The following is a 117,122-nucleotide window of genomic DNA, read 5'->3' on the forward strand; positions in this document are numbered from 1 at the left end:
GGTGCAGCCAAGATTCCACATTACTCACAGGCTCCAGGGGGGATGGGGCAGGTGCTGCTGGTCCGGACCATACCTTGAGCAGACACCACGTCTCCGACCTAAGACATGGTCAGCTAAGATGGCAGAGTACAAGGAACTGTCCTTTCTGGAAAATGCACATTCATGAACATCACACCTCAAATTGCAAATGTGAACCTGCTCATTCCTGGCACCCAGCTTCAAGTGCCCCCGAGAGCATGTTACAACACAGATTGAGGGCTGTGTCACAACCCAGCGCTTCTGACTCAGTGGGTCTGGGAATCTGCATTTCTAACCAGCTTCCCGGTGATGTGGGCAAAGCTGGTCCAGGGACCACCTCTTGAGGACTGCAGCTTGAAGTTAAACATCTCCAAGGCCCTGGAGCCTCACCCAATCAGTCCTTATCTGGCAGACACCAGATCAGCACCAAGGGCTTCTTCTCCGTGTGGTTTCCAACGGTCTTAATCCCGACTGCGTCACCAGCAGACTGATTGTATCTTTGCAGGCTCCACACACAGCGTGTTCAGTAAGCACGGGGCCTGCCGAGTGACCAGCCTGTTAGCACGGACCTCGAAAGGGACCTGGGATGGTGGCCCGGGAGTGCACAGCTGGACCACGTCTCGAGTGGTACTCAGGCTGCCACCAGCTGAGCAGTGCTCGGAGCCCGGCCTTGCAGCTGGTGCCAGGCATCTCACTGAGCCCTCACATCGAGTCCCGAGGGGCTGCTGGCAGGGCCAGGATCCCCAAAGACTCCAGTGGGTAACCCCTCCTGCCTCGTCCAGCTCCTGAGGGCCCAGGGCTCCATCTTCACACACCACCTCCCCAGGATGATCTCATCTCCAGATCCGTACCTTCACTGCACCTGCAGAGACCCCTTTTCCATATAGTGTCACATCCACAGGCTCTAGGGCACACTACTCAGCACCCTGCTCCCCACGTATCTGGGGTCTGTGTTCTCATTCTGTCAGACAGTCATTCGACAAACACTCAGAGCGAATCAGAGGTGAAAGAGGTCTCCACTCTGGAGGAAGGGGTGACCTGTGAGGAGATCAGGACCAAACAGGCATGGTCCAAAGGGAGGGGGAGTGACCACGAGGCTCCAGGAGCAGGGGCATCTGGAGGAGCTCCTGGGAGGAAGGTGACAAGTCTGTGCACCCTTGGTGAAGGGAGGAGGGGAGGCATTCAGGGGAGTGGCGAGTCCCCAGGAAGGCCTCCGTGTTCTGCTGTCCTCCAGCGTGGAGACCCGGATCAGGCACTGGGAAAGGCCTTTCTTGCTGTAGGAGACGTTGAAACCCCACCCCCTCCTTCTGGAGGGTCAGGATGACCTGGAGGTTTTCCAGGAACGCAGTGAGGTCTTCGGCCCCCTGAGCAGGGTGGTGGGCACCTGGGTGTGGCAGGTGGAGCCAGGCAGCAGCCCAGGCAGCTGGAGGGTGGAGACCAAGCCCAGGCTCAAACCTCAAAAGCTGCACAGCTCTGACCCGCTCCCCCCACATCCACCCTAAGGCAGTGAGAGGAGATCAAGAGCCTCACCAGCGGCTGGCTTTGTACTTCTTAATCTGGGCTCTGGAGCCTGGGGCACCTCCAAGTCCCTGCCTGGACACCTCATTAGCTGCCCATTAACGTGCATGACTTAGAAATTGGCCACTGGGCTGTGAAATTCCACTCAGTGAAGAAAACCTCTTAGTTCTGAGAGGCTTTGATATGCACCCCCTGCTGGTCTCCCAGGGCCTCCCAGGGCTGTGTGACCTTTCCAGCTGGGCTGCTACGGAGAGGCGCCCTGGGGGCCCCATCCCTGCAGGGGGTGGGGGGGCGGCGGCTGGCTAGGGTGGGGTGCACACTGGCGCCTCAGGGGACCAGGCAGGTGGTGGCTTGGCCCAGTGCCCCCACGCGGGAGCTGTCCCCCTTCTGCGTCATCCCAAAAGGGGAGCACCTGTCATCGGCGGTTCTTCTCCAGGGTCCAGCTCCTTTCCTTCTCCACACAGTTAGTTATGAGTCACCTGATAGGTTCAGAACTGCAGGGAGAAAGACCTTGCTTGTTACCCCGGACCCCAGTGCTCATACCCCTTAGAAAGTTCTGGAAGGTGGATAAGGGCAGGTCCCAGGGGCCAGAGTGTCCGGCTCCCCTTGTGCACTGGCTCTGCGGTCTGGGTCGGGGCCTCGCTGGCACCACTTGGCAAATGGGAACACAACAGCTTCCACCCTACAGGGCTGTTGGGAGGACTCAGGAGAACGTGCTCTCGGCACAGAAGTGAGCAGTAGGTGTCGTTGGAAATAGTGCGTGTCAAATTCCATTACTGGTATTTATGTGTCTTTCCCTCGGTCTGATTCTGAGCTTCTGGAAGAGCGTTCTGAACACTGGCTGCCCAAGGAACTCTTCTGGAGGAACCAGAGCTGGACTCAACCTCAGAGCTTCGGTGACCGTGTTCTGGGGCGGGCATCCAGATCGCCACATAGCCCCCCCAGAGCTGCTAAGGTAATGTGCAGGAGGAGCACGGTTCTTTGCAGGAAGAGACCCTGCCTCACTGTGCCCCTGGGCCCACGGCCCCCCCGTTTTCCTCGGCGTTTGCCCCAGGCCTCGGGCAGCTTAACAGAAGCCGGCTGGGAACCAGCCGCGGAAGGCGCAAAGCCTCAGCTCTTCAGGCGCCAGGAGCCCGCAGCCTGTCACGGGCAGGTCCACCCGCAGCAGCTGACCACGGACCCGCAGTTCTCTTGCGCAAACGAACCACAGCTCGGGGACAGAGGGACCCAGCGTGCCCGGCGGAGTGACAGCTCGTGAACATGTCCTCATCCTGACCCCAGGCCCGTGAACGCGTGAATGGACACAGCAAAAGGGACTCTGCCGGTGACAAGTAGGGACCCTGAGATGGTGCGAGTGTCCTGTGTGGGCCGGCTGGGCCCTCAGTATCACCCCAGCGCCCTGACCACGGGGACACAGGAGGGTCAGAGGTCAGGGAGGAGAAGGCGGGGTCAGGACTTTGGAGGTGGAGGAGGAACGCAGGCCCCTCTAGGGGCTGGGAAAGGCCCGGAAGCTGGTTCTCCCCGGGAGCCTCCGGAGGGAGCCAGAGCTGCCCACACCTCTTTCAGCCCAGAGGCTGATTTTGGCTTTCCAACCGCCAGAATTGTAAGAGACTAAATGTGTTTGCGGCCCCAACTTCACAGAAACTTGCCACAGTGGCAACAGGAAACGGATTCACCCAATACCCTGGGTTCTGACGCTTGGGCCCCTCAGAGAAGCTAGAGGTCTGCGACCCCCACCCACCCGCCCCCACCCCATACTCAGGGCAGGGGCTGGGCCTCCGGGTGAAACACGGCCCAAGGGCATGGGCTATGCCAAGTGCTGCTGTCCCCCCACCCGCCTCAATGAGGGGCTGGTGCCCTGAGTTAGGACCCAGAACCCAGCTGTGGGTGAAGGGAGGGCACTGCACCCTCGCAGCCAAAGGGTGGGGGGTGCTGTTTCAGCGGCCAGACAGCAGGCTGATAGCAGGGCAGTGAGGATGGCGCCTGGCCCGACCCTTGGGCCCCTCTGCCTCTCCCTGCCCCCACACCTGGTACAAGAACACCTTGGGGAGATGTGGGGGTTTGGGTGGTAAATCACATAAAATCCACCATCGGAGCCCCTGAAAAGCACAGTCCTATGGCGTAGACTGCATTCACAATGTTGTGCAACCACCGCCGCCACAGAGTTCCAGAACATTCCACCCCCCAAAGGAAAGCCCTGTACCCATGAGCAGTCGCTACCCGCGCCCACGAGCACACTAGCCAGCTGTCTGTCCCTGCAGCCGCCTGTCCCGGACATTTCACAAACACGCGATCACACGCTCTGTGGCCTTTTGTGTCTGGCTTCCTTCACTCAGCAGGACGTTGTTGAGGTTCAGGGTCAGTACTTCATCCTTTAGTGGCTGAAAAATGTCCCGGTGTCAGGATGTGCCACTTTCTGCTCATCCGCTCATCTGCTGACACACACATTTGGGTTGTTTTCAGCTTTTGGCCATTGTGAATTAGTGTGGCTGTGAAAGATCATGTACAGATTTTGCTCAAACACCTGTTTTCAATTCTTTTGGGTCTACGCCTAGCCGTGGAATAGCTGGGTTGTATGGTGGTTGTTTATGGGGAGCTTGTAAAACAGATTTCAAAGCTCTTCCCAAGGAGCCTATGATTTTAAGTCTGGGGCCAGGCCCAGGAATGTGTATTTCTAAGCGACTCACCTGCAGTGCCCTGTGTTACCAGCAAATGAAACCAACATCCTGTGTGTTAATATCACTTATGTGAGTAATACCAACCATTTAAATAAAAAAAAAAAAATCAAGAATCTTACTATTTCTCTGGAAACTTCTATTTCATCTACATACGACTTCCCGACTCCATTTTATGTCCAGCAAATCTAAATCTAAGTAGCACCCCCATTATTACCGGTAAGTGGGCATCCTTCCTGCCATGGGAAAAGGGGAAGCAGCCTGGCATCAAGAGGCCCAGGCCAGACCTGGGCTGGAATGCTGGTCTCACTTTGGTTTTCTTACCTGGGAAATGGCAGTGAGAGCATCACAGGTGGCTGAGACGCCCAGGTGGCTTCATGCATGCAAGACCCAGGCCAATGCCAGGAGGGTGGTGAGCACTCTGCAGACACAGTGCATCCGCTTCACTGCTGGGGCAGATGCACTCAGGGCCACCGTGCATGGGGCCCCCTCCTGTGGGAGCACACAGGATGGACACAGTCACGTGCAAGACCTCAGACCCTCGTGTCCCCTAAGGCGGGGCTGAGGGTGGTGATGGGGCACCCAGCATCCCCGTTTCCGGCTCACCTCCACACAGCACCTTCAAGGTTCCTGCAGACAGGACCCCTGCCTTGCTCCCGAGAGACAGCACAGTTAGGGATGAGCCCTGGGGCCCAACCTCCATGCCCAGCCTGCTCCCTCAGATGTATCTGTGGTTGTGGTGGGTTGACTTTTTTTTTTTTTTTTTAAGATGTAGGTGCTCTCTGGGATGATGGGAGTTCACGCCAGGGCAACAAAGGATCCCCTACAAGCAGGGAATTGGCCCAGCCTGGGCGCAGCCATCACACACGTCTGTCACCGTGGAATGATCTATCACTGACAACAGCTGACACAACGGAGCATGGCTCGGTGAGGAGGGCCCCCAGCAGGAAGCAGCCGGGCTGGAACTGGAGCCTGAGGCTACAGCTGGGGTGCAGTTCGACACCTCTGCCTGGATGGTGACATCCTCTTCATACCTCCCAGGTAGACCCTGGGCATCCTGGTGCAACCACCGACAAGGGCTCTCTTTTAGAAGAGGACATCTGTTTTCGAGACGCCATTATCAACTGGTTCTCCCCAGAGACCTTGTCCCCGTTCCAGGGAAGCACTCCCCATGGAAGACCTCTCTCAGCTCAGCCTCACCCACTCATCCATCCCCTCCCGTCCTCCTACGGCTCTGTCCAAGGCCTCCATGTCCGGTCATGCTCCTAGTGTGTCACTGCCCCAAAAGTGAGGTGCACAGGCTCCGTTCCAATCCTGCCTGCACCAGCGGTGTGGTTCTGGGCCAGGTACCGGCCCCCAGCCATGCACAGAGACTCAATGCACATAGTTTACTTAGTGCCATCAGCCTCCTGAGAATACCCCTCTGGCTAGCAGACAGTAAAGGATCCACCTGCTTTTTTACACGTTACACCTCTATTAACACAGCGCTTTTTGGCAGGCACATCACAGAACAGGCTGCCAGCTCCTGGGCACACCCCCATCCACACCCAGGACTCCAGGATGGCTAGGAAGCTGCCCCGTAATCAGACGTCCACTAGAGTCTTCACATGGTCTCTACTGAACTTCACCTTGCTACATCATCCCCCATGCAGTTTCCCTTCATGGAGCTGCGGTAACCACAGGTCCCTAAAAATCCTACTTGCTAACAACTCTTCTGTTCTTGCCCTGTCCCAACTATGCGACCCACGGACCCTACACCCGAACCTACACCATACATGTGTGTGCCCCGGCTGGCACGGTCCACCCCGTCTAAACAGGAGGGCCAGTCCCGAAAGCAAGGGACACCTGTGGACACTGACCTCAAAGGCCAGGTGAGGGACCTTCCCAGCAGGCAGGAACAGGAGACACTCCCAGGTCCAAGTTCCATCTTTCGGGGAGGAGATGTCCAAGTCCGCAGAGAGACAGGCACACCTACGGCCTTCAGCTGGCAGGGAGACTCTGGGGTCTAGAACTGTGTTCCACAGCCACATGGCCTACGGTGTCAGGGGAACTTTACAACAGAGATGGAGAGAGAGTCTAAGTCACAAAAAACGTCTCTAATTCAATCATTTGCCAACATACTCCAGGTTTCAAGCTTCTCTGGAACAATCTAAAGATGTGCTGTCCCCGAGATAAGGCCTGGGCATTCCAGTCAGTCCCAGCTCCCACAACCTTGCTGTCTTACTCCGAGGCCATGTCCTCATTCCCAGGACCTGCCTGTGCACGAGGACAGGCTGTGACTCTGGCTTCCACAGTGCCGAGCAGCACACACAGGTGAGCCCGCACCTGTGGAGGACCGGTAGCGGGACCAGAAGGCCCCATAACAACGCACAAGCCCCTGGTTCTGCCACACTGAGGCTACCCTCGGACCCACGGCTCACCCTCGGACCGCAGGGCTACCGAATGCTTACGTCCTCCGGGCTGCGTGGGTTGAGAGAGCTTTGCGGGGACCCAAGAGATGCCTGCAATGCCTCGAAGCAGCAGCAGAGTGCAAGGAGGCGCCGCAAGGTCACCAATGTGACCGCCAAGAATGGCCTGTCGCAGGGAGAGGTGGACCTTAGCGACTTCCCCTCATCCTGTGGCCTGGGACTTTTTGGTCCCAGGACCTCAGGAGCACCCTGATCGGACTCTGCCCCTCTGGTCAGTCTGTCCTCACCCGCGACGTGAAGGCTCAGGTCAGCCGGTTGGCATACGGAAACAGACTGGATGGGCAAGGGTTAAGTATTAACGGGCTGCCCTGGATTAGGTCATGGTTTCCTACAAATGGCACCTGGCAGATAAAATGGCCTTCATCAAAATTAGACACTTTCATGCTTCAAAGGAGACAATCAGGAAAGTGAGAAGACAACCAAAAGAACAAGAAAACACATCTGTAAGTCACATACCTGATAAGGGACCTGGACCTGGAATACAAAAACAGCTCTTACAACTCCGTGATAAAGAAAACCCAATCACAAACTGAATCCGAACAGACAAGTCTCCAAAGAAGACGTAGAGATGGCCACAAACACCTGAAAAGATGTTCAACATCATTCATCTTTAGGAAAACGCAAATCCCAACCACAATGAAGACACCACTCAACAGCCACGCTGTGCTAGAAGGATGCGCGCTCACGGACCTGGGGGAGGCCATGGAGAGCCGGGGACCCTCATGCCCAGCCGCTGGGAATATAAAATGGCATGTTTGCTTTGGACAAGAAAGCTTGGCAGTTCCTCAGAAAGGTAAACAGGGGTGCTCTAAGATCTTACTTCTGGGTATTTACACCCAACAGAGATGAAAACTGATGTCCACACACAAACCTGTACACAAACACTCTTAGCATGAGTAATCCTAAGAGCCAAAAAGGAGAACAGTCCCGATGTCCACCGACTGAGGAATGGATATACCAAGTGAGCCCATCCGCACGCTGCACTGGTGCCCGGGCCCTGAAAAGGCATGACGTCCTGGTCGTGCTACCACACGAGTGTGTCTTACAAACGTGCTAAGGGGAAACAATGGGCCACGTATCACATGATTCCGTGTGGGTGCAATGTTTGGGCCAGGTACCTCCACGTACAAGAGGGGTTGTCATGGGCTTGGAGGGAAGGACTAGAGCTTGATTTCTGAATGGCAACAGTTTGTTTTTGGGGGTGATGATAATGTTCTGGAATCACAAGGGTGACGCTTACACAACCTTGGGAATAAACTAAAAACCACTGAATTGGACACGTCAGAGAATTTTACAGTATGTGAGTTATAGCTCAAACAACCCCCCCCACCCCCAACCCTGACCCAGCAGGCTGACTGGGAACCCGTTCCAGCAGGTCATCAGGGAGAAATGGGGCAGGGGGAAGAAGAGCCTGCTACACCCTTTTCAGCTTCATACAGATAATGCATATTTATTGAAAATTTTCTTCACCGACAATGGTGAAATCAAGACCCCAAATTACAAAACATGATGGCAGTTGATACTTATAAAAATAAAGCGAAGGCCTATGTTTCACAGATCTGTGCAAGTTTCCTTCAAATCTCAGTCTGTCCTTTCATCAAAAAGGAGATCACGGAATCTGTGTTATTCCTCATGATGTCATAGTAAAAAAACCGCATTCCACTGACAAAAAAAATAGCTTTGCTTCCAAATAGCACAAGTCTTTAAAGTGACTTTTCCCAACAATAAATATAGAAAATAGCCTTTGAGGAGCACAGTTCAGCTTGGTCAGAGCGCCCGCTGGTGTAACTCGGCACGCCCCTCGGGTCAGGAGCCCCCAGCCAGCCCGCCCAGGGCCCCTCCAGGTGCGCGCAGGGACCGCAGGAGGTCTCCCTGGAGGCTGATCCGCGAGCAAGCCCCTCCCGCAGGTCCCCGCGAGGCCCACTGAGGACAGACTCTACGCCACTGCAGCTGGAGACCTGATCCCTTTCCAGCGGGGCTGCCCCTGGAAACCGCCAGCGCTGCCCACCCCTCATGGCCGTCCTCGAAGGCTCTCTTTGGCTCTCGCAGTCAGCTGGTCTGGTGTCACACGGAAGGGGTCTTTGGCGGGTGAGCCTGCTGCATAAGCTGGGGGCGCTTCACCCTGGGCTTCCTGCGCTTCGGCCTGCTTCTGGCCTTGTTGATCTGTACCACAAAGAAGGCCAGGACCACCATGGCTCCCAGGAAGGCAAACACGGGGATGGTCTGGCCCACCTCCTGGTTGTAGCGGCCAGGCATGATCCCTGCAAGAGCACAGCAATGGTCAGGGGCACCAGAGCTCTTCGGCCACGGCCTCTGCCTCAGAGGCTACCACGTCACAAACAAAATCCTAGCTACCTGCGTCAGTGAGGCTCACGGGGCAGACATCACCTGAAACCTGAGGTGAAGTGACCCAGGCCATCCGCAGAGAACAAATGAGAGATTCTCAGATAAGCAGGCTCGGGAGTGAGGGCAGGAGGGGTGTCCTGAGGTGAGGCTTTTGCTCCTTCCACTCCCTACGCCACCTCAGATGGAGCCCATGACTGGCCCGTCCTCTGTCACAGACAACCTACAACAGGGGTGCCCAGAGCTGCTTTCGGTTTCCCTCCCTTGCATTACAAGACGGAGGAGTCTGGACACTGGGAAGGAAAGGAGGTGCTGGTGTCAGAGCAGCTGAGTGGGAGGCCGAGCAGGGAGGAAGGACGGCTGGCCATGCCCCCACCCTCCTGGGAAAGTCTCCCACAGATGCGACGTGTGGTCAGAAGTTAAGAGTGGCAACTGGCAGACCCTTGGTTCCAGAACCAACCATCATTGGTACACCCCATGAGTACAGGCAATGCCCTCAGGAGCTTGGCATCACCACACAGAATTCCCAGGGTGGGAACACATGGGCCATGGCACGCCAGTTCCTGGAACCAGGGATCCCATGGGGGAGCTGTAACCTCTTGGAAGAGCAAAGGGCTCTCTAGAGAGAAACTGCTGCCCATGCCTTGCTGGAATGACGGGACATCAGCTGTTTCAGGTGAGGGAGAACCTGTCCCAAATGGTCTCGTCAGGCTGAAAGCCATTGCCTGTGGAGGGGACATTTTATGTCACTTGGGGTGAGGGGACACAATCAGATCAGCTGAGGGGCACAGACCCGCTTTCAATGGAGTATCCCAGCCTAGTAAAGTCCCATCCCAGGTGGGCCAGAACAGAGAATCCGTGGAGACCTCTGGGCTGAGGGTTTAGGGGCCAGGGTGGCTCAGCCACTGGCTGGGACCAAAACCAGCAGATGACAGGTATTCCCAGGGATGCATCATACATTTCTGCTTGCAGAACTTTGACAAGAGTGTGCAAATTACTCTACTGGAAGAATTTTAAGTGTAACGCCTGGCTATCCTGAAAGAACTTCAAATTCGAAAATCACAGTAGAATGTTCTGAAGGGAACACGGTGTGTCAATCTCTGGGGCCCACTTCTGGCCTTGTTGATTCATACCACAAAGAAAGCCTGGACCAGATGCTCCGAGGAGGGCAAAGACAGGTGCATCTGGCCCACCCTGCAGGGGACGGGGGGGGGGGGGGGGGCACCGGAACAAACCAGAGTAGGGCTGAGCACACTGAAGCACCTAAGAACTGACCTCCAGGCATGTCCCAGGCACCGCTCTCTCCGGGAGACAATGGTCTCACTTGAGGGCGGTTCGATCGAAAGTTGGGCAATACCACTTTGTCCAGGTCGATGGAGAGCAGCTTCTGATGTTTCCAAAGATTACTTCATGGAAATGGATTAAAACAAAATAAAAATAAGCAACTGTACTAGCTTATGATGTTTAGCCAATACCTAAGAAATAAAAAGTGATTTAAAGAGAAAAGCAAAGTGATGTCCCACTGACACCTACCTAAGCCCAACAGCATAGCAACGCTAGTGACAGCTTAGAGATCCCAAGACAGAAATGTCAAATCAAGTCCACATGTGTGTGATAGGAGTATTCTGAGGAGGGGCCAGTTCTACTGGGCTCCTAACAGGCCCCACAGAGCCTCCTTCTGCTTGAACTGGACAGGCTGCCAAGCAGTGGGAGAGGAAAGCAAACATTAAGCTCTGAAAGGAGCCTGAGCACAACAGCTGAAGCCAGGGCTCAGGGACCCAGGCCGGCAGGGAGGTGCATGCACGTCTCTGCCATGAGGCACCACGGCCGGCCGAGCCTGCTTTCTGATGAACGTGGACCAAGGCGGCCTAGGAGGCTCCACGGGTGCCGGGAACCAGACCACCTCTCTGTCCTCAAGGACGCCACCACGAGGATGGAGGACGAGGCACACACGTAACAGGGGGAGCAATCGAGAGAAGCAAACCACGGGAATGAGCATCGACCCTGCGTGCTAGGCCAGGATGGGGAAGAGAGAACGGTAGTAGCACTGCTCTTCTCGTTCCTGATTCTGAGACCCCAGCGTTTCAGGATCATACCTAAAGAACAGAGGGGCTGACACGCTGCACAGGGCAGCAAACAGCTGGGGAGGGGACCTAGACTAGAGCAGAGTCCAAACAGGCCGTCTGAAGACGGCTCTGGCTGGCTCGGGGGAAAGGAATACAGTGTGTTTGCTGATTATGAATTCCCCATTTTTCTGCTTCTTATTCTTCTGGAAGTGGTCGGCTTGTCTTGTACTCTGGCCGACTGAGGCAAAGAGACTCCCGTTCTCTGGGCACCTGGGGTGAAGCGGCACCAGGCGACCCCGGGTCTGGGAAGGGCCCTTTCCGCGCAGGAAGGAGAGAAACTACTCTCACCTACTTGCAGCTGGGCAGCCGCTTGGAAAACACCGGTGAGCCCGACACCTGTCCTGCCTCACGGCGGTGGGACTTTACGTTGCAAATTTCATCATCCGAAAATTAAACTGACAAGGTGAAGTTACGGAATCAAGGCCAGATAAGCTTTATGACCCTGCAGCTGAACAGATGCAGGCTGTGCTTCAATTCTGACGCGAGATCCTGCTCTGGAATTTAATTATCTGGCCATGCCACTTTCCACGGTCATGGAAAACGGCACACTGCGTTGTAGTCTGAGAGATTCAGGACACTCCCAACAGAAGGACGGAGGAGCCGCCTTGCCTAGAGGTTCCTCTCGGGTGTGACATTCCTGCGACTGCTCTAAGTAAGGACACCTGATGCCCAACAACGAAACCGAGAAGGGGGTCATTTCAGAGGCAGACAGAAACTTGGTGCTCAGCATTGGCCTGATGGACACCAGGCCTTTCCAGGGCTGTCTAGAGCTGTCTGACATGGTTTCCGATCTCTCAGCTTCAGAATCGAGACCCAGACCGAGGACTGAAAATAATTTTCAACAAAATGTTTCATATGAGATTAAGGGGGAGGCTGACTGGGCATGTTAAGAAGCAATTCTCGAGAGTGCTGGCAGACGCCAAATCCCAGGCGCTACACGCTGTCCTTGATGGCTGGCTGGTGGCGGCCAGATTTCTGATGTGGGCACGTGTAAGGACCAAGGACAGCCTTATCTGCTTCTGAGTCCTGAACAGCACTGTGCGGAGAAACTGGGCTTTGGCAACTCTGGCCAACACTGACTGTCTGCTGAGTAGGAAGTGCTGACCACAGCTGGAACAAAAGTCTGGTCTGAATGCTACATAATGGGAGGTTATGAATAAATGGGATGTAAAAATGGAATCTTATCAGAAATTTTTAAATGACAGATGTTAACTAGAATGGAAAAGTACTCTGTAATTAAAGTTTCAGGAACAAAGAGCTGACGAGGAGACGACATGAAGCCTTTACAATCCCACGGTCTTCTGCTGAGCGTGTTCTCAAGAGGACAAACGGTCTGTGATTGGCACACGAGGAGTCCATTCACAACGTGCAGGCATCCTCCTCCTGGTGGCTCACAGCATCGATGGTGGTCCTCTGTCCCCTGCCACCCCCAGCCCCAGCCACAGCAAAGCCTGCACATGCCAAGACCCAAGCTAAGGGGGAGCCTGGCAGGGGGATCCCCAGCGGCCAGGAGGCGTGAGCTGTGCTGCTGGTGAGGGGGACAGCTGCCCGTGGCACCGCTCAAAGTGTGGGCGGACCGGCCCCAAGCTGGCCTGGGGCACGGGCCCCGGCCTCACTGTGCCAGGATCCCAAATCAGGACAAGTCCCCATTCTTCTGGCCAGAAACAGGGAGGGGGAGTGAGGGGGAGAAAACATGGGAAGCAGTGTGCTCAGCTGGCTGAGGTGCCCAGGAAGAAACAGCAGGAACAACTCTAGCTGTGGCTTCCGAAAGCAAAGGGCGCAGACGAAGCGTCGATGGAATCAGTGAGATGAAGCAGCAGGTGGACCCGCGGTGTCCAGGCACCACACACACAGGTGCAACAGGGACCCCGGGGCGAGGGCACAGACACACGTTCCGGCCCCAAGAGGGAACGCACACCTCCTCCAAGCAGTCTCAGCCCCCCACACAGAGAGAATAACCCATCAGCATTTCAGAACCTGAGCCAGGGGAATCAGAGCTGTTTAAGGGACAGCAGTGTCAGATCTCAGCTTCTTAAGCAAGAATCAACCAAACCTAACAAAATGCTAATTAGCCAAAGCGCTTCTTCAGGCAGGACACCACCAGAGCATAATTCTAAAGGTCGATGTGGGGGCTCACCAATTTAAATAACATCACAAAATGACAAGCCGGAAGATCGGATGATTTGATAATGATGTCAGTAAAATTCCATTCTCTTAGAAAAAAAGAGTAATGAATCACAAACCACGCAGAAGGAGTGGAAAAGCACAGGAAGGCACTAACCTGGGAGCCGTCTCGTTTAAAGGCTGTGGCTTGGCCCATGACAGGTGCGGACAGGCCGGCAGAGCCCGAGGCTCCGGGCCTCCCAAACGGGCCTCGAGGACCTTGGAGTACCGGTGCAGGTGGTTCCCTGGGGCAGCAGCAACACCGGCGACACAAAACCACAGTTGTTAGAAGATGCACAGACAACGGAGGTGCCTCAGCCTGTCTGTCTTCCCACCAACAGGCCCACCACGCGCCCTGGTAACCTGGCTCCCAGGTGCTGACTGGTGCCCCCAGGGATACGTGCTCACTGCTCACAGGGAGTGAACAGAGCAGAAGGACCACGCCAGATGCATGGCCGTGGCCGGGCGACCGATACTGACCACATTTCCACACACGAGGTTATACTCGAGGAATCTAACCTGTAGATACGCTTCAGGAAGAAAAGCTTTCTCTCTAGAAGCATTTAATTCTCAGACAAAAAAAAAAAAAAGTGCATTTTCAAATTTCAAAATTTATTTCTTAGACCTGCGCTGTCTAGTACTGTAGCCACGTGTGGGTACAGAGCAACTGAAACAGGGCTGTCACATTTCAACAATGTTTTGGTGTACTGGGCCAAAGAACTTCACTAAAATGAATTTCACCCGTTTCCTTTTGCTTTTTTAGCGTGGCCACTGGAAGATTTAGAATTGCATCTGCAGCTCACACTAGCCTTCTGGAGGTCCCCACAGTGAGGACCTGAACGCTCTGGCCTCGAGCGCACCCAGGCCAGCCCTGTCTGACACACAGCGGGCTAGGCCACAGATCGCCACAGCTCACTGCCCGGTGACCTCGACCAGTTACACCTCTCAACTCCTGTCTCTTCATCTATTTCCCAGAGCTCTGCGAGACCCTGGGGAGGTGACGTGCGTGCCTGGCACTTGGTGAGCACTCAGAAACGCTGGCCCTTCTTCCCACAGACCCCCAGGAGTTGGGGCTCCATCTGTGCGAGGGGACAGTACACGCTAACTCGGGGCAGTGTGGGGACCTCAGAGTGTGCGTCCTTTCTATTCCCAGGAGAACAGCCCTCCTGCGAGCATTGGAAACAGCCAGGGTCTCGCCAACAGGCTCTGTTTCTAGCCGGCACGACGGCCTCCTGAGGCAGCCAGGCGCCCGCCCATGCTCACTCACCTTCCATCCTCTCTGGAGTGGCCGAGCCGGCTCCGCTGGGAGGGCGCTGCCGGTTCCCGGAATGACTGAGGCTGGGAGGGGTCACCCCGTAGGACGTGTACTGAAGGAGTGCATCCAGGAGCCAAAAGCAGTCTGTGGGTTCAATGGGCAAGCTGTTTAGGGATTAGAGTGTTTTTAAGGAATCCCTACAGGAAAATAAAAGCCCCCCAAATGAGAAACGGGAGGTGAGAAGATCACCTATTCTTGAGAAGCGCACATCCTCTGCGGTCAGCGCCAGTCCACAAAGACTAGTACGACGGACAGGACCTGACTGTGGGCCTCACTCCTGGCCCGAGGGCTCAGGTGGGTCAGTGTCACTGGGCGCTGGGCTGGACAGGCTGCCCGAGCGCCACCTAGCTCTGGGCCCCTCACGATGAGGACAGAATGGAGCCCACTCAGGGATGGCCAGACCACGTGACACCCACTGAGCAAAGAATTGCTCAGAGAACAGGGCACCAAAGCTTCTGCCAATTTCTGGAGGCTGTCTCGGGGAAGGATCTGGATCTACACTTCGAGGGGTGAGCCAGGACCACTGTGTGCACTCCACTGGGAAGTGAATTCAAGGTCAACACAAGTGCAGAGTCTAGTAATCTGGGCCAGTGGGCCCCACAATGTATGGGAACAGGGAACAGTCAGTTATTCTGAGGGACCCGGGAAGGAGTCTAGGTGCTGGGCAGCGGCCGACAGCCCTCATCACAGACCCACACGGAGGGTCCTCTCGTCAGGAGGCTGAGATGCCGCGGCGTCTGTAAACCTAGACCCCCTGCCTCCACGCGGGTTCTGCCCGCATCCATCCCCGCAATCCCACTGCCCCCAGCCGGGACTGGACAGGCCCCTGACATATGACGCCAGCAAGCACTTCGCTCACTCAAGGGCGCTCTGGCCACGTGCTTGAAGATTTAGAACGAGGACAGTCCTCTCAGGCATTTAAAACTTTAATAAAGACTCTTACCAGAAGATTTCCAGTCTTAAAATCTCTATGGAAATAAAACATTAATCTTCTTTCAACTGTGACTTTAACCTTTTTAAAAAGACCAACCACATTTTAAGGATTTACAGAAAACGCTAGGAATTTAGTCAAGCTCAACTTCACTCCAAGAGATGCACACAGCTCCCAGCTCACGCTCCCGTGGCTTCGCTCTGTGCTTGGGCCGGGTTCCTATTTGCCAGTGTGAGGCTCCGGCCCCCCTCCCCAGCCCCGTTCTCCAGGGAGCCCAAAGACGAGCTTTAGACCTGGCTGTGTCGGCACCTCACCAGGCCAAAGGATGCAACACTTTCACATCCCATTTCCTCCTTCACAAAATGAGAAATCAACAGTCTGTGTCCAGGCTCAAAACCCCAAATTTGGAGGATGCACTGAGAGATACTGAAAAAGTGGAGGAATGCCAAGGACCAGTCCCCCCCTTGCAAGCTCCCCCCACACCCGACGAGGATACTGCATGCCCCCACTAATGAAGGCTCACAACAGCCAAATTCCCAAGTCTGGGAGGAGAGCCAAGCGCTGGTCCTCCAGAAAAAGTGGGTCCGACCCGGGAAGGGCACCCCACATGGCAGTGCCTGGGACGTACAGACTCCAGAGGGGGACGCAGGGGCAGGCAGAGCCAGGCAGAGCACCTCTCCACTAAAACGCGACAGTCCCAGCATCTACCAGCCTGAGGACAGCGGCAGGGCAGGGAAGGCAGCACAGCCTATACACACAGTCTTGTTTGGCTTGCTCCGTGTGTCCAGACTTAGACACCTAGCGAACGTGCCACGCAGCCAAAGCAGCTGGGACGTGCCCGGCCGCCCCGGGCGCTCAGCGGCAGGTCCTGTATCTTCCAGCACCTTTCCAGGGCCTTTCCAGGGACAAGGGGGACGAAGGCTTTATACATCAGTAAGGTAGCCCAAGCTGCTTTGTGGCCACACCCCCAGCCCTCACCCTTCTGTCGGTGACTGTCGTCCAAACAATTGGAGTCCCCGTACAGCACGATCCGGCCTCCGCCCTCAGCTGGAATCTGATAAAGTCCCAAAATGGGTACATTTTCAACAATTGCCGTTTCCTGCTTTAAAACCTCCAATCCTAAAAAAATACCACAATGAGAACAAAAATATTGAGGAATGAATTATTTCTTTTGTCGAGGAATGAAATGATTTTCCAATCGCTACTTGATACTTAATCCACACCACCACTACTTGACATTTAGTCGTCTCACAAGACGAAAAGAAAAAAAAAAATCCCAGCAAAATCTAATACTCAATCACAACAGTGCAAACTTTTACAACACGAAAACATTTTAAGTGCCATTAATCTGGTTTTAGCAAAACTCACGTGTGTATACACATTTCCTGCCATCCTCTTATATTTGCACTTGAAATGGTGGTACAGAGTATTTTTAATCCTGAAAACACACATATATGTCCCCTTGATTCTGCTGAAAGGCCTATGTCCCGGGGCTGTGTTCACAAGGGGCCCCTGGCCAGGCAGCTTTCAGTATACACAGGTGCCTTCACGGATTTGGTTACACATACCTAGGTTTTGCATTTTATTATTAAAAATGAGGACAAATATAACTAATTTTTAAAACAGATGCCCACATACTTTAAATTCAGATTTAAGACACTTGTTACATTTGTCTCACAAGACAAATGCTCCAACAGTGGGGCCTTCTACCTCCACCCAATCAGATGACACAGTTTACAAGATTAAACGAATCAAGAAGTCAAAAATGCATCAATGCCACGGGCAGCAACTGCCAGTGACATCACCATACCACCTACAAGGCTAGCCCTGAAGCCAAAGCATTCCTCCGCACTGGACAGAACACACATTTTCCGCACCCTATTCACCGTGCTGGTAACATCTAAACCGTCTGTGGCTATAAAGATACGGCATTTACTGCTCTCTGTGGACAATCCCACTAGGAACTAAGTGGAAGAGAAAACAAGATTCTCTTTGTTGGAGGGAAAGACAGAGAAGGAAAACAGATGAAATGGGGCAAGTGTGTGCTGCGTTGCCACACGGCCTCGTGGTTTGTCAAAGGGTCCCTCTTGATCCAGCATAACCTAGATTTTCAAATTCCTATTTCGTACCCAAAAGATTATTCAACTTAAAGGCTGTCTGTAAATAAAAAGGCCCTTAGAAAGGACTTGAAGATAATTTTTATTTTCACCAGCAGAACAGCAAAACAGGCACCCTGAAATCTACAGTGATGTTCCCCTCCCCAAACCAGGCAGCGATAAGCTGACAATGAGACCACTACTCTTGCACCTGCACCAGAAACTACGCTGCCCTGGGAGAAACGAATTCCAGAAAGAATCACTAGCCCATGGTAAACTGTGCCTAGCGACTAGGAACACAGAATCACTGATGTGCCTGAAGTTAAAATACAACCTTATGAACACAGATCTATTTATTGACTGACCTTGCCTTGATGAAGGGAAAAAAATCACTCTAGGTAATAAAAAATAAATTCTACCTTACAAATGCCAACAGATGACGGAGAAATTCTGCCTTCTTGTCATTTTTAACCAAAGAAACTGTCCTAACTTCCAATTACAGAAAATGGCAACCTTCATTAGAAGCAAAACTGCAAGGAAGACCTTTCTTTTCTTCAAATTCTTTTTTTCTTTTTTAAGATTTTAAGTAATCTCTACACCCAGTGTGGAGCCAGAACTCATAACCCCAAGATCAAGAGTCGCATGCTCCACTGACTGAGCCAATCAGGAGCCCCCTCTTTCCTTCAAATTCTTAAGGGAATTTTAAGAGATGATCTGTAGTTAATATTCTTTACACAGTTAAGAACTTTAAAACAGGGTCAACATTTTTCTAAAATTTTAGTGATCTGGCAATCGAGAAGCAGAACTTCACAAATAGTAACAAATTTCAAGCAACTTTGAAAGTCATTTAAAAAATCTATATTCAACAGCTGCTCTCCTGAAGGCAATCTATTTATTTTGCAGTGATCAGTATCCACAAGTACTCAAATTATCTATCTTTCAGCCCCCCAGAGCCACCATCCAGAAGTCCTGCCTAAAGCAGGTACCATACAAGTAATACTACAGTAAGCCTTTTTAAAAACACAAAACTGCTAAGGGGTACAGGCTGATGAAAATGTTGTGGAAGTAGCTAAGAGTCAGGCAACTGTATACCTTAAAAAAGTGTAAAACAAAACAAAACAAAACCATTAAAAAAAAAAAGAGTAAATGTCAGGATGCCTGGGTGGCTCAGTCGTTAAGCGTCTGCCTTTGGCTCAGGTCATGATCCCAGCGTCCTGGGATCGAGTCCCACATCGGGCTCCCTGCTCAGTGGGGAGGCTGCTTCTCCCTCTCCCTCTGCCGCTCCCCCTGCTTGTGCTCTCACAAATAAATAAAAATCTTTAAAAAAAAAAAAAGTAAATGTGAATTATATGCAAAGAAAATGGTTATTAAAAGAAAAAGCAAAGAAACCAAAATAGCATTCCTTACCTTGGTCTTTAAATGTCTGTGTTATCACAATGCCATCTTCTGGAAATTTAGCAATGCTGCACCCTGATGCATAATACACTAGAGAAAAAGAGTTACTCGGAGTTACGAGAAGGCAGAGACACTCAACACTTTATCAACAGCTACTCATTCACCTCAAATGCAGTCTTTATGTCAGTTTTTCTAACACTGTTTTTCATTCTAAGAGCTTGCTAGCTCCGAATTCAAGCTAAAAAATGCTACTAATGTGAGATTTCTGAATAGACTTCAGAAGTCAGAGCTTTGTCAGGGCGAGCAGAGGTGAGAACAGTAATGCTCAGGATGTTGTTCCAGAGACTAGTTACCAAAAGCTGATCTGTGGGTAAACTTCTTAAATGAGGTGTGCACAGTGATTTTATGACCAGAATTTTATAAAGCAGGGACCCATGAGGAATTTCCTCTCTGGGAACACACATGAGTGAGGTCAAGAACCTGACTGGTGGCACCAAGATCAGGGATGCCCGCAGACAAGATTCTCATTTGAAGAATATGGATAAAACGACAGCTTTACTACAAATGTCTTTTTGGGAAGACACTGACTGGTTCTGCCTACAGACCCTGCTTCTTCAGGAATCACACCATCCTCTCCCTCTGAAACCTCGACTTCATAGACACGTGGCTTATGCTATCGCATCCTGAGATCATGTGCCCTATTCAAGAACAAACGAAACCTTACTGTCATGGTTTGCTAAAGTAAAATCTCCTTCATACAGGCCATCGCTGAACCCCATGTTCCAGACAGAGAGAAGTTCGTTCAGGGCAGGGACATTAGCCCCTCCGGTGTCCGGCATCCACCACTGCCTGTGGAAGAAACAAGGGGCACAGGTTGGGAGGGGTTGAAGCCCACGCCCCCTGCCACACACACACACACACACACACACACACACACACACACACACACTCAGTCTTTTCATGACAAAACTAAATGTCTCCTGCCAGAATCCAGCCCGTACACACACACACACACACACTCAGTCTTTTCATGACAAAACTAAATGTCTCCTGCCAGAATCCAGCCCGTACACACACACACACACACACTCAGTCTTTTCATGACAAAACTAAATGTCTCCTGCCAGAATCCAGCCCATACACACACACACACACACACACACACACACACACACACACTGTCTTTTCATGACGAAACTGAATGTCTCCTGCCAGAATCCAGCCCGTACACACACACACACACACACACACACACACACACACACTCAGTCTTTTCATGACGAAACTGAATGTCTCCTGCCAGAATCCAGCCTGTGCACACTAAGGTCACCTGTCTGGGTTTGATAATACAACGTACATGCTTCAGCCAGCGTGCAGAATAAATCAAAGCTAAATTCACTTCGCGCAACGCGCCATGTGTACATAAATACGTCGCTATAGAGCCTAGACCTTGAGAGGATCCGTGAAAAAGAGATGAGACAGTTTAAAGTTGAAGTCACAGACACGGAAGAAAAACATTCAAAATACATTATGATACATTCATAAAATACTGGGAATCCTTGATCAATAACTTATCTTCTAGAAGGTTCCTTTAAGTAACGGCTCCTTTCATCCACTTACATTTGTATAGATTCAACAACAGAGAGATGGGACAAACTGACAGCTCAAGTATCTAAGATCAACAAGGGAACACAGTACCTGGGATCAAGGAGCACATCGCTTACTCTATAAGCGACTCTCTGCAACACCACTGCTGGGGAAGAAGGAGCCCGCTCCAGCCCAGCGTCTGAGCCTGACTCTGGCAATGGAAGGACCACTTCGGACCAGTCCTCTTAAGTACTTGCTAGACAGAATTTAATTCTCAAAAACCCAAATTTCTTATCAAATACCAACTCCTATGCCTACCTCGTGTTTTCGTCATAAAACTTGACTTTCCTCATGACAGATGTGTTGTACCAATCACTGAAGACAATGAGCGACAGGCCATTGTCCACGTCCCTCCTCAGCTTGGCAACCTCCTCGGGGAAGTACTCCTCCTCGCTGTCCACCATGAGTAAAGTTCCTGAGGGACAGGGTGCCGGCAGTGAGTCTACGCCTCTGAACCGCGGGATTCGGGGCTTCAGAAACACACTATTTCACTGGCATCCATGCCTCAAGCCCCAGCTTCTAATATTTTGGTCTGTGGTCCCCATGCCCCTCTACAAGGGGGTGAAAAACAGAGGACCCAGGTCCCAAAGCACAGTCACCTACTAACAACGCTGGGCTCTCTCGTGTGTGACACCGAGGTACACAGATGTCACTCACTGGAGAAGAAGCAAAATGCAGCGCTAGTTTCTTCTAATTAAAATAAAGACAATTTAAAATGCACAAATATTCTTGACCATAGTTTGCCAGTGCCCCCTTCCCCGAAGGTTACCACTGTCACCACCAGACAGGAACACGTGTCACTCTGCTTCCAAGCCTGGCTGCAGCCTCCCCGAGGACGGGAGGCCCTGCGCCCGCTGCCTCGCTACCTACCTCTCGCTTACGCTGCGATCATCTTTCCAATTGTCCCCACACACACGACCCGGCGGGAAGGACACCTGGCCAGCACCTGTGGCTACTCACCATACTGACTCGCGTCAAAGCACGTGAACGGGGAGCCAAGGACTTCAACGAAGTAGCCCATGCTTCTCAAGTGCTGGTACATGTCCCTGAAGTTGGTGTGGATATGGTCACCATTCCTGAAAGACAGTAAGCTCCGCACTAGGGTGGCCCATGTCTGCGGGTGATGAGGGCTTAGCTAGCCACGCAGTTGACTTCTGAACCCAGCCACCTCAAAGCAGTGCGGCTCACTGCCAGCACAGGCCTGGGGCGTCTGGCTCGCCACACCGAAGTCAGCCTTTCCAGACCCGCGTTCTCCAGGCTTGCACGTAAAACGAGTGATACCAATAAAACAACGCCTATGGCATGGGCTCGAAGGAGACACCACGATGAGAAGGAACGGCCACAGAGCTGCTCTGCGCAGTGCCCTGACGCGTCACGTTAGTGGTGGCTGACCCAGCACGGGGACACAGAGGCGCGGGACCAGCCACTGTAGCCAGTGATCACGTTAACCATGCAGCACCAACACAGATCGCCTTTCCATCCCTTTTCCCCCTGAACGTACTCATTTTCCCACTGCACCCTCTAGGTAAGCGCCTAGCCAAGCACCCCGTGGCAGCGCCAGGGGCCCCCTCCCTGCACTCCTCCAGAGCCAGCCCCCCCACGGGACTGAGCCCGTGCGCCCCTCCAGGATGTGACCCTTACCTCGGCCTGTCAACTTTTCACCACTCCTCCCCCCGCCGCCTCTGCTCTGAGCCTTCCAGAGACATCTTCAGGAAGAACCTGTCACACCTGTAAGTGTCCTGCCCCCGTCTTTCAAGGTTCCTTTCTCCGCCACTCCCTGCATGAAGTCCAAACTCCAGTACTTACAGAGGGCCGCAATAAGCCTGGCGTACGGGCCAAGAGGACGCCAAGCCAGCTGCCCCGGAGGGCAAGCCAGGAGGGCTGGCTGAGGGGCGGCATGGTGCAGGGTCTGCAGGGCGGAGCAGGACACACCAGGGAGTCTGCCATGTGAAGAGGCAGCCACTGGAGAGTTTTAGGCCACGTGTGCTCGAATTCCTGCTTTTTAAGACTACCAGGGCTGCTGCACGGAGAATGGGCTTTAGGGGAACAGTGAGACTGGTCAGGAGGCTGCAGCCCACGCGAGCAAGGACATTGGCCTGGGTGCGGAGGGGGTGGGCAGCCAAGGCGGCGGCAGGCAGCTATGGCAGGACCCGGGACACACTGTGAAGGCAGGACTGGCAGAGTCTGCTGACTGACTCAACAGTAGTCAGGAGAGAGAGCAATCGAGGTCGAGCTCGGTGGTCACAAGCGCTGGGCTCCCCCTGCCGCGGGAGGACTGGGGGTAAAAGCGTGGCGGCTCGCAGCTGCTTACCAGTCCAGAGGGTCGTTCTTCATTCTCAGGTTATCCCTGGGAAAGTAGCCAGGCGGGTAGCGGAGGTTGTGGTACTGGTCCCAGAGGACTCTCTTGCTCCGTGGTGGAGCAGGAATGATCTTCACCTTAACTGGGAGCTTCACGGTTGAAGTCTGTTCGGCACCATTTTTTGACTGAAATAAATAAAAGACGTTCAAACTGCCCCTTCTGCTCAGAAAAAACTTTCAGGCTTTTGGGTTTAAAAAATTACTTCTATGTATCATTTGAATGCAAGCATTCCTAACGACAAATGTAGGAAGAAACATTCACATGTCACAACTCATCCCATTAAAATTCTTCCTTTATGAGTTTAAGACAAAAAATTTAAGGCACCTTATTCCTAAAAACTCCTGGACTACACAGGTTTAGCCCCACTGCCCCTTGTAAAGAACGTGTATTTTTGCAATCATTTTGAACTTGAACTCTGGCACAAAACAGTCTTACCTGCTGTTGCTCAGCAAGAGAATGGGAGGCAGCGCACTCACTGCTGAGTGGGCTCTGGAACTCCAGCTGCTCCGCAGGCCTGGGGAGCACCGCCCACGGCCTGCAAGCCTCATCACACCCGTCAACTGGCTTCAAACCCCAGACCCCAGGCACTTGGCCTGCACCCACTTCCTGGCAGGAGCCGGTGGAAGGTGGACAGCAGGCCCCTCCCTGGCGTGCATGCACTCTCACCTCCGCTGGGGAAGCTATGGTGACCGTGACGTGCCCCTGTGCAACACCTTCCCACGAAGCTGCCTTCTTGGTGACAGAGATGGAGATGGCCAGGTAGCCTGACCACGGCCATAACACGGAGGAGTACGAGAAAGCAACTTCGATGTTGTCTCCATTCTGCGGTAAGTAGGGCTGCCAGTCAGGCTGTGGAGAAAAATAAGCAGAAGCTCTGGTGAGATGCTCATTTGCTACCTTACCCGACTCGGTTTCAGACCCCTGCTCCACTAAACAGCACCAAATGAAATTTATATTCAGATCTTAAACTACCTTTAAACAAAGCAGACTAGGTAAAGTCTGGAACATCACCCACTAGGTCTAGAAACAACTACTTCAGACACTCTCCCGTTTTAAAGAGAACTTTTTTCGCCAAGCTTAAAAAAAAAAAAAGGTAGGGGGAACACATGTTTTGGCAAAGACCTTTCATCTGATAGAGAACGTAAATAAATAAAAGCTCTCCAATTTGTGGACAAATTCCAATTATTTGTATGCTTCAAGAATCACAGCAACATAAAGGAATAAAACACTAAAATGGTGCGGATTAACTGTCCAAAGTCAGACCGTGCAGCTAGTGGCCAGGCAGGCAGGTCTCTGCAGGAGCCCAGAGGAGAGGGCTCGGGCCTGGGCAGAGGGGAGAATGTGGGGAGGCATCTGAAAGAAATACAGACTCGCTCCTACAAAATGAACCAGTATTTCAAACCAACCTAAACTACTCATTTCCCTCACAAGCCAGAGAGCAATATTCTCCCCAAGTGAGTCAGCATGTTAAAAAAAAAAAAAAATCCTGAAAAAGAAGACAAATATTTGTAGGACACAGCATGACAAACAGTGCTGATAAATGCTCCAGGGACCACTGGTTAACAACATAAAAAAGTTAATTTTATCCATCTTATGACATGTATCAAATGAACTCAATACTAAGGAGAAAATTAAATTATCTTACAAGCATAAAAGGAACATTAGTAGAAAATAAAATCGAGATTTTATCCTACTCCGGAGAGAAAAGTTTCTAATTTTTGAAACAAGAGAAATCGGAGAGAAAAGTTTCTAATTTTTGAAACAAGAGAAATCATAAAAGATGAAAATTCAACCACAGGAAAGTGTGGAACTTGTACAAAACCAAAAATAACTAAGTAAATAACACTACCTCAGGTGTCAAAGAGAAAGACACTAATCTGGGAGAAACAGATGCGTAGAAACACAGCAATGGTTAACTTCTCTAGGACAAAGAGACGTTCAGATCGACAGAGAAACCCTGAAATCCAGCAGAAAGAACAGGCCACAGGAATGAAAAGCTAACTCACACAATCGGGGACGAAGCTAGAGCGCACCACCTCCCAGATAACTGGAGAAGAGCTCAGAAGCAAGACATACATTTTATCCCCTCTGAATTTAAAGTTAAAAGATGAACCACATACAAACAAAACAAATGTCCACCAACTGATGAACACACAAACGTGGCCCATCCACAAAATGGAATATCCCTCAGCTTGAAAGAGGAACAAGACACCAACGTGCTGCGACACGAATGAACCGTAAAGACGCTGTGTGTCGTGAAAGGCCAGTCACGGTGGGCCACACTGGGCATGACCCCATGTATATGGGCTGTCCCCAACAAGCAAATGCAGAGAAAGAAAGTACCTCAGGAGCTGCCCAGTGCTAGGAGGAGGGAGAATGGGGAGCGACTGCTAACGGGGGTTTCCTTTTGGGGTGACAAAAATGTTCCGGAATTACAGAAAGTGATGGCTGCAATCACTATTTGTCAATATACTAGGAATTCCTGATTCACTTGATTTAAAAGGCTGCATTTTATAGTACTTGAATTGTATTTTGATTTTTAACAACCTCGTGAAATTAAAAAAAAAGTCGTCCCAGCCCCTGTAGGCCACGCAGCCAGCGCCCCTCCGTGTAGTCTGGCCAGACTGCCGGCAACAGCGTGCGCGAACACAGCTCCCAGGGAGAGTTCGGTAGCATGTACCAAGGGCCACAATAATGTCCACGTTCTCTGACTTGGGATTCCAATCCAGGGAGTTTATGTTAAATAATTCAGAAGAAAAGGAAACCACATATGCAAAGATGCTCAGTGAACATTTACAGCTGGAGAGCCCAGCTGTCCAAGCCTGGGATGCGGGCCACTTCCTGCATAGCCCCGGCAGCTAATGCGACAGTAAGCGGTCACAGCTGCTGCCTGTGTGCGTGCGGACAGATGTGACATCAAGAATTCACACTGTGAAGAAGAGTGAGAAGGAAACTGTTGGCAAGTTTCTGAGATTTGACAGCTTTGTTTCAAATCCCACCAGAAGGAAGGATTATTCAATTAGATCAGGGTTTGCTCACTGGAAATCCTCTAACAATGCTGAGGAGAAGCGCCTGAGTATGAATGGATTTCTGTTTTGTCGTATAAGGACAACAAAGTAGAAATCTCTTTTAAGTTTTTAACGTTTGGATTATATAAAGCTGCACTGTAAATGCTCATTTTTGTAAGCTCATCACGATTATCTTGAAAAGAAAAAGTTTGTTCCCTGAAGGCTAAAATAAAAGCGTTTCCGGTTAAAAAAAATAGTAGGTAAATTATGATTTAACAATCCTATGTGATACTGAATAGCTGTTAGCAAGTACACTGGGACTGTGCGTAGAGCTACATTTAACAACATGACAAGAGCCGAGAAAGACAAGACTAAAGTTGGGCCTCTACTGCACAGAGAACAAAAATACATACTTGAGATAAAGGCTGGAAAAGAACACTTTAAAAACAGTGGTTACCTTGTGTGCTGGGGCTGGAAGTGATTTTTCTGCTCTCTTTCCCCATCCTTTACTATCATGACAATGCTTATGCAGTAAGTAAAAGAAAAATTATAAAAACAAAACTAAAATCAAGAACACACCTTTCTGACTGTAGGGCCCATTAGTGCTCACTCAAGAATACAATAATTATAGGTGGGCATTTAATTACAGGGGAACATTACATAACGAAGAATCAAATATAATTAGTCCATTCAGGAGCCAAATTTGAGATGCCAAAATAAAGTACCAAACTGGTTCCATTAATTTATCCTCAGCTTATCCGTAAAGGACTCAGGAGAAAACAAATCACTGCTTCCAATACCCTGGCACCCGAGACAGGACAAGAAAACCTCTCCTGCTTTAACATTAGGAGAGAGAGACTGGGCACGAAGGCTGGGCCACGTCCAAGTTCACTACAAGCCAGAGAGCGGCATCACCTTGTCTACAATCCTTCCTGTGACGCCCATGCCGTTGAGGATTGTGACGTTGACGATTGTCGGCATCCCTCCATAGTAGATGGGCTGGGAGCAGTACGGCCACATGTAAGGACACTCGGTCAGATCGATGTAGCTGGGGCTCAGACTGAAACAAAGAACACAGTGTCAGAGCAGAGCACGTCGGAGGAGGACAGCAAGGTGCCACAGCTGCAGCAGCGCGTCCGCACGGGGACCCGAGCCAGGGAGGGCTGCCTGCAGGGCCGCCCTGGGCTGGCACCCGGGGACCTGCTTTGCCACACTCCCTGCACTGAGAGACCACCGGGCCAGCCTGCCCAGACGGCTCACGCGTGGCACGATGAGCAGGGAATACCTCTTTCCTTCCACGATTCTGGAACTCTGGAGGCCCTGGCTGGTAGAGAATGAGCACGTGACCATCCATCCCCAGGGACTACCTTGGACCCCGAGTCTCGAATGACGGCACCTCAAATCACTGGGGCAAAGATAGGCATTTTATAAAGGGAGCTCACAGACGGGTGGCCATGTGGCAAAGGTACAGTTAGATCCCTGTTTCACACTGTACACAAGAATAAACTCCAAATGGATCAGAGAAACTCAAGGATATAAAAGAAAGCAGACCATTATTACAAGAAAACGTGGGTGAATTCCTTGTACTTTCATGCAGAGAAAAGCTTTCTGTGACTCAAAATCCAGGACTGGCAACGCCAGCAAGCACCTAACAAATGTGCTTACTGGAAAAACACACTGAACAGCAACGAACTCCTCACATCAAGTCAAAACACTGTCACACAGAGAGAAAGACCTGCAATGTATATCGCTGACAAAGGGTCAGTGACCCTAATCTGTAAAGAATTCTTAAAAACTGAGGAACAAAACTGCAAAGAAAAACAGGAAAAAGAAATAAGCAGACGCCTCACAAGAAAGGGATAAAAACGGCCCTTCACCATAGACAAAGTACCCCACCTCACTCAGAACTAGACAAACACAAAAGCAACAGGGAGAGCCCCTCTGTCCCCCATCAGACTGGCCGCAAGTCAGGGGTGGGGCATCCTGTGGCGGGGGCTCTGGGAAGCAGGCCCACGCCTTCTGCGGGGGAGCAGGGCAGGACCTAACTAAGCCTCCCAGCGATCCCACCCGGAGGGACCCCTGAAGACACACCAGCAATGCAGCAAATTCACCCCGGCACAGCGCATTCGCTGCAATGGTCTGTCATTACAACATGCTGCAGATAATTTAAAGGCCCACATGTGAGTACGCAGTTGGACAGACAACGCACACCCACGTTACGCTGCTGTGAAAAGAAAGAAGAGAGCGCTCCGTGAGTTGATACAGTGATTTCCAGGACACTGTTAAGTGAAAAAAGCAAAACGCAAAAAAAATATCTGCCGTGATGCTAAACTTAACGTAAGAAAAGGGATGTAGGAACTTACACGTGTATCTGCTCATCTGTGCAAAAAGAAATACAAGAAGGATAAGCCCAAAACTAACGAGACTGTTATCCACAGGGGGTGGGTGGGGGCAGGGTGGAGATATGGGGGAGCGGGAGCAGGGGCAGAGGGGACGGGGGACCTCCCCTGTGCACCTCCGACCACAGAACCCGGGTAACGTCTCACGTACCTAATACATAACCTGTAGAAATCAACCACGATGTGTGGGGGCGGTCCACACAGAAATACAAACTAACCAACTCACTGTGTTAAGAATGAGCATTGAAACACCACGGAGCACCAATGACGAGGCGGGACACAAGAAGCCAGCTGAGGAACTCTGGGGCTCAGCAGGGCCACACGCTGCAAAGCCCCAAAGATAAGAACCAGACACAGATCCTGCCCTCCAGTCGGGACATCTGTTTTTCACGAGGGGAGGGGTCAGCAATTCTGCAACTACCTGGCATAGACTGTGAGGACTGAGCAAACAGGTAAACATCCATGCCTGGCATGCTGGAGAAGGGCGTTCCACGTAAGGGAAGACTGGGTGGAGAACCCCGGCCTGGGCGGGACCAGGGCAGGAATGGACTCCTGTGCTCCTATCCACAGTGACGGACACACAGACACAGGTGCGGATGGCGTGAGCAGGCGGACACTGCCCAGCCATCTGCTGAAGGGCTACAAGCCACCGGCACAGCGGCTGGGGGCACACCACGGCCGGGTCTTGGTTCCAAACGCCCCCTCCCATGGAAGGGCCAGGGCTGCATGGGGAAAGAATGAACACCAGGGTTGGGGCTGGAAATGTGTGATCAGCCTGTGCTGCCAAACAGTGAGAAAGTGCTCAAAAAACGAGGGAGGCATGCTGCAAAGACACAGCAGCCAACGAGAAGGAGCCTCCAACGGCCAAATCTGGGACAATCTGAGCAACAAAATCAACAATGCTATCAACGGGCTGCAATCCACAGAGTAAAATAAATATCCCTGTGCCCACACCGATATAAACAAGTGGATAAGGAAATACAGGAGAAAAAAGGGAGAATTCCAACCAATAAGCGTAGAACGAATGGGAGAAATAGAAAATCCCCACGGGGCGGCCTCTACAGCAGCAGTACTACAGTCCAGATCCAGTAACGAATGCCAGAACCCGTGAGTCAAAGGACGACAGCAACAGGATCATCTCGGGGCGCCCGAGTGGCTCAGTGAGTTAAGCATCTGCCTTCGGCTCAGGTCATGATCCTGGGGTCCTGGGATCGAGCCCCACGTTGGGCTCCCAGCTCAGAGGGAAGCCTGCTTCTCCCTCTCCCTCTGTTCCTCCCCCACGCCCCTCCTTGTGTGCGAGCTCTCTCTCAACCTCTCTCGCTCTCTCAAATAAATAAAATTTTTAAAAAAGAAAAAGACAAGACACAGGATCATCTCCAAGTGCACTCACACGAGACACTTAGCAATCACAAGGGATAGGGGAAGGACCTGGCAGGTGCCACCTATGGAACCAGGAGCGCTGCTGCTCGGATGTGCCGCGGGAGGACGGCCCACGGACCCTCTGCCGTGCCTGTGCCAGGGTAGGCGGCCCGCTGCTGCCTCCCCCTTCCACCCCCCCCCCCGCCAAGGCTGAGCACGGGGGTACCAGGGCAGGGTCATCCCTAGAGACACAGGCTCCTCTTGGTTCAAGAGCTTCCCATCAGTGGACACAGCTCTGAGACCTGGCTGTGGCAGCCCTCAGACCCTTCCTGTTTCCTTCCCGAGTCCCCTCCCCGCAGCTGATCTCCTGGACATGCCCTCCACCTTGGTGTCTGCCTCTTGGAGGGCACAGAGTGACGCACCACCTCAACCACACGAGGCCAACGGACACCACCAGCCATGAGAGGAACAGGAACTGAGCAAGTGTCCCCACGGGAGGAGACCAGGCAGACAGGCCCACCCAATGTACTGCGGGACAGTGGCTGCATCCTGGACCCGTTAAAGGACGGGACGCACAGTGGGTGAAATCTGACTACAGTCTGGAGATGAGGCTACGGTAATGAAGCAGTGTTAATTTCCAGGCTTTGAGGCTTGTACCACGTTCCGTAAGACATAGTCCTCATGTAGTATTTGTGAAACTTCATTGTGAATCTAGTAATAAATAACTCTCTCAAATAAAAATTTCAAAATAAAAAGCAAAAACCAACCCTGACTAAAAATACATGACCTCAAACTAATCATGAGAAAGCATCAGATAAACTCACATGGAGAGGCAGTCTACTTAGTACCTACTAAGTAAGTAACCAGCACTCCCTAAGGGTCAGGATGGACACAGTGCACCGGGGCCTGGGCGCCTGTGAGCGAAGTCTGTGGATCCATCACAGCGCAGTGTCAGGGCTCCTTTGCTGGTTTTAAGAGTTCAAGTACTGTCAGCGAAGGTTCTGGCATCAGGGGAAGCTGGGTAAAGGGTATGTGACAACAGCTACACTATTTTTGCCAATTTCTGCAAACCTAAGATTATTTAAAAAGAAAGTTTTGGGTGCCTGGGTGGCTCAGTTGGTTAAGTGACCCACTCCTGATTCTGGCTCAGGTCATGATCTCAGGATCCTGGAATTAAGCCCTACATCGGGCTCCGTGCTTAGCAAGGAGTCTGCTTGAGGATTCTCCCTCTCCCTGTCCCTCTCCCCCTGCTCAAGCTTGCATGTGCGCTCTCTCGCTCTCTCTCTCTCTCCCCGCAAAACAAATAAGTAAATCTTAAAAAAAAAAGTTTTAAAAGTAAAAAGAGGAGTGCCTGGGTGGCTCAGTCAGTTAAGTGACTGACTCTTGATTTCGGCTCAGGTCACGATCTCAGGGTCCTAGGACTGGGCTCCGTACTCAGCACAGAGCCTGCCTGTGCCCCTCCCTCCCCTTCTGCTCCTCCCCCAGCTCGCACTCTCACTCGCTCGTGCTCTAAAACAAAACAAAACAAAAAATCACTTTAAAAATAACCTCCCTTAAAAAAAAAAGTTAAAAGAAACCAAATCAGTATCTTAAGCTATGCGCGTTACAAATAACAGAACGTGAGTTCAAGTGCCGCCCTGTGGCAGCAGCATGATGCCCCCCGAGGGGTCGGTGTGGTGTGATCAGTGCCTGGCTCCTGTCCCCGAGGCCAGCATTCTGTGCACAGGGAGGAGCACCCTCAGAGCCCAGGAAGGAAGGGAGGCCGATTTAACGGAAGCATACCAACCTCGCCTGCGGCTTGTAGCTGTTGAGGATCTGATAGGCCCTGAGGAGATCCAGCTTGCCGTGGCCTTGTTCAAACATGTTGACACCAGGAAGCCTCCGGGCAGACGCAATGAGCGCCTGCTTCATGCTGGCCGGGTTCACCAGTTCGCGTTTCTGCACTGTGCTGGAGAGAAAATCATAAATTTGCTCACTGTCTCTCAGCAGGAGGAGGAAAATCGGACTATTCCTAACCTATTCCGATCTTGCGTCCCATCTCCTGGGGGCCGCTCCGGTCAAGCCCATGCAGGCTGAGAACGAACATGTCATTTCTGCACCTGTCTCGGGACAACTTCTTAGCCAACTGACTCAGGGAGCTTCTACCTGTTTATTCTAAGTTCATGAGAACCATGTATTTTCCCAGTGACACAGCTAAACAGACCACAAAAGCTGCAGGAGGCAGGAACGGGTCAGAGTGCCCGGCTCCTGAGGGGAAGGGAAGCCTGTTGGCAGAAGGAAGCAGACAAGCCGTGATGGCACCCGGCAGCAGAAGGAACGGAGAGCAGACGGGGCCCGCGGAGGACCTCCAAGCGGCACAGGCAGGAGCCACAGCACCCGAGCGATGCCCACAGCCTCCGCCTGCCTTGGCCGTTCTGGAGGCCGGGTGTGCGAGCTCACAGGTGGGGAAGGCCTGTGCACACCTGGGCCCGAGCTCTGCCTCATCAAAATGCACCTGGACAAACGAACACACAGCGCTACCCGGCCAGGAACCCCATGGCACACGGGCACAATCAATGCTTAAGAACACGAGCACTAACACGCACATTTCCGTATGCTACGTATCAGAAATACAAGCAAATTTTACCCCCTCAACGCAGAGGACGAAAAAGAAAGCAAAAAAGAAAAATGGACTCGCCACAGTTCCCGAATATCTAGGATGGCAGCTGGTCTTGGAAGTGTGGGCGGGATTTCTAATAGGTCTAGATGGGAAATCCGGTGTAAGGAGAGTCAGAGGAGGTGAAGTGGGAGTCAGAATCAGAGTGGACAGAAGCTCAGCGGCAGCCACCAGCCCCCACCCCTGCATGGACAGGCCAGACCAAAGGCCAGGCCCGGCTTCCTCAGGAGTGCTGCCAGGTTGGAGGCGAGCTGACTCGCCCTGGGCACATTTCTGAGCTCCAACAGTGGCACTTTTATTAGCTGCAGGGAGATAAGGAAAGTGAAAGGCTTCCCTGACACCGGAAGCAGCTGTACTTAGAGAAGGTACTGGAAACAAAAGCCTCCTCGCCTCCCTGCTCGCCCAATGGGGAGAGGTCTGCTGGGCTCAGGAGTGCAACTGAGCCTCAGCCCCGTCTGCAGTCATGGTCAGCGGGGAAGGAGCCAGGGTCTCTGTTCCTATAAGCGACAAGGTAGCCAGACCCCAGCGGAACGTGCTTCTCCACCGAGTATGAAAGCCTGCGTGCGACCAGGTGACGCCAGTCTGCCTTCCCTCCCCTCCTCCTCTCTGCACGGAATATGGGGTAAGGAAAACAACTGGAAGAAAACAGACAGGGTTCTTCTCTAGAGCCCACCCTGGCCAGTGTCAGTATCTTCAAGAATCTGGCTCTGAACTCTAAGGGAAGGATGGGAAAAGGAGGTCACAGATAGATACCTACCTTCATCAAAGATTATGAATTAAAAAGACATTCCAGGCCTCAGAAGCTAAAATCAACATAAACTTACTGGCTTTAAAAAAGAACTTTAAATACAAAAACACTTATTATCATTTCCCTATTTTAATTTTAAAATTAACATAGAATATATTAACTTTCAACTATGCAGTTTTACATTACCCCAAACAAAAGCTCAACTAAGGCCTCATCTGAGTCGAAAGAGAGTGAGTTGGGGGAAAATACAAAATGAGCACTAACTCCAAAGACCTCTCTCTGTAACCGTGAGAATAAGGCACACGGCCCATCTGACTAAGTCACAGCACATGAGCGTCAATTCTGGCCAACTGTCCCTTTGAGAACTTTCTTCCAACTTCACTATCTGCAAAATTAAGGGCCAATCGCTAAGCCCTGTTCCAACCATACGAGGGACTCAATGAGACAGAGAGAACAGATAAATTACACAGAAACTTCAGTCCCGCTGCCTGACCGCAGCTCCTCTTGGCTAACAGAGCACATTAAAAGGTCACTCCCTAAGGAAATGAAGAAATGGGAGGAAAACATCTTTTTGTTCCCTGAGATACACACTTGCTTGGACATAAAAAGTACAACCACGGCACAAAACTGTTATGTTAAAAAGGAAAAAAAAAAATGGAAGCACAGGGTCCCTGGGGAATCCTGAACCTTCCTCAATATTGCTGTGAACCTAAAATCACTTTTTTTTAAATTGTATTTATTTAAGAGAGAAGTAAAGAGCATGTGGGCGTGCACGAGTAGGGGAGGGAGGGTCGGAGGGTCAGAGGGAGAAGCAGACTCCCCACGGAACAGGGAGCCCGACAACATGGGGCTCCATGCAGGACCCTGAGATCATGACCTGAGCCGAAGGCAGCCGCTTAACCAACTCTTAAAAATAAGTCTTTAAGGGGCTCCTGGGTGGCTGAGTCGGTTAAGCATCCAGGTCTTGATTTCAGCTCAGGTCATGATCTTAGGGTCCTGCGATCAAGCCCGGCGTCAGGCTCTGCACTGAGTGTGGAACCTGCTTAGCATTCTCTCTCTTCCTCTCCCTCTGCCTCTTCCCCGACTCTCTCTCTCAGATAAATAAATAAATCTTAAAAAAAAAAAAAAAGTATTTAGTAAAAACAAACTGGAACAAAAGCAGACATGACAACAGTCGCAGGTACTGTGCCCTCACCCAGCGCTTTCCAGTCAGATTTACCGTGTGTTCGTGCACATGAATCCCCACCCCCATGGAACAGGGTAGAGACGGAGAGAGAGAGATGGAGCCAGGGTCACGGCGTGCTCCTCAACTCTCAAGGCTGGTTGGGGACAAGCAAGACTCAGCCCCTGCTCTGAAGCACCACCTCCTCTCTGCTGAGCGGCACTCACCTTACCAGCAGGGTGACGGCGCCAGCAACCACCGGAGAAGCCACGCTGGTCCCTGACAGGGCCCGGCAGCCCCCCTTCACCCCAGAGCCCCTCACTCCAGCGCCATAGGTGACGATATCGGGCTTCACACGACCATAGCCTCCTGGGAGTTCCTATGGAGAAAGCAGCTTGGTTTCCCCCACGGCACAGCACCGGCATGCATCTGCACACAGTTGGGGGTGAATATGGGGTAAATTCCACATGGTGTAACCTTAGTCACACACTGGTTCTGCTGAAATTCACTGCGCTAGAACACAAGCTTAAATGGCAATATCGAAAACGAAATTATTCCGGGTGTGCTTTATAATAACCAGTACAACAGTAATGCGACAAAGCAATTCAAAGTGAATATTTTAAATTTAAGACTAGAAACTAGAAATTGCTTTAAGTAACCTAAAAATTAGAGATATATTAAAAATATCAGAAAATCAGAATTAAAAATTAAAGAAATGGGGCGCCTGGGTGGCTCAGTTGCTTAAGCGACTGCCTTCGGCTCGGGTCATGATCCTGGAGTCCCGGGATCGAGTCCCACATCGGGCTCCCTGCTCAGCGGGGAGTCTGCTTCTCCCTCTGACCCTCTTCCCTGATGTGCTCTCTCTCTTTCTCTCTCTCTCAAATAAATAAAATCTTAAAAAAAAAAAAGTAAAGTTTCTTTACAAGGAAAAGATGACACGACTGGGTATTTCAGTCTCTTAGCAGAGGGGAAAGAAAACACTCAGAATAGTAAGTGTAACTGCACGAGTAACAAGATCTTAACCGAGTTACTCGCTTAAATGTCCTGAAAGTTGAGGCAAAATGAGATTACAACAAGACCTTAAATTCTGTAGGAAAGAAGTACACCAATCTGAAGTGAACAAAATCCTTCCTGGCTCTCAAACCTAACTAGATGTTGGATCCAGATTTGCATGGGGCCCTGTGTAAAGATGACTTCCAGACCAGGCGGGAACGTTTCTCAAAATGCCGCTACGAAACAAGGCCTTGGTGAAGGCCAAGGACATGACTCGTGAGTCAGAGCATCAGGAAAGGCAGGCTGGAGTACCCGAGCCTGCCCACAGGAGCAGCTACCTGCACATCCAACTCTGTCCTGGGGGTAGCGGAGGACAACTCCGCGGCACCATTAAACCCCAAGGAGCTGAGCTGATTAACCTGCTGGAGTTATTTCAATCTTGTCCAGCTAAATAGAATTATTTCCAGGGCAGCAGAGATGAGAGTAAACTGTTCTCACTGGCTTCTCCAGCTTCCTAAGGCAAGAAAAATCCTCTCACCAGCACTGAGGAAGGACTGCACACCTTCCTACCAGTTAGGAAACGTGGGCATGAATCCAACCAACCTAAAAAGTGAGTTACTCAGAAGTCAGTTGAGAAGTGGGAAGCGGGAAGCACCACTTAGAACCACCACGAAATGGCAGACATCCAAGGTGCCAGATCGTTCCTCCAAGTGGTCAGGCAAGCACCCACCCGGCCACCTCCCCCAGCTGCTTTTCCATATGCACACCTATAAACACACCCAAGACTCATACACACACGGTTCTGTGCGGCGCATCCCGCTAGTGAAGAGAAGCCTACCCAGGTAGTCATTCCCCTTGAGGAGAAGCGGGCGATGTTGTCCTCAAAGTCAATGCCGCCCACTCCGATCACGTCCATTTGGTCAGCAGGGTTATTCAGGGTGCTAGATTGAGGCACAAAAACACAAAGGAAGAGAAGTATTTTAAACGAGTAATGTGGGGGGCACCTGGGTGGCTCCACTGATTAAACGTCTGACTCTTGATTGCGGCTCGGGTCATGATTGCAGGGTCCTGAGATCGAGCCACATGTCAGACTCCGCGATGAGCACAGAGTCGGCTTGTTCCTCCCCCCGGCTCCTCACCCTGCTCCCTCTCTCTCTCTCTCTCTCTCTCTCATAAAATCTTAAAAAAAAAAAAAAAAAAGAGTAATTCAGATAAGGGCCTATACTTCCAGAAAAATCGAAGATGGCGTGAGGTTCTTGTGTGACTCCTCGTGGCTGTCAAAGGCCACGCTGGGCTGAGGCCATTATCTTGTATGTGGAGCACCTCCTCGTCATTTCCCAAGACACACTTCTCCCTCGTGCTCCCGGGCCAGGAGGAGTCCTCTCTCTGAACGGCACAAGACTCCGCGCGCTCACAACAGTCGCCCACTCACGGGCTCTCGCATCACCCTCACGCAGCGCCCAGGGTGTGCATCCTGCCCCCACTAGATCCCACACTTCTCCGGGAAGCGGCAATAGCCACACACTGGCACCTGCCACCGTCAGGAAGTCAAAGTTCTCAACTGATCACGTGCAGGGTGCACCCCTGCCTCACAGGGAACCGAGGAACGACCCCTCCACCCTCATCATGACCTCCTCACGGGGCAGACACAAAGAAAAACCATGCAATTCTCCTCAATACCACAAGTGCACCAGATCTGCAGAGAAATCATAGTGAAACAAACCACAGAGGTTTTAACTCTAAAGACAAGACATTAAGTCAAGATGAATTCAAACTGTTGGAAAGTATCAAACAATTTCAATTGCATTTCTGAACTTCACCTATTACAGCTCTATCACCAAAACCAGAACTCTGACAATCCAACCACAAGTGATTTCCCAGGGGCTTAAGGGATATTATAGCAAGACTCTAGGGCACGTGCTCTTAACCAACTATTTTAAACCACCACAAGTCAATCCCGGCACTGCCTTCTTAGCTCACTGGCCACCGACATGCTACCAGGTGGTTGTTCAGAGGCACCAACACCGATTTTTTTTTTTTTAAAGATTTTATTTATTTGACAGAGAGAGAGAGAACACAAGCAAAGGGAGCGGGAGAGGGAGGAGCAGGCTCGATGCAGGGCTTGATCCCAGGACCCTGGGATCATGACCTGAGCTGAAGGCAGACGCTCAACTGACTGAGCCACCCAGGCGCCCGATTTTTTTATTGGCTTGTGCTAAAAACGAAGTCCAAGTGTGCCAAGGGCGCAGGACCCTGAGAGGGGCTCGCAGGCGGGGCATCGTGTGGATGTGAGCATTACTTCAGAGGGGTGGGAGCACAACGTCTGTGACAGACTACAGCTCTTTGAGCACGGTCTGTCATCTGCCTTGCACTCCCCGAAGCCCAAGCAATAAGGCATCACGGTGGGGGGGGGGGGGCATTCCCAGCACGAGCCCCATGCGGCTTCACAAGCAGATGCTAAGCCCGACACGGGGCCCTCACGAGGGTGCTCCTCTAACACACAGAAAATGGACAACTCTTTGATTATAAGAGTGTGACTGCCCACAGAAGTCACAGGATTTCAGAAGAGTGACCAGCGTGGGGAGAGCGGTCAGAATGCCACGTGGGAGAGCTGGTGAGAGGGGTGTGAACAGAAAGAAAGGCAAGCGAGGAGGGCCAGCAGCAAGAACAGGTGATGGGGATGGGGATAAAGAGGGTTACCGCAGGGAGACCCAGGAGGGGACTGGGTCTGAGGAAGGCGCAGTGGGGGACTGAGCGGAGCCAGCACCTGCAGGCTACAGTTCCCCCAGGGGGCCCACCACCTGTCCACGCACGTCCCCCTTTCCCACACAGCCACGCCCATTCATTTACACACGTCCAAGGCTGCTTTCCCGTTGCAAGGGCAGGCGAGTGCTGACAACAAACACCACACAGCTCGCAAACTCTAAAATATTTACTATCTGACCCTTTGCAGAAAAAGTTGGCTGGCTCCAGGATAAAGTAGCGAGAACCTTAAAAACCAAAAACAAAAATGTGCATCTAATTAGGCAATGACAACCTACTGCAGATTCTTGGAATAAGAAAACTGCTAGAATCTGTCTAAGGAGCAGAACAGAAAACAAGGAAAGGGAAGAGCTACCACTTCCAAGGGCTCAGTATTGGCAGAGCCTTCCCTCTGCCGTCAAAGGTCTCCCTTGCAAGTGCCACCCAGGGTGGCCTCATGCCCACTGTGACAGACAGTGAGGCCGAGGCCTGGGGATGAGAGGGCCCCAGGGCCTGTGCTCTTCCCACAGCGGTGACCTTACACCATCCAGGCAGGGAGACAGGCTGGAAAGCTGATGGACAGTCTGGGGACTCCGGACTGAGGGGGGACCAGAAGGAGAAGTGGCCAAGGGGAGAAACACATGAAAGGGGCAACCAGACAGCTTAGTACCTGGGGTCTCCCACACGTCACAGCACACACGACTGGCAACATAGCAAACCCAGAACCGTGGGTCCCTGACAAGGAGACAGGATCGCTTACAACGATCAGGCTGGAACCACAGCTGCCAGGACGTACAGCTCCTGACCTATACAAAGAGTAATCTCCTAGAGCTCAGCCTAACCCTGTGCCCTGGGCCCCTTGTGTCAGTCCATCAGTCGAGACCCCGTCGTGCACGCCTAGGGGTGTCACTGCATGATGCAGTGAGCGACTCTGAAGGCCCAGGCACACGCTTGTCTCTCCCCACTGAGCTGCACAGTAGAGAGGATGGTCTGCGTCTTCTTTCCCCTCTGTGGTTACCTCATACCCTGTCACAGCACCGAACCACACAGGTCCTGGGGACCCAACAACAGAGAATGACACATATCCTGCTGCAAAAGCATTTCAGCACAAGAGACGACTTACGCGCATCACCTATGGAACAAGAATCAGAGCCGTAGGTGAAAGAAGATCGGGATCTCTAACCAGACAGGAGTTCGAGGCCTATACCGCAGTGACTATGTTTCACATCTCATGCTGCTTTAGTTCACCATGACGACCCAGCGCAAAGGAGCATTTCTGTGACTGTGTTCTCTCTGCTTCCCTCCATCTGACCCCACTCGTCAACCCTGCAGACGGCGGCTGGGTCTGTTACACGGCCCACACTTTCCCCCTCCACCAGCTCTGCCACGTCTGCACCTCGTGCTTCCTAAGACGATAGGCACCTCATCCCATTTACCGTCTCGTGCCCGGGCCTCGCAGAGTGGGTCTCAATAAATACTGTACAATCCATTTATTTCTAGCAGGTTTACTTTCATGATTTCAGAAAAAAAAGGGGGGGTGAATAAAAACTGTAGGCCTCCAAACTACTGTTTACAGCAAACGAAAAAATAATAAATAAAAAATTATTAAGCAGAAAAAGGCTGGCCTGAGCTGACCAGTGAGGCGGGGGTGGTGGGCACTGGCTCATTTCATAGTCTGGCTGGTTGTGTGTGGAACGTTCCCGTGATACAGAGTTTGAGACAGACACAGGGACAGACGGACAACAGATCTGCAGTTATTTCAGGGGGAAAAAACCCCTCTAAGTCATCCCTAGGGGGGAATACTCACCCATAAAGAGGCCCATCGTTGCCAATAGCAGAAACCATGATTACGTTGTTAGCCGTTAATTCCCACACCTACAGGATTAGCAAACATTTATTTATGAAGTGTGCCACTCTCAATCACATACAACTGTCCAAAAACAACTACACCTTCTAAAAAGACTCCTAAAGAAAGAAGGGTGACCTTGAAACGGTAACACTAGACCCTCACGGGCACAGACATTTGCCAACCAGCAAACATCATCGGCGCTGACCAAACCCAGGATTTGGGGCCTTGCGGTGCACAGAGCAGAGCCTGCTCTCCGGGCAGGTTCTGAAACGCGCCTTTTGGAGAAGGAACCAGCACAGCAGGACGTGCTGCTCCTAACCAAGTCGCCAAAGCTCACGCCGTCACCCATCGTCCTGACAGGGCGGGTACCCCGTGCACGACAGGCCACCAACGCACCAGCGATGAAGCGCTGAGAGCAGAAGCTCTCATCAGGCGCGCCACTGTCCTTTGTGCGGGGACACGACCAACCTTGTCAACGAAGGGATGGTCCATGAAGTCGGGGCCGCCAATGCTGAGGTTCAGCACATCCATCTTCTTCAAGATGGCGTAATTGAAGGCGTCCAGGAACCAGGAGGTGTAGGATACCTAGTTAATTGCCAAACACGACTTTAGGGGTTTTAGTGAAAGTCTCGAAGGACTACAACAGAGTTTCTGTCTCTAAGGGTAAAGTATAGCCTCTTAAGCAGCATGACATATTAACTCAAATTTCAGAAACGAAAACCCGGAAGAAATAATGCTCTGAAATGTAAAGTAGACACCCGGAAATTCTAGGTCCCTGCAGCTGGACTCAAGGGACAGCCGTGCTGTGGGGGCTCTCTCCAGGCAGGACGCACAGCGCCTCACCCTCAAGTATATTCCGGGGTGGGGTGAACCCCCACACCTCTCACTGCCCCTCCTTGAAGGGATTTATCACAAGACACTTCCCTTTCAGTTGAACGTTTCTGCCCAGTTTACTGTATTTGTCTAATATTCTTCGGCCTAAACAGACTCATGGGTAAACGGCATCAATAAAAGTTATCTCATAGAATTATTTCTCTGATGTTCAATTCCCCCCCGGTTTCCTGACAGCTGAATCGCCTTGTGTAACACCACTCAGATGTTTTTATAAAATATACAATTAAACTTACAGTAGAAACAGGATCAGTGCAAAATTTAAGAATTATGTTTTTAAAGGCTTTTACAAATAAGACAAGTTTATGTTTGCTTGTATAGGCAAATATAGGAGGAGGGGGTACAAGAAATTTAAGAAACTATCACATGGGAGACATGAGGAAGTAAGGTGAGCCCCTGCTGGATGGGAACAGCGTTGGGGGAATTATCCCTGTGTTGCCTTTAGATATTTCTGAACCGTGAATTATCTGTAAAAAATTAAATTTAAAAAATAAACAGGACCCTCCCCTTTTCTATGAGTAGTTACGAAAAGCTAGGGAACAGGGCCGGGATCCCACACTGCCCAGCATGACACCACGTGGTACAGAGGCAGCCCTCAAGCCTGTCACAGCCCAGGAGGGGCGACAAACACACCAACTCGAGATTCTTCTTGCGCGTGAAAGCACCAGAAATGTGCCCGTGACGTGGGGGCAGGCCAGGAGGACAGGAAGGAATGAGATGCGAGGCCAGGAGGACAGGAAGGAATGAGATGCTGCTGGGGTGGGGTCTTCAGGGTCCAAGTGAGGCTGATGGAGGGGTGGCGAAGGGGCGAAGCCACACAGAGGGGCTATGGAGGGACAGCGTGGCACGTGTGGGACACCAGAAGCAGCTCAGCATCGAGGAGGCGTGCTGCTTTTCAATGAATGTGTTCTCCAAAGTTTTACTTTTTTATGTTTCAATGTCAACTCCTTAAACTTCAGGGGTCCTCAAAACACCTACCTGGTTATTGGTAAAGACCCTGAAAATATGAAGTTCTGCATCTGGAGCAAACCCTTGGCATTCCCGCATGCTGGCTATCACACCTGCCACAAAGGTGCCATGGCCCAGCCCTGCGGACCACAAGGAGATAAGTCACAGAACAGAGCTGATAATGTGTGCCTAGATGCAACACTTCAAACCACCAATTCAAACAGCCTCGTTCTCTGAGCCCCGGATGAAGAAGCTGCACCGCCCCTGCACGGTCTCCCACCCAGAGCCCTCGCCCTGGCTGCACCGATTCTGGGCCTCGCACCCCTAACCCCTCTCAAACTGGGAGGTCAGTGCTCCTCCACCAGGCAGCCCGCTCTCCTCAAATGCTACTTCCTGACATCCTGAGACAGACAAGCTTCTGCCCAAAGGCACATGAACAATGTGGATTCGTCTCGGTAACAGCCCTACATGACTGTGTCATCATGAGCATCCAGAAAACTGCACTCTGAACCCGTAAAACTGGGGACAGGAGCAAGGTTCAGAGACCGGGTCACACCACAACATCGCCACCCACCGTCGTCCAGCGTCCGCTCATTGGTCCAGTTGGTTCTCTCCTTCACATTTTTGAAGTGGGGATGCTTCTCGCTCAACCCAGTGTCAAAAACAGCAACCCTTACGTTAGCACCTTATTCCAAAAAAAAACAAGCAAACACAATCATGTTTGGAGAAATCACCTTTTTGGATGTTGTCTATAAAACACATTCCTCCTTGGGACCTGTCACGGAGGCCCAGAGCCTGCCCAACGGGCACGCGTTAGGTCAGGAACCCCAGGGGCCCGGGCTGAGCCAAGAAGTGCTTAGTAAGACCTGAGGCTACAGGGGAAATCTCTTGGGACAACCCTCACCTGTCACCAGCGCTCAGTCCTCCACATGGGAGTGATCTACCCCCTCCTGGTGACTTCCCCCAGGTCTCCCTCCCCTCATCTCTGTAGAGAGGCACTGTGGAACGAAGGGCACCAATACAGAACATCCCCAGGAGAGGGGAGACCATTCCCATGCCTACCCTCCGACGCTGCTCATTAATAACCTCTGCACACAGAGGCTGCCGGCAGCACGCGGGGGTAAGGGTACAGTAAGGAAAACCAGCATACCTTGCTACAACAAGGAGCCTATTTCAGATATGGCCCAAAAGCTATGTGCACTGATGTCAAGACTGACACTGCCAGATCAAGAAATTCTAGAAAACACGTAGAAAAATCCAAGACGCTTGTATTATTTAACAGCTAACAGATGTCACAAAAGTGGGGTCTTTCTGGTGTGAGAGCTGTGTTTACATGTCAATACTACGTTAAATAATCAGTTACACCGACGTAACTATCAGAACATACTGCTTACATTTAAATAATGCATACAATCTCAAAAACCACTTGGTTTGGGGGGGACAGAAAATGCTTTTCTGTTTAGAGAATTTGCTTTGTGAAGAGTTCTCGCCCTGAAAAGATAAAACCACGAGGTGATAATCATTTTAATGAAACATCAGTCCACCAGGTGTGAAGAGTTCAAGTGTCTCAGATCTTCTGCAGGGCGTGGGCTAGGGAAATCAAGGGAGAGGTAAGGGTCTCCCAGGCTAGGGGATGCAGGTGAGGACCCCGAGACCAGCTGAGATGGACAGGGATGGGAGGGGGGCTACAGAAACTGGCTTCCGTTTGGGGTGGGGTACAAACCTTCACAGTAGTTATGACAGTGATGTTCTGCCATGATGCATCAATCAGGAAAAGTACCTTATTGGTTGTTTTATTTCCTAGGATATGGTCATGAATACCATCCCCTGCTCTGAAACTAATGATCGACAGGTGCACACTCTCTAACTCGGCCATTCTGCACAGAGCTCCACACTCAAGGGAAAAACTCATTTCCACGTTATCTCTTCTAAGCAACCATCTCTGCACTTGATCTCATTCCCTGTGTGTTCACCTACGTGTCAAGAGGAGAGAAATGCTCCATCTAACCCCTAACCTCAGAAATGATACAGAAAGATAGAAAAGGTGCAGAGGATGAAACAATCTAAAAAGGCACAGAAACAGATGCCCAGCACAGTGGAAGTCAAAGGCAGCGGGGGGAAGCGGCCGGATGTGTCCAGCTCCACACGCAACGGAAGCACAGGTGCCTGAGGCCCGTGGCAGAAGCACTAGGCACCGGAGATGGGGGGGGCGCCCCGGCCAGCAGGCCCCACGTGGCTCCCGGGTGAACAGCACGCACCTGTGTAACCCATCTGCCAGAGCACGTCCGCCTGCAGGGTCTGGGCGACCTGGCGTGGGATGGCTCTCAGCAGCCGTCTACTCGAATGTCTCCCGGTAGCGTGCCAGAAGCCGGAGCCCAGGGAGAGGCTGGCTCTTCGCAGGGGACGGGATGACTGCCACTTCTGGCTCCACCGAGTGTCGTTACAGGGCGCTACGGGGTCCGCTAGAGCCAAGGAGAGACAGATGAGAAGCAGAGCAGCGCGGGGACAACCCGACCCGTAAGGGAGAGCACCCATTCTGGAAAGAGCGCCAACTACCCCTGAAACCTTGGGTGACGGTAGGGGGGGTTCTCGCCCCTGTCAGAGGCCTTTCTCCAGGCAGTTACACTCACAGGACATCACCTAGCTATCATCGTTATTCCCAAAGAGTCCTCTACTTGGCATTTCCTAACTGACGGAAAGCAGAGAAGGACTGGCAAAATAACCACTTTTAAAGAGAGAAAGTCAATTGTGCCTAAAACTGAAGAAAGGAGAAATGTCTGATTTTTCACCAGTAACTTGTTCTCACTGAACCAAAAGGGTTAAACACAACGACAACAACAACAGAACAACAACGAAGCACATGGCCACTGAGTGATGGCGAAGTGTCACAGCCCTGGGTGCTGGGACAGAAAAAGGCATGTCAACGCACCACACCTGTCTCTGGTCCAACAGCAGCAGGACCTTCTTCCAACTGTACACTGCTGAGTACTCTCAACATGCTTTCCAAAAGCAGAAGAACTAGAAAGGAGCTGGGGCGGGGGGGGGGGGGGTCTGAAGGCGATGAACCGTGTCTTCTCTTGATCTTGCAAGGCAACCACAGGCTGCGCTCGCATCAACACCTGCAAAGCCGCACTGACAACCATGAATTCCATTATCTGTAAGTACCTTACTTTGTTAAAAATGGAAGGAAAAAGCAAAAGAAACATGAGTAGTCCTTACCTTCCAGGACCATGCTATCATGAAGAAAAACTGAATCTCCGATCAGTTTTGAGAAGAACACACCTATGCTCCTACTACTGAAATTCTGTCTCTGAAGCAAATGACTATCGTTTATTCCCGTCTTACCAGGCTTCCCCATGATAAAGCATAGGGACCTGGAAAAACAGTCATGTCAATGCCATTAAGTAATTATTTGCACAGACCAACTGAAATTATTCTGCGCTGAACTTGCCATGTTGACTCTGTTCTTTAAGTCAACAGCGGGGGACAATACTGGGGTGCTGACGGCAGAGTGGTATTGACAACGCGCGAGGGGTCTGCTCCGTCGGCCTGAAGCAGACCAGACTACACCAGAGTAATGAACGCAGCTCTGTAAGAGCAATTCAGAAAAACTAGAGAGTACTGGAAGGAAAGCAGTTAAAATGGTGAGAGGGCTTGAACCCGTGTCGTGGGAGGGACGGCTGAAGGATCTGGAGAGAAGAATCCGTCAAGGGGGACACCGTGGATATCTTGACAACACCTTTAAACACTGTCTTGAGGCAAACAGGTTGGCTCTGTCTTCCAGCCTGTGGACAGAGCCAGGGATGGGAGCCAGGGTGGGACAGGTTCCAGCCAAAACAGAGCAGAGCCTTCTCACAACACAGCCAGAGAAACAAGTCATATTTAACGTCTATTTACATCCTAAAAACTCTGCTAAGCTCTTACACTTGCACTATTTTATATCATCTTCGTGAGAACCCTAGGAGGTAGGTAGCATTATCTCCATTTTGGGGATGGAAAAAGTTGAAGCTTATAGGAAAGCGGTGCAGCACACAAGGTAGCAGATGGTGACAAGACGGACTGGGCCTGTCGGCAGTGCACCACGTCCTTAGGGGGCGTCAAGCACACGTCCGACAGCCATGGTGGAGAGTGTAGAGAAAGGAACCCAACCCTGAGATTCCAGGATTGCTGTGCTAAAATTAGGCATTTCCATGTTTCTTAAAATGTCCTGGGGCTCTTTATGTTAAAAAAGTAAAATAAAAAAGCACAACGCTAAGCCATTTATCTGGCTAAGTGCACAAGCTTTGGTTTGGTTTGATCTTCCTGGATTGTTTTTAAAGAGAAAAGCATCACACAACATCTGGCCTGACACAGAGAGCTCTGAGGAAGTCAGACACCTGAACTCGGTGGCACCTCCAAGGGCGGGCTTGTCACAGTATGCAAATTAGCTCGGCCTCCCTGGGCGCCTCTTCCGAACCTCAGAGGCTCTCAGGCCTACTACCTGACAAAGGGAGAAAAGGAAAACTTTATTTCTCTTTCCTTCCAGAGGAAAAAAATGACAGTAAATGATAACAGAACTGGCAATTTGTTACGCTAGTTTATCACAAATGGGAAAAAACCTTTTCTCTGGTAATAAGCATGCTTTGGAAAATGTTAAGTAATAAATATGCAATTTATTATTTAAGGATAAACTCTAACCTGATGAGCCCAAGTTGTAAAGAAGTGGGAAAGAATAAGCCCTCAGGCTGGAAGAATAATCAAACGCCTTCCATCCTCACACCTGCACAGCCTGTGACTAAAACAGGCCCAGGGGAGGCAGGACTGTGCATGGTCAGGAGGCTCTCAGAAAAACAAAACGAAACCCACAGAAAGGATGTTTTACAAGATGCCTTAAAAATAAAAACACACGCTGACAGAAGCACAGTGCAACCAGAGGAGACTCAAACACCCCGACCTCTCCGAGGAGGTTGGGTGAAAACCACTTGCAGGAGAGACAGACATCACCATCGTCCCATACTGCAAACTTGCAGATTTTTCCCACCAGAATAGCATGAAGCCTGTTGTTAGTTTTTTAAACTCCTGACAAGAAAACGTTCACAACTGATGAAACTAGATAAGGGACTTGGGTGTTGACTGAACCCCTTCTCAGCAGCCTGTGTGAATATGCACATTCTCTCTCTGAACCCCAGCGAGGCAGATGAAGCAGAGACTGACAAGCGGAGCCCGAGATCACAGTACTCACACTCTGCGTACTTGAGCGAACGGAAGACTTTCCGCTGGGGTGTCACCCGTTTGATGTTGGGATGATCTTCAAGTGTCAGCAGCCCTGCTTTCTGTTTTTCTTTTATCTGAATCACCTCAAAATCACTAGGGTAGTCACTGGATGGGTTGTTTCGAGGAATGATTCTCCAATTGTCTATTTCACTGCTCTTCAGGGCACTCGAAATAAAAGAATTTCTAGCTTTGGCTGTAAAGTATCCATTGAAAGCCACGATGTACTCTGAAATCAATGACCACAAATAAAAATAAGAATTTATGTCCCTGTATTGTAACATAAGAGTGTATCCACTCTCAGATTTCCCTGGTAAAAGAAAACTTACAGATCCTAAACCCTACAGAAGGAGCAGTAAATGAAGACTGGTTTAAAGGCCCTGAACAGCCGTTTCCAGAGCGCTAGGTTAAAATGATCTGTATGAGCCCCCTGATCATAGAAGACATCACTTAAAATCAGATACCTGTGCTATTTTTCAAAAAGCAAAGACTAACAGAAGTTTGAATATATGGCAAAGAAATGCACGTAACTTTTTCAAATAGGAAAAAGGGATTCAGAAGGAAAGGCTCAGTTTTATTTTACTGAACATTCCGCACCTCCCAACTCCCCACCCTCCGTGGCTGCAATGGTACCTGTCCCAGAGAATCAGGTTTTAGGGAAGTAATTCAGAATGCCAACGTCCTTGCTTCACAGAAGCTACCTATCTTGGGAAAACCAACTTTAGCAGAGTGAACATCTAAGCACTGTGTGCTCACCTCATATGAAATGTATCATAGAAAAGAGGACAATGTCTTTTTTGGCAAAAGCTAATATTTAAAGTTAAGTTTTTAAAAAATGGGAAGGGGGGGCTAAAATAATATCATTACCATATTCCACAACCGTTGAGGAGAATTCCACCTTCAACGTCAGGTGGGAACAGCCAGGGCATGGGGCCTTTTCGAAAGACTTCTTCTCCAGTCTGTCACCCAGATGTTTCTTCCCACAGAGCAAAACCACTAGCAGAAGCAGCCAGATGTTGACAAGCTTCATGGTCCTAAGTGAATATGGTCATAAAATCGCATAAATTCAAATCGCACTTTTTTTCTTTCTTGATTATAAGTTAATTTTTGTTTCGGCCAAAAGCTGAAATATTATTGATCAGCCATTTTACAGTCTTGTCCAACGTAAATAAAAGTTAAATTTCATGGCCTTTTGTGGTTTGGCCTGGAAAGAGGCTTTCATTTCTTTCTTCGTTTCTTCTCCATCTTGGACCTCGGGCTCCTGTCACTCTGGGCCAGACAACTGAGTCCTCCACTCCATCTGCAGCACAGAACCACAGTCCGGCAGGGCGGGCGGTCCCTCTGGGAGCTGTGAGCCGTCTGCAAAACAAAGCAAGCCAGGCGGGAGTCAGTCCTACGGGAGTCAGTCCTACGGGAGTCAGTCCTACGGGAGTCAGCCCTACGGGAGTCAGCCCTTCGGGAGTCAGTCCTACAGGAGTCAGCCCTTCGGGAGTCAGTCCTACAGGAGTCAGCCCTTCGGGAGTCAGTCCTACGGGAGTCAGCCCTACAGGAGTCAGCCCTACGGGAGTCAGCCCTACGGGAGTCAGCCCTTCGGGAGTCAGCCCTTCGGGAGTCAGCCCTACAGGAGTCAGCCCTTCGGGAGTCAGTCCTACGGGAGTCAGTCCTACGGGAGTCAGTCCTGCGGGAGTCAGCCCTTCGGGAGTCAGTCCTACGGGAGTCAGTCCTACGGGAGTCAGTCCTTCGGGAGTCAGCCCTACGGGAGTCAGTCCTTCGGGAGTCAGCCCTACGGGAGTCAGTCCTTCGGGAGTCAGCCCTACGGGAGTCAGTCCTTCGGGAGTCAGTCCTACGTGCACCGCAGGCCAGAGAGCCACAAGGACGCCCCGTGAGAAGATGAGACAGACGTGTAGCCCAGGCACAAAACACCTGGTCTTCTCTTTCTTTAATTACTCCTCACTTCTCTCCAGCAGAGAGAATAAGAATTAAGAAATAAGAAAGGTTGAAACAAATGAGAAAAACGGAGCAAACTGAGCATAACAACACCAGGAATACTGAGCCCCCAAGCAGCCAGAGAGGGGGGATCACAGTCCTACACATCTGCCCCCCCCCCGCTCTGCTTCGACCTCAGATTCTTGATTCTCATCATGTGCAACCCTTCATCTCCAGGGCTCTTCCCCAACAGCATTTGATTTATTTTTTAAGTAGGCTCCACACCCAGTGTGGAGCCCAATGCGGGGCTTGAACTCATGACCCTGAGATCAAGACCTTGAGCTGAGACCAAGAGTCGGACGCTTCACCGACTGAGCCACCCAGGCGCCCTGCAACAGTAGTTTAATTCCCCATAAATTTTACCAACTCTTCAGGCAAAAGCTTGGTATATACATCCTCACTTTCTACCGTAAAATAATACCTAAGGACAAACCAATTTCCATGCAAGTCATATCCTTGCCACTTTCTTTTAGAGAAACTATGCTTTTAAAATTATTCAAACTATACCTTTCAGATTTTGAAATATTTTCTGCCAATTCTATGAAGAGAACATAAAAGGGTTTACACAGTCATCAAATTTATTTTACATGAAGCCTCACCTTAAAGAAATCTAACCTGCTAAATAGGTTATAAAACCAGATTACCTCTTTACTGGAAGTAATACAAGAGAACAGTTTGTGAGATACATTGCTGCCAGAGAGAAGTGTTATCTGAGTGTTAAATTACACACAGGCACAGATATCTTTCAAGTATGTGAATGGCAGAAAAGTGATCATTCTTCACAACGAACAACAGAGTGGCAGTAAAACAAACAAAACAACAATGCTGGCTGTGGCACATCCAGAAAAATCGGTTGCACTGATCCCACCAGAAACATAAATAATCCAGCAAGGGGAACAGAGATCAATAAAACAGGACAGGCCTTACACTGCTAACTTGTTTCTAAAAAGAAAACACTTAGGACCAGGAGTTGACCCCCTTTAAAGAGAGGTACGGAATTATTAAAACCCTTTCCTCTGGCAGCAACTGGTGCTTTAGAGTAACAAGGACTTTGTGGTTTCTGGAACTACTCATATGTGCCTCTATTCACACAGGAAAACACATAAAATCTAAAAAAGTTTAAAAGGTTAATATTTAGGACTTCACTGCTGTAGTAACACACGACCCTGAAAAGCAGGCCTTCTCCGGCACTAGAGACTAAGGCTGGTTGAATGGAGCTCATCAGATGGAAATGAAATTTTAGAACTTATTTCCCTATCAACACAAAGAACAACAATGAAAATGCCAACCACGAGAACAAAGAAATTAAAACCAAAGATCAGAACAGAAAGACCAAAGAAAGGCAACAGGGGACACCAAAAAAGCCACTCCAACAAATTTCATGGCAATACGCTTGGGAGTGAACCCCAATTTTTTCTGCTTATACTTGATATTTGCAGTAATGGGGTATCACAGACTATAATCACATGAAGCATATACCTCACTTAATTATAGTATGAGTGGTCAAAGAAGATAAAGCTCACCACTGGTGAGAAGAGTTCTCATGTTAAATGAACTTACAGTGAAAAAGATTTAAACAGGTCTCTCAATTAAGGCAAATTAAAAAAAAAATAAAGGCAATCTCTTAAGCTCTTCTGCCTCAAGCTAAAGAATCTATGACATATTTGAGCAACAAATATTATCGAGTGATGCGAGCCAATCTTAGTCCTAACTGCGTCAGACTGACTTTAATTAAACCTCTTCTTAGTCTGCACACAGCCTAACTGGGTCAGACTGACTTTAATTAAACCTCTTCTTAGTCTGCACACAGGTACGGACAGCGACCTCCCAGCACAGCCCGTGTGGAGAGATGGCTGGCGTTCTACAACTGATCCCCAGAAATGCGAAGAAAACGTGAGAGGGGTTTCAATCTTTAAAAATGCCTAAGATAAATAGCTCTCTCCCGAAGAGAAAACGTTTTAGGTTTTGGAAACAAGGACACCACAGTATCCCTAAGACGTTCTACCTTAATTTATGCAATTAAATCATACAATTTTATATCGTGCTTACCAAGATTAAGGTGCGATCCAGCCAAGAGGCCGACAAGAAAAGCAAACAGCTAACCGAAGCGCAGGAAGACACGGAAGAAGAGGCGCACACGCAGGGCCGGGATGCCACGCCAAGAGTTCTTCTGGGTGAAATGGGAGGCTTCTGCCGAGGAGGAGGTGGAGGGCGCTCTGGCAGAGCCCGAGCCGGCGGAAATACGGGGGGAGAAGTGGAGCAGCCTGAACACAGCTACAGCACAGCCCAGAACAACACAGGACGTGCAGAGGATCAGCAAGTCCTTCGCAGGAGGAGGGAGGCCACGGGGTGCCAACCTGGAGGCGGAAAGACGGTGGGAAGCAGGCACCTGGCACGGGTGCGACCCCTGTGCGGGGCCCTCGGGAAGCAATGGGCATGAGGTGCGCAGAGATGAACTGGAGCCCCGTGGGGTTGCTGAACAGCTCTGCTCCCAGGTCCGACTCCTTTACGGCGCCAGTCACAGAGCCAAGCACAGAGCCAAGCACCAAGCAGACAGCAGGGACACAGCAGCCAACAAAACCCAAGCCAAACCTCCGAGCTCATGGCGTGAGCGTGTGTGTGTGTGTGTGTGTGTGTGTGTGTGTGTGTACACAGAGGTGCCCCGTGAGCCTGGGAGGGGGCCTCTGAGGAAGGACCTGCGGAAGCAGGAAGCTGGCCAGGCCAGCTGGGCACAGTACCGGAGGCACCGGGAAGGGCGAGCCCAAAAGCCCGAGGCCAGGAACACGCCTGGTTTGTGTAAGGAAAGCCAAGGGGCCGGTGTGGCTGGAGCAGGGGGAGGGAGGCGGAAAGCAGAAGGGATGGGAGAAGTGGGGGGAGGGCCTTGTAGGTCAGAGAAAGGACCTCAGCTCTCACTCCCAATGGGAGGAAAAGCAGGATCTGAGCAGAGGAGCGAGCCCAGCTGGTCGGCACGAGAACTGGCTCGCTCCAGCTTCTGTACAGAAGGGGGCACAGGCAGACGCAGGGGGCCGACTGGACGGCTCCCAGGACAACTGTGTCGGGCCAGGCCGGGGCAGGAGGGGCGAGGAAGGGGGGCACGGGATGGCAGTGAGACAACCCGCGGACAGCCAGATTTGGAGGATGCACACCTGAGGAGCCAGGGACAACACTGAGGCCTCTTGTCCAGACACAGAGGGCGTCTGCCCCTGACGGAGACGGAGAAAGTGCAAGAAAAGCTGGTTTGGGGAACACCAGCAGGTGCTGAGCTCTGACCATGTGAAAATTAGGGTAAGCATTAGCGCTGGGAAGGCATGGATCAGGGCAGAAAGGAATAGGGAGATCAAAAAAAACCCAAAATCTGTAAGAAAGAATTTCCATAACGAACAGCAGTCTGTTGAAAGGGCCACACACAAAAGGGCGAACAGCAGCCTGCCCCAAACTCCAAAACCACCAGGGGCTGGAAGACACCCTCAAGTAGAAAAGTCCCGTGGGGATAACGGGAAGGTTGGAAATTATGGGACAAGGAGACACCTCTCTGGTTTGGTTGTGGCTGACCTGCTTACATTCTAGGTTCTAAGAAGACACTCCTAAAAAACTCTGATAACAGATACTGAAGTTTCTATGGTTTCCCAATCCCAGAATAAGAGGGCTTCAAAATACAAATTTGCTTTGAAGAAAACAAAAATGCCAAGAGGGGCACAGAGGCTGGTGAAGGATGCCACGGGCACCGAGGTCACAGGACGGCCACTGTGCCACTGGCCTGTTTTAAAGACAGCCAGTCCCCACTGACTTCTCTACTGGGGCTTCAAAGGCACAGACCACACCTCCCTCATCTAAACATCCACTCACCTGTGTCAACGATGGGTTACCACCCCCCACCAGCTCTCACTACACAAGGCAAACCTGCTGAGCACTGTCCCCGAGACAGCCTCACCATCTAGGGGGAGGAATGGAAGCAGCAATGCGTACAGAGCGTGTAAATACAGACGCAGACATATACACATAGGAAAAGAAACATTTTTAACAAGAGCTCTGTCTTTCCTTTTCTTCCTCTCTTTCTGCGTAATTCAGCCGAGGGCAAGAAGGCGCTGGTGGAGAGCCACGGTGGCCTGGTGTGGGGCGATGGCGTCTTGAGAGGGTGAGGAAGGTGTGGAGCAGAGGCATCTGGTGAGGGTGTCGGAGCCTGAGTGGGGTGATGACCGTGAAAGCGGGAAATTGAGTTGATCAAATAAATATTTACAGATAATGGGAAGCACGTTTCTATTGTCAGAGAAGAAAGGCACAGGTATGAATAAGGGAAAAAACCTGAAAGATCCACGCAGGGTCAGACTGAGGGTAGAGGTACTGGTGCGAACTCCGGCTTCTCAACACATGGGACAGACAGACGTAAAAACAAACATGCAAGTGTGTATGTGGTACACACGCACACGTACATTTCCTAGCTCTGTCTACTGCAAGGACATGGGAGTAGTGACAGCTCAACAGGAGGGAGCCCATCTAGTACCCAGAACTGGTTTCCTTTTTTCTTTTTTAAGATTAACTTATTTATTTGAGAGAGGGCGAGAGAACATGCTCTCACGAGCAGAAGAGAGGGGGAGAGTAGGAGAGAAACTCAAGCAGACGCTGTGCTGAACGCGCAGCCCAATGTGGGGCTCCATCCCACGACCCCGAGAACAGACCTGAGCCGAAACCAAGAGTCAAACGCTTTAACTGACGAAACCACCCAGGCGCCCCCCAGAACTGGTTTTCTAAATGCCATTCTTCACTCCAAGAAACCAGGCTCCTAGTTCCAGGTGAGTGGGCAGGTGAGTCTGGAACATCCTGTGCCAGAAAGTGAGAAAGCACTCAGAGAACAATGGGAGTATGTCTAAGGAACACAGAGGCCAGCGTGGGACAGCCTGAGCATCAAAATAAATAATGAAAGTAACAGATGTTAACCCACTGCAGAAAATACAAAACAAGAGTCCACAGTAACATTTAAAAACTAAGCTGAAAACTTGAAGAACGAGATATTTACATAGGCCCGGAATGCCTCCCAACAACAACAACAAAAAAATCCTTATTTCCAAAGGGACATGCTGCTTCTCCTACAGCGGAGAAGCTTCACCAAGTTAACCAGCCAGGGGACAAACAGACCCAGGTACACCGAGCAGATGACTGCAAGAGGCTGGCATCACTTGTGGGGTTCCTGCCAAAGATGCACAACCTGAATCACATCATGAGGAAACATCAGAACCCAATCAAGGGACATTCTTCAAAATAAACTGGCCTGTAATTTTGAAAACTACCAACGTAATGAGAGCCAAGGACTGGCTGAAACACAGCTCCAGACTGAAGGAGACTCAGGAGACATGACCGGTAACTGAACTTGAGGTTCTCAACTAGATCCCTCCGCTGTGAAGACATTCCTGGAACAACTGGCAAACCTGAACAGGGCCCGCCTGGGATGACATAGCAGGGAGGTGTCAGGACTCATTTCCTGATTTTGAAGGCTGTGCTTTATGTAAGTAGGACTCTGCTTGCAGGAAATGCCCCCGTGAAGTATCTAGGAATAATGGATATCAGGTCTGCAACTTACTTTGAAATAGTTCAGAGGGGAAAAGGCTTTGTGCTGTTCTTGGAACCTTTCTGGTAGATTGAAACTGTTTCCAAAATATGTAAAAAAAAAAAAAAAAAGAAGAAGAAGTTTTATACTTAGTCTCAGCTGCTAGGAATGAATGAGAAGGATGGGTGTATTAAATTTTAAAAAGTGGTGGGGAGGGCAATTTTAGGCTCTTTTCTTACTCAGTCTGAGCTGCCCACTATGTGCACGACCAGACTACAAACCAAATCAGGTAGACTCACACACATCAACTGTCACACAGAAGGACAGCCCAACAGATGTGACTGAGCTAGTCGAAGTGAAATTCAAACTAATTCTCCTTCTAACGAATTGACAGAAACCCTGAAAAGAGGGCGCCTGGGTGGCTCAGTTGGTTAAGCGACTGCTTTCAGCTCAGGTCATGATCCTGGAGTCCCGGGATCGAGTCCCACATCAGGCTCCCTGCTCAGCAGGGAGCCTGCTTCTCCCTCTGACCTTTCTCTCTCTCTCATTCTCTCTCTCAAGTAAATAAATAAAATCTTAAAAAAAAGAAACCCTGAAAAGATTCATGGTAAAGTAAATTTCTGTTAAAACTGACTCCAGTGTTTCCACAATTTACATTAGATCAAGAAACTTCTTGAAAACAAGTATAATTGACATAGAATACCCTATTACTTTCAGGTGCACATCATCCTAGCGCTTTGTTATTTTCACACATTGGAAGTGATCCCCCTAAGTCTGGTTACCATCTATCGCCACACGAAGTTGTAACCATGTAGGCTGTGCCTGACACCCCCTGACTTATTTATAACTGCAGGTCTGTACCTCCTGATCCCCTTCACCTATTTCTCCTGCCCCCCAACCCCTCCCCGCTCTGGTAACCAACAGTTTCCTGAACCTATCAGTCTGTTTCTATTTGTTTTGTTTCTTCATAAAAATCAAGTAACACTGTGAGAGACATAAACTGAGACACCAGTATAAAACACAAATCATGTTTAAGAATTCAACCCAATAAAATGAGGACTCTCATATGTTGTGAGTGAATGTAAATAAAATAAATGTTACCTTTTACAACAGTCATTTACCAATATGTATTAAAAGCCTTAAAAATGGGGACGCCTGGGTGGCTCAGTCGTTAGGCATCTGCCTTCGGCTCAGGTCATGGTCCCGGGGTCCTGGGATCGAGCCCCGTGTCGGGCTCCCTGCTCTGCAGGAAGCCTGCTTCTCCCTCTCCCTCTGCCCCCGCTTGTGTTCCCTCTCTCGCTGTGTCTCTCTCATGCAGCATTTATTCTGTGGCAGTTGCTGTTCTAAGCAATCTTCCCAACCTGTTACTAACCACCCCCCTTTCCAGATGAAAACACAGAGGTGCCCACGGTGGCTCATCAATGGGCCTGGGGCCATGTGGCAGTGAGTGGGAAAGCCAGCTGGGAACTTGAGTAGTCTGGCATGGAGGCCACCCTCTTAAGAGGTAGGTTACCCTGCTTTTCTAAAATCTCCCCTGGAGGGGCACCTTGGTGCCATAGTCGGTTAAGTGTCCGACTCTTAGTTTTGACGCAGGTCACGATCTCAGGGTCATGGGATCAAGCCCTGTGTCGGGCTCCACGCTCAGCCCGAGTCCGCTTGATACTCGCTCTCCATCTCCCGCTGCCCCTCCCCTCAGCTCACAAGCACACACATGCACGCGCTCTCTTTTAAATCTTTTTAAAAAAATAAAATAAAATCTCCCCTAGAAATTCATTTCATAGAAGTGTGAATCTGAGAGCATACAATGATTTACACCCAAAGACTATAACCAGGAAAAGTTAAGAGTACCTAAATGTGCAACAGGAGACTAGCTAACTGATTAACCAAAACTATGGAATGCTGTGTAGCAATTTCAAATTATGTTCCTCTAGAAGGCTGAATAATGGTCCCCCAAAGATATCCACATCCTCATCCCCAGAACCTGTAAATGTTACTTTATATGGTCAAAGAGATTCTGCAGGTATGAGTAAACTAAGGATCCTGAGATGAGGAGAGTACTCTGGATCATCCAAGTGGGACCAATGTAATTACAGGAGTCTGTACAAGACGGAGGCAGGCCCACTGAGCTACTCCCCCACTGACAGCAGGAGAGAGATGATGGAAGCCGGAGGCTGAGGTAGTCAGAGGAAGAGACCAGGAGCCAAGGAACGCAGGTGCCCCTAGAAACCAAAAAAGGGAAGGAAACAATCTCACCTGGAGCCTCCAGAAGTAATGAAGCCCTGCCGACACCTTGACGTCAGCCCAGTGACACTGATTTTGGACTACTGACCTCCAGAACTGTAAGATAATAAACTGGTATTGTTTTAAATCACTAAGTTTGTAGAAATTTGTTAGAGCAGCCATAGGTCTTGAATATATTTCCCAAAGAATACAGGGAAAAGTTAATGCAATATTAAGTAAAACAGTTCACGGACAATGATCCAAATTTCGGTTTTTATTTTATTTTTTTTAATTTCTTTTTTTTTTAATTTTATTTATTTGAGAGAGAGAGAATGAGAGACAGAGCATGAGAGGGAGGAGGGTCAGAGGGAGAAGGAGACTCCCCGCCGAGCAGGGAGCCCGACGTGGGACTCGATCCCGGGACTCCAGGATCATGACCCGAGCCGAAGGCAGTCGCTTAACCAACTGAGCCACCCAGCCGCCCAAAATTTCGGTTTTTAAATAATGTAGCTATATGCACAGGAGAAAAAGAAAAGGAAAAGACCTCTGCCACAAGGTAACAGTGGTCCTACCTCTCAATGGTATTAGTACAGGGAGTTATGGTCTTAGTTTTGGTCATTTACATTTTTACAAAGAGCCTATGTTACACTTTCATAATTAGATAACTATTTAAGTACTTTAATAAAACTCATAGAAAAACAAGTTTTCTGGTAACACGGTGGCACAAAGATTCAAAATATATTAAAGATTTAGGGTTTTTTTAAATAAATTTTATTTATTTTTAAGTAATCTCTAAGATGCCTAACATGGGGATCAAACTCATGACCCTGAGATTGAGTCACACACTCCACCAACTCAGCCAGCCAGGCACCCCAAAGATTTGTTTTTAGTTTTTTTTAAAGATTTTATTTGTTTATTTGACAGAGAGAGAGAGAGAGAGAGAATACAAGCAGGCGGAGCAGCAGGGAGAGGGAGAAGCAGGTTCCCCACAGAGCAGGGAGCCTGATGTGGGGCTCGATCCCAGGACCCTGGGATCATGACCTGAGCTGAAGGCAGACGTTTAAACGACTGAGCACCCAAGCGCCCCAAAGATTTGGTTTTATCTGTACATACACACAGTAGAGATCAAAAGGGATCTATTTCCTAGGAATTGTGTTAAAAAATCTGTCTGTGTCTACCTTAGAGCTCCAGGACAAGCTTTTCACTCGTTTATTCTGAACAGGCTTATCATGCGCCATATCACCTACTCATAGGGCCTAGCTAGAGCTGTTACTGGATCCACTGTTTACTGGATTTAATTTCTATAAATTCTTTATGTAGAAGACCTGGTGATCTTTCCATACAAAGGTATGCCCTAAAAGATGGTTATGTGCACAATCATGGATTTTCTGTTAATAAGTATGCCTCTAATACAGGTGTAATCAAAACATATTTGACATCAAATACTAAATGGAAAATAAACAGTTCAAACAATATATGCCAGGAAGAAGATTTAATGAGCTATGTTTAAAAAGGAGACCAAGTAGAGGAAATGTATACCTGGGCAAACAACTGGTCTGACAGCTAACATTCCCTGCAGCTCAGGTTCTTCTACTTTGCATTATAATAGAATATCACTCAGATTATAATTCTGAGTATAGCTAAAGTGTATCTGAAATCACTTCTTTGCAAATAAGAACACAATTCAGAGGAAATTACTTGTATCACCCGACAGTCATCTAATTATTTCGATACACCAGCTTTTTTAATGAACCTTTACTGAAATAGCTCCAGAGAAAACCGAATTGTGTTTAGGCCACAAAAGGGTAGCATTCAGTTCAATTAAACTTTGGCTGTAAAAGTACCACTTTCATAACTAATTGCATACTTGGCAGTACTACCATTGTTTAATCAGCTAACATTTAAACGACGCCAGACCACACTATCTTGAAATAAAGGTGTATTCTTCAGACTGACTGAACCATTCCTTCTGGCACAATCTGTCCGTTAGCGGGACAAAACAAGTAATTCAGGCCAAAGAATCAACAGGTGCTTGTCTACACTGTCCTTTACTGCCTATTCTTTCACGGGTGCTATGTCCATCTCCTTATTCTCTTGATCCTTCAGTCATCCAGTACTAGCTAGCCAGCCGCACGAGGCAGGCACCTCCAAACCCAGAACTTTCCTCATTTTACTTGAAACTCATTTCCTTAAGCAAAGACATCGTCAAGATTAGTAAATCTAGGTAACAGATCTCTGCAGCCCGTCAAAACTGATTAGGCCACCGGGAAGGGAAAATCGATGTGTCTTTTTTACTACCTCGTTAGCCTGTCTCAGGCAAGATGCTGACGGAGACCAAAGTCCCCACCCAAATACCAAACGCAAGGTCTAGCCTCCCATCCTTCATTAATATTTCAAGTCACAAAGGGCTGGAGTTGTCAAGTTTTTCCAATGAAATACAAACAATATCTCAATTCTCTCCTGGTGCAAAGAGCCAGTTGCAAATCTCCCCCTAAAAACCCCACACAGGACACAAATGGAAGCCAGGTGCAGTTTACCTAAGTGTTCACCCCTCCTAGCCTCTGTTACTCTATTTATGACACTTAACTGTGGCTGCCACACAAAAGAAGCAGTAGGCAGGGCAGAGCAGTAACTACCACTAGAATGACAGAAGATGGAATCAAACATGTGAATTTGAAGGGAATGCTAAAAATTTAGCTAGAAGATATCCAGCTTGATCCCATGGGGCCCCATGTCCTGCAAAGACTGTGCAAGCACTAAATTAGAATTTCTCTTTTTTCACAGATACAACCAACTCTTGAATATGAGAGATGCATGGGGAGTGCAATGGAGAGGCTGAATGGGCAAGGGTCCCACTGAGCAGAGCCCAGACACAAAGGCCACAGATGATCCCACCTCAATGAAATATTCAAAAGAGACAAGTCTAGGGAGTCAGAGAGCAGATTAGTGGTTGCCTGGGGCTGGAGTCAGAAATGGGTAGTGACTGAACATGGGCACCAGGGATCTTTTTGGGGTAACAAAAATGTTCTAAAAGTGGGTTGTGGTGATGACCGCACAACTCTGCATATTTACTGGGGGAAAAAAAAAACACTGACTAAGTACATGTAAAACAAGTGAATTTTATGGTATGTAAATTTTACCTGAACAAAGCACTGACATAAAATATACATATAAAACGTGTGCTGCAGATAAAAAAAAAAAGAAAGTTGGGAAGAATCAGTTCTCCGAGCTCCTCACTCTTAAACAAAATGCAAACTGAGACGCTGCAGGTGGGTTGCTTACTAGCACAGCTAAGGCTAAAGCGCCACAGGAAAATAAATTCTACGGAGTTCAGCTCTGAGATCTTTGCTACTTTATTTCACTTGGAAGTGTCCTTCAGAACCTAAAGTATTTAACTTAATTTGCACAAACTGGCCAACATTCCCAGAAGCTCTCACCAAAACAAAGAGTAAACATCTTAATAAAAATGATATTGATAATCTATAATATAGCAGTCTTAGACTGTCTTAGGTAGCACAGACATGACAGGGCAAGGCAGGAGTCTCTCGGGCCCACCTTGCCGACGGGCTTCCTGCACTGCATTCCTGAAAATCGGGATGTTCAGCAGTGTGCTCAGACTGGGACATGCAAAGAACCGAGGTCGTTGAAAATGTGATCCCGGAGCCCCTACGGGAGCCGGCCCGGAACCGTGGGGTCGCCGGGAAGAAGACACGGTTTCACTCCGTTGAAGTTTATTTCACGGGGAGAAAACGGTGAGGCTGAGCAAGCTAGCACCCCGCGTGAGCCCGGAGAAAGGGCCGCGCAGGGCCCCCAGCCGCAGCCTGCCGAGCACAGCCGCACGCGCTGTTTCGGGCGCTGGAAAACGCCCGTCAACCCGTCCGCCCGTCTTCCCGTCTGTCCCCCGCCCCATGCTCCTGTGCCGCTCCCGGAGGGTCCAGGGGCGCAGGGAGGCCCCGGCCCCGGCCGCCGCCGGCGCACATCCCCGCCCTTGGGGCCACGGGCGCGCGGGCGGCTGCACCGGTCGGCGGGTGGGGGAGCGAGCCCCCGCCTAACCTACCTGCTGCCGCTTCAAGCTCGGGTCCCGCGGTCCCGGGATAACGGCACCTCCACGGCGAACACGCCTCGCGTCTCCATTCGGGGCTGTTTACCCCCAACTCTCGCGAGACTGCGCGACCCGGGCGGGGAGACCGACGGCTGGGAGTGCCGGGAGCGCCAGCCCCGCCTGTGCGTCCCCTGCGTCCCCTGCGTGGGCCTGCGTGCGCGCTCCGGACGCCGGGGGCCGCCGGGCTCGGGCCGGCCGGCCGGACAAAGGTCTCGCGACACTTGCGGCCGGGGAAGGGAGGGCGGCGAGCCTTCCGGGTCCAGGTCGGTGGCGGGGCTGGGGGCTGGGGGCTGGGGGCTGGGGGCTGGGGGGGGGTTGGACGTGGGATCCGAAAGCGGCCGCGCGGGACCAGGGCCCAGAGATGACGATCCTGGCGGAACGGCCAGCATTTGCCGTAAACGCCCGAGAGCTCCCGGCGCAGCGCCCTCTTCCTGGGGCCCAGCGGGGTCCGGATCCGGGGCCAGGCTCGGGCGGCACCCCCAGGCACGCACCTCTGCAAGCCTCTGCCCATTTGTCCGACGCGGCCGCCGGGACGGGCCGGGGAGGCGGCTGGCTCCGGGCCCGGGGACCCCCCCCCGCCCCACTGGCGGGCGAAACCGCCGCCCCAAGCCGCGCTTGCTCCGCCCGCCCCGGCTCCGGTCCGCTCCCCACTTCGCCGGGACCACTGATGCCCAGTGGTTACCCTTGTTGACTAAACAAGGCTCGGTGCGTTCAACTCAGAAACGTTGGCCTCCCCCAAAATGCCTGCGTGGCTTAGATACCAGGATCGCGGGCTGTTTTCTGCCCACGTGTGGAACCGGCCCACCCTCGGCGCTGTGTACAGGTGGAGGACTGAAACATGTTTTTGGTAATGTTTTTGAAAAGGGACGTGCTGTACAGTCAGATATTGTGTGAACGTTCCACAGCAGCACGATAATGCTGAGTGGCACCAACGTGACACGAAAGCACAGCACTTCGTGTTCCCTTTATCATTCTTTAACCAGACTGGTTTAGTATACTAAGTTAATACACCATCACCTACTAGATTTGTGATCTTGGGCAAGTTGTACCTCCGCTCAGTGTACCTCACCTTCCTTACCCAAAAGACGTATTTGTATCTCACAGGACGAGGGTTCAGTGAAACACCATGTTCAACAAACAATGGTGCTTAATATCTAGACCCACCTACACCTGATTAAGTTCTTCTCCCCATCGTGAGATCGCATCCATGTTAGGAATTTCCAGAGAATTCTTGACTCTTTCGCATTTGCAAATCCTCTAAGTTAGGCTGTGCCTGCTGCCACCATATAATGCACTTGAGCTTAAGCTTCACTGTGGTGTTCCAACGTGGGGTGAATTGGTCTCGGCCACGGTTCTTTTCACAGGCCTTGTAGTCACTGTGCCATTGAATACACAACCCAACTGTCAGGAACTGAGGTAGGCTAGTGAACTGCCAAAATCCTTGTCATGTGATAGCAAAGCCCCAAAGTAGGGAACCGGACACTGCTGCCAGTTCCAAGAACCCTATAAGCTGAAGGTGGGAAGAGTATGAGAGAGGTGTTCTGGAAATCTACCCAGAAAGGATGAGAGCCACAGGACCCTGGTCTGACGGTGTTCCACCGCTTCAGGTTCTAAAATAACTTCATGCTTTATGTGTATAATAAGGAATTTGCAAATTCCACGGGAAGGTGTATCTTTATTCAAACTGAATACTATTTTAAAGACTTACAGCCGATCCAGCAGTGAGACAGAGACACAGACTGGACTTGGTTTAGGAGGACCCATGATGTCAAGACTGAGGCGACACCACCTAAACCCCCCGGTTCCCAAATGTGGTAAGATTTTGAGTAATTGACATTAAAACTGAGGGAGACTCCTCAAAAGGGCTCTCTCCTTGCTGTCTCCCTTTTTCTTTCCACTCTTTTGAACCGACTACAATCTACCATTTATTCCCCACCATGTGACAAAAATGGCTCATGGCAAAACCAGCAGCGACCTCCATGTTGCCAAAGTCGATCAAAATCTACCTTCAACTATCTACTCAACCTATCAGAATGAGATCAAGAAATCTACTTAGTCTATTTCAAAAGACTTAATAGACGCATGGTTATGCACAATTTTCTTGCTGAATTACCAGCTTTTAATGAATTAGTACCATAGGTGTTCATAGATTACTTTTAAAGTAATTGTTTCTATGGGGAAAAAGATCTCTCTCTCATTCCAAATACAAATACACGGAATAAAACCTCTCCCACAGGAAGCAGAATTAGTTTTTATTGGTTGTTTCAAAGGTTCTTAATTTTCCACATTCTTAGTAAGAAACCCCACCTACAGTGGCCCATGAGCTCTGGGAAAAAGTATTTTATCAAAGAGGAAACCTAAGGAAGATTCTTGGTTTTGATCTTTTACTAGCTTTGCACCCGTCAGCTTACTTTCACATGTCCTGCCAAGTAGAGAATTTGCAAACATCACTGACGTGATTTACTTATTTTTGTCATTTGGCAGTGACTCAGTCCATAACCTATAAATAGAAACACTGCTGTGCCACGTAACTCCTGAGATAGAAATATGGTGCTTTTACATACAGTTGCTGCTTCTTACTACATGTCAATTACAATTCAGGCTGATGTGGCAGGAAGTCAAATTTTCTCTAGTCTTAATGACCGTAAGTTAATTGTTAGGTGAGGGAAAATTGCCAAATGTGATAAAATGAAGGCCTCCAAGCAGACTCCATCAACACCTTCCGTGCTGTGTAACACCGCTAGCAAGTTTTCATATCTGAAGGTCTTCTTTTGTGTAATGAAGGCCTGGTCTATACATGGAAGAGGTTCTGAACTCAACCACTCATCTTCTGAGTCCAAGTCAGATCTGGAAATACTGAGGCAACGGCACTGACAAAATTGTGGGTATGCCATAAAGGCATGCCCAGGCCTAACTCCTAATGGAATACCATCTCAGATGAAAACAATTCCATACAAGTCCTGATTTCAGCCAATTTACTAGTTTCTGCATCAGTGTCACAGTAATAAACTCCAAATTCTTAACTTGCATTATGTTGTCACATTCATATAGTGATGTTTACAGTTGCTGAAGCACTAGGGAGTGGTCCCCAAAAATGTCTGGCTTTACAAGATCTGAGCCAAAAAACATTTATTTCACAGTAGGTGTCAAAGCTAACCCCTATCATGGGGGGTTGCGCACAATGATCATCACACCAACAAAAGCGTTCACTGTAATGCGTAAATTTGTTACAGAAACCAAGAATGAGCTAACTTATTTTAACACATTACAATATATCACACACATAATTTGTCCATATTTTAACCACTATTCCATAAGTAATTGATGTTTACTCCAATAACGCTACTAGAAGAGAATATTACATAGAAAAGTGTATGAAAACCAGATATAACAAGCTCTAAAGGGCTAACTTTCAGTTATAAAATGGGTCGTAGGCTGAGAAATCACTACTTATCCACAATAATTATAAATCAAGAGATGACTGAGGGTCAACCATTATAAGTTCAAATCTAAGAATGAACTAATTTCACAGATAAAAGAAAAAATCACCAACAGAATGTATGATATTATACACGGCAAACCTATAGCACAAAATCGGGTAGGCTTGTTTAGTGCGAAAAGGAGTAACCTAGAATTTCAAGACCCCGTAAGTTTCCACGTTAAGCCACCTTAGCAAGACATCTTTTTAAAAGTAACTTACCCATAAATAAAGTTGCCCGGATGTACACAACATATATACACACATGGTTCTCTAGTGAAATATCGCTTGAAGAGCAGCATTTTCATACACAGAGTCAAACAGAGCTATACAATAGGATATGCACGGATCTCTACTGCTAATTACACCAGCGATCTTGCTTATAACGCTTTTAAATAGTCTTTCCTGATGAACCAATACTATAATTCATGTACTGAAATGATTTCCCTTAAAAAACAACATTGGAAACTACGAGAGCTGACAAGTCATATTTCAATATCAGATTGCTATAGCTCCTAGAACAACATAAATCACACGGCTTTGAGACAGCTTCGAGAAAATAAAAGAGAAGCATTACAATTTAGGTTCCCTCAATAGGTTCTTGTGCCTCAGTCACCGTGTGCTCTATGCCATCCACGTGATGCGGCCCTTGTGGTTTCTCCACAGCATTTTCTAGAAGTATTATGTGTGCTTTGCAAATGATGAGTCAACAGTATGCTAAATCAACCAGTAATAAAACCAGTAATAAAAGAAAATACAGAAGATAAATTAAATGTGTCCTTCCAAACGTCAGAATACTGCAGGTTCTCAGGAGGTGGCAAAACTTCCCAAACCATCATGCAGTTTCATGCTTTGCAGGATAAGGCCTCCTTACGTAAAGAACGATTGAGAACATTTGCTCCCCACACCCAGAGCCATTCAGGCATATACTGTGCAAAAAGGAACTAAAAATGAAAGAGAAAAAGGTTAGAAGGTTAGAACCCAAATCACAGACCCTTAAGTGTCAGTATATGACTTAATACAACAAATATCACCAAAGTAAATACAAAAAAAAAAGGCTCTTGTACCCAAGCACCTATTTTTGCATAAGAACCTATGCTAGACTCCCTGGGAATACAACACACATGACCACTGCCTGCCCACCCCTCTCTAATGAGGCTGGACAGACTCACACGCAGTAATACAATCCCATCCTTACTTAACCTGGTATCAATTAACATATTCATTTGGTTAAGAATGACAAAACCACTCCAGGAATAAAGGGCAGCTGAAATGGATAAATGCATCCGTGATTAGTACTGTGTGAGGGGCAGGCTGGGGTGAAATGAAACAACAGTCAAAAACACTGGGACCCTGGGCCGAGGTCCTGAGACGCGATGGGGACGGCCTGGGCCCGCAGGGAGGGAGTCCGACTGACTGCTCCGAGGCTTCTCCACCAGGGCCCTACCCCCCCCTCCCCAGGGGTGGGGGGGATATATGGCAATGTCCAGAAACCTTCCTGGTCATCACACCTGGGGTGCTGCTGCTACCAGCAGCCAGTGGGTAGAAGTCAGGGATGCTGCTGAACATTCTACAGTGCCCAGGACAGCCTCCCCACAAGGGATTGTCCAACACCAAATGCCAACAGTGCTGATGGGGAGAAACCCTGCGCTGTGCGGACGCGTTGGTCCAAGACTGAGGTGAGCACAAGTTCTCACTCTATGGTAAGGAAGGGAGATGAATGGGAGGCCCGTCTCAGTTGGTGGAGCATACAACACTTGATCCCGGGGTCGTGGGTTCAAGCCCCATCATGGGCAAAGAGCTTACTTTTAAAAAAAAAGGAAGGGAGATGAACAGCCACGGGCAAGTGCTAAAATTCTAGCCTTGAACAGAAATAAAGTAACAGACCCAGGGAAGGGGCACTGAATAGGAGGGGTCCCAGGATCAGGGACAGTTGCAGCGGTCCATTGCAGGTCCCAGAGAAGCTCCACCTCGCCACCTCAGAGACAGGAGCCCCGTATTTGACCAGGAGCCATGGGAAACTTTCTGGGGACACAACTAAGGTCTCTCTGGACCTCTTTAAAGAGCGAGGATTTTGTGGATAAAATACTGGGATACTCCTCCTTGGAGCTACTGTTTTAAAGCGAAAGATTCCAAACATAAGGAGATAAAAGTCGTCAGCTTCAGGTCCCCAGGGAGGACCCTGGAAGTAGGGATGCGCTCAAACACGTAGGCACCTGGGACGGACTACAGAACTGGACCCCTCTTCCAAGTACAGTGGTGCCCCCACTGTCCTGGTTTTGCTTTCCACGCTTTCAGTTACCCACGGTCAAAGTCAACCGTGGTCCAGAAGCAGATGATCCTCCTGACTTACCGCCCTGTCAACAGAAGCCTAACGCGACGTACCCTCACTCCCTCTCCTCACACAGGCACTTTATCGTGTCATGTCCCCACAACAGGAATGCTGCGAACCATACAGGTATTTTTGGAGAGACCACCTTCACATAACCTTTATTATAGGATACTGTTAAAATTGTTCTATTTTATTATTAGTCGTTGTTAACATCTCACCGTGCCTACTTTATAAAGTAACTTTATCACAGGTATGCACGCACAGACAGGAAAAAACACGGTCTGTATAGGGTTCAGCACCATCCATGGCTTCGGGCGTCCATTGGGCGTCCACTGGGTGCCTTGGAACATATCCCCACTGATAAGGGGAGGACTACTATGCATTTTTTCAGCATTTATTTAATGGAGGAAGGATCAACACCTAGAAATCTGTTTGTTTTTAATTTCCATTCAGTACGGCCACTGTCTATCACGGGGGACCAGCAGCAGGACGCACCTTGCCAGTTTCTTACGGTGCTATGTATACAGCCCTCACGGGCACACCATTTCTGGCTTATCCTACTGGGTCTTAGCACCCTGGGGAGCAGGATGGAGACAGCTAATGGAAGAGGAGAGAACTGCATCCTCTGTGTACTGATAGATTAGAAACTAAAGGGGTGACTCATCTACTTTAGAGGAGGAGTGAGTGAGAGCGGGGAGGGGAGGGAGGGCTGGATCTTTGGCTCTGGAAGGCTCTGTGCATGTTCAGAGACCTGACCCACCTGTCTAGGCCTAGGAAAGGAGCTGTCCTCCCCTGCGACAAAAGCCAACGGTAACTGACAGCCCCTGTGGGGAGCCAGCTCCAGAGGAGGAAGTCAATGTCAAATGCACATGTACAGCTGGCTGGAAATCTGCATTGGCAATGAAAATGCCGACGCCATATATTTCCCAGAGACTGGGATGGTTAGGACCTAGGTGAGAAATGGGGATGGAAAGGAAGGAAAAGATCCCAAAGAACTTGGGCTGGATCCTCAAGCCAGAGTTATTCCAAAGGTAGAAACAGAGCTGCAGTGAAGGTGTGTGGTTCCCAGTTCCCTTCCTGGCTGGCAGCGGGTGTGGGAACCCAGGCTGGGCAGGAGGGCCCTGACCTCTGACATGGCTGCTGGCCTGCCTCCCCTGGACCCTCACCCACATCTCAATGTGCAGCCCCAGAGCCTTCTCAAGGCCAACCAGCTCCCCTCTTCTCTAAATGCCACGTCTTCTTTTTTCCAATAGCAACACACACGCACTACGTGGAAACAAATATGCCTAAAGTGGGTAGAAATTGAGAGCAGACTGCAGGCCCATCCAGAGAGCTCAGACGTCCCCCCTCCCCCCGCTTGCCAGTCCCTGTGGCTTTTTCTGTCTTCCTACACCAGGAACACAGCCCCCATAGTAACAAGACACTTACTGGTCAAGTTGTCAAGTTAATGGCTTCTTCAACCTAATACATACCCACGTGCTTCTGGCCTTCACGTCAAGTAACCCAAACAGAAGGCTACAAGCTTTTCCGCCTTACTCTGTGTTCTGAAGCTGACAACCCTGCCTCGTGCACTTCTGAAAACAAGAAGAAAGGCTCCCAAATCAACACTGATGACTAGTTAACAAAGCCAAGACATTTGACTCCTTTAAAGCTGTTTTAAGTTCAAATCATTTTTTTCTATTTTCTGCTTGCCAATCATTAAGACAACTAGCACAATACAAGGAAGACACCGTCATCTGATCACATGAACGCCAAGAAGGCAACAGAGGCTGGTTCCCAAACAACTCCTGTGCAGAAATGGTGTCCTGCAGACATCCGTAAGGGCTGGGCCAGCGCGGAGCAAGGACGCCTCCGCCCTAAACTCTGTGCACAGTCATCAAAAAGAACTGTTTATGCAGACTTAGCAATGATCAGTAAAAGGCTGTGAAATCACTGCAGAGGCCATCCCGGCTGGGGCTCCCACAAGGGTCCCTCACACAGGAGCAGCACCCCGCTCTCCGCCCCCGACACTCTCACTTCAAACCTCCCCACTCCGAAGCCCCCACTCACAGAAGCCAACAGTCAGCAGCCCCCGCTTGTCCCCTCCACTGCGCTCTGGGTCCTGCCTCCACTGCCCGGAACCATGCCTTCTCCTCTCCCCCCATCTTTGGGCTGTTCTTCTCCACACTCCCCTTCCCACCAGCACTTACTCCCAGCCACGTCTCTGCTGCTTGAAATGGAGTAACAAATACAACGGCTTCCTCTGGCCAAATCCACCTGCTGCCGTGCCCGCACAGCCTTATTTGTGGGGTGGGCAGTTGCCATGGCCCTCCCCACACCCACCTACTCACTGCAATCCACGGCTCCCTAAAAGGCTCCCCAAACTGCCTTCATCCAAGGCATTGAGCACTTCCTTCCAAGATCCTAAAGCCAACACAGGCTGTCACTCTTACTCAGGCCCTAATGTGGAAGACTCAACGGGATAAGCAGATATCACTCTATATGGTGTGTTTGACACATCAAATTTCTTCCAGGAAACTCCTTATGAGTTAAAAATTGACAGAGGATTGAATAAATAAAGCTCCTTCGGATTAAAGAAACTTTTAGCCAAATGTTTCAATAAAAGTAAGAACTAATGTTGATTTTCTTACCTATTTATGTGGTGATGGCAAATTTAATAATCTTTATGCAAAGAGTCCCCATGAGTACTGAGTATTTTATACTCTCGCCATTTCCTACAGTAAAGCAGCATACTTCATCTCTTAGGTGCCACATGGATTAAACTATCAGTAACAATTGCACAGAAGAGAATTTAGGGACTTAACCAGAACCACTACGAGTGTCAGGTTTAAGAATCAGAACGTGCAATTCTCACGTTTCAGCAGTAGGCTTCATTCGGATTGCCATGTATCATTGAGAAGGGTTTGGGAGGCATTAACCTAATTACAAGAGTTGAGTGCATACTGTTACCTGGATAGAATGGGACCAGTATCCTGTGGTCCTTTTCGAAATGCCAAGGGTAGAAACAGCATGATGTGCATAAACTTTCGGTGAAGGCACCAACCACGGACACTTGTGCAGAAAGCTGCTGGGTGTGGTCACGTCGGTGGCCACGTAGAATGGGATGAGACTCTGTACAAAGATTCCTTTAGAAGCATATTCATACTGCAGTGCCCTGCTGAAGTGGTCTAAATAAGCCTGTCAAAACAGAACAAGGGTAAAGACTTAACGGGGGGGGGGGCGGTCCTTGAAGGAAAATTCAGAAGAAAACTGGCTTATTACCATTTCAGGAAAAAGTACAGCATAAGTTAACATGAGCTGGGGACAAAGCGCTCAACAAACTGGACCAAACCACATAGTAAATGTCCTCTTGCTCTATGACTTTGTTGTCCTAATCAGGATTACATTACCTTAGAAGCAGAATACGCAGCCAGCTGGGGAGTGGGTTTGCAGCAGGAGCCAGATGAGATAGTGACAATGGCACCCTTCTTTCTCTCCAGCATCCCTGGTAACACTATATGGACCATCAAACTAGCCGCAGCAACGTTTACATGTATGATGTCCCAGAGTCTGTCCTCGGAGACCTGAGTAAAATACTGGGGGTAGGGATAAAACACGCCTACGTTATTCACCAAGATGCCAATGTCTTTGTCCTTCAAGGCTTCTCGGATCGGGTCGTAGATCTCGCGGCCATTGCTGAAGTCCGCAACTATAACTTCGGTTTCCACTCTGTAGGTGTCAGCTATGTCTCTGGCGACCATCTGCAGCTTGTCTTGATTGCGGCTAATCAGGATGATATCGAGGCCACGGCTTGCCAGCTCTTCTGCGTACGCTCGGCCGATCCCATCGGTCGCACCTGCAACACAGGCCAGGGACTGTGAGCACGCTCGTTTCACGGTGTGACCTTCAGAGTGAACCTTAAATACCCCATCTCTGGGTTTAAGCTGAGAAGGATTCACAGTAGAAATAAACCCTGTTCTCATACTGATCACTATGTCGAGTACAATGTCGAATCCAAAGATGAACGACACCTTAGTCAAACACTCTTCCAGACCCCCTGATAAGTAGAGGAAGGGTAGTCTCACGTTCACCGAGCTGGTAGTGAGACACAGCAGGAGACAGTTTTCAAACTTATATCTGGCTTGAACGAGTGCCGGGGAGGTACTTTCCTGGGAAACAATGATAAATCAAAACGAAATTTAAAATAAGGGAACTGACAGTGGTGACAATTTCTAAGGATAGTCTCAAAAGGCAGCGAAAGGAAAAACAAGAGGTGGGAAGGTGGGCTGAGGCAGGACCGGAAACAGGCGGCCAGAACAAGAACGGCAAAAACTGTTCCAAGAGCAGGGCCATAAGGAAACGTGGACAGAATCACAGCAGAACTGTGTTCCCGTGAACACATCACAGCGGATTCAGTGGCTCCTCGGATAAGGCACCCCACTGAAAACACACACAGGAAACTTACACAGCTTACACAGAAGCCATAATTCTGTTTTGAAATCAGGCGAGGACTGAAATCCCCGTTCTTACCACTCACAACGGCCCATCTTCCATACTGCTTGATCAGATCTGCTCTGCTCACCAGGCGTGGGATGAAATGCAGCCTGACCAGGCTGTAGAAGTCACAGATGACAGTGATGCTCTTCCTGGCTGTGTACCAGGCTCCAACCAAGGCCAGAGCTTCCATGTAGCAATTGCATGACCTGGCAATCTCCCTATACAAGAGGTAGAAGCTGTCAACAGCAGCCATGGCAGCCTGCAGGGAAGGGGAAAGACAGGTGTTCTTTGCTTAATTACGTTAAAGGAACATGCAGAGAGGGAATGAAGAAAAACATCTAAGGATGTCAGAGCTTATCAATTATGCACTCAAATAACAGTAACGCTTCAAATGCATGTAACCCATGGATCCACTCAATGTACAACCTCGTTAACATCTGCAGCTTATGAAGTCCTTTTCTTCCAAGGAGATTAGTCAATGTAACTACCAAGAGCTATCAAATTCCTACTGAAATTCAGGCACTGTGCTGCATGTTGTGGATACAGAGATAAACACAATATGCTCTGCGCCCTAAAAAAGCTCCTGGCCCAGCACAGTGACAGACACAGACTTTTAATTCATGTAACAGCTGAGAGGTGTGTTTACTTCTCTGCTTTCTTCATCATCAGCCAGCGCAGAGGGCCTACCACCCACACAGAGACAAAGTAGAAGAAACAGCGGCAGTATTAAGACACCACCTTGGCCAAAAAGAGCCTACAATCCATTTGAGACGAAACTAAGCTGTAATAAACTTTCCCGTAAATTATATTATGTATACATAATAGGCAGAAACGTTTCTTTACAAAGGGATACTCCCCAAGCCTGAGGAACTGGTTTTCTTAAACAAGAGAGCAAGCACTCCTCCATCTTACTGCCGTCGCGGGCACCCCATCTCTGCCCTGCGCCTTACATCTAAGGGAAAAGTCCAGTACGACTCCTGTAAGTATCCACACGGCAAGCATTTCCGAAGCATCTACTACGTTCCATGGACCGTGACAGATGCTAAGGATTCAAAGATGAGTTAAACAATTGCACCTAGGAGAACGGAAGGACATTTAACAAAACTGTTTTAAATGCCATATGAACTGCTTTGTGTGCCCCTGTGGTGCGAGACGACCCTGCAGAGGCAAAGGCCAGGCGCCACCGAGGCTGATGAATTTGGTCCTAGACGAGGCCTGGGAACCGTGGCGGCTGGGTCCAACTGCGTGCTGTCTGCAAGGGACAAGATACGGAAGGGATCACAAGAGCCTGCGATTAAATTACAGCAAAGCTCTGATGTGCACAAACACAAGGGTATAGAATTTATTACATAAAAAAAAAAGGTGACTTTACTCCAAAATATATATATAACACTTCTGGCAATGGCCTCTCTTTCGAAGTCCTGTTAAAATAGAAAAAAAAAAAAAAAATTCGTGAAACTAAGAGAATTCCCAACGATAGTAGCAAAAATAGGCATAAGCTTAAGGAAGAATGAGTGAATGCTCCACTGCAGTGTAATCTGAGCCTAGTCAGGTTCTGCAGAGTGAAAATGAGCAAAGCAGGAGAAAAACCAATTAGCCACTGAAATGGAACACATTCTGAGTGGCAGCATCCTGTGATAAAAGGCATAAAAGAATAGAAAACCTGTTGAAGACAGAGACAGATAAGGGAATATACACAGACACTGATGTGTGTATGAGTGGGTAATCCAAAGTACAAACCAACAAAGGGTACAAGGAAATAGGACAGAACACTGAAGAGAGGAGCAGGCAGCAGGATTCCCAAATGCCCTGCAACAAGGACATAGTCGCTCAAGCAGGAAGCTATACACGGCTACCGTATTACGAACTGAGTTGACGTGGCATTACGTTAAAGAAATGTTTTCCCCAAATGGCAGAGAAAACAACTGAGGTTGGGCCATCTCATGTCCTGTTGGCAAGTGCCATATCCTGGGGTTCTGTTCATAGAGACACACCTCCCCCACAACAAGAATGCCAAAACTGATCGTGAAAAGAAAACGCTGTAAACTGTATTAACTCCACAAGCCAAATCCTTGATAATATAAGAACGATGAAATGCTCCTTTTCTTCTTTCATAATTTTTTTTCAAGGACCACACTGGCTGAGATTTTCTGAAATCTGAAGTGTCAAGACCAACGAAGTTTGGGCTGAAAAGGCCCTTCTAGTCCTGATCAATCTGCCATTCAGAAGGCAACAACACTCTGAGGGTTGCTCCCAGATCCTTGGAAAGACATTCACAGTGAGGATCATCTGTCTCAAATATGTCCATTCTCTTCCTGCGGTGCAGGAATGCCCCTCCAAGCTTCTAGATGCTAGAGATGAGGGAGTGTCGCGTCGCTGTTCTCAAGGGCCCTTGTTCTGCAGCTCAGGACACAGCCAGGTCCCTGCGGAGGCAGCGCATGCCCCTGATCTGGCGTGCCACCACCGTGTTTGCCATGGCTGTGGCCCTCAATAATCATAATGGCAAGACTCCCAAAGAAAGGAACAGAAGAGTAATTTCTCATAGGAAGAACATAAAAACGAAATCCCATGTTAAACCTTCACTTTGGGGAGTTCCTGAAATAATTTCTTAAAAGCATATACGTGCCTTCTGTCATAACTAATCTAATACAAAGCCCCAAGTAAAGTAAGTGCAAATCAGTAGTATTTGTAGGTACTAGTACTTTTCCAACACAATGTAATAAAATTAGGAATAACAAAACTACAACAAAAAAATCTGGATTCTTGGAATATTAAATCTATTCTCCTAATAAAGGTGGGTGGGGGCGCCCGGGTGGCTCAGTGGGTTAAGCGTCTGCCTTCGGCTCAGGTCGTGATCCCAGGGTCCTGGGATCGAGCCCCACGTCGGGCTCCCTGCTCCGCGGGAGCCTGCTTCTCCCCACTGCTCCAGCTCTCTCTCTGTCTCTTTCTCTCTCAAATAAATAAGTAAATAAATAAACCTTAAAAAAAAAAAAAACAGGTGGGTGTAGATCTGAGATACTGAAACACTATTTTCTATGAAAATATGTATCAAGATCTACTGGGCTGTCACCAAAGCAATACTTGTGGGAAAATTAACTGCACCCAGGGTCTGCAACAAGGTTCTAGCTGAAAAGGAGTAGGTCAGATATGGCTCATGAAATGGTCTCATACTAATGGGAAGCTGTGTAAAGGGACCTTCTTCTCCCCTCAAACAGCATTTTTTCCAAGAATTTGAACATTGGTGAAGGAAAAACTATCGAAAGGGGCCTGACTACAGAGGAGATTCCCGATTTTTCTGCTGTGGTCCTTAACTACCTTGCTTTTCTCTCACCTCTCGGCCGGTTCTGGGTCTTCAGGAATATGCTGCTGTCTTAAGGCCAACCTGCAAACAAAAAACAACATGAAACAAATTCCTTTCTTTTGCCCTCACAGCTCAGCTGGGAAAACTTTATATAAACATAAGACCAAAGTTTTTCAAAATTAAGGAAACAGAAATTCTTACGCCACGAACCCCTGTGCAGACGGCAGAGCATTTCCTCATCTCAGAAAAAGGAAGGCACCAACAGCGTCTGCAGAAAGACTCAGCTGGAATGTGCCCGCTTTCCCTGGACCGTCTTTCTTAAGGAACATTTCAACAAACGGAACAAAACCCGTTCCAATAGCTGGGAGAGAGGTGGCGCTCTGCACAGACACTGGGAGCTCAGGACACAAAGCCCCAGAGCAGGCAGGCGGGGAGGCGAGCAGGCCAGGCCATCCTCAGTCCCTGATGCCTGCCTGGGCTCACCCAGGGCCTCAGCACTCTCCCTGCAAGCCGCCTTCCTGCGCTCCACCTGCAGAGCCCCTGAGCTTCCCCACTACTGCAGCCTGGCACCTCGATTCCACATTCCTGGCAGATTCCGGCCGCCCGCCTGAGCCCCGGCATCCAGCACTTGCCTAATCAGCTGGCTGAGGTGGCAGGAAGGAGTGTCCTGCGGTATTCGGAGCAGCCCCTTCCAGCCCGTGAGTGGGGCCAGCACTTTCAGAATGCGCAAAGGAAAAGAACCTCCGGCACACCTCTCCCCTTCTTTCCACCCTAGATTCGGTTTTAGAAGACCCCCAGCAGGCTGAGCTGCTCCAGGACTGAGGCCAAATCTTATTCCTCTCTGTTCTTCTAGCCCTTTCAACGGGCCTTGGCCCAAAGCAGGAGCTCAGCACTACCCGGTCTCTAGGTCAGCTCTCATCCTGCACACTTTCTCATTCACCAGCTCGCAAGGGGACCACCAAACTCTCCCGATCCTCTACAGACAGAAAAACTGCATATGCAAAACCCGCCAGCAACCTCCTGCTCAGGTGCATCAGGAAGATGCACCAACTTCAGAAATGCTCTGAGAACAGCAGTTTCAAGGGCCTTGGACCTGGCGTGGCCTGGCTTCCTGGCTCTGCCCATCACACTCCCCTCCACTGTCCCGTCACAGGGGTACCAGGACGATATTTAACATCACAGTTCCACCACAGGCAAGCCCGTTAAACATATACCGTCATGGCTACATTTGTTTTCAATCACAGAGAATCAGAGGGCTGACAGTGTTCTAGGCCTAGCCTACAGCCTTGAAGGACAGCATACCATCTCATCATTCCCCAGACACAGCTCAAGATGGAGACCTGACTCACAGCCACCAAACTCACAGAAGACTGACACATTGAAACACCAATTTATTTAGGAACAATAAACAATACCGCCAAGAAGTCTAAACATGCATGGTCACTGGTTAGGCAAGTCCACCTGGAAAACCAAACTACTAAAACAGCAACGAACAACTAAGCAACGAACAACTAAGTGTCAGACACTGAGGACCCTTCCCCAGTAAGCCAGGAGTCCCTGCGTCGCTGTGTACACGGAATTCACCAAGTTAAACAGAGCAACTCAGTGCAAAGTGGCGAGGGCACTGCTGCAGGGCGTAAGACCCTCCTGGGCAGAGAGGAGGCAAGGGCACAGCACTGCAAAAGGGTCAGCCTGCCAGGAAATGGTGACAAACTCAACATAGCACAGGAAGTGCACCCAGGGGTGGCAAGGGGGCTGGAAGGGAAGGCCACATTGTAAAAGGTCTTTATGACAAACAGAAGCGTGTGGAGTCACTCTCTGAGTTAAGTCCCTTCTGCCAAAGGAGGGAGCTGATCAGGTTTGTTGTAAAAGGCGGCTGGCAGCAGTGGGGGGGAGGGAGGGGGCTGTGCTGGTGCGGGCAGGAAGAGAGGGGTCCGAGACCCTCGTCCTTCCAGATGGGGACAAGGCAAGGCTGAAGGGAGAGCGCATGGCTTTGTGATGACTCCATGCTGCTTCTCAGACACACCAGACGTTTCCCTACATTCGTTCATACCCTGATGGACTAACCGTAAATGGAAAATAACAGGACATTAGCCATTCCTGACATCCTCCCAGTTCTCTCCCCACCCTTGAGTACATGATGGAAAATAATGTCTTCCTAATGAGAGAACAAATCAAGACTTGCCCCAAAGCCATTAATATCTAGGAAATCTCATGGAAATCAGGTTTAAAGGAGTTTATTACACATTTAAGTCCAGAAGCCTACCAAGATACCTAGCTGCATTTAACTTGCTATGAAGGTTTGACCAGTTCATTCTTCTGCAGATAGGTATTGGCCTAAAACTTAGAGAAATCCATTGTGTTACAAAGCAACACTGAAACACAGTAAAATTCTGGCCCCTATCCAATCTGCTTGTAAAAGTTATTATAAAGCTTTGTTTTCTTGCCTCTACAGAAAACTCAATCATCATTTTTCTCCAAAATAGGAGAAAAACAGGTGGAGGGAAAGATCAGAGCTGTCCCCAAAACAGGAAGAGAGCAATTCCCTATGGTCTGTTAGGTACTTTCTACTTCTACAGGGCACTACTCATCAGGGCTAATGCACTGAACACATCCTAGGTAAACTACAAACTTTGGGTGATGATGATGGGTCCATATAGGCTCGTCCTTGATTTAAAAAAAAAAAAAGGTACCATTCTGGTGAGTGACGCTGACAGTGGGGGGGTGCTCCGTGTGCGTGAGAGCTGGGGGTATAGGGCCACCTCTGTACCTTGTCTCAATTTTACGGTAAACCTGAAACTGCTCCCAAAGAGTCCGCAAATCCTGTGGGAAACAACAAACAAACCCTAAAGGTAATACTGGAAGTCCAAAAGTGTCACGGGAAAATTATGGTCAAAACTGCAAGGAGAAAAGTCTCCTCCTCAACGCACGGCTCTGGGGGCGCCCGGCTGGCTCGGTCAGTAGAACGTGCGACTCCGGATCTCAGCGTCGTGAGTTCGAGCCCCATGTTGGGTGTAGAGATAATAAAATAAACAAACAGAACAAAGCACCGCGGTGACCTGTAACATTCTCCTGACGCAGAGTTTAGCGGGCTCCACCTAGCAGGGACGAGGGCCGGCCAAGCTCACGCAAAACCCGCCAGCAACCTCTCCATGAACCAAGAGTTCTGGGGGAGAAGTCTGGGCTCCGACACTGACGTCACCAAGTTATCTAAACGAATGAGGCCTGAGGGTAAAAGGACATCAGACAGACTGGCCACGAGGTTTTCAAGGAAAACGAAGCACGCATGATGGGAAGACAGTTAACGCACCACCAAACAAAGGCAGCAAGCATGGCGGGCTGAACAATGGCCCTGGGGATGGCCCGGCCCTAATCCTCACGCCTCCACCTCACGTAGGCCCCCCTCACGTCCACCTCACGAACGGCCCACCTTACGTCGCAAAGAGGACTCTGCATATGTGATTAAGCTAAGGGCCTTGAAAGCAGGAGATGATCCTGGATGATCCGAGTGGGCCGCTGTGATCACACATGTCCTTGGAGGAGGGAGGCAGGTCAGAGTTGGAGGAGGTGTGATCCAGAAGCGGAGGTCAAGGAGGCAGCAGGCAGGGTTAAAAGACGGGGGGCCACAGGATTTGAGGATGGGGAGAGGGGTGCCCTCTAGAACGCAGGCCCCTCCAGCATCTGGCAAAGGCAGGGAAGGTAGTGTCCCCGGAGCCTCGAGGAGTGACCCAGCCTTGCTGACGCCCTGGTTTTAGCCCCCTGCGGCTGACCTCAGACGTCTGGCCTCCAGAAGTGTGAGAGAATAAATCTGCACTGTTTTAAACCACTAAGTTCGTGGTAATTTGTACAGCAACGACAGGAAATGAAGATGGATCAATGGATGGAAGGACAGAGAGACAGCCAGCCTCGTTTTTAGGACAGCACAGAAACAAGCTGCAAATCCTGCACGTCCCTTAATCCAAAAGCTTCTCGTGTTCGAAGGAGCCAGAAACCGCCTCAGAGATTCCTGTGGTCTTCCCCTGAGGGGGGCAGGCCTGAGGGGGTCCCCCCCCCCAGCCACAACTGGCACTGCCCAGCTTTTCAATAAGGCTCCAGGGCTGTGGACTTTATTTTCGTTAAGGTTTCTTCATAGCGAGAGCTCTTCTTCCACACACAGTCTGCATTGGTCTTGCTGTCGGCACTGAAATCCTGTCTGTCCTCCCGAGACCAGCTCAGCCCCCCATTCGATGCCAGTGCTCACTGCTAGGTGCCAGCGACACACAAGGCCTGGAACGAAGGGGCGCCCTGCGCCTCATCCCTCTCCCTCATCGGCCACTGCGCCAAGCTCCCCGAGCGCCCGTCCGTCTTACCCACACGGCCCTTCCCGCACCATCTGGGTTCCGCTCAGCTGTTTCCCTTGTCTCTTGGTTCCCCAGCTAGAGCACAGGCCTCTCGAGGGCACATGTATCTACAACTAATTTTGCCGTCACTTGAAAAAACTGAAAAATAGGCACAAAAGTTGTAAAACCCATTACGCGTAGTTCAAAGAATAACCAAACGCCCACACGGCCACCCCACTTTGAGGCCCCATAGCTTCTTCCCTGATCATATTACCACCTTCCGCCCACCCTGGGGGTTACCACCCTCCTCAATTCTGACATCACCGGTCCCTTGCCCTTTTTAAAAAAAAATAGTTGTACGATTACCCCAGCACGGATTCTGAAAGAAAGTGTTTTGTCTGGTTTTGAACTTCCTCTAAAGGAATCACAGCACGTGTATTTTTGGTGACTTGTTTCTTTCAATCAATGTTGTTTTCGAGACTGGTCCATGCCCCTGGAGCTGGAGCTCATACACTTTCACTGCTGTACACTAGGTCACGAGACAAACACACCAGGATTCATACAACCATTCTAGCACTGATTGGCGTTTGCGTTGGGGTTCTTCTGGCTTTTACTCTACAGTCATGAACAGACCCGCTGTGCACACTCACTCACATCACCCGCGCCCAGGTGCTGGAGTCCGCTGAAGGGACATACCTGCGTCACACTGCCGGGCCACAGAGCACCCGTGCATTCAGGTAGGCACTGCCCAAGCTGCTGGGCCAACCCCCACGCCCACCATCCGCCAGTGGGAGTTCACAGTGCTCACCCCCAATGGCTGGCACCCGTACGCTCGCCTTCTGCCCACAGGGTGGCCTTGAAACGGGGGCTCACTACGGTCTTAACTTACATCTCCTGATTATGGATAATGTTGACTGCACCCTTACGATGCTTCTGTGCTGTTTGTGGCTCCTCGTCTGTGAAATGCCTGTGCCCAGCTTGTGCTCTTACTTCTACTATGTTGTCTTCCTTTTCTTTCTATATTCTAGATACTGGTTCTCTACATTTGCTCTCTTCATAGTGCTTTTGATGAACTGAACATCTTGATTGTAATGCAAATGGATTAATCTCTTTCCTGTATGCTTTGTGCTTTGTTATGTTTCACTTCAGAAGTCCCCTCTTAGCCCCAGGACATAAAGGTATTTTCCAATATGATTTTCTCAAACTTTTCACAATTTTGTGTTTCAGATTTAAGTCTTTAACCCTCCTGCGACTCTGTGATGGTGTGAGGCTAGGATCGCACCCATCTTTAATATTCCTCCTCAGCAACTGGTATAAGGTTGTGTATAAAACATCTGTTTAATAAATCGAAGCAAATACTAGTTTGTGTTCAAAGCTCAAATTTCACTCTTGAGGAGAAAAAAATGTTAAGGAGCTTCTCAAATTTTGGGTCAGCACTTTGACGAAGTTATTATTGGTGTATCATGACATTTTGGAATTTCTTTCCTTCCTTTGCCAATTTTTGGGATACCGCTAACCTGAATTCATGGGGAGCTCAGCGGAAGGGCAGAAATGGGAGTTCCCATCCAAGATCCAACAGGCCTGGGTTTCTCCATTTGGAATTAAAATAACAATGGCATCAACTCCTAGGTATCAACCCAAGACAACTTACACAAAAACTCGTGGAGCCACATTCCCAGCAGCACTATTCACAATAGCTAAAACATGGGGACAACCCAAATGTCTATCAACAGACAGATGGATAAATAAAACGCGATCTAGCCACATCCTGGAATATCAGTCAGCAATAAAAAGAATGAAGTAGGATGCATGCTGCTACACAGGCAAACCCTGAAAACACTATGCTCAGCGAAAGAAGCCAAACACCATATGATCCAATTTATATGAACTGTCCACATAAGGCAAATCCAGAGACAGAAAGGAGATTAGGGTTGCCAGAGCACAGGCGCAGTGGGAACGGGGAATGACTGCTAATGGGGAAGGATTTTTTCCTGGGATGATGGTTAAATAGTGGTGGTAGTTGCACATAGTGAAGAGGCTGCTATGAAAAGCACACTTCTAAATGGCTAAGAGGATGAATTTTATGTCAATTTTTAAAATCTACTAAAAAAATACTGATTTGTTGAACTCTACGCCCCTGGAATATTACTGTAGTGACTAAACCACAGACTCTGAAAACAGACTTCCTGGAGTTAGATCAAGGCTCTGCCCGCCCCCCCCCCCCCCCCCCCCCCCCCCCCCGCCCCGAGCTGTGCTGGGTGAAAGTGAAGTTACTTCACCTCTGCATTTTCCTGACATTACCTTATGTTACCTAAACACGGAGATAATAGTTCCAGACTAAGATTGTAAGAAATAAATGAAGTCATACATATAAAGCACTGAGAACAGTGCCCAAATTTCAGTGCTCAAGAAACCTTAGCTATTAGCTGCTGGAACTCCGTGTTCAACGTTAGCTAGGGGCTATCCGCAGGGGTCAGCGTTAGAACTCAGAGCTGGCTTTAAGCCAAAGACACCGCTAAGGGCTTCATCCCTGACCCCTCACTGTTCTCTCACCAACGTTAGGAGACAGAGTTATAATCATCCCGTTTACAGATGGGGAAACTGAGGCCGACAGAGATTAAAGGGACATAGCCAGGACCCCACGGGAATTCGGTCAAGGTCTCCCAAAGTCCAGAGCCCTGGCTAGCCTCCCCACTGTGAGACCCCCGGGCGGGCATCCTGCTGGCATCGCCGCGCGGGCTCCAGGGCTTGGGTCTGCTGGGCGGCACGTTCCTCTGAACTAGGGACAGCCTCATCCATCTCCAGAACCCTTCCTTTCCAGCACCTGACGGCGCCCAGCAAACGCCAGCAAACCACCGCGCTTCGGGAGCCGCTGGTGCCCTCTCTCCAAGAGCTCCCTTATTCCGAATTACTCCTAATTCAGAACAAAGACAACAACAAATGCCACTCCAACCAAGTCCTTTAGAAATGAGAATAAAGGAGCACGGACAAAGGCGTGACTCTCGGAGCCTCGCTGGGACCCCCGGGCTAGGGTCTGGGGCCAGAAGGGCCGCGCTCGTGTGGGTGGGGCCCCATATCCGTCGGGTCCTGGGGGAGGGGGCGGACCCAGAACAGGGGATCCTCCGGGGATGCAACGCCGGGATGGAGTTGGGAAGGGGCGCCGTGGGGCTGGGGGACGAGTCTGAAAGGAGGGGTGCCGAGGCGAGGGTCCGAGGGAGCGGAGAGACGAAGGGGTTCCGGGGGTCCGGGGTGCCGATGGCGCCGAGGAGCACGGTCCCGGGGGGCGTGGCGGGGCGCACCTGGAGGGACGGGCCGAGGGAGACCAAGTGGGGCCGGGACCCGGGGCCGGGCGCGGGGAGGCGGGGGAGGGGGGTGCGCGGTACCTGCAGAGGCGGCGCAGTCTCCGAGCCGGTCCCGCCAGAGCCGCGCGGCCGCCGCCCCGGTCACCACCACCACCACCACCACCACCACCACCAGCCCTGTCACCACCACCGCCGCAGTTGCCGCGAGCCGCGCCCCACGTGACCCGCGCACGCGCCGGGGGCGGAGCCGTTGCGGGGCCCGCCCCCGGCGTCCTGACGCGCCGGCCCACCCTAGTGCGCGTGCGCAGCGGTTGCTGTGGCGACCGGGCAAGCGTTAGGCTACCAACGACTCCGCCGCTGGTGGTCGGCGGGGAAGGAAAGCGGAGCTCCGGGACCGGGCCGGGGGCGGTAGCGACCCAGCGGAACTGGGTGTTCCGTGTATCCGGAATAAGCATGCACCCCGAGGCCTCGGAGCCCGTGGTGGACGGGCCGGCGGAGCAGGGCTGCGCGCAGGAGTCGGGCGTGGAGGAGTCGGCGGGCGACCACGGGGACGCGGGCCCGCGGGGCCGCAAGGAAGGTGCAGACCGCCGCCCCCAGGGAGCCGCGGGGGGCGGTGGGCTGCGCCCAGCACCACCCCTAACCTTCCCAGCCAGCGATAACAATAGAGATAATAACCGGAGCGGCACACACTTTTTAATGGTTGCGTGCCCCGCGCTCACCTCATTTGAAGCCGTGCTCCCGCCCTCTGCGGTAGGCACTCCTCCCCCCATTTCATGCAGATGAAGAAACTGAGACTTACAGAGGTTACGGAAGCTGCTCCAAAGAGATCACCCTCATGCAGTCAATGACAGGACAGACTTCTGCTGGTCAGTCCGACTCCGGAGCGCAAGCCCTTACCCAACACACCCTTCTCCCCATCGCCCACCTGTTACGTGTTTTAAATGTATCCCTTTGTTGCCATCACTATGTAAGATCAAAGGCTCTCCGGGCAGGACGTCCTGACTGAATTCACAGTGTCCAGTCCAGTGCCTGACCCACGGTAGAGAGTGAATGAGGAGCTGGTGGTTCTGGAGCTAGTGGGTGACTCCTCACCAGTCTCCCAGACAGACTTCAGCCTCTGCTCCCACTTTGCTTGAGGCCCAATCTTTTAACGACTAGATAAGCTACTCGATTTGTGTTTCATTTTTTGAACCCGGTCAACAAACATGGAGCATTGACTGTCCAGGCACACCCTGTGTGAAGAGCTGTAGGAAAGCCGTGTAGCTCTCCAGAAAGAGACAGGCTTTGGAGCCACTGACTCTGGGTACAGATTGCAGCTCTGCAACTCGCCAGGTTATGGCTGTCAGCCCAGAGCTTAACCTCTCTTTGGGGGCTGTCTACTCGTCTGTAGGCAGGGATAATTATAATTAGGTTTCTGGGTTACAGTGGGCCATTAATCAACACTAGCTCTTGTTATTCAGATAATCAATATGTATATTGAGCACCTCTCCTTTATTCCACAGACACTTACCTGGTGCCTCTTGTGGTTGGGCATTGTGTGCAGTGGGAAATGGGAGAGTGTAAGACACAGTCCCACACCCGGAGCGTTTAGTCTGGTTCGACAGACACAGGGACACAGCGCGCAACAGCCAGCCGCTCTTAAAGATGAAGCGCATTTGAACTGGCCAGTTTTGATTGACCTTTAAAAAAATTAAGTGACTTTGAATGTGCTCATTCTCTTTTTACCAAAGATATTTTCACCACTTTTGTTTCTTTTCCTGTGGTTTTTCTTTTGGGCACTTTTAAAAAAAAGAAGAGGGAACATTATGACAAACACCCTTGTATCATCACTAAGGATTGAAAATGACGACCGTTTTATCATTTTTACTTTAGTCTTTTTTTAAATTAAAGAGAGAAGACATTTCAGATAAAGGTGATGCTCCTTTTGCTCTCCTCCCCCCAATTCCCAGTCCCATTCCCTTCTCCCCGTCTGGTGGCTAGAATTTTGTCCTTAAACAATACAGAGCGTTGGTTTGTATGTTTTTAACTTACGTAAGTGATATCCTGTGCTTATTATGAAACTTGCTTTATCGTCTCATACACGCTTTTGAGAAGGATCCGTATTTATTGATGTCGCTCTGGTGCATTCTTCTCCAAGGCAGACCACTAGCCCATTGTTTTATTTAACCAGCCACAATGGGTGGACGTTTGCATTGTTGACAGTCTTTGGCTGTTAAAAGTAATGCAGTAATAAATATCTTTGTACACGTGTCCTTGTGCACCTGTACCAGAGCTTTTATAGAGGACCCGCCTAGATGTGGACTTTCCATGGTCCTTACCAATGCTTCACAAATTGTCGTGCGCATCAAGAGTACTCATGTTCCATACTAAAACCAGACACTTATTAATCAAGTTGAAATTGGGCAAACTTTTTATACATCTCTTGATCTCTGTAGAACCAATCTCTTCTTTTATAGACATTAATAATCCGATGGACACATGTGTGGGTCCTTCTGTCACATCCTACCCAAGTGAGCAGAAGCAGGGTGGTGATAGCAGGTCGGACAGTCGCTTCACACACCAGAGAGATGACAAGGAAGATCGTGGCCCCAGGTATGTGGGCACGCTGCTGCCAATTATAGTACATATCTCCTAAGGAAGGTAGATGGTGTAATTGCCCGTTTGTATAGATAAGGAAATTGAGGCTCGCAGAGGTTAAATAGTTGGCCCAGTGTCTGAGAATTAGTAACAGAGTCAGAACGGCGCTGCCTCTATGGCTCAAGTGACCACAACACATTAAACTTTAATGCCAGGCCTGGAGAGAGAAACATCAGTAGTTCTCGATGACACTATTAAAAGTATTTTTATTAGAACATACATTGCAATTTTTAAGAATGCTGAAAGTAATGATATTGGATGAGGCCCTGAAAGGTATACAAAAAAAAGAACTTAAAATAGTTTATCAGGCAAAAAATATAAAGTTATCAGTCATGTAGGATATTTTGAAATTTGAGGAAGAAATTGTTGTGGTAAAGAATTTTTGGAATGTATTTCACAACTGACAAATTGCAATACATTTCTTGTTCACTTAACAGAATGACTAAAAGTTTTCTGCAAAAACTCTGCAAGCAACACAAGCTTTATATTACCCCAGCATTGAATGATACACTGTATTTACACTTTAAAGGTAAGGACCTGGTAGAGGTATCTCATGTCAGGGGGAAGGCTCTAGTGGTATAAAAAATTTCTTGCTGGGATCCTCCTGGAGTTCTCAAAGTACATTTAAGTAGAAATTTCGGAGTTTAGTGACGATTTGTAGAAAAGCAATAATATTTCCTTGACATGTCTTCCCTGACTGGGTTTATAAAGGGGGACCACTGACTATACGGATACCAAGGAAACATGTTCATATCCTTTATTTATATTTTCTGAAGGACTTATAAATTTTTCAAGCCAGCAATCTAGTGGTGAACACTGGGCTTGGACGGAACATGTCTTGAAAGAGGAGGGTGGTCAGTGCCTCCCAGATTGGAGAAGCAAGAACAGTGGCATCCTTGGGGGCCCGGGCTTGGCGTGCAGGGTCACATGTAAACCTCAGCTGGGGTTCGTAGACCCGGGTAGTTCCAGGAATGACAAAGAGGAGGGATAGCTTCCGCTTCCTCTGAGTTCGGGGTGGCTGACCTGCTTCATAGGTCCTCTGTGTGTTCCTTATTTAGTCAGTAAATGTCTTCTGTGCGTAGTGCTGAAGATGCAGAGACGCATATGGTCAAGATGTCTTGGGTGTCCTGGGGGATGGGGCAGCCACTGTGAGGCATGCTGTGCCACAGAGGCCCACGAAGGGCACCAGCAGCACACATACCTTAAAGAAATGCAAGGACTCCTAACTGGTCTCTTCACCTCCACGTTGCCCCCTCCAAAATTCTGCACCCAATGTGGAAGTGTCGCAGTGCCTGGGACGACTTAGCAGGGCGGATCCCGGGGGGCCCGATATTGAAGAGGTGGGAAGAAGAGGACCCCATGAGTCAGGCTTCGTGGAGAGAGCCAGAGGTGGAAGAGCTAGGAGGGAGATGTGCCCATAAATCTCCTGCTGCCCCAGACCAAATCGCCCCCAAACCTAGCAACCTAAAACAAATTCATTATCTGGTACTCTTTCTGAGGCCTGGGACCCAGGGAATGGCTTAGCTGGGTCATTCTGGCTCAACAGGGATACTGTAACTTTTTAAACAAAATTTTTTCAGGTAACAAAATAAATAACTTTTCAAAGGCTTTGGTAATAGCAGATGAACCATGAATTACAGACTGATGATGAGTTACCAAAGTAAAGAGCATTTGTTTTCCTAACCTTAAATTTGGCTCCTAAAACTGAAAAATAGAACAAAACCCACAGTTTGAGAGCACCTGGATGGTCCAGCTGTTAAGTGTCTGCCTTTGGCTCAGGTCTGTTGTGACCCCAGGGTCCTGGGATCGAGCCCCAGGTCGGGCTCCCCCAGGTCAAGCTCCCTGCTCAGCAGGGATCCTGCTTCTCCCTCTCCTTCTGCCACTCCCCCTGCTTGTGCGCTCTCTCTCTCTCTCTCTCTCTCTCTCTCTCTGTCAAATAAAATCTTAAAAAGAAAACAACCCCACAGTTTGGCCTCGCTTCGGGCTTAGCCAGACCCCCGTGCTCATGGCATGGCTTCACTGGGCTGCCTTTTTCCTTGGCTTGGCCCTGCTTTCCTTTGGTTCATTTGAGGCAGGTCACCCCTCACCTCCACCCACTCCCAGCCATGAAGGGCAGGTGGCCGCTGCAGCGCTAGACTCCACCCTACAGGGCTGGCATTCCAGCAGAGAGACTCCCTCCCTCCAGCGAAGCCAGCAAAACCTCCCAGGGTTCCTCACAGTTGGCCCTGCTTGACTAAGTGTGACCAGTGCAGAGTGGATTGCTGTGACTCTGCTTGGCTGCCCAGGGAGCCTTGGGGGGTGGGGGGTAGTATCAGCAGAGGAATGCTCCTCAAAGAAAAGTGGCAGTGGGGTCACTAGAGGAAGGAGGTGTGGCTGGTCAGCAGGTAGTCAACAACAGGGGTGACCCTAAGCCTCATGTGTGTGGAGGAGCTTATCCGACACCCCCTTCCTTCTCCCTAGGTTTTGATCGCATCGAGAACTTGGAAGAGTACACGGGTCTACGCTGTCTCTGGCTGGAGTGCAATGGAATACAGAAGATCGAGAACCTGGAGGCCCAAACCGAATTGCGCTGCCTCTTCTTGCAAGTGAACTTGCTCCATAAAATTGAGAACTTAGAACCTCTGCGGAAACTGGATGCTCTTAACCTGAGCAACAATTACATCAAGACCATTGAAAACCTCTGTAAGATGCCCCACGAGGGGTCTTGATGCCATTGTGCCCACCACTGTCCCCTGGGGGAGGTTCTAAAAGCTGTTCAGACCCTTGTTACTTACTTCTGCTGACCTCCGCCTTGCAGCCTGCCTGCCGGTCCTGAACACACTCCAGATGGCCCACAATCACTTAGAGACCGTGCAAGACATTCAGCATCTAAAGGAGTGTTTGAAACTTTGCGTCCTTGACCTTTCCCACAATAAGCTGAGTGATCCGGAAATCCTGAGCGTCCTGGAGAGCATGCCTGATTTGGTAAAACCTGCCTTCTTTAGAGAATAAATCTCTCCCCCCCGCCACACCCCCTCCCCTCCTTCCCTCCGGCCTTCGTCCTTCATCACGCCTGTCCTCTTGGGGTCTTTAGCTGGAGTACCGTAATGCCAGACACCATGTCATTTCACCCACAGACCTCGGGCAGATAAGCACTTCTCCTGATGGGTCCCCCTCCCCTTAGTGTGCTGAAGGAACCAGTTCCTTTCTCAGGACTCTGCCACATTTTGTTTTTTTTTTTTAAAGATTTTTTATTTATTTATTGAGAGAGAGAGAGAGAATGGTAGAGAGAGAGCATGAGAGGGAAGAAGGTCAGAGGGAGAGGCAGACTCCCTGCTGAGCAGGGAGCCCGATGCAGGACTCGATCCCGGGACTCCAGGATCATGACCTGAGCCGAAGGCAGTCGCCTAACCACCTGAGCCACCCAGGCGCCCTCTGCCACATTTTGGATTTGGTTGATTGCATCCCCGTGGTGTCCTGTAACCTGTTCTGCTGGACCCATATTTCTAGCATGGTGCCGGTGGAGCTGGAGGCTTGCTCCTGTCCAGGTTCAGTGTTCTCCTGGGAGGGGTGCCGCTGCGTCTCATCGCAGGGCCTGTGATGTCTGCTTGCCTCCCTCGTTTGTGACTTGAAGACAGCTGGATGGGGCCCCGGGGTCATCCGCCTGCTGCAGCCGGGATGGAGCCCCATCCCTCCCTCCAGTCCTGGAGCAGTCGCCTCAGGAGTCATTCCTTCAGGAGCCACACGGTGGCCACTGTCCTGCCCTCCTGTTCCTGCCTCATTTATTAGCTAGAGCGCTTCTCCCGCGAGGAACGCCCTTGTCACCTAGTGGTTCCCCAGTGTATAGTTCACACAGCAAGGGCCGTGATGATGGTTTGGCTCTTTCTTTTTTATTCCTGGATTTTCAGAGAAAGGAGCCGAGAACCTAGCAACTGCTAATGGTGACAAGGGATGGTTTTTCCTTCCATTGTGTCATTATGAACTCGTGGGTTTATGTATGCAGTATTTGATATGATTTAACCCTTGCTGTCATTTTAATTCTGGACATTCAGATGGTCCCATCTTCTGGCCTGTGGCAACCCCTCCAGCCCACCCCTCCCTGTGTCCCTTTGACTCAACTGTGGTAGCCCTTGATGGCTTCCTTGCTTTCTTGTGTACACATGTTGTCATGTGCTCTGGGGAACATATTCAAAATAGCACCCCAAAACCCCGAGTTCACTGTTTACTGCTTAGGGTATGGATGTGTCCGGGAAAAGTGAGTCTATTTTAAGAAAAATAGTAAGCAAACCATAGTTCAGGAATAATGTTCTGAGTAGATTGGGAACAAAGACTAGTTTAGAAGGGCCAACATACAGCAATAAGATAAAGCTGTATCATATAATACTTTTTTATTTTCTTTTCGCTTAACTGCTCTAATGAGGTACCACAGACTGGGCGGCTTAAACAACAGAAATTTATTTTCTCATGATTCTAGAGGGTAGAAGTGGTTCAGGATCACAGTGTCGGGAGTGGGGCAGGGATTGGTTTCTCCTGAGGCCTCTCTCTGTGGCCTGCAGATGGCTGGCCTCTCCCCATGTCCCGTGTCCTCTCATTGTCTCCTCTGTGTGTCTGTGTCCCGGACCCCTGTTCTAAGGACACCAGTCAGGCTGGACCAGGGCCCATCCCGATGACTGCACATGATCTGAATCACCTCTTTAAAGGCCCTGTCTCCAAATGCAGCCACATTCTGAGGTGCTGGCGTTAGAAATCAAACATACGAATTTGGGGAAGGGGGACACAGTTCAGTCCAAGACAAAAGCAGTCTGCCTTACAGTTGTTTTGTGATTGCTTTTTTTTTTTTTACGATTTTATTTATTTGAGAGAGAGCATGAGAGGGGAGAGGGTTAGAAGGAGAAGCAGACTCCCTGCTGAGCTTGGAGCCCAATGCAGGACTCGATCCTGGGACTCCAGGATCATGACCTGAGCCAAAGGCAGTTGCTTAACCAACAGCCACCCAGGCGCCTGGGTGATTGCTTTTTTTTTTTTTTTTTTGAAGATTTATTTATTTGAGAGAGAGAGAGTAGGGGGAGGGCTAGAGGGAGGGAGAGAGAGGGAAGCCCCAGCAGACTCCCCGCTGAGCATGGAGCCCAATATGGGACTTAATCCCATGACCCTGAGATCACGACCTGAGCTGAAATCAGGAGTTGGATGCTTAACCAAGTGAGCCACCCAGGCGCCCTGTTTTGTGATTGCTTTTAAATCCTCCACCCACAATGAAGCCCTTTAGTCCTTTAAGTGCCTGCCCTGGGGTGTACAGTGCACCCCCCACCCCGCTCCCCTAACCCCGCAGGGAAAATACCACCAGAATGAAGTTTGGAGAATGCTAAACTAAACTAGTTTGCAGTATATTTGTTTTCTCCGATAACACAGACCACTTTAGGTAAAAAAACTCTTTCATGAGTTCAGGCAAACTAGTCTTAAATGTGTTTCCCGCGTGTCGCCTTGGCTGCCCACTTCTGAGTGTCACAGGCGGGAAAGGAGGAGACGGGGTTTAAGGACAGGGGATGCTATGCGAGTCCCAGCGACATCCAGCAGATGCAGGAACCCGGCAAGCGGGCGCTTTCCATCCTTTCCCCATCCATGCTTCCTCTCCCCCCGGCTGCTGTGTACACTTTCTTAAAATGGGTCCTGGCTGGGAAGGAGAGAAAACGATCAATTAAAATGAGGTTAATGTCAGCAAAAGAGCTTGGGTGAGCAAAATAATGTCCTTGCTGAGTTGGACACGCCTTCGGATGTGTTTTCTGAGATCGTTCTGGAAGGACAGTGAGATTTCAGGTCTGGAGTTAAAGTACAAGAAAGGGCTGCTCCATTATCAGGACAGGTCTGCTGGCACAAAAGCAAGGAGAACCTTCAGGCTTCCCTGATAAGTCATCAGGAGGTGAAGAGGGCACAGGTGTCTTATTTATGGACTCCCAGAGCACAGCACATGTAAACTATTTGAATCACACCCATGTTTTATTAACCAGTCTGGTTCTGCCTGTATGCTTCCAGCGCGTACTGAATTTGATGGGAAACCCTGTTATCAGGCACATTGCTAATTATCGAAAGACGGTCACCGTTCGACTAAAACATTTAACATACCTGGATGACAGACCGGTTTTCCCAAAGGACAGGTAAGGAGGAAAGAAGCCTTTGGATCACATTTTCATATGTCATTGTTGAGCACGCTTAATAGTAAACTTGTACACATTTCTGACTTGTGAGCATTTTCACACACCATTAAATGTTCTTAGGAAACACGTTCCATGGTTACATCATTGTTTATAAGAAATCCCCTATTTTTGAGCACTTAGTCATAGATTTTTTTCATAATCCTCTGATAACTATCCTTGCACATAAGTCTCTGACCTCACTGCTGATTTCCTTAGGGTGGAATTCTAAGCGTTGTATTATTGGATTAAAGACTGCGGTTTGAGCCTTTTTAAAGGTGCTTGTAAATATTTTCTAATTGTTTTCTAGAAAGTTTGTAACAGTTCATGACTTCACCAGACGTAGCCATGTAAAAGAAACCTTTGCCAGGTGAATTGATGAGTGAAGATTGTATCTCACCTTATTTTTGGGGTAACTGATGAGGTCGGGCGCTCTTACCATGTTTGTCAGGCAGGTGGATCTCTTCCTCTGTGAGCACCCCATTTATAACTTCCTTCCAGTTTCCTTTTAGAGGTCCTTTTGTTATGGGTTCGTAGGAGCCCTTCTTTCTATTAAGAATATTGAACCCGGGACTGCCATGTGTATTGTCGCTATGTTTATATCTGTATTTTTAATTTAGGTCGCTATTCCTTCTACCTTAGAATAAAACCTAAGTAAATGGGCTGCTTGAAGGGAAATGCAATGTAAACTTTAAAGTACACGACATTTAAGGAGCAGCGTAGCTGGTAATATGCTTTTGAATTCGCAAAGTTAAATCAAACTAACAAATGTTTCAAATAGAAGTGAGAACCTCTACTCCAACCGGGTGAGAAAACAAGACCACCTGCTTCTAGGAAGTTGGGGGGCGAGGTGCACCCAGTTCCGTGGCACCCAGCCCTGGGGGCGATGGGGGGACACCAAGCAGAGCCTAGGTGATGACTTTGAGGCCCAGCACTGCAGCCCTGAGTTCTTTTCTCTTGGATGGACTCGCTAACCTCCCCAGCCTCACGTTCCTCATCTGGAAAGTGGGGACAATATGACCAGAGGGTGCTTGTGAGTAGCGGGTGGGATCCGAGAGGTACGGGGATCAGGAGCAGTGAGCCAGTGGGAGGGGCTGCAGCCAAGGATTCTGAGCCTCATCGGGGGGCGCGGGTGCTGAGCCGCAGGAACGTGGGAACAGGGCTAGGAGCCAGCCCCCTTCCGTGGCACTGCCGCTCTCGTTCAGGGGTCGGACTCCCCTGGGTTTGAGTTCTCATTCCCCCGCCCCTAGCTGTCCCACATCAACCACTCGCTGTTCTCCCTGCCTGGGGAGCTCCTCACAGGTGTTTGCAGGTGTCCGCTCACCTGTCACCTCAGGGCCCTCCTTGACCCGCCCCTTATCTCAGGAGCACCTTTTCCACCAGGTGTCTCTTTAACTGGATTTCTTTTCTTTGGACACATCAGCCTCTGACATAGTTGTTTCCTTCTTTAGGGCCTTTCTGTCCCCGTAAAAAGGCAGCTCGAACAGAGCGAGTTTTGTCATCTCTTACGCTACCTGCTGTATCCCCAGCCCCTAGGACAGTTCTCCCCCTTAAAGTGTGCAACTCAGTGGTTTCTAGGATATTCACAGAGTTGTGCAATCATCACTGCATCAATTCTAAAATATTTTTTTAAACCTTTTATTTATTTATTCATGAGAGACAGAGACAGAGAGAGAGAGAGAGAGGCAGAGGGAGAAGCAGGCTCCCAAGGAGCAGGGAGCCTGATGCGGGACTCGATCCCAGGACCCTGGGATCATGACCTGAGCCGAAGGCAGACGCTTAACCATCTGAGCCACCCAGGTGCCCTCAATTCTAAAATATTTTTATTGCCCCAAAAGAGTAACCCTTACTCATTAGCTGATATTCCTCATTCCCCCCTCTGCCAGCCCCCATCTCTATGGTTTTTTTCTATTCTGGATGCTTCTTATCAGTGGAATCCTACAATATGTGGTCTTCTGTGATTGGCTTCTTTCACTCAGCGTGCTAGTTTCAAGGTTCGTGCACATTGTCATTTGTATCAGTAACTCATTCCAAAATAATGTCCCAAAAGAATATTCCATTTGGAAACCCCAAGTTTTGTTTAGCTGTCAGTTGATGGACTTTGGGGTTGTTTGTACTCTGGGGCTATTGTGAAGGGTGCTTCTACGAATATTCACGTGCAGGCTTTTGTGTGGACATTTGTTTTCACGACTCCATTGAGCAGATACGTGCGAGCAGGACACCGGCTGGGAAGGGAAGATTTCGCGTGGCTCCGTAGCTGCCAGGCTCTTTACAGGCTGGCTGCACGGGCCTGCGTTCCCAGCAGGATGAGTAGCCACGTCCTCGCCAGCGTCTGGTGGCAGGGTTTCGGATTTCAGCCATTCTAACAGGCATGATGCGGTACCTCACTGTTGTAAGCCACAGTTCCCCCATGTCAGAGCGTGCTGAGCTCCTTTGCCACCTGCCTGTCGTCTTTGGTGAGGTGTCTACGTCATTTCCCACCTTTTTTTTTTTTTTTAACTGTGCGTTCTTTTTGTTTTGTTTTGTTTTGAGGCTTCATAGTTGTCTGTTTTGGATATAAACCATTTATCAGTTATCTTTCCTGCAAATATTTTCTCCCAGTCCGTGGCTTCTCATTTCATTCTTTTAAACTTCCTCTACTTTTAGGTTGTGTTGTCTTTGTAGTCGTGAGTCATGGAAGTTCTTTATGTATTCTATATACATGTCCCTCAGCAGGTGTATGATCTGCAGAGACCTTCCCACTTTCCGTGGGTTGTCTTTTACTTTGTTTATGGCGTTCTTTGTGTTACAAATATTTTTAGTTTCGATGGAGTCCGACTTCTCTATTTTTCCTTTTATCGCTGGTGCTGTTGGCATCACATGGAGAAGGCTCTGCAAACCATTAAGGGGCGAGGTGTGCACGTATTAGCCAGTAACCTTGTGGCCACACGCCCCGTGTGCCTTCAGTTTGGTTTGGGGGAAATGAGCGAGTTTGGTGAGACAGTCTGTTTTGAATTTGCTTTTAACCTGTGAACATTCAAACCTCCCCAGTTTCCGTTTCTTTGTCCTCATCCACAGAGCCTGTGCAGAGGCCTGGGCCAGGGGCGGGCTTGCAGCTGAGAAAGAGGAGAGAGAGCAATGGGAGAGCCGAGAGCGGAAGAAGATCGAGGACAGCATTGAGGCCCTAGCGATGATCAAGCAGCAGGCGGAAGAGAGAAGGTGGCGGAAAGCCAGCCAGGAGGAAGGTAGGCGCTCGCCATGGGAGCAGCACCCAGGGCTCCGTTGAGACTAGAAATCTGGGCTGGTGAACTTGGTCTTTCATCTCGGGGATTTATTTCTGATCATTCATTCGCACACATGCGAGGATCCATGCGCACACGGCCTCACCCACCTGCCAAGGGTTGGGAAGAGCCCCAGCATTAATAGGCAGTTTCAATCCACTTTCAGGGATGGAAGCGCAGTTCTGTTCAAATAGCCTCAGTTTTCCAAAATAAATGATGTATTCGTTTTCTAGGACTATCCTAACGACTTACCGTAAACTTAGGGGCTTAAAACAACACATTTATCATCACAGCTTTGTAGGTCAAAAGTCTGACGTGCATCTCACAGGGCTAAAATCAAGGTATGGGCAGGGTTGTTTTCCTTCTGGAAACTCCCGGGGAGCTTCTAGAGGGGCCCATGTCCCCGGGCCTGTGGCCCCTCCACCTTCCTCTGCAGGACCTTCAAACCTCTCTCCAGCTCTGACGCCCCGCCCCCCTCTCTTAAGGATCCATGTGGGGCCACTGAGCCCGCCCGGATAATCTAGGATCATCGCCCCGTCTCAGGGTCCTTAATCTCTTCGGCAAAGTGCCTTTTACTATGTGAGGTCACATACTGACAGGTTCTGGGATTAGGATGCGGACACCTTTGTGGGGCCATTATTCCATCTATCACAAAGGAATATTATGAATTCCTATCAAAGCAGTGTGGGCGTGTACTGATTTTAACTGACCCCTCATAGGGCCATTGACGGCACTAACACCAGCCAGCATCTAGACCAGGGGCTCAGTCTGCGCCTTCCTCCCGTATCTCAGTCACACAGTTATTAAGGTTTTCTGTTCCTACTACTGCTCCTTTAAATCCACCGTTTGTCTGCACACAGAAAGTTGTCTCTGCCCATGTTATGGGGGCGGGGGCGGGTAAAGAAACAGGTTTTGGCACACACACGTCCACGTACTTCCTCGCCTGAGGACCAAGCACACCGACATTGTCCCACATGCCAACAGGGAGAGCACAGGGTTCCGCTCCTCTGAGGAGCCCACAGTTTCCCTGGGGAGGTGCAGAGGAGAACCAGATGCCCGTGTTTGGAATTCAGTTGTAAACTGGGAAATCAAATAAGGTTACTGGGTTGGACGACATCACATCAGGAAGGGCCTTGAAAACCAGCCCTGCCATGGCAGGTGACAGGAGGTCATGGGCCATGAAGTGATGCTAGCGGCATGAGCTTGGTGGCTCATGTAGGGGCAAGGTGGCCTATGCTGGGGGCCAAGCAGACTGCTGTAGCCCTGTGCCGGAGAATCACCGTGGAAAAACATGGAGGCCCTGGACCTTTTTTTTAAGTGACATGAAATTCACATAACATACAATTAACCGTTTTGCTGTGGTACGATCACTGCGTGGAGCCACCAGCACCTCTGTCTACTTCCAAAACTTTGTCATCACCCCAGAATAAAACCCTGTGCTGGTGAGCAGTGACCCCCCATGCTGTCCACCCCCAGCCCCCAACAACCACCCATGTTTTTGGATGCTTCATATACATGGTGCTCTCCGCTTGACGGGACCTTTTGCGTCTGGCTTCTCTCACCTGGCCTGGTGCTTTGGGGTTCCTCCAGGTGATCACATGATCAGTACTTCATTTCTTTTAATGGCCCACCTCGACAGTTCAGTTCTGTGAACTTGGGATGGTGGCAGCACACCTTCTCTGTGGCATAGACGGCGCTCCCTCTGCTTAGCTCCGACTAGAGCTGACAGTCTGGGCAGTTGTATGGAACCTGCCAAACCCTCAAAAGGTTCGGATCACCCGATTCCTGGCTCGGCAGGACCAGGGAGGCCTGGGAAATGCTCTCGGCCCAGCTGGTCTCTTCCAGGATCTCAGAACCTGTCTCCCTGCCTTGCCCTCTCTCACCCAGTTTCAAGACTCTGTCTACTCCCAGGTTATGGGTAAATGACCCCCCGCTGCCTCCCCAATCTACTACCCCAAATCCAGAGCTCAGAGTCACCTGCCCACACCCGATGCCGCTGGCCGGCATTTGGTAAAGGCTTCTAGGCAGAGAGTGAACCCTGGGTCTGCATTGGTCCAAGCTCGGCACAGAATCCTAGGGACAGTCCTCAGACCACCTTAGTAAGTAAGAACCCCGTCCTCATTCTATACCCAGTAGAGGAGCTGGGATCTCCATGTGTGTTTTTAAATGTGACATTTAGTGTTTCTCACCTAACTACAAAATGTGAACGCAACCACACATAGAAAACAAGAAAGCACCAGTAATAACAATTGCAGCAAGAACAACTCAGCTTTTCCTGGCTTTTCCCCATGCATGTAACATTTATGGATTTTTATAGAACAATGACATAACTATATTGCTTTCTGCCTATTGTTTTAAATTAGCATAATGTATTTTCCATAAAGTAGACATTCTCCTATAGCATTTTTCCTGTTCCAAGCTTCTTATTTTGGTATTTTTCCAAGTTTCAGAAAAGCTTAAAGAATAGTGAAACAAACAGCTGTATCGTGTCCGCTTAGATTGGATGGTGTTCAACATTTTCTCTCTCTCTCTCTCTCTCACACACACACACACACACACACACACACACACACGCATGCACACTCCTGTTCTGCCAAGACATTTCAAAGTCAAGGTAGACGTCGAGGCCCATAAGCTCCAATGCTTCTGTGTACATCTCCTCAGAGCCCCCTGCACGGTCTTTAGGCATGTCCTGTGCCACTAGACGGATGTGCTGAGTGCCCCCCCCCCGCCCGCCACCATGGACACTGAGCGCTGCTTCCTCAGTGCTCAGCGCACACTTTGACGGACCCCTTCGCTGCATCCTCAAGCTCACCCCCAGCAGTTCGCTGCATGTCCCCAAGAGACGCCCTGAGCCCCCTGCCCTCCCAGACCGTTTCCTGGCTCACCCTTGGATTTCTCCTGTTCAGGGGAGGAGCCGGCGCCGGAGGAGAGCAAGAATGTGGATGCCAATGTGCCAGTGAAGGAAAAGCCTTGTGAGGAGGGGGAGAGGCAGCAGAAAATGGAGCTGTTTGTCAGGGAGAGCTTCGAGGCCAAGGAGGAGCTGCTGGTGGAGGTCGGCGGAGAGAGAGAAGGCCGGGCGCCAGGGGGGCTGCACCTGGAGGAGGCCCTCAAGCCAGCCGCCCCCGCAGCTGCCTGCGAAGGTAGGGAACTGCTGCTGAGCGGGTGGCACCCTGCACTCCCCTGCATGCCCGCCCCTCCCGGGAGCCTTTGCTTGGAAGCTGCACCTGGTGTGGGAGCAGAGCGGCCAGAGAGGGACCCCAGCCTTTGCCACCCTGAAAGGAAGGAGGGTGCCTTTGAAGAGGAGCTGGTGGTCTGGAGCAGGACACTGCCAGCTCTGTTTACCCGACATGCATGGTGCGCGGTGATGAGCAGAGGTTCCCAGGCTGGTCTTGTGTGGCCCCATCTTATGGAAGTGGAAACAGAGGCTCAGAGGGGTGAGGGAACTTGCTCCAAGTGGAGAGTGAGCACATGGTGGACAGGGGACGGGGGACAGGGGACTGGAGAGAGCACTGCCTGCAGAGACTGCCCTCATTTACCCTCGTTCTGCCTGCCCGGGCCTCTGCTCTCTGCCCCTCCTGAGCTCACCCCTCTGGGTGTCGGGCAGCCCGAGAAGCTGAACTGAGCTTCTTCCACTTTGATTCAAATGACTCAGCCCCAAGAAAGACGAATCTACACATAAAAACCTTCTGTTTAAAAAATTACTTTCCATTTGCCTTTCCCACATTGGACTGCCTTTCCTCATAGGTGGGGGATGGGGGGGGAACGAGGAGCTAACCGACGTGAGCAGCTCTTCTGCATTTTCTGTGCAAAGTCTGGGACCTCCTCATGCAATCAGGAGTCAGTGCCAGCTCGCGGAGAAGCGAGTTGGGACTCAGTGCCTGAGTCACCTCCTCAACCCCGTGCGGAAGTCGGCATCTCAGGGCAGAGAGCGCGCGTGCACCATCGGGGAAATCACAGCCTCTCCCGCCTCATTCCACTCTCCCTAGGAGGCCTCTGGCTGCTGTCTGGTGGTCTCCAACATGGTCTGAGAACCACACACATGCCTCACTAGGACACCCTGTGGAGAGGCCAGGCAGTACGGGTTCTAGACAGATACCCTGAGGTCAAAGCCATGTCCAACCCCTCCCATCAGCTGAGTGACCTCAGGCAAACCCCCAAATCTCTGAGAGCCTGTTTCAGCCTCTGTGAAATGGAAAGTCTCTGCCATGGATTGAATGATGTACGTCAGCCATGCCCCCAATAATTGTTCATCTCTTCCCTGCTTTACCTTTTCCCAAAACAAAGCCTAAGCAGATTGTTCTTAGGGAAAAAAGGGACCCAGCCGCTGCCTTGACAAGCTTCTGGTGGCTGGGAAGTTGGAGACCACGGCGCCAATGAGCAGGACAAGGGGTGCAGGAGGAAGGGCTGACCGGAGGGGAAGCAGACCAGGGTAGTAATTACTCATCAGAGAAGCCACAGGGATGGCCACGTGGAGACCGTGACCGCTGGGCCTAGCGAGGGAAGGTCCGGAGGGACCGGCCTGGGCTCATCCACAGCAGCAACCACAGAGGCCCTCTGGGAGTCTCGGCGCCAAACTGGACACACCGGACCCACGTGTGACGAGGAAAGTTGAGCCGTGGATCTCTAATAACAGAAGCCACAAGACTGAAGAGCAGGGAGGGAACACGACCCAAGGATAGGGTCCTAGGGACCTCAAAAAGTGGGAGCCTGGGGCGCCCGGGGGGCTCAGTCGGTTGGGCGACTGCCTTCGGCTCAGGTCGTGATCCTGGAGTCCCGGGATCGAGTCCCGCGTCGGGCTCCCTGCTCGGCGGGGAGTCTGCTTCTCCCTCTGACCCTCTTCCCTCTCGTGCTCTCTATCTCTCATTCTCTCTCTCTCAGATAAATAAATAAAATCTTTAAAAAAAAAAAGTGGGAGCCTGGAGTAGGAAGAAGAACCCATCCCAATTCCACATACGCAGGTAACCCTGCATTATTTTTGTTACCATTTTATTTATTTGAGAGGGAGAGACCGATAGCAAGAGAGAGCACAAATGGGCAGCGGAGCAGGGAGCCCTACTTGGGGCTCGATCCCAGGACCCCGGGATCATGACCCGAGCCGAAGGCAGACGCCTCACTGACTCAGCCACCCAGGCGCCCCTCCCTTCGTTATTTACGGGGCCTCCCGGACACTCGCGCCACCACCAGGGACAGGCGGTCCCCGCGGGTGGTGGGCTCAGCCCCTCCTGGGCCGGGCCGCGACCCTGGACTCTCCAGCCTGCCTGCCCCTCCACCTCCCCAGGTGACCTTTATTTCCTTGCCCACAAGCCAGGCCTTTTCCTGGCACCTGCTCCCTGGCTGGTACTTTCATCTTGTCGGAGTCACGGCCAAGTTCCAGCCAGAGGGCGGCTCTCTCCTCCCCCTCTCCTTTCTTCTAAGACGGAACCCTGTCCTAACGGGGGGATTCTCGTGGCTTCTGTCCCAGGGGCTGGCCTCCCTCCGCTCTTGGGCTTGTCAGCCTGACCGCTGCTCATAAGACTCGCCCCCAGGTGAATAACTCTGTGTTGTTGTTCTTAGAACCGGCCCCCCAGACTGTGGCCGCCGGGGGTGCAGCAGGCACAGCAGAACTGGGCGCCGACGAGGATTTGGAGACTATCAAACTGGAGGTGGAGAAGAAGCTCTTCATCGACGTACGTAAATAGCTGTGTCTGCGGAGAGGGGTCTGCTTCACAGTTGGTATCAGATCACACGGAAACCCTCCAAATCCGCACTAACCAAAGCGTGCTCCGTGGCCAACAGACTTGGCATCCCCGAGACCTCGGGCCAGAGCGGCCCCGTAACATGATCCCCCCGGGTGCTCATACACATGCACCTTTGAGACTGAGCGATGCTGGCCCAGGTGTCCCCCTCCAGCTCCCTCTGCAAAACCGGATTTGTTTTCCCCGAAGTCACATGGCAAAGCAACTCTGTCCAGAGAGCCTTCTGCAGGACCGTTGAGAACGGGACATCTATCAGCGGGGCCTCCACCCCTCCACAGCCAGCCGTCTGGCCTCTTGCCGCTTGGGCTTCCTCCGCTCCTCCCAGCCCTTCCCATTTGGGAACTGTCGCAGGAGCAGATACCATGGGAGTTCACACATTTCCTCGCCACCCCCAGGAAGCGTGCTTGTGGGGGGGCAAGGAGCGGGGAGGCATCTGTCACCCACCCAGCCTCATGGCCAGTGGGCAGCTGGGGCTCCCTCAGGGCCCCGGGAAGGACAGCCCACGGTTTTGCCTGCCGCCGCCCACTTCCCTGGTAAGCTGCGCAGTTTCACGTGGCTCAGTAAGACTCGCGCTGGGCAGTCAGTGTTCAGAGCGGGCTTCTAGCTCTCGGAGCCCATGTGTGGTAAGAAACACTGGGGAGAGAGAACCAGCTATGTCCGGGACGACCAGAACTTACGGTTCTTATTCTGCCTGGCACTGTTCTAGGCAGATCATGTTTGATTGACTGAACCTTCCAGTGAGTCTGAGGTGGTAGGTACCATCGCCATCCCCATTTCACAGACGAGGAGACTGAGAAAGAGACAGGCGAAGCAACTTGCCCGAGGCTCCACAGCCAAGCCTGGAGGGGCAGGAATGCCAAGCAAGGCAGCATGGCTCGAGCCCCTCCATCTAACTGCACGCTGCGCTGCCTGCCTCGCGTGCTGGCCTGGTGGCTGTGAAGATACAAACCCACGACAGGAGAGCCCCCCGTGCCGCCCCCGCCCCGGTCGTGGGGAGGCCCGAACCACACTCACATTACACCACAGAGTCCTAGGCCGCGCCTCTGGCTTGGGCCCCGTTGTCTGCCTCCCCCTGGCCCCCCCCCATGCACTGGCTGGGTCTTTGATGACAAAGGCATTCCTGCCGACCTCTGTCATCGCTGAGCTCCAGGTACCCGGGCTGGCGCTGCGTGTGCGCTGCAAGTGTGCACGGCCTGCCTGAGGGCTTCAGGGCCTTCCTCGTTCCTCCTGCACACTCGGCTTGCACATGACCCCGGCTCGCACGACCCTGCGCCTGCCGCCGGGTGACAGGAGCTTGTTTGTTCTTCCAGGACCTGCCTGACTTGGAAGACGCTGACACAGGCGAGCCTCCGGAAGGCCAGGACCAGGTCATCAGCCCCGCGTCCCCAGTCAGCCCTATGTCACTGTCACTCCGGTCCTGTTACTCACAAAGCACGGCTCCTTTATGCACATCAGGCGCTCCTGGCCTGCAACCCCCGGGTCTCCCCTCTCCAAAGCAAGTGCAGCTGCTCACTCGCGTCAGGTCTTACGGTTAAGCCCTTGGGTCTTCCTGAACACACATCTGGCCCTGATTTTTAACAACGGCTCATCACATACGAGTACCTGGGAACAATTTTCTGTCCTTCTGACATGGGAGGTGTTCATTTTCAGAATGCCTGTCCCGTAGCGACACACAGACGGGGAAGGGGAAGGAGAGCGTATGAGGCAGCATGGGGGTACTCCTGCACAGATGGGCGCACTGCGAGGACAGCGTAAGACACCGTCTCTGGGCAGGAGCTCATCGCCAAGGAAGGAAGCATGCACGAGCCCACAGTTCCCATGGAGGACTCCTCTCCAAGGGGGCTACGTCCTGTGGGGCACATGCCAGCCGGAGGCCGAGGCTCCGAGTGGAGCCGACCCGGAAGCCCAGGAGGGTGCTGGGGTGGCAGGTGCAGAGTGGGCGAGGGGAGTGTGGCTGGACCCCCGACGGAGGGCCGGAGAGGAGCCGTGCTGGAGAGCTCGCCACCCCTTCGGGGGCTCGGGAATTTGGCCGAGGGGCATCGGTCCTGAGGTCTCACGTCCCAAGGGCAGAGTGTGGGGCTCCCTCAGACCCTTCTTGTATGTGACAGCAGAGTATCTTAGGATCAATAAAAAGGCAGCGTCCGCACTGGGCATTCTATAGTGACTATCGTGAAAGCAGAAACGTTCACACATCTTTTTTCTCTTAACAGATGCACTTTCCAAAGATAATAACCATCTCGAGCTTGAGTGATGACAGTGACCCTGAACTGGACTACTCCTCACTCCCAGTGCCGGAAGACACTCCAGATGCCCTTTCAAACATATTCACAATCCCCAGGGACCCGGCGAGGAAGGCTGAGACACCCTTCACCGACATATGTAAAGCGGCAGCTGAGAGGGACTCGGAAACGCCAGGGGGAGACACCAAGTCCCCACGCCCGCTGATCCAGGAGCTCCCCGGCGAGGAAGCTTCAGGCCGGCCACCGGTGCCCCCAACCTGCCAACAGAATGGCACACCACCCCCTTCCAGTGAGGACGGGGACAGTGACCTACTTCCAACTTCCCTCCCAGGTAACACCACCCTACTTTTGAGGCCACAGGGGCCCAGGCTTAGATTGGGGGCAGGGGAGGAACTGCTGCTATCCAAGCCCAGGGGGGCCAGCCGACGGGTTGGAGGCCACTCACAACAGACCAGAGAGACCGCTGTAGATCGTGTCCCTGCTCATGGCCGCTTGCTGGCCTGGGCCGAGAAGCTGCAGAGCCGACTCGCTTCTGGTCGGGTGGGTTGGCCTCACCAGGGCTCCCGATGGCCACGTGGGTCTCGGCGGGGCTTGCAAACCTGTTTTCACCCCCGTCCACACCACCTGATCCTCGGCCTCTCCAGACCCAGGCTTCTAAGGGCGGGCTCTGGTGACACCACGACAGGGAGTGTGGGACAAAATGAGGGTGACTGCTGGCCTGAGGGTGGAGGATGGGGTGAACGCTGAGCGGGGTGGTGCTGGCAGGGACGGGAGGCTCACTGGGCAGGGGGTGGCCAGAGTGCGGGGCTGGGTGCGCCAAGTCACGAGCCAACCGGTCGGCCTGGCCCGGTGCTGGAGGCCCACGCACATGGCCAGCGAGAGGCACGTGTGGGGGAAGCAGGGCAGCGTTCACAGCTAATGAGCAAACGGGGTGCGGTGTGGTGATGAGTTCAGTCGCCGGGCTTCTCCTGAGCCCAGGCGGTTCCTAGGCGACACTAGCCAGTAGCCAGGCTTCTTTCTCAACACCGGCTTGCACACCTGACTCGAGGCCTGCACGCAGGGAGAAGTGAGGGGCTGACCACAGGTCCCGAGAACACAGCTACCTTCTCTCCTGCTTAGGTGAGGTCACCGACGAGAACCAGGCGCGGTCTGAGACGGAGCTTGCCGAACCCGAGGCGGGAGAAGACAGGGAGGACATCGAATTTGGCTTGGACTGAACCCCAGGGTGGCCCTTCTGCCCCTAGGCTAACGGCAACAGCGAGCCGGCAGCTAGGGCCCCCCTGTGGGTACAGGTCACCCCCCTGGCTGGGCTCCCCTTCCTTCCAAAGAGTCGCAGTTCTGAGCGCGCTGGGCGCCTCGGCTGCCACATGCACCTGCCGCTCCGCTCCCCGTCCGCTGGTGCCTCTCCAAGTGCACGCCAGCCGGGCTCCTGCTCTCTGTGCCCTCGGCCGTGTAACTGAGCATTACAGACACTTAGCACAGTGAGTCAGTGTGTTCCTGGATTATTTCATATCCCCGCGAGTCCTGTGTGATTCCTCTCACCAGGTACCACTCTTCACGTGTGATGAGAAAGCTACATCAAATCCTGGTATTCTGTGACATTCTGGGGGGCTGTTTTCCCCAGAGGGGAGCACAATCTTCCACGGAGCCACACGCTCAGGGGAAGTGAGTTCAGGCATCACACATCACAAGCGGCAGGAGGTGGCGCTGTGGCCTGCGAAACCGATCACTTCAAGCCCCGTTCAGCTGCCACGTTTATTCACTCCCTAAACGTGGGGCCAAAGTGTCTCCCTCTACAAAACACTGCATCACGGTAGAAACTGCTTAACAAACACAAACTAAGCAGCACCAGCAGCTGCGGACTGCCCGCGAGCGCGAGGAGCTGGTGCCCTTACGTCACCCCGGCGTCCGGGGGGGTGGGGTGGGGGGGACGTGGCAGGCCCAGCTCCTGTGCAGCACAGCCCCCCGCCCCCTGGAGGAAATCCCCAGGACACGGACCTTCAGGACAGGCCCACTGGGGCCTTCTCAACATGCCTGCCTTCTGGAATGGTCTTCTAGCAAAAGCACAAGTAGGAGAAACAAGTATTGCTGTCCCCGCTACTCCGGAAGCAGAAAGGCCTGCGCCCTGGAGACTGTGCTCTTTTCACTTCCCAGCTTCCAACCACGGAAGGCGCAGCAGGTCCAGGATGAAGGGCTCCCCGGGGCTGGGGGAGCAGCTTCCCGGGGGCCCTCAGAAGCCCATGCGGGGCTTCTTCCGCAGCGCTTGCTGCCTGGAGGGCGTGGCCCAGACGCTGGAGGTCTGGGAGGAGGACACAGCGGCACCTCTCCGGGTGTTCCTCCGTGGCGGCAGCTCGGCCGTGCCATCCTGCAGGGTCTGGGGCCTGGAGCGCGTGGCCCGGACACTGGAGGTCCCGGAGAGGGGTGAGCTGACACCTCGTGGGGCATCCCCTCGGAGCGGCAGCCTGGCCATGTAGTCGCGGAGAGTCTGCTGCCGCTCCGAGGGGACCCCCCGAGCCCACAGCTCCTGAGTTGACTCCTGGGAGGGCGGGGTCACTGGTGGCCGAGGCCTGGCCTCGGGGGACGCCCGGTCTGGGCTGTGAGGGGGGCTGGTGGCGTCTGAGAGGTCCAGGCGGCCGCTGAGTGAGGAGAAAGTGCTGGACAGCTGAGTCCGGCGCTTGCGCCGCTTGGGCTGTCTGCCGGGCCCCGAGCTCCTGCCCTGCTGCCTCTCCCACCAGGCGGCCATGCGGCCTTCCCAGGCTGCCTCCAAACGGGCACTGAGCTCATCCTCGGGGCCTGGCTCGGGGGCAGGGGGCGGCCCCGCAGACGGGGGCGAGCCCACGTCCTGCTGCCGCAGCAGCCGCCCTGCAGCCATGGCCGCTCGGAGACCCTCCGGCCCCTTCTGCTCCACCTTCCTCTGTTCCATGCACCCTAGCAGACGGCGGTGGGAAAATGTGGGTGCTGCCCACACAGGCGGGGTCGGGGGCACGTCCAGCAGGGCCTTCAGCCACCGACTGCAGCAGGCAGTGGCCTGGGGAGTCCAGGAAGCTGTGGGGGCCCGGGAGTGGGGCCCGGGGTCTGCCTGGAGGTGGAGGTGCTGGTGGAAGACATCCCCGGCCGCCGAGAGCTGGAAGAGCGACAGGACTGGCTCGGAAGCTGATGATGCGATGGTGGCAGCCAGCCCTGGAGAGGGGAGTGACAGTGATGCCAAGGCCCAGTAGGGTGCCCGCCCCCCCGACTCCTTCCCCTGGCCCCAGCGCACCTATGGTTGGTGCTTTCAGACGCTCCTGCAGACGCCACTGACTCTTGGGCTCCAGCAGGGGGAACGCGGAGAGGGAGTCGCTGCTGGAAGGGAGAGACTGGGGGGGCCCCGCCAGCCGGGGTGCAGAGGCCCCGTCTCCTGGAGGAAGGACAGACAGCTGAGGCCCTGCCCGTCTTCCTGCTCGCCTCCCGCCCTTGCCCGACTCGTACCTGCGAGGTGCAGCAGCTGCAGGTGCCCGCCCTGGCCCCCCAGGAGCAGTGGCCGGGGGCAGCCAGGGCAGGGCGGGGGCAGCAGCCGGGCCCACAGGGGAGCCGAGGGGAGGTTGTGCTCCCACTTCAGCATGGGCACCAAGGGGAGGCGCTCGTCCACCAGGTAGAGTGAGAACTGGGGGTGACAGGAAACAAGACGACAAGAAGCAAGACGCGGGGCGGTGACTGAGGAAGAACCTGGGGGGGGGGAGGGCAGGGAGGGGGGACGAGACAGGGCAGGGGGAGGGCCGTGAAGGGGGAGACGTGTGGCGGGGACGAGGCCACACTGAAGGATGCTACAATGGGGGGTGAATGGGGGGTTGTAAGGGGAGGCTGTGACCGAGAGGAGAACAAACGGGGGGCTGCAGCAACCGAGGCGGGCCACGATGAGGGTGGGTGCGCGGGCGTGGGGGGGGGGGGCATGACCGAAGGGGGCCGTGACTGAGCCGTGAGGCGGGAGGAAGGTGTCTGACGGGACAAGTTGCTCTGTGTGTGGCTCTCAAGAGGAGTTCAAGCCCCAGAGCTGTCCCGGCACCATGACCGCCCCGACGCCTCCCACCCCCGGCCCCACTACGTAGCACCCCACGGAGGGCATCACTTCCTGGGTGTATCACCTGGAGCGCCACATGGGAGTGACTCTCAGGAAAGGTACAGAGCAGTCTTGTGACATAGAAACCCCCCTGGCCTGCCCCAGGCCTTCCCCGAACCCGTCCAACCCTGGAACCTGTGTTCAAGACACACCTGCTAACACCCCGGGGTCCTGGGGGGTGGGTGGGGAACAGACCCTCAGACTGCTTCCCCTTTTCCTCAGCGCCCAGGGACACTGCCCCACTGCGCACAGACCGCTCCCCGACACCCCGTGCCTCTCCTCCTTCCCCATGGGCCCTCCTTAAAGCTCCGCTCGGTGGCACCTCCCCATGAGGCCTCAGCCACCCGCCTGGTAGCGCAGGTAGCGCAGTCCAACCGTCCGACCGCAGACTCATCAGAGTCTCCCAATCCCCGTTTTGCCTGAGTTGTCCCCTCTGACAGCGCGCAGGGGAGAGGAGGGGAGGGCGCTGCTCACCTGCGTACAGATGAGATGGAGGGTGGGAAGCTGAGGCTCGGGGCCGCACTCGCCCAAGTACTGGGTCAACAGGACACGTTCCCCTCTCCGACATGACGCTTCTGCCCCCCCACGGAAGAGCAGCAGACCACAGCCGGGTGGGCCCTGGGTGAGAGTGCCAGGTCAGCCCTCCCACAGCCCGGGGCTGTGGCAAGACCCCCGCCAGTCCCCCCACCAGGCGGGCCAGGCTCATGGCCCTGCAGCCCTCCCCGCCCTCTGGGGAAGATCCCCGGCCCCAGCCCTCCCCCGTGAATCTGTTCTGTCCCACTGCTATGCCTAGGACGGTCCCCTCCGCTCACCTGAGTGTCGATAATTTTCACTCCAGTGCGGTCCCCCACCGTCAGCACCCGGGGATGAGCGGTGAAGTCTGCCCAACGCCAGGGAGAGGGGTCACAGAACACAAGGGTCTCAGGGTCCTTGTAGACTTGCTGCAGCCTTGGGGAGATAGGCCAGCCGTGTTGGGCTGATGTGGGGGGGCGGGGTCCGGACATGTTGCACGGGGAGCACAGGCTGTGGTTTTGGGGGGAGCTGTTTATAGCAGTGGAGGATTTTCACAGGAAAGGGGCATTACCCATCCTGGGGGGTCCACAGACAGACGGCTCCAGAACGGCTGCAGACAGCCAGCTCCCCAGGCAGGTGAGGGCTGCAGGGCACAGGCAAGGTCAGCGGACCCCCCCGCCTTTTCCCAAGCCCAGCTCCGTGCACACCAGCCCGACTGAGCCCCTCACCTGAGGCTGATCCCCGTGGCCCCCTTCCCGACCTGCAGCACCTGGAGAGGGGCGGCTCGCCCCTGCTTGCTGACCTTCCACAGGGCACAGTGGTAGTCAGAGCGGACAGCCAGCAGGGCTGTGGGATGGAGAGGGTCGGAGTTAGGTAGCAAGTCATTGAGGGAGGGAGGGAGGCAGAGGGGGAGGGAGGTGTCCAGGGGACTCACATTCCCCTTGCACAGTGCGGGTCACCACCTGCCGGACAGGTCCTCGGAGCTGGATGTGGCCAGGGTCCCCGAGAGCCTGAGGGTCACCGCCCGGGGGCAGACGGACCTCTTGGAAACCTAGGCCTCTGGCTAAGGACAAGTGTATGAGCTCCAGTCACTGCAAGTCCCCCAACATCCTGCCATTCTCCGGGACCACGCCGAGAGCACCTCCTCCACCAGAGGGAGCCTCCTCCACCCCCTCCTGCCCCCTGCGAAAGGATACAGAGCGTGTCTAGAGCACCTCCTGCGGGGTAGACCAACTGTCCCACCTGCGGTGTCCTCCCGGGCACCCAGGCCAAAGCGCCCCCGGTGAATGCATCGTCCAGGAGCAGTTGCTCCCACCGCATGGCCAGCTCCTCGTGCAGCAGCGCCCCCAGGAGGCTGGCCACCGACTTGCCCAGGACAGGGCCCCCGATGATGGAGAACCGGCGCTGTCGGTAGCTGAGGAAAGCCCAGGGGCAGCTGGGGACGAGGGAATGGCAGGAGGATCAGGCGGTGACGGTGACCGAGGGGAGGACTAGGTCCCATCCCAAGAGAGGCCAGGCCAGCAGATGCATTTTTTTTATCAACCTAGAATTTCTTCCTTTGGGAAATGATTCCGCCCTAGTCCCTGCTGCAAGGGTGGTCATAGGTCGCCTCTGGCCACAGTGATCGGCTCATGGAGGAGCCAGACACAAAGGCCACACCAACCACACCCTTCCCAGGGCTTTTGCTGGTGCCTCAGGGAAAACACTAGCTTCTTCCCTGAGATCATAAGCCATCTCACTGCCGCTTAGGAACAGTGTGTCGAGGAATTAAGCCAAACAAAGCCAAGTGAAGAGGAAAATAAAGAGATAGAGCCCTAGTAACGTTATTTGAACACTTAGATGCAACCATGCCTGCAGCCCATAAATCTAATTCCCCCTTCCACTTAGAGCTGGAGTTTGCTGTGAGGAACTGTGGCCCCTGACCACATGGGGCAGAGGAGACAACTCTGAGGGGACCCTGGATCGGTGCCCTGGCTGCTTCCACACCACCCCAGCTGGGCCTTCCCAGCCCGTCCTTTCTCACTAGCCACTTGCCCCCAGGGCTGGTGTCCACCGAGGTCCTGGAGTAGACTCTTCACACTGACCACTGTCTTCTTCTTAGAACGGCTCTGTGTGGAAAGGCCTTGTCAAGCTCGCACACCCGAGGTTACCCCGACAAGTGCAGAGCCCCCTTTCCTGGCTGGACAGGGGTTACTCACCCGTGCTCCCTCCAGTTTGAAATTCTCCAGCATCAGCTTCCCCAGGGGGGCAAAGGCTATGTCCCCATGGTCCCACAGGAAGCGGCTGAGCTGCGGGAGAGGAGGCTGGGTCACCGCGCACAGCCCCCACCACTCAGCACTGCCCACCGTGGGGCTACTCACCTGTTCGGTAACGTCTAGCACGGCTTGGGGCTTCCTTCGGAACGGGAAAGCTCCCCGGAAAAGCAGGTCCTGGGCAGTCACCCCAGGGTCCCAGGGATCTGAGGGAAGAGTGAAGCTGGAGAAGGGGTTTGTTCGGGAACCGGAGACGGCCCAGAAGTGGGACCAGGTACCCCAGATGACTGGAGGTCACAGAGGGAAGGCCTTTGGGTGGGAGGTGGGGGACAGAAGTGACAGGGGGAATGGCTTGGAAGGGAGCCCCAGGGCCCAAGACCCTTACCGGGACCAGGAGGCAGCAAAGGAAGGGGTCCAGGGGTCTCTGGCTCCCAGAGTAGGCCCGTGGCCAAGTGTGGCGCCTCATTCTGAGGAAACACAAGCCCGAAAGGAACACAGTGAGCACGGTCCCAGGCGAGGTGCGGGTGCTGGCACGTGTCTTTTAATTTTTTATTTGTTTTTTAAGTTTTGTTTTAAGTAGGCTTCACGCCCAGCATGGGGCTTGAACTCACGACCCTGAGATCAAGAGTTGCATCCTCTACCGACTGAGCCAGCCAGGTGCCTCTTCGTTTCTTTTTAATTTGTAAACACGTATCTTACTAACTCATTGGTACAACAGTCACTGGCGTGAAGCAGTGGAGGCACGGGGAGGCTCGTCCCGGGCAACAGCTGGTTAAGAGAAGGGCTGGGAGCCTGGGCCAGTCCATGCCTCCGAGCTGCGGCACTCCCCACCCAGCCCTGTGCCATTACCGGCTGACCCAAGTGCCGCCTGATTCTCACTTCCACTCAGGAGAACTCGTGGTTACTGACTCGGGGAGCCCACAGGCCACTCCACTCCCCAGGGCTGGGCCAGCCCAAGACCACGCAGCTCCAACACTCAGGGGTACAAGCACCAGCAAGTTGGGCTCCCAGAGGGGACCGAATGGACATTAAGCCCTTCCTTGTCAGGGACACCCCCCCCCAATCCGCCTGGCATCATCCTTAAGCAGCCTGTCTCCAAGTGGGAGCCAGATGGCTTAGGCGTCCAGGAAAAGGCCCTTGTCCTTCCTGTCCTGGGAGGGCTCTCCTCCCCCGGCTTCCTCCCCACCGTGCTATGTGAGCATCCTCTGGGTTTCAGGCTGAGCTCTTATCACACAGGGTGATGATTCTATCCTTTGGTCGCTTGGTCCCACTGGCCCTAACCCTAAGTTCCACAGGGCAGGGGATGCCTCTGACTTACTCACGCTGGATTCCCAGGGCCTAATGAGGCCCCCCTGCGCGTGGCAGGGGCTCATCGGTGAGCATCGACTGAGCAAAGGCAGGAGAGGAAGATGGAGGGAGGGGCGGCAGCCCGTGCTCAGGAAACCCTCTGTGGAGAGCGGGTCCCCGGCAACCCCAAATGAAGATTCTGGCTCACCTGTGTCTTGGCAGATTAGTGCCAGTGCCACCCCACCTGAGCCCGACACCTGGTGTGAGTGCTGGGAAGGGGGGGCCAGAAAGGGGCCACAGCCAGGGCTCTCCCCGCCACGCTCACCTTAAAGTTCTCGGGCAGTGACTCCGGCAGGGTCAGGGCGTCTCTCCAGCTACACATGAAGGACATGTCAGGAACATTACTCAGACCAAGGGGGCCAGTCATGAACAGCGTGGGTTGGAGGGAGCTGGGGAAGTCCATCCTGGAAAACAAGAACCACACATCACGTCTTCTCAGAAACTTGAATCTGAGCATGCCTTCCAGAGTTCCTGGGAGAGTAAAAACTGCCCTAACAGGACTATATTTCATATTTTATTTCAGAAGGTAGATAATAAAGAAGAAATAAATATGCAGCTTACTGCCAGATATTAATAAGTGCTAATATTAAAACCAACCAACCAACCAAGCATGAGGCAGGGGATGGCAATGGTGATGGGCAGCGGAAGCCAGGGAAAGCCTCGCTCAGAAGGGGGCATTTGGCACAGCCTGAACCTAATGAGGAACAGAACCATGCCAACAACTGGGACGAGGGGTCCCGGCAGAGTGAACAGCAAGTGCAAAAGTCCTGGGGCAGGAAAGTGTGAGAAACAGCTGGGAGGCCACAGGGTGAACGAGGAGGAGAATGGGAGGGGGATGAAGTCAGACAGGTGGTGAGGGGGCAGCTTCTACTATAGCTCTCCTGTATTCCAATCACTCGTTGGTAGACTATGCACCTTACACCCCAGGCTACACTCCCAAGACCAACTCCAGTTGCCCCAAAGCCAGCACAGAGTCTTATTCGTCTGCCTTCCCACTTTCAAGCATAGTACCTTGTGGAAAATGCAACTGACTCTGTGTTGAATAACAGTAAATTTACGTCAAAGGGTTTTGCCAAATTCAAACTGCGCTAGAAAAATAAGCAGCCACACCATCCCCCTTCTTTTATTAACCACAAAAATAACAGCAGGGTTCACTTTCTGAACAGCAGCAGCTGCAAGTGCTGGGCTAGCTCTTTTATTTGTCTGTTTTCCCTATTCTGGAGTTCAGGAAACTAAAGCTCGGGGAACAGCAAACCCCCAAGGCCAACAGCTTGATCTCCCATCCAATTCAAAGTCTCAAGTTCTGCACCAGTCCACTCCCAGGCATCCACAAGCAAACACCAGCATTAGCCTTGGTAAACAAAAATCTTTTCCTTTGGAACTGCCACTGCATTTGGTTGATTTCTTCGGTAACCTGCACACATCCACGTACTCTCAGCAGCGCGCAAAATACCCGTCATGCAGTAAAAGCCAGTAATGCTTCTCAATGAACGAACAGGTTTATCTTACGGCACACCAGCCTCGCTCTAATTGCGGTCTCCGTGTATAGCCTTATCTCTTTCCTGAGACTGGGAGCTCTCCTAAGGCAGGGACTGTATCTGATTCATTCCTGAGCTCCTGGAGTCCGGCTGAAGCCCTCACTCTCTTTCCCATAACAGGAGAGGGCAGTGGCACGAATCAAGAAGTGCTCAGTGAATCCTTGTGCGAAACACTGGCTACTACAGGACGCAGGGTCCTGGCTGCAGTTATGAGCACCCACGCCTCCCAGGGGCGGTCGCATCCCTGATAAACCAGCATGCGCAGGTCTCCAAACAAGCGGCTCCAGCTCACCTCTAGCTCCTCTCTCGCGCCTGAGCTCCAATCACACTGACCTCCTTTGGGATTCCCTCACCATACTTTTCACTGCAAACCATCTCTCCGCTTAGAAGGAACGCCAGCACCCTTCCCATCCAACTACAAAATCCTACTCATCCTTCAGATTTTCAGACCGCAGGCCTCCCGCAGGTTCTCTCCTCCCAACACCTGCACCCTTCCCCCAGAGCACGCACTGCAGTGTGTGACTAGATATTTAAAGATGAAACTATCTGATTCCAAACTGCTCTAACAGTCCCCATGGGAGAGGGACTTCATTTCTTCCCAATGCCTCGGTATTTGCTCCACTGCAACAATTAGTACATATAAATTGAAAGAACAAACCCAGAAGCGAATGAGCCTCAAACAAAACCAGGCAGGCAGAGGGCGCGGGTGGAGCCCCCGACCACCGCAGAGACCCCGCGGGAACCTCTCTGTGTGCCGGACAGCTGCCGCCACGCTTTGCATTTGTGGGGTCCTCCCGCTCCGTGAGGTAGGAGCTGACGACCCACCGTGCAGCTGTCGGGCGATGTGTCCCAAAGTCACAGAGCGTGGCGCCCGCGGACCCGCGCAAAGGCCAAGCCCGAGCTCCGCTCCCGGCCGGGGGACCCCGCGCCCCCGCCGTCCCGCCGGCGCGCGCGCTTACGTGGCCCAGGCCCCGCTGTGCTCGTCGAGGACTTGGACCTGCGCGGGACGCTCGGCCGACCCACGAGCCACGAGGGAGCCGGCCAACTACACCCCGACTCCAGCGGCCGGGATGGAACGGCAGCACCGGGGAAATTAACGGGCTTCCGGGCCGGGCCGGAGGTGCTCCCTCGAAGGCAGGAAGTCCCGCCTACCAGCCTGGCCTCCGCGGGCGCCCTAGAGCGCCACCTCCCGGGCGGAGGGGGAATGGGAGTGGAGGCGCCGCCTTGCGCAGTGGAAGTACAGTTCCGTCAAGTCTGCGTACGCTTAAGGCCAGTCTGACTGGGGGTTCGAATCCTGTGTCTGCTTGACTTCCTGTTTCACAGGCTTGTTGTTGAGTATTAGGTTAACTCATTCAACAAACACTCACTGAGCACCAATACGAGCTAGGCACTGTATTAGTGACTAGAAATCCAACTAATTGTTCTCATACCCTATGAAGCAGGCTTTACAGCTAGGGGTACAGGAACCCCTGGAGTGCATGAGGCTCTCCCAGTGGTCAAGGAAGTACAGCTCTAGGCATAGGGTGACTAACATAACATAATAAAAAAAAAAGTATAGCTCTAGGCATTGCTTCTCAAATTCAAGCTTTCATCGCATCCCCTGAATGAGGTGTAAAACAGTTTCTCTGGGGGATGGGACCTGATATTTTGCCTTCCTAAATTCCCAGGTGATGCTGATTCTGCTTGTCTGGGGGACACGCTTTTAAGAACTACCGTGCAATCATTATCTTAACCCAATAGCTCTCAAACTTGAGCGTGTAACAGAATCCCCTGGAGGGCTTATTTTAAGTTTGCAGGGCCCCACTCGGAGAGTTTCCTGTTCCGTAAGTCTGGGATGTGATTCAAGAATTTGCATTTCTAATGAGTTCCCAGGTGATACTGATGCTGCTGGTCCAGGAACCACACTTTGAGAACCATTATTTTTTAAAAAATCAATTTCCAAATTCTCAGCATCCATCTGTACAGTTTTTATCTGGGAGGGGCTTGAGATCAGACTTGCCTTTCCACACTGTGGAGTATTGCCTGAGATGGGTGCTGAATGAGCAGAAAATTCCGAAAAGCAGAGTTCCTACAGGAGAGAGTCCCCATTAGACTGAGAAAAATGGGTTCGGTAAGAAATAGTGATGGAAGGATGCAGAAGGGGGCCTTTTGGGAGCTGAAAATACCATGTTCATCTCAGTGCTGGTTATGTGGATGTGTTCAGGGCGTGAAAATTCATCAAATGATCTGTACACTTTTCTGTACGTGAGGTGTGTTTCAATAAAGCAGCTTTAAAAAAAAAAAGAAAATGTGATGCTTTATCTCATTGAAACTTCTCAATGTGCCCTCTCAGCTGTCTTAGGAGGCAGAAGTCACTCTATGAGGGCAGGAATTCTTCAGGGCTCATCACTGCTGTACCCCAAACACCTGGGAGAGTGGACGCTTGGTAAGTCCTTGAATAATTGGAAGCGGGAACGAAATGAGATGGTTCTCCTGAGAAAATGCCAACACTTTGATTTTTTTTTTTTTAAGATTTTATTTATTTATTTGACAGAGTGAGAGCGGGAACACAAGCAGGGGGAGTGGGAGAGGGAGAAGCAGGCTCCCCGCTGAGCAGGAAGCCTGACGCGGGACTTGATCCCAGGACCCTGGGATCATGACCTGAGCTGAAGGCAGATGCTTAACAACTGAGCCAGCCAGGCACCCAACACTTTGATTTAAACTGAAAAAAATGAAGTCAGACTGTTTCTGATAGGCAGTAATCTCTTTTAGCTGACTGGTTTGATTATGAGGGTAGGCTTTGCCAATGAGGTCATTTGGAGAGTGTTTTTCATAAACGGAGTAAGTGAAGCCTGCATCTCCATGGTTTTGGTGGAAACATATTGGAAAGATAATTATAATATGTAATAAATTAGAAATCGCTGCTTTTGCAACTATTTAAACTGGTGACTAAAAAATTGGGGATGTATAGTTTTTCAAAATTGTTTTAAGGTTATATATGCAAAAAAAATTGAGGACCGTTCATATTGGTTTCCTATTACTGCTGTAACAGATTGCCACAAACTCAGTGGCTTAAGACCACATAATATTGGGGGTGCTTGGGGGGCTCAGGTCACCATGTCAGGGTCCTGGGATGGAGCCCCATGTCAGGCTCCACACACAGCCTGCTTGAGATCCTCTCTCCCTCTCCCTCTGCCCACCCACCCCCACACACTCTCTCTCTAAAATAAATAAATCTTTTTTTAAAAAAAGACAATGTAATTCTGTACAGGTTTAGAGGTCAGTGAGACCCATTTCAGAATGGGTCTCACTGAGCTAAAACCTAGATTTTAGCAGGGCTGTGTTCCTTTCTGGAGGCTCTAGGGGAGAATCTGGGTTCTTGCCTTTTCTGGCTTTTGAAAGCTGCCTGCATTCCTTGGCTCCTGGCCCCCTTCCATCTTCACAGCAGCGACGGCCAGCTTAGTTTTTCTCATGATGCCAACTTTCCGATTCGGCCTCTGTCTCCTTCTTCCCTATTTAAGGACCCTGGTGATTGATTACCCTAAAACAATCTCCCTTTAAAAAAAATATTTTTATTTTTAAGTACTCTCTCCGCCCAAGGTGGAGCTCGAACTCACAACCCTGAGATCACGAGCCGCACGCTGCACGTGCTGAGTCCGCCAGGTGCCCCCAATCTCCCTATCTTAAACTCAGATGATTAGAAACCTTAGTTCCCTCCGTAACCATAATGCTCCCCTTGACATATGATGTAACATAATCCTAGGCGATGGGAATGAGGACACGCACATCTTTGGGGGACCGTTATTTTGCCTACCATACCACTATTTTTTATCACCCTTAAGAGATAGCCATCTAGCTTCTGCATTGCAAGGCCAATCCATTTCTTCCTTCCTTCTTTTCTTTCTAAAGAAGTTGTTACTCTCTAAACAAGTTGTTACTTTTTTTTTTTTACTGACATACACTTCTCGTGCAGTAAACTGCACAAGTCTTAAGTGTCCAGCTTATCAAGTTTTACATACATGTATCCCCCCATAATCACCACCCAGATTAGACAGAGAACATTTCTGCCCTTCTAGAGAATTCCCCTTCCCAGTGCGACTTCCCAGTCAATATCCCCTTCAAGAACTAACCACGACTCTGACTTTTATCACCATAGACTAATTTTTCCACTTCATTAAATGTATATCAACATAATCATATTGAAGTTGCTCTTTTTAGCCTGGCTCCTCTCACTCAAATGCCTAGGAGATTCACCCATGTTGTGCATGTAACGGTAGTTTCTTACTGTTGGGTTACAATCTATCGTATGACTGTTTCCCCATTTGTCCATGCAATTTCCTGCGGGTGATGTTTCTGAGCTTCGTAACCCCGTTCTTGTCTCTTTGTGGTTGTATGCAGCCATCATTCTGTTTCTGAGCATCTGCTGTGATGTCCCTTCTATCTACATAGGCCTGCTTCACTCTCTGGACTATACCCAAAACCAAAATTGTTCTTCCTGATGCCATTCCTTGAAAGGTTTGAGAGGGTGAATCTGCCCTACCCTGCTCTTCCCAAGTCAAATATTCCTGGGTCCACCAACTTCTCATAGGCCAAGCATCCACACTACCTGGTTAGCATTGTCATGACCCAAAGGTAGGGTCGGCCTCTGTCTCCTTCTTCCCTATTTAAGGAAGGGAAGCTGCAGCAACAACAGTGACAAACCTTACAGACTGTGAACCAAGAACTGGTCATATTTTCCTGTTCATTGGCTTCTGTGAGACTCAGTTAAAAACGTGTGGCCCCTTAAACTGTAGTGTATTGCATCATAGCAGGCTATGACGTCAATCGTCTTCATCCCTAACTTCATCTTGTTTTTGCTATTTTTCCCTCATTCCTAGTCCCTCGCCTTAAAAAACTGCTGTTTTGTGGTATTTTTATAAGCCAAATTAAAATCCCTTCTGAAACAACAACAACAAACAAAACGGAAGGGGGTGCCAAATGGTTAATTTTGGCTAGAGGCTTCAGGAAGTGGACAGTTTTTAAAGGTAGATCCTAAAGATGCCGTGGGGCTGCTTCAATTGAGAATACCTGCACTTATCAGCTAAAGACATTTACCTCTCCCGAGTTTAGCGGTTGGGGATGATCTGGTGCGATGGGTGCAGTTTGGGGCATCCTGGGGTGAGAGCAAGGGGGAGGCCCTAGACCCACACCCCCAAACCCCTTCCCAGGTCTTCACTTCCAGGACCACCCCAGGCTGGA

General features: G+C 51.2%; 4 protein-coding genes and 1 long non-coding RNA gene across 11 annotated transcripts; 2 read left to right on the plus strand and 3 right to left on the minus strand.

Annotated features, from left to right (window-relative positions):
- Positions 1 to 8,101: 8,101 nt before the first annotated feature.
- MBTPS1 (membrane bound transcription factor peptidase, site 1) lies at positions 8,102 to 60,988 on the minus strand. 3 transcript variants are annotated; one of them, XM_028094025.2, is made up of 24 exons: positions 60,865 to 60,988; positions 56,841 to 56,924; positions 47,927 to 48,418; positions 47,031 to 47,288; positions 44,068 to 44,271; positions 42,384 to 42,494; positions 41,840 to 41,949; positions 40,439 to 40,555; positions 39,929 to 39,996; positions 36,218 to 36,320; positions 34,614 to 34,765; positions 31,607 to 31,768; positions 26,978 to 27,122; positions 23,721 to 23,903; positions 23,007 to 23,179; positions 21,656 to 21,771; positions 20,954 to 21,110; positions 19,773 to 19,897; positions 19,061 to 19,138; positions 16,536 to 16,676; positions 14,579 to 14,710; positions 13,430 to 13,556; positions 10,298 to 10,428; positions 8,102 to 8,940 (listed from the first exon to the last, which is right to left on the minus strand). In XM_028094025.2, exons 3-24 carry the CDS (start codon positions 48,087 to 48,089, stop codon positions 8,744 to 8,746), a joined length of 3,153 nt encoding a protein of 1,050 aa, XP_027949826.1. In that variant the 5' UTR covers positions 48,090 to 48,418; positions 56,841 to 56,924; positions 60,865 to 60,988; the 3' UTR covers positions 8,102 to 8,743. The 3 variants fall into 3 exon arrangements, with proteins under 3 accessions (XP_027949826.1, XP_027949834.1, XP_027949818.1); XM_028094033.2 differs by having other exon boundaries at positions 56,841 to 56,939; XM_028094017.2 differs by lacking the exon at positions 56,841 to 56,924.
- An 87-nt stretch (positions 60,989 to 61,075) lies between these two features.
- Positions 61,076 to 70,686, plus strand: LOC114201580 (uncharacterized). Of its 2 annotated transcripts, none has more exons than XR_003607667.2 (3): positions 61,076 to 61,172; positions 62,612 to 62,723; positions 70,434 to 70,686. It is a non-coding gene; the product is annotated as an uncharacterized LOC114201580 (long non-coding RNA). The 2 variants fall into 2 exon arrangements; XR_003607668.2 differs by lacking the exon at positions 70,434 to 70,686 and adding an exon at positions 68,423 to 69,469.
- Positions 63,141 to 82,287, minus strand: HSDL1 (hydroxysteroid dehydrogenase like 1). Of its 2 annotated transcripts, none has more exons than XM_028094306.2 (6): positions 82,199 to 82,287; positions 74,527 to 74,577; positions 71,229 to 71,454; positions 70,109 to 70,554; positions 69,669 to 69,896; positions 63,141 to 65,331 (listed from the first exon to the last, which is right to left on the minus strand). In XM_028094306.2, the coding sequence occupies exons 3-6, from the start codon at positions 71,446 to 71,448 to the stop codon at positions 65,233 to 65,235; spliced, it is 993 nt and encodes a 330-aa protein (XP_027950107.1). In that variant the 5' UTR covers positions 71,449 to 71,454; positions 74,527 to 74,577; positions 82,199 to 82,287; the 3' UTR covers positions 63,141 to 65,232. The 2 variants fall into 2 exon arrangements, with proteins under 2 accessions (XP_027950107.1, XP_027950116.1); XM_028094315.2 differs by having other exon boundaries at positions 74,511 to 74,577.
- Positions 82,288 to 82,562: 275 nt separating this feature from the next.
- DNAAF1 (dynein axonemal assembly factor 1) lies at positions 82,563 to 103,644 on the plus strand. Its single transcript, XM_028095069.2, has 12 exons — positions 82,563 to 82,694; positions 84,574 to 84,709; positions 85,192 to 85,283; positions 87,215 to 87,436; positions 87,552 to 87,718; positions 90,764 to 90,885; positions 93,979 to 94,145; positions 97,091 to 97,324; positions 99,738 to 99,850; positions 101,230 to 101,286; positions 102,130 to 102,490; positions 103,279 to 103,644. The coding sequence occupies exons 1-12, from the start codon at positions 82,571 to 82,573 to the stop codon at positions 103,374 to 103,376; spliced, it is 1,893 nt and encodes a 630-aa protein (XP_027950870.1). The 5' UTR covers positions 82,563 to 82,570; the 3' UTR covers positions 103,377 to 103,644.
- Positions 102,100 to 113,006, minus strand: TAF1C (TATA-box binding protein associated factor, RNA polymerase I subunit C). 3 transcript variants are annotated; one of them, XM_028095055.2, is made up of 15 exons: positions 112,865 to 113,006; positions 110,633 to 110,771; positions 109,406 to 109,487; positions 109,129 to 109,226; positions 108,967 to 109,056; positions 108,803 to 108,876; positions 107,965 to 108,203; positions 107,703 to 107,819; positions 107,497 to 107,614; positions 107,340 to 107,411; positions 107,068 to 107,203; positions 106,730 to 106,873; positions 105,628 to 105,802; positions 105,419 to 105,553; positions 102,100 to 105,339 (listed from the first exon to the last, which is right to left on the minus strand). In XM_028095055.2, the coding sequence occupies exons 2-15, from the start codon at positions 110,768 to 110,770 to the stop codon at positions 104,390 to 104,392; spliced, it is 2,568 nt and encodes an 855-aa protein (XP_027950856.1). In that variant the 5' UTR covers position 110,771; positions 112,865 to 113,006; the 3' UTR covers positions 102,100 to 104,389. The 3 variants fall into 3 exon arrangements, with proteins under 3 accessions (XP_027950856.1, XP_027950846.1, XP_087883633.1); XM_028095045.2 differs by having other exon boundaries at positions 105,419 to 105,556; XM_088027507.1 differs by lacking the exons at positions 108,803 to 108,876; positions 108,967 to 109,056; positions 109,129 to 109,226; ... (1 more) ...; positions 110,633 to 110,771; positions 112,865 to 113,006 and having other exon boundaries at positions 105,419 to 105,556; positions 107,703 to 107,831; positions 108,011 to 108,655.
- Positions 113,007 to 117,122: the final 4,116 nt, after the last annotated feature.

Source organism: Eumetopias jubatus, unplaced genomic scaffold (genome assembly GCF_037043125.1).
Source record: "Eumetopias jubatus isolate StellerSeaLion01/CBP00866 unplaced genomic scaffold, mEumJub1_p1.0 scaffold_10, whole genome shotgun sequence".
NCBI classification, from domain to species: domain Eukaryota; kingdom Metazoa; phylum Chordata; class Mammalia; order Carnivora; family Otariidae; genus Eumetopias; species Eumetopias jubatus.

Excerpts from the sequence above, each read along its gene's own strand:
- MBTPS1 (XM_028094017.2), bottom strand. The coding sequence starts at position 48,089 with ATGAAGCTTGTCAACATCTGGCTGCTTCTGCTAGTGGTTTTGCTCTGT. Across the intron at positions 34,766-36,217 it reads CAAGGGGAATGACTACCTGG|GAACTCCCAGGAGGCTATGG; the intron begins GTAGGCTTCTCT and ends CTTTCTCCATAG. Across the intron at positions 21,772-23,006 it reads AAGAACGACCCTCTGGACTG|GAATGGTGACCATATCCACA; the intron begins GTAAGCAGCTGC and ends ACTGTCTTTCAG.
- HSDL1 (XM_028094306.2), bottom strand. The coding sequence starts at position 71,448 with ATGGCTGCTGTTGACAGCTTCTACCTCTTGTATAGGGAGATTGCCAGG. Across the intron at positions 70,555-71,228 it reads AAGATGGGCCGTTGTGAGTG|GTGCGACCGATGGGATCGGC; the intron begins GTAAGAACGGGG and ends CCTGTGTTGCAG. Across the intron at positions 69,897-70,108 it reads CTGCGTATTCTGCTTCTAAG|GCTTATTTAGACCACTTCAG; the intron begins GTAATGTAATCC and ends CTGTTTTGACAG.
- DNAAF1 (XM_028095069.2), top strand. The coding sequence starts at position 82,571 with ATGCACCCCGAGGCCTCGGAGCCCGTGGTGGACGGGCCGGCGGAGCAG. Across the intron at positions 87,437-87,551 it reads CAAGACCATTGAAAACCTCT|CCTGCCTGCCGGTCCTGAAC; the intron begins GTAAGATGCCCC and ends TCCGCCTTGCAG. Across the intron at positions 87,719-90,763 it reads TGGAGAGCATGCCTGATTTG|CGCGTACTGAATTTGATGGG; the intron begins GTAAAACCTGCC and ends GTATGCTTCCAG.
- TAF1C (XM_028095045.2), bottom strand. The coding sequence starts at position 110,770 with ATGGACTTCCCCAGCTCCCTCCAACCCACGCTGTTCATGACTGGCCCC. Across the intron at positions 109,227-109,405 it reads TTTGCTGCCTCCTGGTCCCG|ATCCCTGGGACCCTGGGGTG; the intron begins GTAAGGGTCTTG and ends CTCTTCCCTCAG. Across the intron at positions 109,057-109,128 it reads TGCTAGACGTTACCGAACAG|CTCAGCCGCTTCCTGTGGGA; the intron begins GTGAGTAGCCCC and ends CCTCTCCCGCAG.